This window comes from Eublepharis macularius, chromosome 8 (genome assembly GCF_028583425.1).
Source record: "Eublepharis macularius isolate TG4126 chromosome 8, MPM_Emac_v1.0, whole genome shotgun sequence".
Classification (NCBI taxonomy): Eukaryota; Metazoa; Chordata; class Lepidosauria; order Squamata; family Eublepharidae; genus Eublepharis; species Eublepharis macularius.
In genome coordinates, this window is record NC_072797.1 from 2,630,194 (window position 1) to 2,774,372 (window position 144,179).

Sequence of the window (144,179 nt, forward strand, 5' to 3'; positions counted from 1 at the left end):
TCTCCAGGCCATAGAGACCTGTTCCCCTGGAGAAAATGCTTGGTTTGGAGAGTGGCACTATACCCCAATGAGGTCCCTCCCCTCCCCAAACTCCACCATCTCCAGGCTTCACCCCCAGAATCTCCAGGAATTTCCCAACCTGGATCTGGCAACCCTGTCCTGCAATCTAGGATAAGCACATGGAAAGGGCACAGTCTGACTCCATTTCTCGGTCACCGCGTATCTCGCTCACCCTGCTACCAATAAGCAAGCCTGGCAAACAGAGGCCCGTTTATTTTAAAAAGTGTAGTGGTTTAAGTCTGACCAGGGAAATGTGTTTATTAATTTGATTCCTATCCCACCTTTCTTCAAAGGAGCTAGGGAGGGGCATATATCGCCCCTTTATCCTCACAACCACCCTGTGAGGTAGGTGTCCCTCGACCTAGAGCCTCTCACCCCTGTTCCTGCCAGTGCACTGACTGCAACAGGACTCCTAGGAGCCTCTAAGGGCCAAGCTACAAGTGACGAATGACACTTGAACGGCAAGTGTATTTCTCTCTGTTCACTTGCCCTCCACTCAATCCACTTGCCGTTCAAGTGTCATTCGTCACTTGTAGCTTGGCCCTCAGAGTTCTGGTTGTTAGTTTGAAGCACCCTTGCTTCTGGGTTCTTTTTTGAGTGTGTGTACCTCCTTAGCAAGCAACACTGGACACAGGCTGGTAAAATATAAAGAGATTTATTACAGACAGAACACAGGCTCGTATGCTAGGCAGAAACCGTTCATAAAGACATTTAGGCAAGGCAAAAACAAATAACAGCTTGCTGATTCTATCTATGTTCTAACTAGCTAAAATACTACTTGCTGACTATCTAGACATTCCCTGAGTTGGTTCCAAGGCAGGTTGTTCTTACCAAAGTCCATCCAGGCCAACTCACTCTAGGTATCCTGGAGTTGGCATGGAACTAGAAGCTCTCTTCTTCCATAGCTGGTACAGCACAGCTGGTCCCATAGGAGTGGTTGGAATGGTGGAATGGAGGAATGATAGAATGCTTAGCAATAGAGAGGCTTCTTCGCCATGATGGGGGCCCTCAGCCCGCTCTAAGAACCAATCAAGGCTCATTGCTTCATTAGCCATTACGTAAGTGTGAAAGTTTGGGGAGTGTGGCTAGAGCTGAGAGCAACGCCCGGCACTGGCCGTTTTCACACGACTTGCCTGCTCCCGGAACATTGTGAAACATCGCACAAAACCCGCCGAAGATAGCATCTTCTCGCAAGAGTTTTGCGCGATGTTGCGCAAAACTCTCGTGAGAAGACGCTATCTTCCGCGTTTTTTGCGTGATGTTTCGCAATGTTCCGGGAGCAGGTAAGTAGTGTGGAAAGGGCCACTTTCTCAGGAAAGATAGGCATGCAGGTGCAATTAATTATCAGTGGCTGTGCCTCTCAGCCAACAGGCCTAGAAAGATCTCTTGCAGGCATGAAGCCTGAACCAAAGTTTCACTCTAAGCATGGTAAAATAGGGGCCTGCTCCTTACAGTAGGTTAAGCTGAAAGAGCGTGAGTCACTGATGCAGGGCCACCCAGCGAGCTTCCATGGAAGGGTGAGGATTTGTGTCTTCCCAGTTGTCAACAGAGACACTAACCATTACTCTGCACTACCCAATCACTAGTCAAAGCGGTATTTCTTTGAGTCAGGCTTGATAAAATGCTGGGACTGGATCTGCACCCCACACCTTTTTCCTAATGTCAAATAGCCCCCAGAGATGTCCGTTCCCCACGGGGGATCATATAGATTGCCCAGATTTTCCCTCAATAAAATGAACAGCACCTGCAAGGGGGCAATTTGAGGTCAGAGGGGAGGTTCATCTGCCCCTCTGCTGCATCCATGATTCCAACCTCCATAGTAATGAAAATCCTGGGGAGGTAGAGAATGAATGTCAGTGGTTTGCAACAAAGAAAGGACGAGAGGCTTCTGGGTTCGTTGTCCTGGGATTGCAAAGAGGTGGCCACTTTAGTCTGTCATAGTAAATAAAACAAGAATGTTCTGTGCTCGTCCCCGACCTATGGTGACCCTATGCCTGAAAGACCTCCAAAATGTCCTATCATGAACAGACTTGCTCAGACCTTGCAAACTGGAGGACGTGGCTTCCTTTATTCAGTCCAGCCCTCTCGCTTTGGATCTTCCTCTTTTCCTACTGCCTGCTGGCACCTTAAAGAAGAACAACATTTAATGCAATAGGAACTTGGGGAGGCAGAGCTCATTTCTTCAGGTATGCAAAAGGGAAATAATCCTCTTGGGAGCCAAGGGTTTGCCATTTTTCTAATAATAATCATTGTTTTTGCCTTTCTCACAAGATTGGTGCTGTCAGAAACGAGTTTCTCTGCTTCAAAACTCTCTTTGCATCAGTCTTTATTTGAGTTTTGGCATTGGTTGGGGTATTCCCGCCCCCTTCTCTTAGCAAAGTGCTGTAACACATTAATCTGCGCTTTCGTGAAAATACTGCTTGGAGCTTTTTTATTTAAAAAAAGCTCCTATTTTGTATGATTTTTTCTCTGTGCTGTTCAGCTGATAGCTTCATCTATGGAGCTTTTCCTAGTCCTCATTCCATTTCAAACACAGAGCAAAATTTAGAAACACTCCAGGGGGTTGCGGTGGGTGGGAAGCAAATTTTTATATTAACAGGGAATTTTAAATATGTATGTTGTGTGCCTTTAGTAGCTCAGCATACTGTTCATTACTCAGAAGTAGCTCTTATTAAAGAAAAAGTTGTGGACTGCTGTGCGGACGATAGAACTGTTGACTTGAATTATTCATGCAGGGTTTTGAAAATGCTACTAAACTGGTGTTTTAATTGTTAGTGTTTTTATTATTCCTGCTGTAATTTGCATTTTGGCTGGCATTTTCTGGAATCGTCGTCATCTGCTTTGAAGTTATGATTCTGAAGAGGAGACTGAAAAATCTCACAAATCAATGGATGCGCTTTGTGATTGGGTTAATAACACATCTGGAGAGGAGGGACAATTAACTAGCATCTTCCATTGTCCCTTGCAGGATTCAATCCGAGTCTGTTACCCTGAATGCCAGCAAGACAAGGACTTAGGGTTGCCAACCTCCAGGTGGTGGCTGGAGATCTCCCTAAATTACAACTGATCTCCAGGTGACAGAAATCAGTTCCTCTGGAGAAAATGGCTGCCATGGATGGTGGATACCATGGCATTATATCCAGATGAGGCCCCTCCCTTCCATAAACCCTGCCCTCCTGAGGCTGTACCCCAAAATCTCCAGGAATTTCCCAACCTGGACCTGCCAACCCTACAAGGAGTCCCTTTGGCACCTATTCCCTGGCAATGCAGCTTGTGTCATATGTGACTGGGAGCAACAGGAGAGCAAGATCCAAGTCCAATTACACCTTAAAGACCAACTCGTTTTCCAAGGTATGAGTGTCCAAGAGTGAAAGCTCCCTTTGTCAGGTATCATTAGATATCAAAACCGAGTAGGTATCTGATGAAGGGTGCTTTGACTCTTGAAAGCTCATACCTTGGAAATCCAGTTGGTCTTTAAGGTCCTATTGGACTCGGATCTTTCTCTTCAACTGCCAGTCCAACACAGCTACCCATGTGAAACAGGAGCAATGGGGTCGCCCTACTTCAGGCTATGGTGGAGCAGTTTCCCCTTCACTGTCTAGTACCAATGCAGCCTCCCTGTCAGTCCCTGGCAGTTAGGTCTCTCAAGTTCTCCACAGTTAACACACAGGCGTTCCAGTTGAAGCAACTTTATTAGAGATCCATACCGTTCAAGGTGTTCACACAAAGGTAGCAATTGACGGAAGTGACTATTCAGAAAAGGGCACTACTGATTATAGGGAAACTTCCCGCCCTTTGGGTCCGTTGACATTCTGGCGCGAAAACCCCAAAGAGTTCCATGGGAGCTGATTAGTTTAGGCTAGACAGAGTACGGAATGAAATCATCTCAGACTCTGAGAAAAGATAACATCGCTCGCTGCCCACAGCTTGCCTACAAGGACACTTACCGTAGAAGTGAGAATAAATACTTCCAACAGGTAACAGTCAACCCCCACTGGTCTAGTACATTACATGTTAGCAGTTAACACACTCTCAGATGATTTATACAGTATACAGACTACAACCTTAGCAAACAGTTATGATCAGCACAAAATGCAAAACACATTAATGGCAGGTATGCAGGTGTACAGGACACTCCCTGTTTACCTGGACACAGTCCTCTTCTGGCTCCTCTGAGTTCTACGTTGATACCTCCACACCGCACAGACCTATCCATCACCTTAAGATGGCTCTTATTTATTTTGTTCAGCTTATACCTTGCCCTTCCCACAAGTGGGCTCAGGGCAGCTTCCAACAAGATATACAGTTTAAAAATACAATACAAACATCATAACCACATGGTTCCAAATAACATGAAAAAGTCCAGACTCCACCAAGCAAACCAGGCGACTGCGAAGTCACCATAAACCACGGGCACCGCCATGATGTAACTCCAGGGTGGCCGCAAAAGGAGGGCAGGGTGGTCCGAAGGGGGACAAAATGCTGTCCCCTAGTTAAAGACCTGGTGGAACATCTCCATCTTGCAGGCCCTGCAGAACTTACCCAACAGGAAGGCAATAAGGAGTCTTCCTGGACCGAGAACAAGGCATCTACTGAGTGCCACATGGGTCAACAGGAGAGGCCTTTCCTTCAGAAAAGAACCTGCTCCCAGACTTCACTGCTGAGGGCAGCAACACATTTGCCACCTGGAGCCAGAAAGGAATTGACAGCTGTAGGAGCTCTCTTTCTTGAGGCCACTGCGGTTGCAAGCCTTAGATCTCTTGTGTTGGTGAAGAGACTCTAGTGCTACCTGGGATTGCCCGGTAGAAAAGAGCAAGAGTCCAGTAGCACAAACAAAATTTGTAGTAGGGGGTGAGCTTTCGTGAGTCACAGCTCACTTCTTCAGATACAGCTCACGACAATGCCTCCACCTGGACTGAATCGAGACCTAGGCTTCCTGTCTCATTACCAATGATTTCTCCACACCAACTACCCCTCTGCGTACCCCACCCTATCTAATCACGCCTGCCATTATCATTCACCAGCTATTGTCATTTGGCATCTGAAATCACGCCACTCTCCAAGATATAAGGACAGATGGACTCATATTGTAGCTGTATCTGAAGTGAGCTGTGACTCACGAAAGCTCATCCCCTACCACGAATTTTGTTACTCTTAAAGGTGCTACTGGACTCTTGCTGTTTTTTGCTGCTAGAGGCAGACTAACATGGCTACCCATCTTGATCTGGGACTGCCCATGACTCTCCTCAGGTCCCTCAGATTTATGCTATCTGATTCAGATATAACTCCTCAGAGGCGCCTGTAGGCATTTGGTGGGCTGACACGGCCTCCTTTGTGGGCTCGGGCATCAGAGAGAAACTAGAGCTGCACATGAACAAAATGGTTCGTCTCCATGGCAAGGCTCCGAACCACAGCGTAGGCCTGCCAGGCCGTCTGCTATGCTGGGAGGCCTCCTGCCAGCAGCCCGCGTTGCCAATTAAAAACAAATACCCAGCGGCATCATCTACTCCACTACATCATTGCCAGGAAAACCCGGAAGAGGTGGAGGGTGGCTCTAGGAATCACGAGAATAGAGTTTCTGGCAATTCCTAGAGCTAATCTACATCACTTGTGAGTTTTCTCCTGAAGTAACAGCAGTGTAGTGGATGTCACCTCCCTCTCTCATGCCCCAAGCCCCAAACTTCCTGCCAATTGCCAAGCACAGCCTGGCCACCTTAGCATTTGGACTCCAAGACCTCCATTTGGCTTCCCAAGCAGAGCTCCAGTCCCATTTTGTGAAAAAAATTTTTTAGATATTTTCTCTACAATTATCAGGCTTTCTCAGAAGATGATTTCTAGGTCATTGCAAACCGATAAACAATTCACTGAAAAATCTTTATCTGATCATTAATTATTAACAAGAAAGTTCAACAGGTACAGTAAACAACTCAAGCTGGGAAGACATCCAACAGGTAAGCTTCCACACAGTATAACACAATCAGTAACATGTGAACTCTATACTCTTAATACATTCAGCATATTCCTTCACTTTGACCTTCATTGCTTTTTCATTTATTTGATTTATTTTTGCTTTCCTACACATGCGGTTTTCCACCTTCTAACAGATCCTGCCTAGAGGTTGGCAACCCCACTCCCACCCCAAACTCTTCTCCAAACAGGACAAGTGGCAACTCTGGACAGCCAGGAGAATGGTGCTGGGGGCGCAGTCAGTACAGAGACACCCACTGGGTGGCATTTTCTTCCCAGCGGAATATAACAAATGCAATATGGATGAAGTTGCTAAAACATTTTGGGATTTTAAAATTGTGTACAGTGCAGAGAGAGAAGAGAGAAGGAAATGGCTTCCTGCTGGGTGACAGATGAGCAGAGAGAGAGACCCAAATGGGAATTAGAGGGGTAGCCCAACCGCATGCCGAGGTGGAACTGTTCCGCCGCAGCCATCAAGCAGCAGGGAATGAAGGAGCTTGTGAGATCCAGTGCAAATCTAGCCTGGGAGAAACAGGACCCCCCCTTCCCTCCCCCTACACACTGCATTCTGTGATGGTGTTGGTTGCTAAGAGTCAGTGCCCCAGTGTGGGTAATTCCTGGTTTGCTTGGTGCGGGGGATTGGCTGCAAAGTGCCACAACCATCTCCTTCCTTGAGCTGAGAAAGGACCGCCTCTGGGCCCACGGGCAGGTCTCATGTCCAGGGCTTTTTTTCAGCATGAACACGGTGGAACGGAGTTCCGGAACTTCTCGAAAATGGTCACATGGCCGGTGGCCCCGCCCCCTGATCTCCAGACAGAGGGGAGTTGAGATTGCCCTCCGCGCCGCTAAGCAGCACGGAGGGCAATCTCAACTCCCCTCTGTCTGGAGATCAGGGGGCGGGGCCACCAGCCATGTGACCATTTTCTCTGAGGGCAACCCACTGAGTTCCCCCACCTCTTTTCCCAGAAAAAAAGCCCTGCTCGTGTCTATCCCAGCAATCTTGGGCCAGAGGGCACCACCAGGTGGTCCTGTATCCCACAGACCCCAATCAAGCACCTATTGTTGGAAGGCATTCATCAGGGCCCAGCTGCATGCTTCTTTTCTCCCATTAAGCATCGGTTGCACGGCCTGTGCATCACCGAGGAAATGGGCACCCGAACAGATGCTTCCTTTGCATCCTTTCTCCAGGGGGGCGAGAGGTCACTGCTCTAATAAGATCATCATCTGGCTATTTGTCCAGCATAATGCTACAAGGTAACTAATTATAAACACAAAGAACAAAATGTGTTCTGCAGGAAAAGAGGAACTGGTTGGAAGAGACCCTCTTTCCATCTCTCTCTCTCCCTCCCTCCTCCTCCCTTTGTGTTTTTCTGTTCCAGCACACATACCCATGTTTATCACTTGGTAACTGCAGCACCCACAGACTTCCAGGATACATTGCCTCTTTTTCCTTTCAAAGGAGCGAAGCCTCAGCAATGAGCCATCCAGTGGTGGTTGACCTGCATTGCCTCAGAGCTTGTGTATTCCAGGGCTATGTGTAGCTCTGGATATACAAGCATATACAGGCAGGAGCCACTCCTGCTATGTGGCAGGCACGAGCTGCCACCACGTGCCGGCAGTCCTGCCTCATGGGAGCCAGTGGGTGTCTTGGTGGCCATGAGCATGGATGGCTTTAATGGTGCTAGACAGATTTATGGAGGAAAGCCTACTAGCCATGGTGAAATAGTAAAGAGTCCAGTAGCACCTTTAAGACTAACCAACTTTATTGTAGCATAAGCTTTCGAGAGCCACAGCTCTCTTCTGATAAAGGTGGTTAGTCTTAAAGGTGCTACTGGACTCTTTACTATTTTGCTACTACAGACTAGATGGAACTCTCTGTCTAGGGCAGTGATGCTCTGATTTCTTGGTGTTTGGGGGGGGCAATCAGTGGGAGGGCTTCTAGTGTCCCTTCCCCACTGGCAGACCTCCTGAGGACACCTGGATTTTTGGCCACTGTGTGACAGAGTGTTGGACTGGATGGGCCATTGGCCTGATCCAACATGGCTTCTCTTATGTTCTTACTAACATGGCTAACTCCTCTGGAGCTATAGCCATGGTGACTAAAAGGAGTCTCTGAATCCAGGCAATAAAGCTCTGAATAGCAGTGCTAGGAGTGGCAGCATCAGCAGAAGTTGCCGTCCAGGGCAGTTAGGTGGCTTCTACATGAGCGAAGATGCAGGATTAACTGGACCACTGATCCAATCCAACAGGGCTGCTCACAGGTTCTTAATTCCAGATGGGTAGTTCTGTTAATCTGCAGCATCAAAATAAAACAGGAGTGCCGGCAGCACCTTCAAGGTTAACAAACTTTATTCCAGCATAACCTTTTGGGAGAGAGAGCTCACTCGTTCTCGCTCACAAAAGCACATGCATCATTGGCCAAATCGCAATAGCCCTATGATAAGAAGCAACCTTATAGCCAGTTTATTAGTAGGAGGAAAATCAGGGATTGCCTCATCTTGGAATAAACAAAGGCTGCTTCCACACACATTAGATAATCCACTTTCAATACTCTTTAGTGAACATTTGAAACTGATTTTCCATGTGTGGAACAAAAAATCCACTTCAAAAGGATTGCAAAAGTGCATTGAAAGTGCATTATTCAACGTGTATGGAAATGGCCAAACACATCCATCAATAAACCAATGGTTCTCGAAAGTATGGGACCATTTTATCATGGAAAAAAATAGCAGACAATCTAACATATATCCGAAAATAGCAATATTCTATAACAAATGGTTACCTTTTTATGAATATGTCACCAAAAATGAAATACAAACTCCAAACCAGCTATACCAAATGGTTCTCAACTCATAAAACCAAACAAATGTGAAGGTGTCACAATCAATACAGTTAAAATTTAGGGAAATAAAAGAAACAACCAGGGGTCATTTCGTAGAAAAAGAGCTGGAGGAACTCATTAGCATAACGCATTAGCATAACTCATTAGCATATGTCACGCCCCTTGACATCACCAGAAGTGTGTCATTAGCATAACTGATTTGCATATGTCACACCTCCTGACATCACCTATCCTGGCTGTTTTGGACCCAATCCTGGCCATTCAGGGCTGAAATTGGGCCCAAAATGGCAAAAGGGGGCTGAAAATGGCCAAAAAGGAGCCCAAAATGGTCAGTATCAGGCTGCTGCTGAGCAGGAGAGTGATCCACCACCCATCAGAGGCCCGATCCGGGCCGTTTCAACCCCAATCCAGGTCAAAATGGGCCCAGATGCTGAGAGTCAGGTGGGCGGGGCCACCTGACATGTGGCCTCTTTGGGGAACTGCTGGAACTGCGTTCCTACACGTTCCCCCTCAAAATGAGCCCTGGAAACAACACTAAACATCATCAACGTTAGAAAATAGGGTTCTATGTATATAGTCAATATAGTTATAATGTATGTTCTTTTCCCTATGTATCTTTATAACTATTGTATGTAAATAATCAAATCAATAAAAACATTTTTTTAAAAAAAGCACATGCTGGAATAACTTTTGATAGTCTTTAAGGTGCCCCTGGAATCCCATTTTATTCTTGGGGTCTTAGGGAAGTGGCAGTTACTTCCAGGAAAATATACAGAAGATTTAGCTCCACAAGTCAGAAAAGTTCACCTGAATTCTGGCCAGAGGCAAGCCCAGGTTCCCACCAGTTCCTCCTTAATCTCAGTCCAGGAGTTTTGGACCTTGGAATCTCCAGCCGTTCCATTTTGTGATAGCCAGTGTAGCATTGTAACCTCACCAACAAATAAAATAAAAGTTCTTTCAGTATGTTGGTGAAGCTTTTCTTTTCCTTTGGTGGGCTACTGAGGATTATTGGGGGAGGACAAACAAACCGCTTAATCCAAGAGACTTTGTATATGTTGCTGCAAAGATAGGAACAGCATTGCCATTCTGCAATCAAAGCTGCAACATCTCCCAATTTTCAGAAGACAAGAAAGTCATCAAGCTGTAGGAATACTCCCAAAGCCCTGCTACCATCTGGCAGCTTCCATATACATCTGCTGCTAAATTCTCTAGTACGACTGTGGGAAGGAAAGATCCCTCAGCCGCCAGCTCTGCGGGATGGTACCTGTCCTGAATCACATGGAAGAGACATTGCAAGTGTGTTAATGTGTGTTGCTCCAGGGAGACCTTGAGGCTTTGTGATATCAAACAGGAACACCTCTTTGATTTGCAAATCCTGCAGATTAAAGCCTCAACCTCGAGCATCTTCTATAAAAGCATTTGTTTGAAAGAAACAAAACCAAAACATTAAAAGAGAGAAATAATTACCGTAAGTTTCAGTGAGGGTGACAATGAAGATTTCCAGTGCAAGACTAGAGATGGGCACGAACCAAAATACGAACCAAAATTAAGCACGAACCAGGCCAATTCGTGGTTCGCGAACCACGGTTCATCAGATCCCATTTCTGTTGAACTGCCACGAACTTTAGGCTGGTTCGTTTGGTTCAGTTTTTGGTTTGTGACTGCAGACAGCCTGGTGCCAATCAGTTTCCTAGGCAACAGGGGACGGACTTCCTGCAGCCCTTCTGCTGACCAGGAAGTGGTGATTTTCTGACCCGGATGTGGTGTTTTCACGAACCAAACGGGCTGGTTCGTGAACCAGGGGCAGGTTCGTGAAAGTTCGTGGTTCATGGTTCGTGAAATTTGATGAACCACAAACTGCATGGTTCTTTTCCCCCCGCTTCATATCCATCTCTATGTAAGACTGAACATACAGTGATAGCAAACTTTTCAAGGCTACCCACCAAATGCCAAGCATATGCTAATGGCAAAGGGGCACAGTTAGAAATAAGGTTAGGGTTTCCAGGACTCCTGCTATAGCAGGACACCTCAACCAGCAAGCCGCTCTTCCCTCTGGCGCTCCTTCGGCCAGTAGGAGAAAAAAATTAAATTGCCAGTTTTGCATGAGACGCGATGTCACTCCACTTCTGAGGAAAGCCCAGAATTGACATAAAGTCACTCTAGAAATTGCCAGAAATTCCTAGGCAGGAACAATGCAATGTATTCTGTTACTTTGCCACAATGTCTGCTCCTCCTCTCGCAGTTTCTGAAAACTCAACATGGGTTCATGAGACATAACCAACTGTTTCCTAGGATATAACGGTCTTTTCTTTTTTAATTTCTAACATTAAATACACAATATTTAATTACAAAAGGTTGTAGGTCTGTGGTAGAATACAATTAACTGAGCACTGCGATTGTTGTCCATGCTTAACTAATTACTATTAGAAAGAAGTTTTGTGGCTCCTCAAAGATGAACAGTGAAATCCGAAATGTTAGAAATTAAAAAGAAAAGACCGTTATATCCTAGGAAACAGTACGCTAGAAGAACAGTATGCGTGGACAACAATTGCAGCGCTCAATTAATTGCATTCTACCACAGACCTACAACCTTTTGTAATGAAATAAATATTACATATTTAATGTTAGGTGTCCCTGTTTGATATCACAAAGCCTCGGGGTCTCCCTGGAGCAACACACATTAGCACACTTGCGATGTCTCTTCTTAGGATTTCACTGTATTTCTGGTGCAAGCCAAGGACGCTTTTCCTGGAACTAAGTTCCATTGTGTAAACTTAAGCAGCATTCTGAGTTCACCTGCTTAAATTTAATTGTATAATTGACAAGGGCTTAAGCAGAGACAACACAGTCTTCACCCCCTGCAAGTATTAAATTAGCTTAGTATAATTAGGGAGAGCGTGTCACCAACTGCCATGGTGATTGAGCTGTTGTGAATGGTCACATAAACGGATTCATCTCTTTTGGAACTATAGTACCTACCTGATGTAGTAAGGAAACATATTGACAAAGCTAAGATGATACCAAGGGATAACTTGCTACAAGACAGGCCCAAACGAAATACCGGTGGTCACATACAGCTCCCAGCTCAAAGCAGTTCAATGTGTCATCAATGACTTGCAAACTAAGCTGGACAAAGATATTCTTCTCTTACAAGAATTGAGAAGCAAACTTTTTCTTGCCCACAGACAGCTCCCTCACCTTAAACAACTCACTCGTTATAATTTACTTCCCAACACTGAGACGGACTCTGGGACCAGAGCCTGCAGTAGCCCAAGATGCCAACTCTGTACCAATATTTACTCCAACAACACAATCATTGGACCTAACAACACCAGTTACATCGTCTCAGGTTCATCTTCCAATGTTATACATGTTATCAGGTGTCAGCAATGCCCTTCCACTCTCTACACTGGACAAACAGGTCATTCCCTATGCAAAAGAAAAAATGGGCATAAATCTGACATTAGAAATCACAATGCTCAAAAACCAGTGGGAGAACATTTTAATCTTCCAGGACAGTCCACTGCTGACCTAAAAGTGGCTGTCCTCAAATAGAGATTCAAGGGGAGATTGCTGAAATGGAGTTTATTTGCAAATTCAGAACAATGGAACTACCCCTCCCCCCCCTGAAGAAGATTGAGACTCAGAAGAGCAGCTGTGAGGGACCTAGAGAAGATCCTTGAAGATAAAGATAAGGATCTCTGGAGACCAAGGTCAAGATAATCCAAACTGTGATATTCTCCATTACTATATATGGATGTGAAAGTTGGACGGTGAAGAAAGCTAACGGGAAGGAAACAGATTCATTTGAAATGTGGTGCTGGAGGAGAGTTTTGCAGATACCATGGAAGGCCAAAAAGACAAATAAGCGGGTTCTAGATCAAATCAAGTCTGAATTTTTCCTAGAAGCTAAAATGACAAAACTGAGGCTATCATACTTTGGTCACATTATGAGAAGACAAGATTCTCTGGAAAAGTCATAGATCCAGAGGAGTTAGCCGTGTTAGTCTGTAGTAGCAAAATCAAAAAGAGTCCAGTAGCACCTTTAAGACTAACCAATTTTATTGTAGCATAACAGTCTTAAAGGTGCTACTGGACTCTTTTTGAATCTGGAAAAGTCAATAATGCTGCGAAAAGTGGAAGGCGTCAGTAAAAGAGAAAGACCCATAATGAGATGTCTTCTTGACTCAATCAAAGAAGCCACGTCCTCTGGTTTGCAGGGTCTGAGCAAGTCTGTTAATGACAGGACATTTGGGAGGTCTTTCATTCATAGGGTTGTCATAGGTCGGAGGCAACTTGACGGCACATCACACGCACTATAAGGGGCCACTGGACGAAAAACTTGCCGATTCATCTGTGTGATCCATTCCCCCTCCCCACCAAGTCAATTCCTCATATTTGTATCTCTTTCTTCCTCCAAGGAGCTCAGGGCAATGTAGGTGAGACCCACAAAGAAACACCCACAAAGGAAAAGCAGCAACAATACTAACTGGGCGTCACATGCCAATAGGTGCCATCTTCAAATATCGTTTGTGCCAACCTCTCACTCTTAGAGCCAGGCAGGCAGCTGCGCAGAGGAACAAAAGCAGGTAGAAACAGAATGGCATTCCGATACTGGAAGCGTCTCCATCTTGGGAAATGTCCCATTTTCTCTTGTTAGGAATTGGAAAGGGCAGCCAGTTCCTTGGCAGGCATCAATCTGGAACTGACATTTAACAATGACTGGGGGGGGCTGAACAGCTGTGCTGCCTGCAGGGAAAGGTAGAGGAGCACTCAGTCAACTCGGGAAGGAGGGAAAAGGAGAGAAAAGGACTTAAGGCGCCAATCCTTTGTGCACTTTCTTACAAGTAAGCCTCGTTCCCTAGAGGGATTCACCATTGCAAGCAAACACTCTTAGGCTGAGGCAACAGCTGCCTGCTTTGGGACGGGGGAGAGGATGGGAAAACAGGCCCTGGGGAAACTGAAAAACTAGAACCAGAAGGGAATGGGGCAGGGCGGGAAGGGTGCCTGTTGGCATTGGCTTGGGTATAGAGAGTGGCATCTCAGACTGACGATATTTGCTACAGGCATTGGCAGGAAAGTGAATGTGCAACCTCTGCTTCTCTGCTGGGTGTCAATGCGGGATTCCGGGAAGTTCAAACTCTGTCAAGTCACACATGAGCATTAGCTGCTCCATCAGGAACAAAATCTTTTGCCCGTTGAAAGGGGTCGGCAGCCGGACTGTGCCACCTGTTCACATGAACGCACAGGAAGCTGCCTCATACTGAAGCAGACAAAGTCCGTGTTGTCTGCTCAACTGGCAGCAGCTTCAAGGGTCTTGGATGGAGGTCTTTCACGTCACCTACTACTGCGTGCCAAGCGGGAGCTTTGCCACTGAGCCATAGCACCTCCCAGGGTCCTATTTCTCTATAACTGACAATGGCGCTCCTGTCTTTTTGACACCTAAGAAGCCACTTGAGTAAATAGTGACTCTGGCAATGGTTGTTTTTGTTTCTTAAAGATGCATATTTATTTCCGTTATTGCTTTCTAACTTAACGATGACGATGACTATAACAATAACAAGTGCACTTATATACTGCTCCTCTAGAGAGATTAGTGACTCACCCAGTGCGGTGAACAAGTTAGTGTTATTATTATCCCCACAATACAGCTGGGGACATGGGCTGAGAGGAGTGGCTGACCCAAGGCCACCCACTGAGCACATGACAGTAGCGAGATTCCCAACCACTTAACCGCTACGCTGCAGCAGCTCCGTTATAATAATAACTGCCCTTATATACCGTCCTTCTAGACAGATTAGTGCCCCACTCAGAACAGTGAACAAAGTCAGTGCTATCATTATCTTTTTAAAAAAAAAAAATTATTGGATGGGTTAACAAACATAAACATAATAATCATTATCATTTTCCACCCCATTGCATTTTCTCCATCCTTTCCCCCCTCCCTTATCTAATGACTCCCAACAGTTTTCCATACCCAACTTAGCCTAAAGAATATATACTATAAACTCTTAAAATCTATAATAATATGTATAATATATATCTATATAATACATACTAATCTAGTCTATTTAGTTGTATTAACTATATCAATATAATACTTATCTAAATTAAGAGTATAAAAATATATAAGTATATAATAGGTACATATACTAACTAAAATATATATATATATATATATACTAATCCTTAAATACCTATTATCTATATTATAAATCTATTGCTTCTAATACATCACTAAAATATTATATATACTCCCTATTACCTATTCAACCTTATTATTCAACCTTATTTCTTCCCATATGAATACACTATCTTACTCTTAACTTTATAATACTATAATACTATAACTGTATACTAATCCAATAAAATATAATAAAATATACCCCCGTCTAACCTTAAGTAAAGTTCTATCTCCCCCTTAACAACTATCCAAAGACCACAATTTCCCCTTCATGTCCCACTTTTTCTCCACATATTTCTTGAATTTTTCCCAACTTAATGTATATTCCAATACTTCTTGCTCTTTCAATTTCCTCGTTTGTTTGTCCAGTCAGTGCTATCATTATCCCCACAATACAGCTAGGGAGTTGGGGCTGGGAGAAGTGGCTTCCAAAAGGCCACCTGCTGAACTCATGGCCGTGGTGGGAGTCGAACCAGCAGAGTGCCTATTCACAGCCCAACCACTTAGCCACTATACTGCAGCAGCTCCTTTATAATAGTAACTGTTCTTATAGACTGCACTTCTAGACAGATGAGTGACCCACTCAGAGTGGTGAACAAACTCAGTGTTGTTATTATTCCTACAATCCAGCTGGAGAGAGCTGGGCTGAGAGGAGTGGCTTACACAAGGCCACTTGCTGAGCTCATGGCAGTAGCGAGATTCAAACCAGCAGAGTGCTGGTTTGCAACCCAACCACTTAACCATTGTGCTACAGCACCTTACACCTGATTGCTTGCTGGTTGTTTCGATTAGTCTATTGTTCTTTTTAAATTAATCATATGTTGTTTGAGCGGATCTGGGGCTCTTAAAAATCCAAAGAATTAAATACAATGTTTAAAAATGAATAAAATGCTGTCTCTCATTATGGAACTATTAGCCAGCCAAATGGAACCTCCATAGCAAGAGGCAGTGTATCTCTAAGTACAAGATGCTGGGAATAAATAAAAGGAAAAGGCCAGTGTATTGATACTATGCCGATAAGTAACTGGCTAGAAGAGTGGACTAGATGGGAGTTTAACAGAGAAGAGCAATTGTTAGGTTCTCAGGTTGGGCGTGCCTCTAAGATTTCAGGCTGTATCCTTGACTGTCCTGAATATATTGTCGCCCCAAGCAATTGCAGTCAGGCTATTAAACTGTGCTGAAGTTGAGCTTATAAATCGGCAGTTTCCCTCAATGGCTGTGCCAGAGAGCCGCTACTCTTAAAGCAAATTGCAGCCCTCAGATACAGGGAGAGAGAAAGACAGGGAGCTTTTGCAATTAACCGTCTCCCTCTGCTATATTTTCCCTGCACTTAAAAGCGAGCATCCAAAACGCTGCAGCCATTTTTCAAGGCTGTTTGCCCCCCTTCCCTCCCTCCTGTTTTTTCTTTCTTTCTTGAAGCTCCCTGCTGAGCCTGCTTGGGATTTAGTATCTGGTCTGAAACAAATAAAGAGGAAGGGAACTGAGTTAATCTGGAGGCAGAGCAGTTCAGTAAATAAAGAGCAAAGGGGGGAAACGAGCACCCCAGAGTCAAAAAAGTGATCACCAAGGAACGGTGGGCTTTTCTAGTGCACTGTTGTTTGTGCATCTAATTTCACCATTTTTCCTTCTAAAAGTCGCAGTTCGGGGTTTATCCCTCAAGCTCCCCATGGAGATATTTTCCATCTTGGAAACAAATGAGTTTTGAGACTGCAAAAACTGTTAGGCCCTGTGATGAAGGCCAAATTATACTTTTGGCGTGGCTTCTGCTCACTGTACCAGACACCACGCTGAGGCGGTCCCAAAGGGAGCTTGATGCAAAGGGACTTTAACCACATTCAGGAGGGCCAACAGGGTGTGCCTCCACCCCGGACCTGTTTTCCACGAGGCCACGTTCAGACTGCTGAGCAGAAATGACACACTCAGTGCTAGGAAAAGGCCCTTTGGCAAACAGAAGCACTCAGGCCTTCCACATCTGCAACTGTTGCACAGATAGCTCAGAGAGAGAGAAAGGGCTTCCTATACAGAATCATAGAATCATAGGGTTGGAAGGGACCTCCAGGGTGATCTAGTCCAACCCCCTGCACAATGCAGGACATTCACAACTTCCCCCCCACACACACACACACACAAAATAGTGACTCCTGCTCCATGCCCAGAAGAAGGCAAAACACTGTCAGAATCCCTAGCCAAGCTGGCCTGGCAACCTGGCCAGGCTACATTACCCTGGGCATGTAAGAAGGGGCCACAAGAACTACGCACGGATGCAACCCTTCCTGCCCTCCCTCTCATGATCTTCCCAGGTTCACAGAATCAGCATTGCAGTCATTGCTGGCCCTCTAGCCTCTGCTTATAAACCTCCAAAGAAGGAAAGCCCACCACCTCCCGAGGAAGCCTGTAGTAGTAATAATTGTTGCTGTCGTTGTGATTGTGGCTATATTACATCCCAATTCCTACCAGTTTGGTTGCTGTATTGTCGAAGGCTTTCACGGCTGGAGAACGATGGTTGTTGTGGGTTTTCCGGGCTGTATTGCCGTGGTCTTGGCATTGTAGTTCCTGACGTTTCGCTAGCAGCTGTGGCTGGCATCTTCAGAGGTGTAGCACCAAAAGACAGAGATCTCTCAGTGTCACAGTGTGGAAAAGATGTAGGTCATTTGTATCTACTCAGGAGGGGTGGGGTTGAGCTGAGTCATCCTGTAAGAGTTTCCCAGGGTGTGGAATGCTAATGGCGGGAGGCTTCACTGTATCCTGAGGAGGTTCTTTTGCATATGGATTGGTGCTTGATGTGCTAATCTTCTCTGCAGGGCTATAGAGTGTTTTGTTAGCCTGGTGTTTTTCAGAACTGGAAACCATGCTCTGTTCATTCTTAAGGTTTCTTCTTTCCTGTTGAAGTTTTGCTTATGCTTGTGAATTTCAATGGCTTCCCTATGCAGTCTGACAAAGTAGTTGGAAGTGTTGTCCAGTATTTTGGTGTCCTGGAATAAGATACTGTGCCCTGTTTGAGTTAGGCTATGTTCAGCCACTGCTGATTTTTTAGGTTGTCCAAGTCTGCAGTGTCTTTCATGTTCTTTTATTCTTGTCTGGATGCTACGCTTTGTGGTCCCAATGTAAACTTGTCCACAGCTGCAGGGTATACGGTATACTCCTGCAGAGGTGAGGGGGTCTCTACTGTCTTTTGCTGATCGTAGCATCTGTTGTATTTTTCGGGTAGGTCTGAATACTGCTTGAAGGTTATGCTTTTTCATAAGCTTTCCCATCTGATCAGTAATTCCTTTGATATATGGCAAAAACACTTTTCCTGTGGGAGACTGTTTTTCTTTGGTTGTTTGATTCATCCTGGGTTTGATTGCTCTTCGGATTTCATTTCTGGAGTAGCCATTTGCCTGAAGTGCGTGGTTTAGATGATTAATTTCCTCATTGAGAAAGTGCGGCTCACATATCCGTCTTGCACGATCCACTAATGTTTTCATTATGCCTCTTTTCTGTCGGGGGTGGTGATTGGAGTTTTTGTGTAAGTACCGATCAGTGTGAGTTGGTTTCCTGTAGACCTTGTGACCTAACTGAAAGTTTGCTTTGCGGATGACCAAGGTATCCAGGAATGGGAGTTTTCCCTCGATTTCTTTCTCCATGGTGAATTGTATGCTCAGGTGGATGATGTTGAGATGATTCAAAAACCCCATCAATTCTTCCTCCCCATGGCTCCAAATGATAAATGTATCATCCACAAACCGGAACCATACACTAGGTTTGTGGGGTGCTGATTCTAGAGCTGTTTTTTCAAAATGTTCCATGTAGAAGTTTGCTATAACTGGGCTGAGTGGGCTCCCCATGGCCACCCCATCCATCTGTTCTGGAGTAGCCATTTGCCTGAAGTGCGTGGTTTAGATGATTAATTTCCTCATTGAGAAAGTGCGGCTCACATCTTGCACGTCTTGCACGATCCACTAATGTTTTCATTATGCCTCTTTTCTGTCGGGGGTGGTGATTGCAGTCTTACATCAAAGATTCAGCAGATTTCATCAACAAAATCAGTTCTCTGGAACTCAATCCACAAGACATACTTGTCAGTTTTGATGTCGTATCCCTGTTTGCTCTGCTCCTGATCCCAGCTGGATCTGGGGGGGGGGGGTCATTGCCACCTGCTCCGCTCCTGATCCCAGGTGGGTAAAGGTGGGGGCGCGGGCATTGCAACCTGCTCTGCTCCTGATCCTAGCCGGGTGAAGGCAGGGGCGAGCATGGCCACCTGCTCCACGCCTGATCCCAGCCTTGGCTTTCCACCACAGTGCACTCTCTGGAGGAATGGGCTTCCTCTTCTGGGCTTCCCTCTATAGCAGCACCCTCTAGAGGGGCACCAGGGTAGGAAGTGAGTTGTCTGGAACACAGTTAGCCTTTTATATAGTGGGATTCTCTTAGTAGCTTACAAACAAACCACAAACAAACTGCAGGCCACTCTGTGGTAGAAAGCCCACCATGTATTTTCTGTTCATCACATGAGATTCTCTCACTTGAATTATTTCTGTCTCTCTTTTTGTCCAAGGAGCTCAGGGTGGCATGATTGTTCTCTCTCTCCTCCAGTATTTTCCACTCAACAAACCTGTGAAGTAGGTTACTCTGAAGGAGAGCAACACAGCCCATCCAGTCTTTCAGGCACAGGTGGCAATTGTGACATGATGGAGAAGGGACGAGAGCAGGATTTGGGATGGATGCTTGCTGTCATTATGCACAGCCAGCTGGGTCCAGTGCACATCCTGGAAGCAAAAGGTCTGGCTTGAAGAGAGGCCTGGTGGGGCTTTCTTGGTGCAAAAAACCTCTCAAAACTGCCCTCAAAGAGCCAACGGGCGGCATGAGACATGAACAAGTGGTGCCAGCTGGTGCCACGAAGTCATCGTAATTACCAGACCCAAGACAGCTGAAGTGGAAATTAAAAGGAGAATGGCTCTTGGAGAAGTTGCCTAATTTGCAAGGCCTGACAAAGGTACTCACAGATGGAGTACCCTCAAAGGTGTCGAACGCTAATTCACAGCACGGAGTTCAGCCATGGCAAAGGGTGTCATGGGACCGGATATTTATCACATTTTTTACCCCACTTTTTCTCCAATGAGCTCAGGGCATCCTCTGTGGCTCTTCTCTTCCTCATTTTATCTTGATGGCAACACTCTGTGAGGTATATTGTGCTCAGGGTCAGTGAATCTAAGGGTCACTCTAAAGGTTACCTCCTTCCTGAGTTCCCCACGAAGCCAACCTCGGCTCACACAAACACACAGCAGCTCTAGGGAATGGCTTGTATAAAAAAGAGAGCATGCCCAAATGGGCCCAGAAAGCTGCTGCCAGGGGAGGGAGAGCTCCTACCTTTCTCCTGAGTTTTTTTTCCCCATGCAAAAACAGTGCAGTGGGGGAGGGCTTTCCCCATTTCTGCTGCTGCACATAGAGGTATTTTTTCATGGGGAAAAAAGACTTGTGTTGTTTTTTCACAGGGAAAAATGCTTGCTGCAGGGTCCCAGAGAGACCAGGTTAGTTTATTTGCATGTATTTAAATTTCCTTCAAGCAGCATTCATTCTCCCAAAGCACTACTATAACTTTAGAAGTGCCCCCGTATGCTCCTTCTTAGAATCATAGAATCATAGGATTGGAAGGGATCTCCAGGGTCATCTAGTCCAACCCTCTGAATAATGCAGGAGATTCACAACTACCTCCCCTCCCCACACACACCCAGTGACCCCCCGCTCCATGCCCAAAAGATGGCAAAACACTGTCAGGATCCCTAGCCAAATTGGCCTGGGGAAAATTGCTACCTGACCCGAAGGTGGCGAACAGCATTACCCTGGGCATATAAGAAGGGGCCACGAGAACTAAGCACTGATGTAACCCTTCCTGCCCTCCCTCTCCTGATCTTCCCAGGTTCACAGAATCAGCACTGCTGTCAGATGACCATCCAGCCTCTGCTTTAAAACCTCCAAAGAAGGAGAGCCTACCACCTCCCGAGGAAGCCTGTTCCACTGAGGGACTTCTCTAACTGTCAGGAAGTTCTTCCTGATGCTTAGCTGAAAGCTCTTTTGATTTAATTTCAACCCTTTGGTTCTGGTCCGACCTTCTGGGGCAATGGAAAAAAACTCTGCGTCATCCTCTATATTGCAGCCCTTCAAGTACTTGAAGATGGTTATCATATCACCTCTCAGTTGTCTCCTCTCCAGGCTAAACAATCCGAGCTCCTTCAACCTTTCCTCATAGGACTTGGTCTCCAGACTAGACATGGGCACGAACCCAAAAAAATTAATGAACCTGTGGTTCGTGGTTCGGTGCCTCCGCCGAACCCAAACAAATGAACCGTAACAAACATTTCCTGTTACTGAACCGGTTCGCGGTTTGTGGTTTGTGGGTGTCAGAACGGCCCCCGTTACACTTAGAGAGCCCATATTCACAGGGAGTGTTTAGCAGGCTCTCCTCCAGCCAGCAACCAAGTTTGGTCAAGATTGCAATAGGGATCTTGGAGTTATACCCTCTCCAATCCGAGGCCCCCAGGAAACTCCCACTCGATACAATTAGAGCCACCAGTTGATGTTGGCCCAGTGTACAAGGGGTTGGCCATCAGAACTGCCTATCAGGGTTTGCAGGGATGAGATTGGAGTGCCCATGGCTACAGAACACCCCCTTCCCCCTCCCTCCCCCCGGGTGTCTTCTCCCATGCAACCAATTGTAACCAATTTGCAGCTCCATGGTTGGAAGGAAGAGCTGCTGATCAAGGTAAGCTGGGCTTCGATTCGGGTTTCCAGGGCAACAGAAGGAGTGCAGAGTTCAGGCATTCCACCAGCTCCGTTTCCAAGGGAATTGATTGATGGTGCCTGACTGTCTGGCTTCATGAACTGCGGGCGAACGCAACAAACTGGGCTTCCAACGAACACTGGTTCATTGGCCATGGAGCCTCACCAACCACCGGTTTGCGAACAGACAATCAGGCGGTTCGTGGGTTTTTTTGGTTCGTAATGCGGTTCGTGCCCATATCTACTCCAGACCCTTCACTGTCTTCGTTGCCTTCCTCTGCACATGTTCCAGCTTGTTCGTATCCTTCTTAAATTGTGGTGCTCAAAACTGAACACAATACTCTAGGTGAGGACTAACCAGAGCAGAGTACAGCAAGTCAGCTCTGCTCTTGCAAGTCAGCTGCAGAACTCTACATCTCCATCACCTTCATTGGCTGTATCCCCACGCTATTCCACTTCAGCCACACACACACCCCAATCTGCTGAATGTGTCACAGCTAGCAGGCCACCAGCTACCGAAAGCCAGGGAAACAACAGCTTCTAGGCAGCAGTGCCCACTGCGGAAACAACCTGAGGCATTAGCTAAACAAAAGACCAGAGAAAAGTTCACCTCTCCCCACCTCTCCCCTTGACAAAATGCAAAGCCATGTCCAGTATCGATACTGAGCAAACGGGCAAAATTAGCCAGACCTGCAATTAAGGAGCATCAGGCAGCCTGGCTGGGGGGTATTCTCTGGGAACAGGGCGAGGCTCGCTGCAGCTGCACACGCTGGCTTCCCACCCCCTCCCTTTGGCTACTTTCCTTATCTCTCCAAACACTCGGAGCCATTTAGATGGACAGGTGTGCACACAGAAGTGGATTTTCCTCTCCCCTTGCCTTGTTCTTTATGTTGGAGATTCTCCGCAGCAATTTGCGCCAAGTTCCCATAAAACTCCTGGCCAAACAAGCCAGTGTGCGGAGTGGGCCAGCGTGTCTACAGGATGCTATTTATAACCCAGATGCCATTTTAGAGATAAGCCGGGGGAATTTAAGCAGGATTTAAGCTAAGCAGTTATCTGTGACCGGCGGACACAGTGTGCATTACATTAGATTTGCCGGAGAATTAGATGGGAAGGGAATTAAAAAACAAACAAACTAAAAAGGATACCTGTTGCCAAAGCAACCATCCAGAAACAGAACCGCGCTTGTGTCACCATTAGTACTGTAGTGAGCAGCTGTGAAGCCTCCCTCTCTCCCGCTGCCCCAAAGTCCCAGGAGAGGCAGGTCCGTAAATATGTCTTCAATCTCCATTTGCAAGAGAGATACTGATGTGTTTGTTGGATGCACCGAACAGACACCGCAATTCCAGATGGATTCTTCGCTTTGTTCTGTGTGCATTTTCTCCTCTTTGGTATGCACAGCCGTGGCTGCTGTTGTTTGCCAAGGTTTGGGGGTTTAAGGGGGCATCAAGAGCACAGCTTGGGTACTTCAACTGAGAGCCAAGCTACAAGTGACGCCTTACACAGGTTGGACACTTGTCAGCTCCCCTCAAGTTTTGATGGGAAATGTAGGCATCCTGGTCTTGCAGCTTGGCTCTCCATTACAGCTGGAAGACCAGGATGCCTACATTTCCCATCAAAACTTGAGGGAAGCTGACAAGCGTCCAACCCGTGTCAGGCGTCACTTGTAGCTTGGCTCTGAGACAAATGCTGGCGCACCAAGCAATTTCCAGGACCGTACTACTACCCTAGTGATCCCTCTCCCAACAAGGTCCTTCGGGTTGGTAGGGCCCCAAGAGGTAGTACGGGGGGTGCTCTTCAACCTTCCCCCAGCTGAGCCCCTTTGCTGCAATAATGGAAGAGAAGAGGAGGACCTCAGGGTGTGACCTCAACCAGGACAGAAAACCAGGAGGGCCACGGACAAGCAACTCAAGCGGAGCACCAGGAGAGGACAAAAGTGAGAGTGCTGCCAGAATCCTCTCCACCTCTAAGCGCTCGTGCCTCACCATTCTGCTACTTCTGTGTAAGCAAAGAGAGGCAAGAGGCACGGCACCTGGACACCTGGGTACATGGAGCCGCCTTACCCTGAATCAGGCTCTGGGTCCAGCAAGGCCAGCGTGACTTACTCGGACTGGCAGCAGCTCTTCAGGGTCTTCGGCGGAGATCTTTCACATCCCCTCCTGCCAGATCCTTTTTTAAAACTGGAGATGCCAAAGATTGAACCCGGGATCTTCGGTCTGCCAAACAGGTGCTCTGCCAGCGAGCCGCACCCCCTCCTTTCCCCACAAGAACACTACTTGCGGGGCCTTCCAAAAGGTGGCCCCAAGCAGTAGCTCTGTAAGGGCTCGTGGCTCTCAGGTGGGACTCCAAGTCCCACCTGAGTGCCCCCTTCCATGGACTGAAGACTACAATAAGTGACAAAGGTTCCTGTTGCAGTTTGTTGCTGTGCCCCACCGATATCACCTCTGTTGATTTCTCTTCTCCCATTGCTTTCCCAATACATGCCCCCATGTCAGAGTCTAACTCCAATGCCTTCCATCATTCAAATTCCCCCGTTCCCTCTTCTATTTATTTATTAATTCATTAAAACAGTTTTAGCTCGCCTTTCCTTATGGTCCAAGGTGGCTTATAATAGTAGATCAAAAACATTTACAGTTAAAACCAACAATAAAATATCAGCCCCCCTATCCTTCCTTCCCCCCCCTTAAAAGATGCGTGCCCTGTGCCCTTCAACCCCTCTGAAAAGTCCTGGCAAACAGAGAGGCCTTGCAGGGCCTCCTGAAGATTTCCAAGGTAGGGGTTCCCCTCACCTCTTCAGGGAGCCCATTCCACAGAGCAGGGGCCACAACAGAGAAGGGTCTGGCCCTGGTTGATGCCAGACGGGCCATCTAGAGAGGTGGAATCACCAACCTGTGAACCGTAGTTGAGACATAGGCAAGGAGCCGGTCCTTCCGATATGTGAAGGGCATTAAAAGTCATAACCGGCACCTTGAAGTGAGCTCAGAAACAGACTGGTAGTCGAAGTAGCTGTTCCAAACAGGCAACATATGTCCCCAGAGGCTTGCCCTTGACGACTGGCATTACCTCTGTCTTGTCTGGATTCAGCTTGAAGCTGTTCTGCCTGAGCCACCTGACCACAGCACTTGTTCAGAACTAAGGCGGATGCCTCTGGAGGCTTGGATAATGAAATACAGAGCTGGGTGTTATCTGCATGTCGATGACAGCCAGCCCCAAATCGCTCATTCAGAGGCCTCATACATATATTAAAGATCATGGGTGAGGGAATAGAGCCCTGTGGCACTGAGATGACTCCAAAGCCCAAACAGCTGGAATGAATGCAGCTTCTTCTACGGCTAAACCTGTCTCCGCCTCCCTCCTCTCAGGGCAGGGACACTGCAAAATGCCACACGCTTCAATGAGCAGGAGGAAGAAGAAGACGATGATAGAATCAAACAGACCTTCTCCAGCATGGGAAGAGCAGGATTTTTTAGGGTTACTCTAAACATTACTTCCTTCATGAGTTTGCCACAAAGCCAACCAGGGCTTGTGCAGATACAGCAGCTCTGGGGAATGGCTTGCATTTAAAAAAAACCCTGGGAGGGTTAGATGTTAATAGTCTGTATCTTAGTTTAAGGAGTTGGCCATGTTGGTCTGCAGTAGAAGAGCAAGATTTGAGTACAGTAGCACCTTCACGATCAACTAGCTCTCCAAGGTATGAGCTTTTGAAAGTCAAAGCTCCCTTTTCCAGATATTTTTACGAGTAGAAGAGCAAGATTTGGGTCCAGTAGCACCATAAAGACCAACTAGATTTCCAGGGTATGAGCTTTCAAGAGTCAGAGCTCCCTTTGACTCTCGAAAGCGTATCCCCTTGGGATCTAGTTAGTCTTTACGGTACCACTGGACCCAAATCTTGCTCTTCTACCACAGACCAACACGGGCTACCAACCTGAAACTATTTAGAAGTGGAACAGTGTTTTGTTTTGTTTTTTGCCCACCACTCCAACTTGTTGAGCCAAGTTGGACTACTTCCCCCGGCCCAGGGAGCCTTTTTGTTGGAAGAGGCAATTTGGGTCTTTATGGCTCAGCATTTCTGTAGCACTTGTCTTTGACTTGCTGGATCTGTCCCTCCAGAGCTCACGTGAATTTTTGTTAGGTTGAACTTTAAAGCTCTCTTGTTGACTCAGAAGAAAATTTCTGGACTCAGAAGCTCAGAGGGTCAAACTTCAGGGGAAACCTGGTGGATCTACTGAGACTTCCCTACCTTTTCAGCTGGGAGAAGGTCTCAGGGGCAGCTGGAGTGAAGACAACATGGAGGCCACAACTGACACAGCATCAAATTCTCGGGAGTGTATTTGCACCAGAAAAGATGTTTCCTACCCAGTGGGATCGACACCCATCCCTGCCTCTTCCGCAATATTTACCTGCAACATCTCTTACAACCCTTATCAGGGAAACCAGCGGTCCAACTGCCCCTCCCAGGCAGGTCTTGGCGGCATTCCACCATCACCACCCTCACCTGGTCATGTGGTGCACACCTGTGACTTCTTGGCTGTGCGCTAGAGAGAGTCTGGCGAAACAGCTAGCGGCGTCTCTGCCTCTGAGGGCTGCTGTATAGCCAGATAATCGTTTCAAGGGAGGCCAAAGGACACATTTTTCTTTCCTTGCTTATAAGGGAAAGCAAAGGGAAATACCAAGGGCAACCCTAGTACAAATTAGCAAAAACAACGAGCCAGGGCTACAATATAATTATAGTTAATAATTGGAGTATAATCTATTGTTTACAATACAAAGTGCAAAAGTGCTGAAAATACGTACAAGAATTATAAACCAATTTGTACAGAAGAATTCATAAGTGCATAGATACAGTTACCAGTAGTAAATATAATTGTGCAAAATATCACTGTCCGGAACAAATCTTATCCATTAAAGTGCAAATGCCAAGAAAGTCAAAGGAGAATCGGTAGGTGGGAGCTTGCGCCAAAGGGATATTAACAGTCCATATAGTCAAAGTACAAAGTAGCGCCACGAGTTCTCCCACCGTTCCTCCGACACGCAATTCACGGACGTGTGAATTGCGTGTCGGAGGAACGGTGGGAGAACTCGTGGCGCTACTTTCATACTTATATACAGTCCGAACTGCTACACGCCCAGGAAGAAGTGAGGGGTGATCCTCACGAAACGGGTTAATGTTATTTGCCTGCAAGTCCCCGTCGGCGTTTTCTTCTGTATATGTACTTTGACTATATGGACTGTTAATATCCCTTTGGCGCAAGCTCCCACCTACCGATTCTCCTTTGACTTTCTTGGCATTTGCACTTTAATGGATAAGATTTGTTCCGGACAGTGATATTTTGCACAATTATATTTACTACTGGTAACTGTATCTATGCACTTATGAATTCTTCTGTACAAATTGGTTTATAATTCTTGTACGTATTTTCAGCACTTTTGCACTTTGTATTGTAAACAATAGATTATACTCCAATTATTAACTATAATTATAAGGGAAAGCAAGCAAGATTTGTTATGTGCCTTGAAAGAGAGAAACCAGGTCTCTTCTGTTGTTTGAGAAGTTGCCATTAGCTCTCTTAACTCTTCCCAACATCTGCAGTTCTTTACATGTTCCTGCCTCCACCCTCTGGTGCCGCCCAGATTAGACTCGTAAGGGGAAATTCTCCAGAAAGTGCTCCTCCTTTGAATTTCCTTAGGAGAAAAGAATATTTTTATCCCTGTTAGATTCCCCACCCCCCTACCCCATAACTTTCCTTCTTTCAAAGTGAAAATATCTAAAATAATTGGAAAGCGATTGTAATCTAAGCTTCCATGGGATGAAGCCCGCTTCACTGCATGCCGCTTCTGCTACAAAAAATGTGATAATCTTTTAGGTACCACAGGGCTCTTCTTTTGTGTTGCTGCCACAGACAAGCAAGAGGAGGGAGGGAACTGAGACGGGCAGAAGAATGAGCAGCTGTGCCTCGGGCTACCAAGCTGCATCCAGCAGCAATTTCTGCTAGGCTGAGAGGGTGGAGGAGCTGTTTGGACAATGGACAGCACCCTCCCCCCTGCAGGCTTCCTGCCTCTTCCATTTGATACGAGGGGGGTTACCCTAAATCAGCTATGACTTGAGGGCACTCTCTACCCAAAGGGAAGAGAGGAAGGGGTTTTTTAATTTATTTTATTTATTTTATTTATTTATTTTTTCAATTTATATACCGCCCATCCCCAGGGGCTCTGGACCTAGGAACACACTACTAATTCTGTAGGTCCTAGGAACACACTAATTAGGTGTATTCTAATTAGTCCTAATTAAGACTAATTTAGGTCCTAGGAACACACTACTAATTCTGTGCAAAATAATTTAAACAAGAGAACAGGACAAGACAGCAGGATTTTAGTCCAGTGGCACCCTGAGACCAACAAGATTTTCAGAATGTAAAGTTTCAAGAGCCAGAGCTCCCTTCTTCAGACAAGCTGGACTAAAATCCTGCTGTTCTACTGCAGACCAACACCTAACTGGATAAGACATTCTGATGGGCAAACTGGAAGACTGTGGAGTGGACTATAGGACAGTTCGGTGGATAGGGAACTGGTTAGAGGACCGCACTCAAAGAGTGGTGGTCAACAGCGTTTCATCAGATTGGAGGGAGGTGTCCAGTGGGGTGCCGCAGGGCTCGGTTTTGGGCCTGTACTTTTCAATATTTTTATCAATGATCTGGATGAAGGAGTGGAAGGGCTGCTCATTAAATTTGCTGATGATACCAAATTGGGAGGAGTAGCAAACACCCAAGAAGATAGAATTAAAATTCAAGAAGACCTGAATACTCTGGAGAAGTGGACAGCTGTGAATAGGACGCAACTCAACAAAGACAAGGGCACAGTATTACATCTGGGCCACAAAAATGGGAAGCACAAATACTGGATGGGGGATACACTTCTGGGCAGTAGTCTATGTGAAAGGGATCTTGGGGTAAGAGTGGACTGTAAACTGAATATGAGCAGTCAGTGTGATGCGGTGGCAAAAAAGGCTAATTCAATCCTGGGTCGTATCAAAGGGGCCATAGCGTCGAAATCGCAGGAGGTCATAGCCCCTCTCTATACTGCCTTGGTCAGGCCACACCTGGAGTATTGTGTGCAGTTCTGGAGGCCTCACTTCAAAAAGGATGTGGACAAAATTGAGAGGGTGCAGAGGAGAGTGACAAGAATGATCAGGGGTCTGGAGACTGAGCCCTACGAGGAAAGGCTGAGGGCCTTGGGAATGTTTAGTTTGGAGAAGAGGAGGTTGAGGGGGGACATGATTGCTCTATAAATATTTGAAAGGCTGTCATTTGGAGGAGGGCAAAGAGCTGTTCCAGTTGGCAGCAGAGGGTAGGACGCGAAGCAATGGGCTAAAACTACATGCACAAAGGTACCGGCTGGATATTAGGAAGAACTTTTTCACGGTCAGATTAGTTCAAAAGTGGAATCAGCTGCCTAGGGAGGTGGTGAGCTCCCCTTCACTGGCAGTTTTCAAGAAGAGGCTGGATGAATACTTGTCAGAGATGCTTTAGGCTGATCCTGCACTGGGCAGGGGGTTGGACTAGATGGTCTGTATGACCCCTTCCAACTCTATGATTCTATGATTCTAAGAGATTGTTTTCCTTATGGAAAAATGGGGGGAGGACTGGGAAGAAAACCAGTCATCAATTGCCTCACTTTGCCTCCCATAAACTTGATCATTATTGCTTTGCTAGTCCACATGAAGCCATCTGAGGTCGCAAAAAGTCAGAAAAATCTCCACAAGTCATTTGTTTTTAAAAGACAGTAGTCGACAGGAGCAACACTGAAATGTAACCATTTGCAGATTTTTTTCCCCTGGATACTCAGTCATAATTGCATGGATGGAGTTTATCCGTTCTGGGGAAAAGAGAATTCAGTTTGCTCAGGCTATATGGCAGCTTTTCTGTCTTCAAAAAAAAAGGAGGAAAAGTCTATTCTTTTGACTGCTGACACAGCTAGAAGCAATGGTTTTAAAGTGGGAAGTTCTTTTCTCTAAGGGCAATTCCACAGTGGAAAAACAGGAGGTGTTTCTGTTCCTAGAGATATTTCCTAGCTTCCTAGAGGTTTTCAGAGGTGTGTCGGACAAGCATTCTGAGTTTTAAAACAAAGTGGAACAATCTGGTCGCATGGATCAAGTCAACGATTCCCCAAATTCTAATAACGGGAAAAGTTCAGTCCACCGACATGTCCTTCCCAAGCTGATGTTCCTTTGGAAAGCGAAAATTCCTCTCTGCCAGGAGGTTGCATAACCTGCTGGGCTTGTGTGTGTACCTTTCTGGCAATGTGTTCCAATGCTCTAAAAAGAATCGCTTAACAAGGTTGTGAAATCCACCATCAACTTTATTGCGCTACATAAATTGATATTGCCCTGCAAAGTTAATATGGAGATATCAGTTTTATAGTGAGAACAAATAAAAACAGTTTGACTTCCATTACCCTCCAGCCATATTTCCAAACGGCCAGACGGCACAGCAAAATGGGAGAAGAATGTTAATGTGCCAGCACAAATCTGGGGGAGAATATTGCATTTGTTCGAGAATTTGGCGGCGAGCAAAACGTTTTATTCCATGCCAAGGAAGGGGGGCAGCTGAGCCAAAGGCATTTCTTTCCTATTATAGGGTGTCAATTTTTCATCATCCCATCTCCCTGTCATGCGGAAAAATGAAATGCTTTAACAGAGATGAATCGATTCGAGGTCAGAATTAAACATCTGGTTAAAACAAATTCAGCTCCCTTGGGGAGACCCTGGAAGGATGTAGGATTCCGAGGTCACTGGAAAGGGCAGAGCTTTGGACAGCTCCTGGTTGCCTAGACCCTCTTTGGTATGAGCTCCTGGAACTCAGCATCTGAGCTCAGAATTGTAACATTTAGAATTGGAAATGCTGGAGGGGGGTCTTTTACACTATACATTTGCATTGACTTGCGTTACAGTCTCTCCACTTCCTTAAGTGTTGGTGAGGCTCAGTACCACCAAGTTTAGGCTGCAATCCTATACTTTCCTTGGGAGTAAGCCCAATTGACAAAAAAGGGGCCTTACTTCTGAGTAAACCTCCTTAGGATTGGTCTCTTGGTTTCCTTTGTATAAGAAAGCACTGGAGATATGCAATACCTTTGTAATATTTGCTTTATTTAAATGGAGAAGAGGAGAAGGTTGTAAACTATTTTGTTGCCTTACATATTATCTGTTGCTTTAAATATGTACTCCTATATCCTACTTGTGGTTTATGTTGTTCAGTGTAAGTCCTGGAATTGATTATGTTCTGTTTCAGCAATTCCTCAACCTATACTGGATCCTTGCTAATGCCATGTCTTTGTAAACTTGTATCTATTTACCCTATGGCATTGTTTATGGAAATGTTCTTGACACTGTATGGAAATGCCTGCCCTTGTCCTTGCCACTGGTTGTACTAATCTCACACTGTGTAACCCGCCTTGAGTCGTAGGGCCAAGCTACAAGTGACGAATGACACTTGAACGGCAAGTGGATTGATTGGAGGGCAAGTGAACAGAGAGAAATACACTTGCCGTTCAAGTGTCGTTCATCACTTGTAGCTTGGCCCTCAGTGAGAAAGGTGGAATATAAATGACATAAATAAAATAAATAAATGAAGTAAAATAACTAAAAGAGATCATTTTTAGGCTAGCCTGGAAGATGGCTTCCCACCTCAACACGGCCGAGGTGGCCCCCTGGATCCATGCTACTGTAACATCAAGACATGACTAGTGTAATGCACTGTACATAGGTCCCCCCTCTAAGTTAACTTGGAGACTCTACTTGGTATAGAACACTGCAGTGTGGTAATATCAGGAGCTACGAGGAGCATGAATATTTCTCCCATTCTGCAGGGTTTTGTCTACCACATACAAAGCATGGCCTTAGTCCCTCATATCCGCAGGACTGCCTTTCTCCCTATGTCCCACCATAGCAGCTTCGCTCATCTGAACGGGGCCTTCTGCAGGTGCCACCTTGAACATGGGCAAAATCAATAGCTGACCTTACCTGTACATTAATCATCATCATCATCATCATCATCAATTTATATACCACCCTTCAGGACAACTTTAATGCCCACTCAGAGCAGTTTACAAAGTGTGTTATTATCCTCATGACAATCACCCGTGAGATGGGTGGGGCTGAGAGAGCTCGGAGAAGCTGTGACTTAACCAAGGTCACCCAGCTGGCTTCAAGTGGAGAAGTGGGGAATCAAACCAGGTTCTCTAGGTTAGAGACCTGCTGCTCTTAACCACAACTGGCTCTAACTGGCTTTGCTGCTCTAACCACTACACAAAACTGGCACATTCTCTATGGTGGTCTCCACCTTATGGAACAGCCTACCCGAAAAGGTCAGGAAAGCTTCCACTCTGCTGGCTCTCTGCACACAGTGCAAAACTGAATTATTCAAGAGGGCTCTATATTCAGACAGAAGGGCTGAACTGTAAGGAAGTGATCTCAAAGATGCAGCGGTCAAGGGATAGAGAGGATAGATTTTTACTCTTATGTACTGTCTGTTGCTGTAAGCATGACCCTACTGGGTAGTTTCTATGTTGTTTTATATATCAGACTTAGATTTGCTTATGTTCTATTTCAACATTTCTTCTACTCTGTACTGGATTTCTGTTGGTTTAAATCTTTGCAAAATTGCATTTTATATACCCTGTTACATTGTATATAGAAACGTCTTTGAAATCAACTGTACTGACTCTCACTGCTTAATCTGCCTTGAGTCTCAGTGAGAAAAGCAGTCAATAAAATAGATTTATTTCCCATTATTGCTTTCCTCTGATTGCTTGAGTATCCTCCTAGAGATTAGAATGTCCCTCACTGGTCTGGAGAAAGACATTGTCAGCCACAGGGATTTTGTGAGGGTGAAAGTATTAGCGAAAATCTGGCTGATTATTTGTAGGCAGGTTGTTATGTAGTTTTAGGCTGTCTATACTTTGTGTGTGTTTACTAGGATTATTGGTATTGATTTTATTATCCACTTGGGATGCAGCATTGAATTTGTAAGCCGCCTTGAATCTCTGGAGAAAGACCGGATATGGATGGATGGATGGATGGATGGATGGATGGATGGATGGATGGATGGATGGATGGATGGATGGATGGATGGATGGATGGATGGATGGATGGATGGATGGATGGATGGATGGACAAACGAATGAACAAATGAATGAATACAAGCAGAGATGAGTGAAGGCAAAGCAATTCCGAAAATCAAGTCGCATTGCTGTTAATCCGGCTTCTGCCTCCCTGTAGCTCAAGAATGCATCACATCTAGCTAATTTTCAGCCTTCCAATAGGATGATTTCCATTGTTTAGGATAAGCATGTGGGGGGAGGGGAATAAAATCTGCTGGTCCTATATGCAGGACAGAGATTGATAAAAATACACAGGGGCTCTATTCCTAGGTTTAGATGAAAGCACTGGGGGGTTGAGTGGGGCCAGCTCCAGCCCTTCCTGCGAGGGGGGGTAGATCTTGTCACTGTGGTGCATGCCCTGCTAACATCTACATTAGACTACTGCAATATGTGCTACATAGGGCTGCCCTTGACGACTGTACAGAAGCCACAGTTGGTACAGAATGCTGCAGCCAGAATGCTGACCAGAGTGGGACCATGTATCACGCCAGTCTTGTTCCATCTACACTGGCTCCCAATTTGCATCCAGCCCCAATTCAAGGAGCTGACATTGTCTTTCAAAGCCCTATACAACTCAGGGCCAGCATGCCTTACAGTCTGCCTTCTCCCCATATGAACTTACCCATCCACTCAGGTCATCTTTGGAGACCCTCCTTCGGGTGCTTGTGCCTCTGCCACCTGAGGCTAGATGGGTGGCATCCCAAGAAAGGGCCCCCTCAGTCATGGGGCTGAAACTTTGGAACTCCCTCCCGAGAGAGATTCGTCGTTCTCCATCATTCTCTTCCACCAGTGGGTGAAGACACTTTTGTTAGGTTTGGTGTACCTTCACGTAACTATTATTGGCCTTTCCCCCAGGTTGTTTCAATTATGTATGTTTACAGGGTTTTATTGAATTGTATAAATATTTTAAATGCTGCTTTAATGTTTTAAAATTTGAATGTTCACTGTCTTGGGAACCCTATTTGGTTCGAAAGGCAGCACAAAAATGTTTTACATACATACATACATACATACATACATACATACATACATACATACATACATACATACATACATACATACATACATACATACATACATACATGAAGACGGGTCGCTGTTTTAGTCTGTCTGTAGCAGTAGAAAAGAACAAGAGTCCAGTAGCACCTATAAGACTAACAAAATTTCTGGTAGGTTAGGAGCTTTCGTGAGCCACAGCTCTGATATCACCAGCAGAAATCCAACACAGAGTTGAAGAAATGCTGAAACAGAGCATAAACAATTCTAAGAATAACTACCCAGAACTACCCAGTATGATCATATTTAAAGCAGTAGATAGTAAAAGGTAAAAGTAGTCCCCTGTGCAAGCACCAAGTCATTACTGACCCATGGGGGACGTCGGATTATGACATTTTCTTGGTAGACTTTTTGTTACGGGGTGGTTTGCCATTGCCTTCCCCAGTCTCCTACAGTTTACCCCCAGGAAACTGGGTACTCATTTTACCAACCTTAGAAGGATGGAAGGCTGAGTCCACCTTGAGCCGGCTCCCAGAACCCGGCTTCCACCATGATTGAACTCAGGTCATGAGCAGACCTTGGGCTGCAGTACTACAGCTTACCACTCTGTGCCACGTAGCATATACTTACAGCAACAGAAGAAGTGAGCTGTGGCTGACGAAAGCTCCTACCTTACCACTAATTTGGTTAGTCTTATAGGCGCCACTGAACTCTTGTTCTTTTCCACTGATACATACAAACATACATACATTATCCTGCGGCATATTCATCCTATATGGATGACTGCATGAATGATGCTTATGTCCCCCAATTCAACCCGCAGTTCATCTCTTTGTTCCGCCTGCCAGACTCTGAAAGGGGCATCCGGAAGTCAGAGACTCCTGACATGTAATTCTGAGCTAGGCAAAATTTATTTTGGAAATTCCCCCTCTTCACACATGAGCATAAAAGTGCATGCATCAACAGAAAACCCATTTACACCTTACAGTAATTATAAGTATCCACAAGCATCTAGAGGCTAACGTTGAGCAAGATTTTATTCCATCCCAAGTTTTTTTTTTTTGACCAAGTGCCCAAAGTGAGTGTTAATCCACAAAAACTTCTGCTGGGTGTTAAAATCGTGTTAATTTTTCAGGTGTTGTTAGAGTCTTCATTATTCTGCTGCAAGAGACTGACACGGCTTCTCCTCCAGAATTATGATAGGAAGTATGACGACTGGGATGACTCCTCGGCGCGGCAGACAATCTTCCTCCTGCTCCGCGGACAGCATAACCGAGAAGGCCCGAGGCGCGTCCTTGCCTCATTTGCAACTTGATCTGCAAGTTTAATGAGCTGTCAGAGATGTCACACACCTTGTGGGACTCACCTTTTCACCTCTTCCTTTGGTAAGCTAAACAGATTGTGATCTTTACTGCTCGCTCCTGCCGTAATGAAAAGTGTTTTTGCTTCCAGTGCTCTTTCTCAAACATAGGCAGCAGAGGAGGTTTCCCACAGATGTGCTTTCCCCCTCTGGATTGTTCCAGAAGCCTGGGTGCAAGTAGGCCTGTGGCCAAGATTAGAGATGGGCACAAACCACAAAAAAACCAAACCAGGAACCATGAACTCCCACGAACTGGGGCAAGTTCCCGAACCATTTCATGGTTCGTGGTTCATGGGGTTTAAATGCCCCTTTCCAGCTGCTTAGCAGCAGGGAAAGGGACATTTAATTGTTTAAAGGGCCCTTTCCAGCCGCGAGGGGCAGGAAGGCTGTTTTTGGCCTCCTCTGTCGCTGCAAAGGTCTGCACGGCCGCAAAGGAGGCCGAAAACAGCCTTCTCGTCCCTCAAATGGATGTCGTGGCTTCCACGGGCTTCCACGAACCACTAGTTCGCGAACCATGAACAGAGCTGGTTCGTGGGTTTTTTTGGTTCGTATTCAGGTTCAGCCCATCTCTAGCCAGGATAGACTTCGACTCTACAAGATCTGGGCCAAAATCCAAGCTCATGTGCAGACTCCATGCCCTTCTGTGAGCAAGTCCCCTCGTTCTTTGCCTCAGTTCACCCGTGTGTCAGAGAGAAACCAGAACAAAAAAAGAACAACGCCAAACCTTTCCTGCCAAAGCACTCGTGACCAGGGAAGTCCTTGGGGCCCGTTCTTTATCTCGCCTTGCTCTGCCCCCCCCCCCACTGATGCACGATGATATGCAGTCACCTCAGACTGAGTTGGACTCTTGGTCCATCAAGCTCAGTATTGTCTGCTCAGACTGGCAGCTGCTCCCTGGGGTCTTGGGTGGAGGACTTTCACATCACCTGCTATCTGGCCCTGTTTCAACCATGTTGGTCTGTAGTAGAAGAGCAAGATTCTGGTCCAGCAGCACCTTAAGGACCAACCAGATCCAGGATAGGCGCTTTCGAGAGTCAGAGCTCCCTTCGCCAGATATGAGGACTCTTTCTATCTGATGAAGGGAGCTCTGACTCTCGAAAGTTCACACCTGGAAATTGGTTGGTCTTTAAGGTGCTTCTGGTCCCGGATCTTAATCTCTCCCTTGGTCTTGTTAAGCGGATTGACCCCAGACCCTTCTGCATGCAAAGCCCTCGGCTATCGCCCCTCCTCAAATCAGACATTGGAATCGGCCCTCTGTCATCCTCATAAAACTTTCCCTTCCTCCATGTAATAAATTCCCTGCTAGTGAAAAAGAGAAAAGATTTTTTTCCAGTCTGTGCTAATCTTCTGCTTGCAGGGCATTTGGGGGAGCATTTGAAACCACTCCTGCACTCTGAAGTGGGGCAGTTGACTCGTTTCTACCACCAGAGAACACCCCCACCAAATTCTACTGCATTATACACCTATCTTTGGGTCAATAAGGGACCTTACAGTGGCAGATTACAGGCACCCACCCTGTTCAGATGGCATGCGAAGCAAGGGCTGAATTAAACCAAGCATGGTTAGCAGGCTGCTGAACACAAGTTACTAGTTAGAGTACATCAAACTAGGATCTCAGATCATGTTCTGAAGTTGGTTTGTAACTCCTAACTCCACTCGCAGCTTCCTCCGCCTGGGTCCTCAACTCAACCAGTCCCGCCAGCTGCTCCTGTCCCCCCAAAACAAGTGTATTTTAAACAGAGGCTGGATGGCCATCTGACAGCAAGGCTGATTCTGTGAATCTGGGCAGATCATGAGAGGGAGGGCAGGGAGGGTTACATCAGTGCTTAGTTCTTATGGCCCCTTCTTACATGCCCAGGGTACGGGCAATCGCAACCTTGGGGCCAAGTAGCAAATTTCCCCAGGCCAGTTTGACTAGAGATCCTGAAGGAGTTTTGCCATCTTCTGGCCATGGAGTGAGGGTCACTGGGGGTGGGGGAGGTATTTGGGAATTTCCTGCATTTTGCAAGGGGTTGGACTAGATGACCCTGGAGGTACCTTCCCACCCTGGGATTCTATGATTCTCACTGATGTGAGCATCTGATTTGGTCTTACCTCTAGCTTATGTGCCTCTTCCCGATCTTCTGTATAGAATCTAGAATTCCATCCCTCCTCCCCGAGAATCCCTGCCCCTACAAGAGAGAATGCCCTGCCCAGAGCCTGACCCTCAAAGCATTGAACTGGCTCGATTTACTAATTATCCATTTTGCCAGTTGACTCACAAATGACCAGTGAGAGTGCCGCAGACTTCCTGAGTTGGAAAGTCCCTTAGGGGCCATCTAGACTGACCCCCCCCCCCCCGCACAATGAAGGAAATCCTAAGCTAGAGCAACCTTGACAGACAGCTCTTCAGCTTCTGCTTGAAAACCTCCTGCAAAGGAGAGCGCCTCTCCCCCAGAACTGGTCCCATTGTTAAATTGTCCTTATCATTAGGAAGTTTCTCAAAATACATGCAATAATGTTTTCAGGGCTTCCTCCAACCCAATTGCCATCAGCCATCAGCCATACGTCTCGCAGCTGGGAACTCAGTTCCCAAGCCCATGGGGTCGTGATTAAGCTAGAGACAGCCGTGCAGAGGCAGAATGGACTTCATTCTCCCTCACACACACACAGAGTATTTTTTGGACCCCAAATAGCCTGAGGGGCTCTATTTGCCCCACTGAGGAGCTACAAAAGTATTAATGGCAGAATAATCCAATCTCTCATCTCCAGGGCAGTCACTGAGAGCCAAGCTAGAAGTGACAAATTACACTTGAATGGCAAGTGAACAGACTCACATGTATTCCTCCCTGTTCACTTGCACTCCACTTGCACTCTACTCAATCACGTAGTGAACAGACTCACATGTATTCCTCCCTGTTCCCTAGCGTTCCACTTGCACGCCACTCGATCACATAGTGAACAGACTCACATGTATTCCTCCCTGTTCCCTTGCGCTCCACTTGCACGCCACTCGATCACGTAGTGAACATACTCACATGTATTCCTCCCTGTTCACTTGCGCTCCACTTGCACGCCACTCGATCACGTAGTGAACAGACTCACATGTATTCCTCCCTGTTCGCTTGCACTCCACTTGCACGCCACTCAATCACGTAGTGAGCAGACTCACATGTATTCCTCCCTGTTCGCTTGCGCTCCACTTGCACGCCACTCGATCACGTAGGGCCAAGCTACACATGATGAATGACACTTGAACAGCAAGTGTACTTCTCCCTGTTCACTTGCCCTCCACTCAATCCACTTGCCGTTCAAGTGTCATTTGTCATGTGTAGCTTGGCCCGTAGTGAACAGACTCACATGTATTCCTCCCTGTTCGCTTGCTCTCCACTTGCACGCCACTCGATCACGTAGTGAACAGACTCACATAAATTCCTCCCTGTTCGCTTGCGCTCCACTTGCATGCCACTCGATCACGTAGTGAACAGATTCACATGAATTCCTCCCTGTTCGCTTGCGCTCCACTTGCATGCCACTCGATCACATAGTGAACAGACTCACATGTATTCCTCCCTGTTAGCTTGCGCTCCACTTGCACGCCACTCGATCACGTAGTGAACAGACTCACATAAATTCCTCCCTGTTCGCTTGCGCTCCACTTGCATGCCACTCGATCACATAGTGAACAGACTCACATGTATTCCTCCCTGTTAGCTTGCGCTCCACTTGCATGCCACTCGATCACATAGTGAACAGACTCACATGTATTCCTCCCTGTTAGCTTGCGCTCCACTTGCACGCCACTCGATCACGTAGTGAACAGACTCACATGAATTCCTCCCTGTTCGCTTGCGCTCCACTTGCACGCCACTCGATCACGTAGTGAACAGACTCAGGGCCAAGCTACACATGACGAATGACACTTGAACAGCAAGTGTATTTCTCCCTGTTCACTTGCCCTCCACTCAATCCACTTGCCGTTCAAGTGTCATTCGTCATGTGTAGCTTGGCCCTCACATGTATTCCTCCCTGTTCGCTTGCGCTCCACTTGCATGCCACTCGATCACATAGTGAACAGGCTCACATGTATTCCTCCCTGTTAGCTTGCGCTCCACTTGCACGCCACTCTATCACGTAGTGAACAGACTCACATGAATTCCTCCCTGTTCGCTTGCACTCCACTTGCACGCCACTCGATCACGTAGTGAACAGACTCAGGGCCAAGCTACACATGACGAATGACACTTGAACAGCAAGTGTATTTCTCCCTGTTCACTTGCCCTCCACTCAATCCACTTGCTGTTCAAGTGTCATTCGTCATGTGTAGCTTGGCCCTCACATGTATTCCTCCCTGTTCACTTGCGCTCCACTTGCAAGCCACTCGATCAAGTGGAGCGCAAGTGAACAGGGAGGAATACATGTGAGTCTGTTCACTTGCCATTCAAGTTTTTATCGATTTTAAACTGTTCACCGCCCAGAGCCCCTGGGATGGGCGATTTATAAATTGAAATAAAAATAAAAATAAAATAAGTGTAATTCATCACTTCTAGCTTGGCTCTAAGTGCCAAAGTCTCCCAGTGGAGTCCCCTTGCAGAAGAGCAACGTTTGGGACCTGTCAGAAAGCAAGCTACCATCTTTAGCTTGACAAGTACAGCTCTGCAATCAATTTTCGATTTCAATAACAATGCCAATTGTGCAAATTTTAATCCCCCCTCTTAGGGCCAAGCTACAAGTGACGAATGACACTTGAACGGCAAGTGGATTGAGTGGAGGGCAAGTGAACAGGGAGAAATACACTTGCTGTTCAAGTGTCATTCGTCATGTGTAGCTTGGCCCTCAGTAATCTATTTGCCCCACTGGGCTCCACTTTACTCAATCGAGTGGAGCACAAGTGGAGCACAAGTGAACAGGGAGGAATACATGTGAGTCTGTTCACTTGCCGTTCAAGTGTAATTCGTCTCTTCTAGCTTGGTCCTCAGTCTCCTGCTTGCAGAGAAAAAGTTGTCTCAGCCTCTGACACCACCAGTGATGGGAATCCAAACTGGCAGGTGCTCAGTAAAACTGGAGCAATTGGCAGCTAAGTAATTTGGAGGTTTCCGAGTAATGATGGGAGACACTTTTGATAGTATAAGAGAGAGCCTGGAATGGGGACCAGGGATTGTTGGCTCAGCTGCAGGTAGTCAAAGCACAACCAGTGATGGAGGAGAGTCACAAGAAAGCAGAGCGAACCTGCACAGAACCAGGCTGCCTTCCCAGCCCCCTCCACACACAAAACCCCATTGTTCCCCCAAACCCACAAGCCCCCAGCTGCAAATGTTTAGGCCTTACATGGGGGGGGCGGGGAAGGGATGAGCATGCCAACAATCAGGGCATTCAGCCCCAGTCCAATATTTAAAGAATCAGGCTTTGAAAAGAGAAATGTGTTCACAGTCTTTTCTTGTCCTTTGCCAAGAAAACGGGAAAGGGGGGAGAGGGGAAGGAGCAGTGGAAAAAATGTGTTGGCTGGGCCTGGATTTCCTTTTATGTTGCCTGCTTCGTGCTGGGCTGCGGTCCCCCCCTACTGAGTCCATTGTCGGACCAAATGAAAGCCCGGAGAGAAGAAAAGAATTATTCGGGGAAAGTCAGAATTCCTGCCGTTCGGGAGGAGCTCTGGCTTAGTGGTGGGGAGAATGGAGGCGTGCCTGCAGCAGGCACTGTGGCCTGGGGCGTCCAGAGGCCGGGCGCGTCTGCTGCTCACTGAGGGCCAAGCTACAAGTGACGAATGACACTTGAACGGCAAGTGTATTTCTCCCTGTTCACTTGCCCTCCACTCAATCCACTTGCTGTTCAAGTGTCATTCGTCACTTGTAGCTTGGCCCTCAGACAGGCCTGACGTCCTTATGCCATACTTCCACTGTGGTTCTCCAACAGGAACCGAGCCCGGTGGGATTCACAAAGCTGCAGGGAATGTGATGAAAAGCAGTGCCTGTGGCTAGGGTTACCAGTCTCCCGGGGGGGACCAGGGGATCTCCTGCTCTCAGGGCCAAGCTACAAGTGATGAATGACACTTGAACAGCAAGTGTATTTCTCCCTGTTCACTTGCCCTCCACTCAATCCACTTGCCGTTCAAGTGTCATTCGTCATGTGTAGCTTGGCCCTCAGCCTCTTCCCCTCACCACCATTCATCTGGCCGGCAGGAGGGAAAGTGTAGGGAATGGCTCCAGGAGCTCCGGAGTGCACTCTTGCGCGCTCTAGAGATCTTCTTTGTCATGCCCAAATGACATCACAATGGCTGGAAATTGGGGGAGGGGGACAGAAGAAGTGGTGCTGTGCTGGTGGTGCAACATCACTTCCAGTGACCATCCAGAAGTGGTGTCATGTCACTGACATGACATCAATGTAGTGCGCTAAGGTTTGGGCAAAATTCTATCCTAGAGTATTGCATAGATGCCACGCTGGTCTACTGGTGACATGGCGTAACTTATGAACATTCACTGGAATGTCACACCACCAGTGATCCAGAGGAGTTAGCCATGTTAGTCTGTAGTTGCAAAATAGTAAAGAGTCCAGTAGCATCTTTAAGACTAACCAACTTTATTGTAGCATAAGCTTCTGAGAATGTGGCAGGACACCTGAGTGGCTAATTGACATTGACAGAGAGGTTGTGGAGAGGCATCTGACTGCACTGGATGAATACAAATCCCCTGGGCCGGATGGGGTGCACCCAAGAGTGCTGAAAGAACTTTCTAGAGAACTTGCAGAACCCCTGTCCATCATCTTCAAGGCCTCCTGGAGGACTGGGGATGTGCCACAAGATTGGAGAAGAGCAAATGTTATCCCAACCTTTAAGAAAGGGAAGAAGGATGACCCGGGAAACTACAGGCCGGTCAGTCTGACTTCTGTTGCTGGGAAGGTATTAGAACAGATTTTAAAGGGATTGATCTGTAAGCATCTGAAGGACCACTCAATGATCCGGGGAAGTCAGCATGGTTTTGTTCCTAACAGATCTTGCCAGACCAACCTGGTTTCCTTCTTTGATCGAGTCACCAGCTTATTGGATCGGGGGAACTCTGTTGATGTGATTTATCTGGATTTCAGTAAAGCTTTTGATAAGGTCCCCCATGACATTCTGATGGGCAAACTGGAGGACTGTGGACTGGACTATAGGACAGTTCAGTGGATAGGGAACTGGTTAGAGGACCGCACTCAAAGAGTGGTGGTCAACGGCATTTCATCAGATTAGAGGGAGGTGTCCAGTGGGGTGCCGCAGGGCTCAGTTTTGGGCCCAGTACTTTTCAATATTTTTATCAATGATCTGGATGAAGAAGTGGAAGGGCTGCTCATTAAATTTGCTGATGATACCAAATTGGGAGGAGTAGCAAACACCCAAGAAGATAGAGTTAAAATTCAACAAGACCTGAATACTCTGGAGAAGTGGGCAGCCGTGAATAGGATGCAATTCAACAAAGACAAGTGCACAGTATTACATCTGGGCCACAAAAATGGGAAGCACAAATACTGGATGGGGGATACACTTCTGGGCAGTAGTCTATGTGAAAGGGATCTTGGGGTAAGAGTGGACTGTAAACTGAATATGAGCAGTCAGTGTGATGCGGTGGCAAAAAAGACAAAGTCAGTCTTGGGTTGTATCAAAGGGGCCATAGCGTCAAAATCGCAGGAGGTCATGGCCTAGAGTAGTTCAAAAGTGGAACCAGCTGCCTAGGGAGGTGGTGAGCTCCCCCTCACTGGCAGTTTTCAAGAAGAGGCTGGATGAATACTTGTCAGAGATGCTTTAGGCTGATCCTGCACTGGGCAGGGGGTTGGACTAGATGATCTGTATGGCCCCTTCCAACTCTATAATTCTATGAGAACCACAGTTCTCTTCGTCAGATGCATCGTCAGCTTTCAAGAACCACAGAAGAGAGATGTGGCTCTCAAAAGCTGAAGATGCATCTGACGAAGAGAGCTGTGGCTCTCGAAAGCTGACGATGCATCTGACGAAGAGAGTTGTGGTTCTCAAAAGCTGTTGATGCATCTGACAAAGACAGCTGTGGTTCTCAAAAGCTTATGCTACACCATCAGTGCAGTGCCATTTTTAAAAACGTGGCCCATTGAGGGCCAGCAGCCAATGGCAAGGGAGACCCAGTCTCCCTATGTTTGGGCAGCACAAGAAAGAAGGAGCAGATATGACTAGGGCTGCCAGCTCCAGGTTGAACAAGTCCTGGAGATTTGGAACAGAGCCTAAAGAGGAAAGGAACCTCGATATGGATGTGATGCCATGGAGTTCACCATCCAAAGAAGCCATTTTCTCCAAGGGAACTGATCTCTGTAGTTTCAAGATCAGTTGTAATTCTGGGAGATTTTATGTATTGATTGGATATCTATTTATTGGGAATATTATAGTTGTAGCTCCTGCGTTGGCCGGGAGTTGGGCTAGATGACCCTGGTTATCCTTTCCAACTCTGAGATGAATTTTTTTTAAAAAATCAAAACCCTGAGATAGAGCCCGGGGAGGGCAGGGTTTAGTGAGCTGAGTCTGCTGGTCTGCGAGAAGGACCAATACCTGTCCGGGATGCTTTAGGCTGTTCATCCATTGGGCAGGGGCTGGACTAGATGGTCTGTAAGGCCCTTTCCAACTCTAGGATTCTATGAGAAGAGGGACTTCTGCAAAATACAATGCTAAAGAGTCTGCCACCCAAAGCTGACGTTTCTTCCAGGGGAACTGATCCCTTTTATTTGGTGAGCTGTTTTAATTTCAGAGTTCTTCAGGTCCCTGTTCATCTTCTGGGGTTACCAAACACCACCCCGTGTCTTCTCTGCAAATGAGAGATGTCATTTCCTATAAAACTGGTACCCTTGAAATTAAGCAGGGAGGATCCCGCCTAAGGAATACGGTTTCTAGGAATTCCATCCCAATTGGACGGGGAAACAGAAAGCTAAACTAGAAACGTGTTGTCTCTTTAACTGACTGTAAACGGGGATGCTGCTATCTGCTTGAAAATTGGCGGGCTGGCAGCAGGATGGTGTTTAGCATCTGAGAATTTTATCCAAGTTGGGTGGAAAAGAGAAAACTTACAGCCAGAAATGTGTTTCCCATCAAAACCAATGGAAATGGACTTTTAAAAAAAGAGAACATTCAAAGAAATCTGAACAGGAGTAATAACTATAATAACATGAACAGAATGATTAGACAGTACAATGCCCCCAAAATGAATCCATATAAAATCTTGATGCAAATGCTTATTACCTCTTTCATAAGACATGGGAAGGGAACTGACAGTGAAATCCTGCATAGAGTTACACCCTTCTAACTCCACTGAAGTCGCTGTGCTTAGAAGAGCATACCTCTGCTTAGGATAATAAAGAGTCCAGTAGCACCTTTAAGACTAACCAACTTTATTGGAGCATAAGATTTTGAGAGCCACAGCTCTCTTTGTCAGATGCAGCCATCTGACAACAATAAAGTTGCATCTGATGAAGAGAGCTGTGGTTCTCGAAAGCTGACGATTCATCTGACGAAGAGAGCTGTGGCTCTCGAAAGCTTATGCTACAATAAAGTTGGTTAGTCTTAAAGGTGCTACTGGACTCTTTACTATTTTGCTACTACGGACTAACATGGCCAACTCCTCTGGATCTGCCTAGGATGGCATGAGCAGAATTGCTTAGAGTCTAAAAGCCCAGGAGGAGAAATCAGCTTGCCATGACGAGGACCTGGTTGCCAGCGTGTTAAAATGAACACAGTATCTAAACTAAACTTTTGTTGAAGCATACCAAACATTTCCTGGAGAATTTAAACATCTGTGCATTACTTGTGGGGAGAGGATCTCTTGGCCATTATTCAAGTCTGGAAGACTGTCCGATTGGTTGCTGCAGCCTCGATCCCTCTCCGATTGACCCCTTCACTATTCTTTGTGCAGACAGAGTGATCCAGAAAGACCCAAATTTTACAAAGACGTAGTGTTAGCAAGGATCCAATACAGGGTTGAAGAATTGCTGAAACAGAACATGAGCAATTCTAGGACTGACATTAGACAACATGAAGCACAGGTAGTATATAGGAGTACATATTTAAAGCAACAGATAATATGTAAGGCAACATAATGGTGAAGTCTATGGTTCCTAACTCATTAGCAAAATATCTGAGACCCCCTCCCTACAATACCGCCCTCCTATCTGAGTAAAAAACCTTTTTGAATAATTTGGTTTTGCATTGTTTGCAGACATATGTGTATATTATGTATGTGAGCGTGCGTGTGCATAGTATGTATTTAAAATATTTATATTCCCATATTTCTCCTGATCAAATCAGGACCCAAGGCAGGGAAGTTGGTGTGAGTGCTGAGAATTCTCTGTAAGCGTGCCCCATTCCTTCCCAGGAGGCTGGAATACCCTGTGGCATCAAAATCTTCGTTCATGATGTTACCTCTTTCCCTTACTCCCAAGTGGAAAAAATGCAATCTAGGTAGTAACTGCCACCACCAGCAAATCAGAGAATATCCCAAGCTGAATGGATTTGCACTAACAACAACAACAACAACAACAACAACATTTTATGTATATACCACCCTTCAGGACAACTTAACACCCACTAAGAGCAGTTTGCAAAGTGTGTTATTATTATCCCCACAACAATCACCCTGTGAGGTGGGTGGGGCTGAGAGAGCTCTGAGAGAGCTGTGACTGACCCAAGGTCACCCAGCTGGCTTCAAGTGGAGGAGTGGGGAATCAAACCTAGCTCTCCAAATTAGAGTCCTGCCACTCTTAACCACTATACCAAACTGGCTCCAACCCTCTACTCCTGCACTGCTGTTTAGAGGTTCCCCATGGCTGCCACATCTCTTGCTTCACTCCTACAAGCTATCAAGGGGGTGATCTATTCCACTTTAGCAATTTTGAGCCATTGAGCTCAAGGGTTAGCAAGATTGCCTGCTGCCCTTCCCTGTTACCACACTTCAGACAGCAAGACCAAATAGGCATGGTGTGTTTCCAGAGATCGAGCTTCAAGCATTCAAAATATAAGAAAGCTTAATAACAATTAAAAGAGTGTACATGCTCTGTTCAGTCATCAGGCTGAGCAAGGGTACAAAGAAAAGGTGAAAACACAATCTTCTCACCCTACACTTGGCACTTAGCCTAACCAATGTTGAATTAGAACAGGCTAGTCATTCTTGAAGTTGCAGATTACCTTAGTTCTCAAGGCTTGGACTTCCCTACATTGTCCTTTACCACCTAGACTACATAGTTTGTGTGTTATGTGCTGTCAAATCGCCTCCAACCTATGGTGACCCTATGAATGAAAGATTTCCAAAAGGTCCTCTCATTAGCAGACTTGCTCAGATCCTGCAAACTGGAGGACGTGGCTTCTTTGATGAAGTCAAGCCACCTCGTTTTAGGTCTTCCACTTTTCCTAGCATTATTGACTTTTCCAGAGAATCTTGTCTTCTCATGATGTGACCAAAGTATGATAGCCTCAATTTTGTCATTTTAAACTTCATAGAACCCTAGGTAAAGATTTAGTCTTTCATGGCTTTTGTCCATCCAGGGTTAAGAGGAGGATGAAACAGAGCTTCTTCCCTATGTCTAGGGTGGAGAGCATTTATCCTCGTATGTCTTGTATATCTAGGCCATCAGACTATTATAGCAACTGTAATATTTGCCCATGAAGGACACTGCCAGCAGGTGATGGCATAGATAGATGAACATCTAAAGATAAGCGGATGACTCAGCCCTCGCCACAACGACGGATGCTGTTTGGTCCGGTAACACCTGCTGCAGCATCTTCAGATAGTTTCCAGTCGCTGTATGCTCCTGTGGAGTGTTGGCACGGTTAAAAAGCTCTCCATGCCAACTGAAGCCGGTTTCAAGGACTGTGGGATAACAGTTGCATGACGGGCCATCATAAAGGGATCAGAAGGGAGGTGACCAGCTGTAGCCGAGTCTGCAGTTCTTCTTTGCTGGCCGCTTTCCACCAAGCCAGAACTTCAGCTGCAGTGGGAACGTGGCCTGGGAGTCACACCCTCCCATACCGGCTGCTTTCTGGGCCTCCAACCTTGAGAGAAGGTGACTCAAGGGCAAAGCCTATTCCAGTAGTAAGCTGCCCATCTAGGATTTTGCAGTCAGAGCAGATCAGACCAAAGCCACCATCATGGGAAATGTGGACTTTTTTTATAGCCAGTTAATATTTATTTTATCTTTCCTCCAGCGTCTCGGATTTTTTACGATGATGGATCTCTTGGCCACCGCTTCTTTCCAGACAATGGGAGCAGAGTGGTAATTAAAATCTGCCAAGAGAGAAGTAAATCAAAGGGGTATTTAAGAAAGAAAAGAAAAGAAGACACCTGTGGGGCAGCGGCAGCCCGAAACAAGCGGAGCCGGTTTCCAACGGCTCGTAAAAGCAAAGTCACCTGCTTCCCCGTTGGCAGGCACTGGCGGATGGGTGGGGAGGGGGCAGGGGCCGTAGATTTCTTTAACAACGCCGAATGTGCTATTTATAACTAGCATGCATGGTAGCTGTGCTGCTGCAGAGTTTTTTCCGCTTGCCATGTGCTGAGGTTGAATGACATACGGCAGGCAAATGCACTGAGCATTTCGATAGCTCATTGAGACAAGGAAAATCCGCTCCAGGTGGGAGAAGTGGGAGGCAGGGAGGGAGAAAGGAAACTGTGTACCCCCCCCCCATTTCCCCACTCCACATTTCCCCCTGACTTGTTCCCCCTTGAAAGGTTTTAAATGTGGGGAAATACGATATTTAATAACCCATGGAGGGATGTGCCAATGGGGTGGGTTGCGCAATTTGGAGTGGGGAAGCAGGAAACGGGGAGACCATTAAATGTGCCCTCTCTCTTCTGCGGCTTCTGTGCTCCTGATCAACCCCCACCCCCCACCCCAAAGCAGCTGTTCTTCATGGAAACAACTCACTGGGCTATCATTACATGCATTCACATGTCAGGAGTCATCAGTGAGTGAGGTTGCCGAGAAGAAAGGCACACGCACATGAGTGGGAACAGGTCATCTGCCACGGAAGAATGACCCCTTTTCACAAGTTTTGCTCTAGGGGTCTCTTGAGTGCTCTTGTCTGAATTTCAAGTTCGCTTCTAGATTTTTTAGCATGAAAGGTGGCTTCTCAGGGCTGAGCGCAACACTGCAAGAATCACGAGCAGCCACTCAGAAATGCAGCCGTGTGTTTTCTCCTCGTTCTGCTTTGTAACACACAGCGTGCCTTGCCTCTTTCCTGGCCTTGTGCTGCACATTTCTCTGATCCTGTGGGAAGCCAAAGATATTGTCCAGGAGGTGAAGAAACACACAAAAGAAACACGTCAGAAAAGCAGTACGGAAGGGGGTTTCCATACTAGGGGAAATTACATAATTTCTATCATTCGTACACACAATTATAACGGAGGTTCCACATGATATCGGCCTTGAATCTGCTCCTGTCTCATTCTTTCCTCCTTGTGGCCCCGTGGCCCTGCAGTGGGTGGGCAGCCTTTGCTTTAGTATTTCGGCACGTTCTCGGGATAGATGTTTTGGGGAATGGTGCAAAGCAGAGTTCCTGTTGTCAGCCTCTGGTTGCTGAAACCATTACAGTTGCCATTAAAAAAATGAAATTGGTGCTATTACACTATTACGCTACTGTGAATTGGCACAATTTCTACTTCTTCCATTAAGCGATATTCCTGAAAATAAGTTTATGGAGCTACCTGGCCTTCGACATCAGCAATCAGTGAGGGAAGGGGATTCGTGATCAATAACGGCACAGAACCCCCTGTGTGGCTTGGAAAATACGAGCAGTGAATGATTTCAAGAGTGCAATATCCCTCTGATGTACGAATCCTTTATTGCAATTCCATATGATGTTTTCCTGCAATAGTGAGTGACAGCCTGCTAACATACAATGGCCTAGCCTGGAACCACCCAATGTGGCACTAGGCATTGTGGGGGGAATAATCAGGGCTTTTTTTCAGGGGGAACGCGGTGGAACGGAGTTCCAGCACCTCTTGAAAATAATCAGCAATAGTGCTTGAAAATAATATTATTTCAAAGAATCCTGTGTGTTTCTTACTCATTTCCCTCTTAAGAGTTCCGCCACCACTTTTCCCAGAAAAAAAACCCTGATAATAATAATAATAGCAACAACAACAACAACAATGGCAACGTTCGATTTATATACCGCCCTTCAGGACAACTTAACGCCCACTCAGAGTGGTTTACAAAATGTGTTATTATTAGCCCCATTTCTTTGAGACAATGAGTTCCTCTGTCACAAAAACCATTAGGCACTCCCCCTCGGCCACTCTCCTCTCCTGCTTTCTCCACCTTTATCACATTTTTTAAAAATCCTCTTTTAATCTGACTTGGGGCTTTATCAGATATTTATTCTTTAGTTTTTATCGCTTAGTTCCATACAGTTGAGTTTCATTTTCCTTCTGCCTTTTGGCAGGTTTGCACTATCTTACAAAACACATCTTTTTAGTTTTTCCTTTTTTTAGATCTGTCATGGGACCAAAGTTACTCTATGTTCAATTATTTTTTACAAAGATCCCTATTATGAAGAGAAAGTGGATGGAGCTGTCAAATGTCCACTGCTCCCTGTCAAAGAATCAATTTTTGTATCAACAACAGTCACTCTTCTTCTAAACTGTGAACCTGGACAGATCGTGAGAGGGAGAGCAGGAAGGGGTACATCAGTGCTGAGTTCTTGTGGCCCCTTCTTACATGCCCAGGGTAATGCCAATCACCACTTTGGGGTCAGGAAGCAATTTCCCCCAGGCCAGTTTGGCTAAGGATCCTGACAGTGATTTGCCATCTTCTGGGCATAGAGCAAGGGCCACTGGAGGTATGGGGAGGGAGGTAATTGTGAATTCCCTGCATTGTGCAGGGTGGTTGGACTAGATGACCCTGGAGGTACCTTCTAACCCTAGGATTCTAGGATTCGACTTCCTTCATACCCTGTCTGTCTCTGTAATGGGAACCCAAAGTGGCACATCATTGTCCTGTGCTTCATTTGATCCATCCAACTTGAGAGAGCAATACATCAAAGGGGTTGTTTTGTCAGAGGAGTGATGGTTGAGGTGTGTGTGAGGTCATGTTCATATGCATGGAGATAGCAGTAGAGTGTGTATGTAATCTCAACTCCCCTCTGTCTGGAGATCAGGGGGCAAGGCCAGCGGCCATGTGACCATTTTCAAGAGGTGCCAGAACTCCATTCCACCGCGTTCCTGCTGAAAAAAAGCCCTGGTTTTATTCATTTACTTCATTTCGAGCCCACCATTCCTCCAAAAAGCCCCAGGCAGCGTGCATTTCTCCCCTCCTCTATTTTATTCTCACGACAACCCTGCGAGGCAGGCTAGGCGGAGAGAGAGAGAGACTGCCCCAAGGTCATCCAGCGAGCTTCAGCACTAGTCTGCCCCTCTAATCACAGCAAGACACCGGCTCTCGTCATCTTTGCTGATGATTGATGATTACACGTCCTGTTTAATTTTAATTGCATTTTAGGACTTTATTATTATTTAATTTCATGCTGTTAGCTGACTTGGGAATGATAATTGAAAGGCTGCCTGTCATGACTCTAAATACATAAAATGGATTTTGCAGTCGGTAAAAGCCTGTTTCCTACCTTCTGCTACACTCCGGTGTGACCAAGAAACAGAGGGGGGCGGTGGGACAAATGCAGATGAAGAGGCACGGCTATGCAAATAGAAGCAGGCTTGGTTCTTAATGGATGTCAGAACAAGGCTTGGAGGCCAGGTTTAAGCCACAGTTTGCACCGTTTCTGTGTAAATCAATGCTGTTATGGGGGAAAGTAAAATATTGCACTGGGGGCAGGGAGAAAGAGAAGAGATGGTGGGGTGCAGGATAGAGAGGGACAGGTGAATATTGAAGAGGGGACAAAAGAGGGTTTGCCAGGGGTGTTGGGAATAGAGAATCAGAGAGAATCAGGGATAAATAGAGCCAGGGCTTTTTTTTCAGCTGGAACACGGTGGAACAGAGTTCCGGCTCCTCTTGAAAATGGTCACATGGCTGGTGGCCCCGCCCCTGATCTCCAGACAGAGGGGAGTTGAGATTGCCCTCCACGCCGAAGGCAATCTAAACTCCCCTCTGTCTGGAGATCAGGGGGCGGGGCCACCAGCCATGTGACCATTCTCGCTGAGGGTGATATAAACTTTAAAAAACTCCCCCCTTGTTCCAGCTGACCCATTGTGTGGTCCTGGGAGCATGCACACGCTTTGCGCGTGTGCATGTGGTACCAGGGACACCACCTTCCGCCATGAGTTGCCCCCTGTGCTGGGAACCCACTGAGTTCCACCACCTCTTTTCCCAGAATAAAAAGCCCTGGGTAGAGCTAATGCCAGAGGGGGTTGTTACAACTCAGGTCAGAAAGAGAACCACAGAAATATTTCCAGAGAGAGGGATGAACAGAATTGAGGAGGGGGAAGAGATGGAAAGAGGTGGGCAGCTTCACTTCCAACCACCCTTCATAAGCCTTTTGCAAATGTCTTGTATTGGTAGGGTTGCCAACTCTGGGTTGGGAAATTCAAGGAGATTTGGGGGTGGAGCCTGGGGAGGCAGGGTTTTCAGAGGGGAGCCGCCTCAGTGGAGTATAAGGTCATAGAGCCTGCCCTCCAAAGAGCCATTTTCTCCGTGGGAGGTCCTCTCTGTAGTCTGAAGATCAGTACTGATTCCAGGAGGTTGACACGTCTACAAACATGATCTTTGGGGCTTCCTTCTTGGGCACCAATTCCCACCACAAGGACCGCACAGGAATGTCCCCAGCTCTTCCTGATATCTATGGGATGCCTGTCAGTTGGAGAGCGAGGCTGAAGAGCAGTAGCACCGTGAAGACCAGGATTCAAGAGTCAAGCTCCCTTTATCAGACACAAGTAGGAATGGAGATCGCTGAGTCTTTATATCCCAGTCAGAAGGGGGGAGGGCGTTGCAAAGAAAGGTCCCCCCAGGATTGAATATAGGATTCTTATGTTGCTACAGCTGCTATTTTTCTACCTTTCCTCTCCTGCTCATTGATAATCTGAGTACATTTTGCATTGCATCTTTGCATCCCGACTCCCTTCTTTGCAAAATATTCTGACTGGGATATAAGGGCTCAGGGATCTCCATTTCTATTTTGTGTCCGACAAAGACCCTGGAAAACTTAAGGCCTTATCACACTCTCACTAAACACGCCTTTAATGGGGGGAAACTTCAACTGAACTTGCATTTTACACGTGACTAGCGATGGGCACAAACCAAAATACAAACCAAAATTAAGCACAAACCAGGCCGGTTCATGGTTCGTGAACCGCGGTTCGTCAGATCCCATTTCTGACGAACCGCCACGAACTTTAGGCTGGTTCTTTTGGTTCGTTTTTTGTTTCGTGACTGCAGGCAGCCTGGTGCCAATCAATCAGTTTCCTAGGCAACAGGGGATGGACTTCCTGCAGACCTTCTGCTGACCTGGAAGTGACCTTCTTCTGGCCCAGAAGTGACCTTCTGCTGGCCTGGAAGTGATGATTTTTCTGACCCAGATGTGACGTTTTCATGAACCAAACGAACCAGTTCACGAACCAGGGGCAGGTTCGTGAAAGTTCATGGTGCGTGGTTCACGAAATTTGATGAACCACGAACCGCATGGTTCGGTTTTTTTCTGGTTCATGCCCATCTCTACACGTGACCACACTCTCTTTCAAAATGGTCTGGGGCGATGGTGTGGCAGCAAAAGGAAAGGCAACATCCATCCCTGCTTTCTACCTAGTACACTTTTGCAAATGCAAAAGAGCCCTGGGGGACAGGCTGTTTGTCTTAATCCCGGAGATACATATCTCCTGAGCAGAAATGTGGAAAAGGTGGTCAGAAAAACACGCCACCCCACAGCTCTTTAGTATCTGTAAAAGTGACATGGGTAGATAGCAGGGACTGATGAAGCTGCTCCTTCCTTTGCATGTATTCACGAGCCCATTTATCCACACAAACCATTCGGAATAGGAGTGAGGTCAAACATAAAATGCAAGTTCAGTTGGGGTTTTCCCCGTTAAGCAGATTTTTGGCACCCATGCAATCAGGCATTTATACCCTGGAAATGTTTTTCTTAAAGGTGCTACTGGACTCACAACAGAGCTGGATCTATGGTTGCTGGCGCCCAGGGCAACCAAAGTCCAGCCACTCGCTCCTGGCGCTGCATGATGACATCGCTCCATGACGTCATCATGCAGGTGGCGCATGCTGCCCCGCGGCAAGCCGGCTGTCCCAGCACGCCATGGAGCTGGTGGCGGCAGCGCAAGTGGCTGGGAGGCCGCCCATACCATTCGCATGCCCTGCAGAACAAGGGGCAGCCGGCTTGCCGCGCCCCTTGTCCTGTGGGGCAGGCAAATGGCGCGGGTGGCCTCCCAGCCACCCATGCTGCCTTTTGCCTGCCCTGCAGGACAAGAGGTATGCAGCAGGCCCGTTGTCCTGCAGGGCAGGCGAATGGCGTGGGTGGCCTCCCAGCCACCCGCACTGCCGCCGCCAGCTCCTCAGGACAAGGGGTACACAGCAAGCATGCCCCCTGTCTTGCCGCCCGTGCGTTCCTGGGGCTGGCAGCTGGCAGCTCTTTGGCAGCACCAGGGGCAGACTACCTCCCCTGCCCCCCCTCGATCTGGCCCTGACTCACGGCTACCCACCTAAAACTGTCCATTGGACTCTCACCTATAGGGTTGCCAGTTCCAGGATGGGAAACTCCTGGATATTTGGTAGGTGGAGACTGGAGAGAGCGTGTTTTGGGGAGAAGAGGGACCTCCGCAGGGCATAGTACTGTTGTACCCAAATGATGTGTGTCTGGTTACCAATTAAGAGAAATGAATACACGCAGAGAATGAAGTCTAATGAAGGGTGTTATAAAGAAAAACCAGATATATTTGCAAATATAGGACACGCACACAGCTACTAGGTGAGCTCTGAGGGTGCCACCGGAACAAAGGAGTATATGCTATTTTAAACGCATGTTACATCACATTGGAGAAACGAAGTCACACTCAAGGCAAAGCATCTGACCTCTTTCACACCCTTGGATTGACTGTTGCCCATTTCTCAAACTTAGTCTTGCGACAGCATCTGCAATTCTATCCCTGTTCATACTTTCTTCTTCTCAGTTTATGGTCATTTTACATTTCCTACAGACTCCACAATACCATAGAGTCCACCTTCCAAAGCTGCTGTTTTCTCTATGTGACCCAAAGATCAGCTATAATTCCAAGAGATCTCCAGCCACCACCTGGAGTTGGCAGCACTACTCAAAAGTCACCAAAGGCCCAAGAACTGACTGGGCATCTTTTCCATCTTTTATGGAAGAAAGAACTGCATTTGTTCCCTGTCAATAACTCAATAACTTTATTCCATTTATATTTTCATTTGCTGTTACCAGCTTGGAGCCAAAGGGTTGTATTTATTTATTTAAAATTTCTGTCTCAGTCACCAGAAAGACCATGCTCCTCACCCCAGAAAACCTCCCTGTGCATGGCACATGGACCAAGGCTAGAGTTGCCAGATCTGGGTAGGAAATTCCTGGAGGATTTGGAGGTGGAGCCTGGAGTGGGCAGGGTTTGGGGAGGGGAGGAGCCTCAGTGGGGTATAATGCCACAGAATCCACCTTCCAAGGCAGCCATTTTCTCCAGGGGAACTGATCTTTGTCACTTGGAAATCAGTTTAAATTCTGAGGGATCTCCAACCACCAACTAGAGTTTGGCAGCCCTAACCAAGGCCATTACCAAAGACCAGAAACAACGTGGGGAGACTTGTGAGCTGGGGTTGCTAGGTCCCCCTACCCCACGGGTGGGAGGTTTGAGGCCTGGCACCTACCCTTTGGCTTCCCTCTCTTACGCTCCCAACCTGTGCAATGATATCACTTCCAGGAAATTACATCATCGTGCAGGCCATGTGCCACTCTAAGAGTGTGCCTGCACTCGTCAGGGGGCTGAATCAGGCTCCTGTGGAGTGCAGGAGCACTGCTGCACTCTGCAGTGGCCCAATTCAAGCTGAACTGGGCCCAATTCAGGCTGAATCGGACCAGATTTGGGCTGAATCGGCCCAAATCAGGCTGCTGCAGAGAGCATGGGAGCAAACCATGCCACTTAGGAGAACACCCTGGGAGCCGTGTTCACCCTCCCACTGGCCAGGTAAGTGGGGGATGCAGGGTGGGATCGGGAGATCCCCCACCCCTAGCAGGGGACTGGCAACTCTATTGTGAGCCCAAAGCTGTGAAGGGATTCTGAGACAAGAACCAGTGCCTCACATTGGGCTTGGAAGCTTATTTGCAGTCCCTGCCCTCACTGCCAAGTGCATGGATATATTCCTGTCTGCACTCACCCCCCAGGGAGAAGGCAGTCATAGACAGCTCTAAGGATGAAGAATAAATGTTTTCAATTCCATTTCTTTTTTAGTTGTTTATATTTTTTGGCAATGGTTTCAGTTCTCTTCTTTTCACTGCTGGTTTTGTAAATCTGTTTGTATTGTGTAGGCATGTTGTGCCCAGACAATGAATACAATAATTTTAAGTCACTCGTTATGTTGTATTCATACATAGGGTCTCTATACTGATTGATTGACACACAGCTTACAATGAAAATTGTATGCAGTTGACAAGGGGAATAAAACTGGGGCAGGAAACAGAAAGCAACCTGGAAGTAACGAATTAAGTGTTCAGTTTACCAAGCGAGAAGCACAATCAAAACAGGAGTTTGGGGTTCAAAACAGCCGGGCTGAGAAATTCAGATTCATCTCTTCCTGCACTAGCTGAAGTTTCCGAGTTCTTTTGAATGGAAAAGAAGAATGTGCTGTCCAGTTGCAATCATCTCATAGTGATCCAACCATGCGTTGTTCCAGGCAAGAGACGAGTAGAGGGTATTTGTATTGGGAGAAAGAAAGCAACACCCTTTGCCAATTTAATAACAACAACAACTGTGGTTGTTGTGGGTTTTCCGGTCTGTATTGCCGTGGTCTTGGCATTGTAGTTCCTGACGTTTCGCCAGCAGCTGTCGCTGGCATCTTCAGAGGTGTAGCACCGAAAGACAGAGATCTCTCAGCTGTGGCTGAAGATGCCAGCCACAGCTGCTGGCGAAACGTCAGGAACTACAATGCCAAGACCACAGCAATACAGCCCGGAAAACCCACAACAACCATCGTTCTCCGGCTGTGAAAGCCTTCGACAATACAACAACAACTGTGCTTATATTCTGCTCTTCTAGACAGATTAGTGCCCCACCCAGAGAGGTGAACAAGTTAGTGTTATTATTATCCCCACAATACAGCTGGGGAGCTGGGCTGAGAGGAGGGGCTGATCCAAGGCCACCTACTGAGCTTGTTGTAGTATGGGAGTCGAACTAGCAGAGGGCTGATTCACAGCCCAACCACTTAACCACTGTGCTACAGCTTCATTTAAACTTTGTCAATATGGAAGAAAGTTGTAGTCAATTTGGTAACTGAATGCATACAGGAAAGGATCAGCACCTGTATTTTATACCTTTCAGTCAACACAGAAAAGATTGTATACAGTCCAAAGGATTTCATAGAATAATAGAATCATAGGGTTGGAAGGTATCTCCAGGGTCATCTAGTCCAGCCCCTGCACAATGCAGGAAATTCACAAGTACCTCCCCTGCCCCCTACCCCCCCCCCCACAGTAACCCTTGCTCCATGCCCAGAAGATGGCAAAATACTGTCAGGTCCCCTAGCCAAACTGGCCTGGGGAAAATTGCTTGCTGACCCAAAGGTGGTGATTGGCATTACCCTGGGCATGTATGAAGCGGCCACGAGAACTCAGCAAAGATGTGACCTTTCCATGTGACATGATTTTCTGAACAGTGTGGATTGACAGGTCATAGCCTGCAATTAAAGGAACTCAGTAAGAATAATATTCCTGGATGGCACCACTAATTTCAAAACATAACTGGGAGAGAATGCCCCAAGGCTGGGGCTGAATATGTGCAGATGGAAACGATTCTTAACGTTCAGTGTATAGTGGAAGTAAACTTGCTGTGTTTTTTCTTCTGGCTTCCATGTTATAATGTTATAATAAAAATTGCAGGAACAGAAATGCAAAACATAGGGTATAAGAAGGATTTTCTCACAAACTTTGTACAGTCCAGATCAATGAGTTTTAATTGGAAATAAGAGGGCTGCCCCAAAAGTCCCTAACAGTATATCAGTGCCTTCCTCTCTGTAGTAACCCTGGTCTTCTTTGGTCTCACCATCCACGTACTGACCATGGTCAACCCCACTTAGCTCCCAAGATCTGAGTTCAGGCTAAAGAAGTTATACAGATGCCATGCATCTGACGAAGAGAATTGTGGTTCTTGAAATCTTATGCTACAGTAAAGTTGGTTAGTCTTAAAGGTGCTATTGGACTGTCGAAGGCTTTCACGGCCGGAGAACGATGGTTGTTGTGGGTTTTCCGGGCTGTATTGCCGTGGTCTCGGCATTGTAGTTCCTGACGTTTCGCCAGCAGCTGTGGCTGGCATCTTCAGAGGTGTAGCACCAAAAGACAGAGATCTCTCAGTGTCCAGAGGTGCTACACCTCTGAAGATGCCAGCCACAGCTGCTGGCGAAACGTCAGGAACTACAATGCCAAGACCACGGCAATACAGCCCGGAAAACCCACAACAACCATCGTGCTATTGGACTCTTTACTATTTTACTACTACAGACTAACACGGCTAACTCCTCTGGATCTATGACCATTATGGCAGGGAATTCCAGACTAGAGATGGGCATGAACAGAAAAAAAAAACCGAACATGATGTTCGTTGTTCATTGCCATCCACGAACAGGGACTCACGAACAACCACGAACATGGCCCTGTTCACGAACATGTTTGTGGTTGGCTGTTCATGGGGGCCAGCAGGCTCTCCTCCAGCCATCATCCAAGTCAAGATCCCTACTGCACCACTCCCAGAAATCTTACCTGAGCAGGCAGCAGGAAATGTACCAATAATAAATAATAGCTTGGCCCAGAGCCTGGCAGCAGCCCTGGGACTTGAAGGGGTAGATCCCTATCCCACCACACACAAAGAAAATTCAAGCTCCAATGCACTTTCTCTATCAAAATGCCAACAGCAGCTGTCTCTCCACTGTCTGCAAAGTCAGAGCTGGGAGCCCCCTCCCCCCTGGTCTTTGCTCCCTTGTTGTAACAAATGTGGAGCTCCACACTTGAAAGGAAGACCTTCCTATCAAGCTAAATTGGGCTTAGATTGGGGTTTCCAGGGCAACAGCAGGAGTTCAGACAGAGTTCAGACAATCCCTGCCTGAGTTGCCAAGGGAATTGATTGCAGGTGCCAGACTCTCTGGCTTGACGAACAGCAACGAACGAGGCTTGCAACGACCACCTGTTCGTTTAGAATGGGGCCTCACGAATTCGGGACACCATCCTATATAACTCATACAATGCGGATTTGGACTTTATGGGTTTGAAAGTCAAGATTTTGAAGGACGTTCCATTTCTAGTCCGGAAACGGCGTTTTAAATATAAAAAGTTTGCAGCTCTTCTGAGGGACCATGGAATAAAGTACAAATGGTTATTCCCGGAAGGAATATGGTTCAGATATAAAGATCAGGCCTATAAGATATTATCAGAAGATCAACTAAAGGATTTTGAGAATAAAAACCCAGAACTCTGCTGCACCAAGAACGAAGAAAAGGAGGAGCCGGAGGGGGGGGGGGAGGAGGAGAGCATCGCAACAGCAGTTGCACAGAGAGAATTGCGTCCGGGACCTAGAAGGGGGAGGAAAGTTTAATCAGAATTTGAAATGTTTATTTTCTGTATGATTAACCACTCCATCATTATTCTATGGAGCTATTTTTGTATTATGACAGTATGAAGGGAAACATTGAAGTGTAGTGTTTAGTGTTTGTAGTTCATTCCCCCCCCCCTTTTTCTTTTTCCACCCCCCTTTGTCCCTTCCCTCTCCCCTTTCCTTGTGATAGTCTGGTGTAGTGTTTTGTAGTTATGAAAAATAAAAAAAATTATAAAAAAAAAAATAGAATGGGGCCTCACGAACAGCTTGAACAGCAGATTGGGCTGTTTGTGGCTTTTTGTTTGTTTGTATTGCTGTTCGTGCCCATCTGTTTTCCAGACTACAGTGCACAAAGGAAAGATTTGAACCCAGATCACGGAAGTGTCTCTAGCACACTGTAGGTTATTAATGGTGATTTCCGGAGCTTGTTCGGCCAGAATCTCAGTGTCCCTTTTGTTCTTCTCTTCCTTGAGTCTGGATCGATATTCTCTCCACTTTAATATGAAATCTGAGAATGAAATTAACTTTTCTTGATTAAATAATCTGGAAATTGTCACAAGACACACACACACATATGATGAAAAAAAACCTCAATAAGCAAAAAGAGGTGGCAATTCAAAGAACGCATTCATTAAATAAAATTAAATTTGAGGGGGGAAAGGAAAGAATTACCTTGCCGAATTAATCAGCCCATTGCTGTAATGCTCAGCTGTGGATTTTATTTCCTGTAATAAGTCCATTAATACGGATGTCTGTAGAAGGAGCTTTCAGCGGCAAATGCCATTAGCCTAATGGGGAAGGTCTAATAGACTTTTATTGCAATTTTTACTCCAACATCACAGTCTTCTTTAAAACAGCTGTCTCAACAGGCATCATTATTCTGATTAACATTTAGACAGCCCAAATTACAGCAACGCCCCAGGTGTCTAGTGAACTCTCCAGCCTCCTGCGTTCACTTTCCAGGCTTGAGCTATTTCCTCAGGGAATTTTCTTAGGGTGATGGGAGGTCGGTCAGCTCGAGGAGGAGGGGAAGGATAGAGGGAGCATTGTTTCCCCAAACACTCAAGAGATCCTTATTCTTTGTTTTGGTGGAGTTCTAATCATGCAGATAGGTGATCGACTTGAAGATGCAAGCAGGAAGGAGAGGAAGGAACCCCTTGAGGTTCAAGTGAAGACATTTCAAAGGTCCCCTAGGGAATGCCTCCACTCATCTCTCTGTCATATCCCAACATGGCCCTGTGACCTCTACTCCTCTACCCTGGGTTGCCCAAAGATCCATACCCCCAACTGATTTCACCTTTCATCACACACAAAGGTGCTTTCTACTGAGTCACATTTTTGGTCTAGCAATGTCTTTCCCATCTGCTCTGATGGGAAGCAACTCTGCAGTGTCTCAAGCAGAGGTTTGGGTCCAATAGCACCTTAAAGACCAACGAGATTTCCAAAGCATGAGTTTTTCAAGGGTCAAAAGCTCCTTTCATCAGAGCTCTGGCTCTCAAAAGCTCCTACCTTGAAAATCCAGTTGGTCTTTCAGGTGCTATTGGACCTAGACTTTGCTCTTTGACTGCAGCCCAATACAACTATCCACTAAAAAACCTTCCTTGACATTTTTGGCTTTTACTCTGCGTTCCTCATCCCTGTCTTAAACAAGCTCTAAGCAAGCATAGCTGCATTCGCTCACATCCATCCCATGACAAGTCCCAACACATAATTTAGATTGTATGTTTTTAAGGGCAGGTATCGGCCACTAATTCACCTCTGATACTTTGAGTTAGCCTGGCTGGGAGAGTAATCGCTAACACAATGGAGCCCCACCACAAGGGGAGGCGCTCTTCAGCCCCAGACCACGTTTTAGGCTAAAGGCAAGGACGCTCAAACACCTGTCGGTTCAGCTTGCATTCAGCTCCCTGTTTGCAAGCAAGGAGCCCATTTTTATTGAGCAGTTTGGCTGTTCACAGGAGCAGCTCCAAGCTGTTCACCAGGTTGTATGTCGCCTCTGGCCTATGGTGACCCCATGAATGAAAGACCTCCAAAACATCCAGACTTGCTCAGATCCTGCAAACTGGAGGACGTGGCTTCTTTTATTGAGTCAAGCCACCTCATTTTAGGTCTTCCTCTTTTCCTACTGCCTTCCACTTTTCCCAGCATTATTGACTTTCACAGAAAATCTTGTCTTCTCATGATGTGACCAAAGTATGATATCCTCAGTTTTGTCATTTTAGCTTCTAGGGAGAATTCCGGCTTCATTTGATCGATAACCCACTTATTTGTCTTTTGGGCTGTCCATGGTATCCGCAAAACTCTCTTCAGCCCCACATTTCAAATGAATCCATTTCCTTCCCGTCAGCTTTCTTCACTATCCAACTTTCACATCCATACATAGTAATGGGGAATACCATAGTTTGGATTATCTTGATCTCGGTTCCCAGAGAGACATCTTTATCTTTAAGGATCTTCTCTAGCTCCCTCACAGCTGCTCTTCCAAGTCCTTCTGATTTCCTCATTGCAGTCTCCCTATTGGTTGATGATTGAGTCAAGGAATAGAAAATCTTGAACAATTTCAATTTTCTCATTGTCAGCTTTAAAATTGTGTAATTTCTAAGTAGTCAGTGCAGCAAGATCAGCAGCCTTTTGTGCGTGCACATTCTCATGCAGCCCAAGGGAAGCCCTCATTTCCCCCTCCCCCACAGATCTGTCAATGATGCTTGCTGCTCACTAGTCAGTCATAAGAAGATTCCGCACACGTTGGATAATGCGCTTCCAATCCTCTTTATAGATCATTTGGAACAGATTTTTTCATGTGCAGAACAAAAAATCCACATCAAACGATCAATAAAGTGCATTGAAAGTGCATTATCCAACATGTGCGGAATCAGTCATAGTAACATATGGCAAGCAAATTAATTCCCAGCTAGTCCAAACCATTTGTTGTATTGGTTAAGCATGAGTTATCACTGAGGTTATTTTGCCCATGTGTGTTTTCACACCGTACCCTAGTCCCCCCACCTGGGTCATTCCATTAACCTAACCCTCCATGACCCTGGAGCAGAATCGATTTCACCTGCTGCACAGGTGCAAACGCAGCTTGCAAGGCAGAAGGGACCAAAACTGAAACTCCATAACTCCTGCAGAGCCACAAAGCTCCTTCTCAAGCCATTCAAAGCCCGCATGGGGGCAGTGGTGAGAGTGCCAGACTAGGGTCTGGGAGAGACAGGTTCAAATCTCCACTCAGAGCCAAACCACACGAGATGCTCAGCATGTGATCTACACATGTCGGATTCTCGCATGTTTCCCTGGGAAGTATAGTCGGGCCCCACCCTCAAGCTCCTGGAGGAAAACCCAAGCGGGCTTTAAATGTCCCTGTTTAAGTCAAATCGCTTACCATCTAAGAGTGAAGCATATGGCTGCAGCATCAAGTTGGCTTGTAAATATGGAAGGGGTGGGGAGACCTGTATCCCAGGACAGGAGAAAGTAAAATTGCTTGCTATCAAGGAAAACCCAAACAGAGGGAATTTTTGCAAGAGCTTGAGGGCGGGGGCTGGCTACACTTCCCAGAGAAACATGCAAGAATACGACACGTGTAGATCACGTGCCAGGCATCTCATGTGGTTTAGCTCTCTGCCACAGAAACTTGCTGGTGACCATGGGCCAGTCACACTGTCTCAGCCTAACCTACCTCACAGGGTTGTATTTATTTATTATTATTATTTATGTCATTTATAGTCCACCTTCCTCACTGAGACTCAAGGTGGATTATAGCTGTTTCCATACGTCCTTCTAGGGACAGCCCACTCATGGAATGCTGGTGGCTTTTCCCCAGGAATCCAGATGTCTCCATTTGCAAAATAGTTGCAGGCTGCTTCATTTCCATTTTTCCAGCGACTTTTCTGGGACCGCACTTTCCCTGGTCTTTTCTTTTGCCACAGGCTGATGGAGTACTTCTTTTGCATACCTCAAAGCACAAGGTAAGGGCTTTTAGGGAGTGTGTGTGGAGGCTGAGTTTTTAGAGTGACTCAGCAAAACATGCACGAAAAGTAGGCAAAGGGAGGAAATGACAGACTGTGTGGAAATGGCCGGTGTAGTGTGAGATTAGTACAGTCAGAATCAAGGACATTTCAATAAACAATGCCAAATGGTAAATAAATGCAAGTTTACGAAGACATCATATTAGCAAAAATTTGGTACAAAGTTGAGGAAATGCTGAAAAAGAGCATAAGCAATTCTAGGACTGACATTAGACAATACAGAACTACTTGGTAGGGTCATGCTTAAAGCTACAGGCAGTACGTAGGAGCACATACTTAAAGCAACAGACAGGACATAAGACAACATAGTGGTGAAGTCTATGGTTGTTGTTGTGAAGACAAAATGGAGGAAAGGAGATTAACGTGAGCCACTTCAGGTCCCCGTTGAAAAGAAAGGTGGGGTATAAATAAAGTAAATAAGTAAGTAAGTAAGTAAGTAAGTAAGTAAATAAACATTTTTCAAGTGATTAAAATGTGGCATTCACTGTCAAAGGATGTAGTGAAGGCCACAGGAACAGACAACTTTAAAAGAGGATTAGACAGAGTCATCGTCTATCAGTGGCTGTTAGTCATAGTGACTAAAGGGAACCTCCACATTCAGAGGCAGTCAACCTCTGAATACCAGGACCAGAAGGCAACATGAGGAGAAGGTTTCAGCCTCCATGCCCTGCTGTTGGCCCTCCACAGCCGGCTACTGTTTAAAATAGTAAAGAGTCCAATAGCACCTTTAAGACAAACCAACTTTCAAGAACCACAGCTCTCTTCGTCCGATGCAACTTTATTGTAGCATAAGCTTTCGAGAACCACAGCTCTCTTTGTCAGATGCAACTTTATTGTAGCATAAACTTTCGAGAACCATAGCTCTCTTCATTAGAGCTGTGGTTCTCGAAAGCTTATGCTACAATAAAGTTGGTTAGTCTTAAAGGTGCTACTGGACTCTTTACTATTTTGCAACTACAAGCCAACATGGGTAACTCCTCTGGATCTAAGTTTAAAACAGGATGCTGCATTAGATGGACTACTGGGCTGATCCAACAGGCCTCTTCTTATGTTCTTAACTGTCCAGGTCAGACAGTGCAGACGAAACTAGACCCAAGGCTCAGCTTGTGAGTGATCCTGGCTGTTGAACGCGGTGTGCTCACCTGCTGAGCATGTTCACTGTGATGTCTGCTGCATAAACATGCCTGCTCTTCTCCCCCACTTTACATACAAATGTAACTGGGGCACATGGATCCTTCTGTTACATCTAGTTTCACTCAAGACAGACAAAAGTAGAGGGTCTTAATGTGTGGATGATAAAGTGGTTTCGGAAGGAAGTTTTTACATTTGTTAGGCATTTGGAGGTAAGGGGAGCCAGTTTCAAAGGGACAGGCCCCATGTGAACTGTAATGGAATCTCATAGCTAAGCCCCGCCCCCAGTATCTGTCACATGACCTGCTGAAAGTGGATGTGTTTAATCTAGACCCATGAATGTGGCACAGCCTAGAACTGGAAGAGGGGACTATACCATTGCAAGTGGAAGATGCCATTTTTGAATGCTTTGCTACGTTTGGGGGGGGGGAACTGGTAACAAAAACAAACACATCCACTCTAGACCAGCTCTCTCCCTGTTGCACTAGATTTCTGCTTGTAGGAAGATTGTGGTATGGAGAGGAACATTTTAGAATATGCTGTTGCCCAGCTTGCAGGCTGAAAAGGTACCGTTTATTGGACCACTCCCAGTCCTGTTGTGATTTACACAGCTACATTGCATATCCTGACTTACTCATGTCACAACAGTGGATTTCAGCAGCTAGCTGTGAACTCTGGATGGCTGGTGGGGGTGGGGTGGGGGACATCAGCTACTATGAAGATAAGCATCACCTGCACAGGTATAGACCCTATTACATGTGTTTTGAAATGTTTTTGAAATTGACCCACACTGTGTAATCTGTCTTGAGTCTCAGTGAGAATGGCAGACTATAAATAACATAAAAAGAATACAATTTAAACATCCTGTCAAAGTCCATCAAGTCCAGCATTCCAACAGTGGCTGGCCCCACGCCTCTAGGAAGCTCATGGGCATGTTTTTATCTCCTCTCCACCATATGGAATCTCAGATATCCTGCCTTTGAGTATGGAGGCTCCATTCACAAACTGTACCTGCCCTACCACTCGTGCCATTGAACCTGCACAGCAAGAAATCAGCTTTGGCAGGCCCCAAATGAAACACCAAAAGGAGAAGTGGGAAGAGAATTAAGAGCCCCCCTCATACCCTACTTTCCCTTCTGTGTTCTCATGCACACTTTTCCTGCAAATAAAAATGCTTTGGCACTTCAGCATACGCCACGTAGGGACTCTAATACCCCTGAGAAGCATACTAATTCCAAATTGGTTTCAGCGTTGATTGATTTGATCTCCGCTGGATAACAATAGCAGTCATAACATGACAATACGCAGACACCTTGATAGATCCATTTGCCGGGTGTCTTATTTCCTTATCGTGTTTCCAGCCTCCCCTCCAAACCCTCCCCAACATCCCTTCTGACAATCTTCTGAGTGGCCATTGTCTCCTTCCACCAGGAGTCGTCCCGTTTGATTGATAGAGTCTCTCTCGCGCAGCTGTCTTATCAGAGTGGTATCCAACCGCCTGGCACATTACTCTGCTATTCATAAATATAGATTTTTCTCCCTAATGTCTCCATTTCCGCAAAGACTCGCTCATCCCATTAGCACACGATCCTCAGTCAGGACCATTATCTTCCGCATGACGTCATGTTCCTGTTCGCCTGTAAACAGCAACTCTAAATTGCGCTTCTTGATACGCTGAAAGTCCTTCCCTGTCCAAATTGTGTCATCTCTCTGTCACACTGATCAGAACATAGGATATTTGTCACAACTCTGTAAGGGACAGTGGGTAGATCCTCTGGCTCTGTGCCACTGGCGGTGGCGCTGTCCTCCATTGCCACGAGTTACCCCCCCATGCGAGAACCCCTCTTGGCAGCTGTAGCCGGCCTTCCTCATCAAGACAAAATCCACATATTACTGGCTTCTGCACTATCATTTTGCTATTCCTGTTCTTCATTGCTGGATCCTTCCCTGTGGACAAACCCAAGTGGTTGCAAATGACTCGTCTTTTGCCGTGATAGTGCCATAACCTAGGAGGGGCAGCCAGTCAGCAATCCAGGTATGACTTTCAAGAAATGAATGGGAAACTAGCAGTTCTCGCAAGGCTAAGAGAAATGTCTCTTTCTCTTTCACAAAGTCCAGGAGTTCACTGAGAATTTTAGGGCCCAACTACAGGTGATGTTGGTGCGCCCTCCTTCCAAATGTAGCAGCGCCAGGGAGCCAGGCATGAGCTTTACAACGGTGTTGGTTTAATTTTCATCCCCATTCCTAATAATCCCGAGGATAGAATTTGTCTTCTTTACCACCCCTGTGGCATACTGAATCTGCTCACTCGCTAGTAGGCCAGACTTCAGTAGTGCCAGGAACCACTCTGGATTTATTTTTGTTCACCCAGACACAAATTTCCCCACTGGCTGGCCTAGGTTGTGCTGTAATTCAGTGGGGTCCATGCCACTTCTGTACAGCATCTGGCTCACTCTTTAGCCACAAGATTGTACATTTTAATTGTTTCATCAGTCAACTAATTAGCTCTGGGTTTGGGGATCGGTACTAATTGATGCGGACAAATCTATGCCCAGTGGACAGAACGTGAATGGCACACACACCTGTTTCTGAGGCTGTTCCCATTCTCATGTGTAACTATGACAGAGAGTGAAAAGGGGGTGACTAAACAATGAGTTAGAGAGTTGCCTAACTCTAGAGAGTTGTGCAGCATGATGACATCACTTCCAGGAAGCCATGTCATCACGCAGGGGCCAGGAGTGCTCCTGCGCTTTGCAACAGGCCACTTTGGGCTCCAAACAGCCCTAATTCAGGCCCTGCTTGGGTCCCATTTGGGGCTCACATTGGCCCGCTATGAAACCGGGAGTGGTTCTGGGGCAGCATGATGATGTCAGTCCCAGGAGTGACATGGTTGAACCCCCCCCCCAGGAATGTACCCAGGAGGCATATTCCCCTGCCTCCCCCCCCACTGGCCAGATGAGCGGGGGAGTCAGAGGGTGGGAGCAGGGAGTCCCCTGCCTCTGCTGGGGGACCTGGGATCCCAATTTTTTTCTTCCTAAACTTTGAGCAAGAGAGGGGACAGGGAGATATGAGAAGAGCAGGAGAAGTGAGTGTTCCCCAAGAAATTTTATGGCCTCCTTAATGCATATCAGCATAATGCATAATGCTAAAAAACCTTGCACGGAACACCCATGGTAGAAAAACAGACCATTTTCAACAAACAAAGTTGCCAGGAATGGGGAATAACAACTCCCATAAGACTGTCAGTAACACAGATTTAAACAAACACCAAATGATGAGGCTTTATTTTTAAAAACCCACAATCTCTATAAATTGACACACTGGCTTGTTCACTCATTGTTTAAACAATTAGCTGTGAGGAAGCCCACAATGATGACAAGTCTGTGGCGTGGAGCATTAGGACTCCCGTTGGGTAGTGTGAGAATGCACATGTGTGATGTGGCACTGATTCCACTGCGCCACACTCTGAGTGCGCAGTAATGAATCCATCAGACAGACTCAAGCTGCTCACTAACAGTCAACCGCTCTGCTGACAAAAAAAAGAAAGAATAGTTCCCTGCCCACAGGGAACCCTAACCCTAACCCTAACCCTAACCCTAACCCCAACCCCAACCCCAACCCCAACCCTAACCCTAACCCTAACCCTAACCCTGCAAACAGAATATAGGCTAAACCATCAGGTGGTCAAGTATCCCTAGCGCATGCAAATGCACTCACAATGCATTTATTTGGGGGCAAGACACACCAGAAGCCATTTCCTCCCCAAAAAAGACTTTGCTGCCTCCACCATTTCCCTGTCTGCTAACAAGGACTCTTGCCAAAGCCAATCTAAATTGATTTGGAGAGCAATGTCTTTCGTAGACTTTAATAAAGCCAGCAATATGATGTGCCCACATGCTCCTCCAGTGGAAAAATTCCATCCAATAAAGCCATCAGAATTGCCTGGCAACCTCCACTCTCATCTTCCCTAGTCCTCGCTGCCTCCCTTCTTTTCCCACAGAGAAAAGCAGCCAACAGATCAAGAGTCTGTTTAAATTTCCTGGCCACGACCATCATAATCCCCTTCTGGGCTCAGGATCTCGAGCCCGTTGCAAGAAGCAGCTGACAACAGTGAGGAGGACATTTTCCTCAACCTTTTCTTCTCTGACATTTTTATGTTACCCTTCCTTCAAGAAGTTCAACCTGGCATACATTGTATTGTCGAAGGCTTTCACGGCCGGAGAACGATGGTTGTTGGGGTTTTTCCGGGCTGTATTGCCGTGGTCTTGGCATTGTAGTTCCTGACGTTTCGCCAGCAGCTGTGGCTGGCATCTTCAGAGGTGTAGCACCAAAAGACAGAGATCTCTCAGTGTCACAGTGTGGAAAAGTGTGGAATGACCTACATCTTTTCCACACTGTGACACTGAGAGATCTCTGTCTTTTGGTGCTACACCTCTGAAGATGCCAGCCACAGCTGCTGGCGAAACGTCAGGAACTACAATGCCAAGACCACGGCAATACAGCCCGGAAAACCCCCAACAACCACTGGCATACATTGTTTTCCTTTCCCAAGTTTTTATCCTCACAACAACTGCCCTGTGAGGCTGAAGGAGAATGTCTGAGCCAAGGTTACCCAAAAAGCTTCATGGCAGAGTGAGGATTTGGATCTGGTCTCTCCAGTCCTAGTGTAAGCAGCCGACCCCAGCCTCTGCCACTTTTATAGCAGCGTATGGCAGGGGTGGGCAAATTGCGGCCCGCTACAGAGCCACATGCGGCCCGCCAAGACAGTCACCTACCGGGTGCCTGGCACCGAAAGAGCAACGCTCTGCAGCTTTTCTCCCTCACATAGCTCGCAGCTATAGATGATATGAAATTAGCACAATAAATAAATTGAATAAAACTACCACTATTTATTTATTAATATATTTATTGATTTTTATGATACAATTCATACCTTTTCTGAAATGCAAAGTTAACTAATGAATGCAATCATTTTAAAAGGTGCGGCTCTCCGCTAACATCCGCTCCCACAAAGTGGCCCCTGAGCCAAAACAATTGCCCACCCCTGGCGTATGGTATAAAAATCATAAGCCTTTTGAATCTGATGCACCTTAATTCAATTTAGAGTCCCAGCTGGCTGAGCAAAGTGTTGCCAAGTCCCGCCCAGGAGAGTGAGTCATGACTGGAATGTGACTGCAAATGCCCAGCAATCGGGTGTGATTGGCTCCTGCCCCTCCAAGCTGCGGAATGTGCAATCTGGGCAATAAGGGTACTCATGAGTCACCATCCAAACATTCCAATCTCCCCTCTTTTCTGTGACTGAATCCTATCCTACAATCGAGGGCCAACAATCAGATCTGATAAGTTTATAACTCCTTCCTGGGAACATCTAATCAAGGATCTAAATTCATTAGCTAAGCTTCGGGAACATTAATTAGCACCTGCTTCTTTGGGAAGCACCAAGAGCACCCAATTTGATTTCCTTGTCACACCCCAGTAGCACCAATCAAAGGTACTCAAACTTTTGTCATTCCCAGAATGACAAGTGCTGTACCCTTAGGGTCTCCTTCCCTAAACTCTCCTGATTGAGAATGCTGACTGTTTGAAGCCCTCTTCCTCTGTGGACTACCCCACCTCCTGGATCGGTAATTATCACCCCCAAATCCCTCAAATCTATTCCAATTTCACCACTGCTTTTCAGAGAAATCTTATATGCTTGTGAGTTACTTCTTGTGTGTGTGATTTTCCCCCTTTAAATAAAAATTACTCTTTATTTGAAGAACACCCGTCATGTCAGTTTCCTTGGGGAGGGGACCCCGTAAAAATTGATGTCCCTCTTTGTTACCCCTCTCACACAGCCTTCTCCTTGCCACTAATTCCCCCCTGTACTCGAAAGGAGTCCCATTCAGGTAACGCTAGTCTGACACATTGGCAATTCCCTTTGATGCCTGTTGGTGCCTTGGTCACTGGAGGGAACAAGTGGTATGCTGGCATTGTACCAGTGTGCCATTTCCAGTTTGAAACAGACATGAAATGAGATGCTCTAGCATTCCTCAAAAACTCTATGGGAAACCCATCATTTTGTAAAATTTATTTATTTATTTATTTATGTCATTTGTAGCCCACCTTTCTCACTGAGACTCAAGGAGGATTACACAGTATGAGATTAGTACAATTCATATCAAGTACATTTCCATACAGTATCAAGGACATTTCCATAAACAATGCCATAGGGTAAATAGATACAAATCTTAAAAGACATAGAGTTAGCAAGAATCCAATACAAAGTATAAGAAAATACTGAAACAGAACAAAATCACTTCTAGGAATGACATTAGACAACTTAAATCACTGGTAGTACATAGGAATACATATTTAAAGCAACAGATAATATGTAAGGCAACATAATGATGAAGTCTATGGTCCTTCACTCATTAGTGAAGCATCTGAGGCCCCATCCCTACAATAAAGCTCTCCCATTTGAGTAAAAAGCCTTTTTGAAAAATTCAGTTTTGCATTGTTTGCGGAAAGCCAGGAGAGTGGGGGCTCTCCCGACCTCCTCAGGCAGGTCATTCCACAGGGTAGGGGCCACCACAGAGAAAGCCCGTATACGGGCTGCTGTTGATTTTGCCCATGTGCAGCCTGGCACCTGCAGGAGACACTGTCCAGATGAGCAAAGCTGCCATAGAGGAACATAGGAAGAGACTAGAACAACCCCTGTGTCACTGCCAGTTTAAATCGGAAGTGATGTTGGTGCATTGGCACGATGCTAGCATGCCAGGCTCTGCCCCCCAGTTGCTACTGGGGGTTGCTGGCTGCAGCTTGGCAATCCTCTCTGTCACGTTAATCACTACCGTTCCAGAAACACAGTTAATCCAAATAAAACAATTATCTTTTAATAACTACACAAAGTATTCATAAGTAATGAAGTTCTAATCTATTGAACTGTGTCCTTTTAACCATTATTGATAGGCTTTTTCAGAAACCCGAAAGTATAAAATAAAAAATAAACATTATTTTATCTTTTTCGTTTTTTTTAAAAAAAGTAATGCTTATAGTTCAATAATTCAATGGGATATTGGTAACTCCCCCCCCCCTTTATATTGATTCTGTACATTCATATATTTACGGAAGGATGGGGCATTTACGTGCTTATGAAAGAACAGGGCATTTCATTCTTACTGAAGAATAATGTTCAGTCAAAATACATTTGGCTCTATAGGACGTGTCATGTGAATGCTTTATTACTTATGAATATTTTGTTTCTCTGTTAAAGGATAGCAGCCTTATTGGCATGATGTATGACTCTGGAATATACTCGATTTTTTCTCCAATATTTTCTGGGCCCTTTTCACACTGCTTACCTGCTCCCGGGACGTTGCGAAATACCGCGCAAAAAACGTGGAAGACAGCGTCTTCTCGCGAGAGTTTTGCGCGACCGCACAAAACTCTCACGAGAAGACGCTATCTTCCGCCTTTTTTGCGTGATATTTCGCAACGTCCTGGGAGCAGGTAAGCAGTGTGAAAAGGGCCCTAGTTTACTATTCCGTCAGTAGGTTGTAGGACAGCAAAGACACCACCTGACAGCTATGATGATTCTATGACTCAATAGGAACGTACGCAAATACGGAGCAGGAGTAAATGAAGCGATGAGCTGGTGCTTGGCTCCCGTGGCCCTTTCTTACATGCCCAGGTGAATGCCAATCGCCTCTTTGGGGTCAGGAAGGAATTTTCCTCCAGGCCAGACTGGCCAGGGATCCTCTGGACATAGAGCAGGGGTCACTGGGGGAGGTGGGGGGGAAATAGCTGTGAATTTCCTGCATTGGGCAGGGGGTGGACTAGATGGCCTTTGCTGTTCCTTCCAGCTCAAAGTTTTTGTTTATTTTCCCAGCCCTTGGGGGGGGGCGGTTGTACACTAATCACTACACCATACTGCTTTCCCTCCTCAGCTGCCCCCCATAAGAATTTTGTATAAGCTCAGGAAGTCAACTTCTGCTGAGTCAGACCACTAGGCATCCTGGCCTTGCCTGCTCTGCCTGGCAACAGCTTCACAGAGTCTCAACCCTCCACACACACCTTCTCCAAAAGATGACGGAGGTCAAACATGGCACCTTCTGCAAACAAAGCACATTTTGTGCCCCTGAGCTGCGGCCCTCCCCAATACATATTACAAACACTTATATTTTGGCAAGTCTCCAGGGGAAGGAAATTGCAATGCTAACATCCTCGCCAGATTTTTAACATTTCTGGGCCAGTTGCCAAAACTTTTTGCATAAAATCCAGAACTTTGGGTTGGTTGCCAGACTTCTTTAACACAAAGCTTAAGTTCTGAGGAGTGAAATTCGGCAGTGGCGTTCTCACTTAGCGTTCATCATATCTTGAACTTTGCATCCCAAGCATGTGGAGCTTAGCCCCAGACTAGCATTTCCCTTCTAGAGGCCTCTCTGCTATCTTTAGAGTTATAATTGCTGCATAACTATTTGCTAACAAGCTTGAATTAGGTATTCACGCTTCGGCATGATGATAGTCTGTTACCAGTCATTACGAAGAATACAATTCTTATCAAAGAAATCAAAACATGAATGGAAGTAGCCTAATATTGGGCAAGGCCGGGGCGTCCTTCCATCTACCCTGGGGTAGGTTTCCTTCACTATAAAAAGAGGGGGACTTTTACAGCCTCTTGAAAGAAAATGGGATAGCATCCCAACCCCCACTCCACTTGGATCCCTGTTTTAGCATGATGCTAGAATTTGGGATTACCCTGGACCGGCAAAAGGAAGCGCCTCACCTGGCATGTAATTAATTAACATACGTATGGACTGAAATTGCTGTGGACCCCCTTGAGGGCCTTTTACAAGGCTGAAAGTTGGCGTTTGAGTTTACCAAGTATAAAATGAATTAAATAAATATAAAAGGCAACGTGGATGACTTTAAAACAAAAATTAGATACATGCATGGAGAACATATTGCTCAATGGGTTAAATGGAGCCTCTGTGTGCAGAGGTAGTATACATTGATGGCGAGGAGGAGAGCAGAAGGCCCTTACAGTCATGGTCTGCTTGAGAGCTTTCTGGACATACATCCATCAGAAGCAGAACTCTGGGGTTTCTACAGGCCTAGGGCATATCTTGCTCAATTTCTGCCACACTGGAAAAAGAATCCACAATAGAGAAACCTTCTGGCATTTGTACCAGAATGTTTTCCCAAGGAATATTATTTATTGATTAAAATATTTATACTCCAAGGTGGCTCTTTATTGTGGTTCTCTGACAATAAAGAACAGTCAGTAAGCTGCTCAGGGTAACAGCAACACACAAAAAACATCCACACTAAATTGGTATCTAATATTCCAGCAGGGGTTTTTTTGTAGGGGGTTGTTTTCTTATGCCCTTAGAATCATAGAATCAATCATAGGGTTGGAAAGGGTCACCAGAGTCATCTAGTCCAACCCCCCCCCCCCACAATGCAGGAAATTCACAACTACCTCCCCCACACACCCCCAGTGACCCCTGCTCCATGCCCAGAAGATGTCAAAAAACCCTCCAGAATCCCTGGCCAAACCGGCCTGGAGAAAATTGCTTCCTGGCCCCAAGGTGGCAATTGGCATTACCCTGCACATGTAAAAAAGAACCATGAGAACTAAGCGTTGATATAACCTTCCCTGCCCTCCCCATCATGATCTGCCCAGGTTTACAGAATCAGCACTGCTGTCAGGTGGCCCTCTAGCCTCTGCTTTAAAAACCCCAAAGAAGGAGAGTCCACCACCTCTCGAGGAAGCCCGTTCTACTTGCATGATGTCTTCAATACCACAAACATGACTTGTTGCTTACAGCTGCCCCACCCCTCCCCGATCGTCCCAATGACCTCCCTGCTGGTTGCCACAGCAAAACTTCCCATTAATGTTCACAATATTTAAATGAGCCCCCACTGAAGGGACCGACACAACAGCTGGGGGAAGGGCAGAGAGATCCAGTGCCCCCCCCTTTCTTTGCAAAGCAGCACCTGGACAGAGTCTGGCTTTTGGTGCAGCTTCCATTCAGTCCAGCATGGCTGGAGCATCAGTTCCCAGGGGGTTGCATCCTTTGGCGGTGTTTGGTTGGAAACAGAAGCATGCTTTTGTGTGATTTCTCTCTCTTCGCTCTTCCTGCTTCCCTCTGGACAAAGGCTATTTTTGAAGCAAGCAATTTGACAGTTATTAAAGGCAGTGAGTGGGTGGCAGAGAGCCAGAGAAAACGGCTGGCACCAGAGCTGGGGAGGTTGCTGTGTCAACAGAGAGGTGGGGGCTCTTCTAATTCCGAATTCATATGGAAAGAGCTGCCCTGACCCTTCCATTCAGTGAGTGAAGGGATAACAGGCCTCCCAAAATCCTGGGAAAAATGGAACATCACGCAGCTCCTAATCAACCGCATCCCCATTAGCCAGGATTCAATTAGCGTCTGGCTGTAATGAGATTTGCTGAAAGAGATGGTATGGGACTGAAGAGCCCCTGACTCCACTCCAGTTTGCACAAATTGGCAATATCTGGCCTGGCAGATTCCCAGGGAACCAAGGCACATAGAATTGACACCCTCATTTCCCCAAAGCAGATATTAGGACACGATCCACACTTGGTTTCTCTCCTGGCACATGGCATGGTTGCACGACTCCAATAATGCACAGGTAAGGTTCAGGTGGATTGAGCAGTGAGGAAGGGACTTTGGGTCTCTCTACACAAGACATCTTACACGAGAATGCTCAAGTGTAGAGAAATGCAATGTTAGCCAGGGAGCAGGGCCAGCACATCCATTGAGGCAGGTCTAGCAGCTGCCTTGAGTGCTGAGGCACATGCAGGCATGCGGGGGGGGGATGCCATGGAGCTGGTGGCAGCAGCGCTGGCGGCTGAGCGGGAGGGATGGAAAGCTTCATGCACGACACCGCAGCCGCCTGCCATGCCTGGCCTGCCGTGCCTGCCTCCCAGCCCTCCCACCCCGCGCTGCCACCACCGCCACCACATGCCCTCGGCCAGGTGCAGCAGCTGCGGGCCAGGTGCAGCAGGTGTCCAGGGTGGTGCGCAGAGCCATGGAGCGGGAGGACTGGGAGGATGCATGCGTGCCTCCCCAGCCACCCGCCATGCCTGGCTGGGAACGTGCGCCAGTGGCGGCAGTGCAGGCAGTCTGAGCGGGCAGCCTCCCAGCCCTCCCATCCAGCCGCCCCTCACCGCCGTCAGTACACAGCTGCGGGCCAGGCATGGCAGGCAGCCAGGACAGTGCAGGGCAACTGAGCTGGAGGGCTAGGAGGCCACCTGCGTGCCATCCCAGCCTCCCACCGTGCCAATGGGATCGGCTCACAGCAGCATGCTGCGTGATGACATCACTTGCAGTGACATCATCAAGCAGTCCAGATGCACGCGCGCATGCTCTGAGCATGCTCAGCAACAGACTGAAACTACCCCCGGCCTCAGGTGCCAGAAACCCTGGTGCCGGCCGTGCCGGGGAGAGTAGTTTTAAAAGGCAGGGCCGAAGGCTTTGTCAAGTCCCCCTTTCTGCAGAGCCTTGCAAAGGTTCCTCCTCGGAGGGTTTGTTAATTTCCTCCTCACCTGACAGAGCCTTTGGGGAGGCGAAGAGGAAATTAACAAACCCTCTGAGGAGCGTCTCTGCTGGCCCTGAAGAGCGGAGAAATAGACAGAGCCTTCAACTCTGCCTTTTTAAGCTCCTCTTCCCGGCTAGCATTGCATCTCCTTACACTTGAGCATTCTTGTGAAAAATGTCTCGTGTACAGAGGCTCTTTATATGCCAAAGATGTCTGGGCAACATCAAATTTCCTTCACAGATGACATGTCCATTGGAACATTTTATTTGTTCATTGGGAAAAATTCTCAGCTGCCTCTCCAGGGAACCTGCCCAAGGCAGCTTGGAGAAACGCTGTCTAGCCCCAAATATGGCTCAGTTGGGCTCTCTTTCTTTGGAGGTGTTTAAGCAGATGCCGGATGGCCATCTGCAGCAATGCTGATTCTGTGAACCTTCCAGTACAGAGAGAATCACGTGAGTCAATAGCCAAAAGATATATTGTGACGTACTGACTAAACAATAAATCCGTTTTCCAATATAAATGTCTTATTATTTGTAATAAATATTTTCTTATAAACACAAACTGCCTTCGATAGATATTATTACATGCAAACTTCCCACCACAATGACTGTACAAAAAGCGTGCAGCCTTCCTTAGGACCACCCCTTGATGTCTGTATTATCAATACATGAATGGCTTCAAAGGCTTTTAGAACTTGAAATTGACGTAGGCTCTTCAACCATCTTTGATAAAGAGCCAAAACGGGATTAAGAAAGTGAACCGGTCCACCCGTCAGATGGTCCTTCTATCGACACCCTTTGTGCTGTATTTGGCATTTTTCCTATGAACTTTATGCTTTGAATTGCTGCTGAATATGCCTTATTAGCACTTTAATGACTGTTCATAGGAATCTATGTTTATGTATGCACTAGCACTTTTTGTACAGCCATTGTGGTGGGAAGTGTATGTGTAATAATATATATTGAAGGCAGTTTGTGTGTATAAGAAAATATTTATTACAAATAATAAGACATTTATATTGGAAAATTGATTTATTGTTTAGTTAGTACGTCACGATTCTGTGAACCTAGGCAAATCATGAAAGGGGAGGGAAGGAAGGGTTACATCAGTGCTTAGTTCTCCTGCCCATCTCCTGGCCACTGTGTTAGTCAATTCTGTTAGTCTTATAGGTGCTACTGGGCTGTTGCTCTTTTCTTCTGTCCCATATACTGTCCTTCATTCATGGATGAAGACATCTTTAACAAGGAGATCAGTTCAGTGTTTCCATAAATTTCCATTTCCTTCTGCTTCCTGCTGTTTGTCAGAAAGCTCTTTGAATTGGCTGGGACTTTTCTGACTTCAACGGGCTGCTCTAGAGCCATACAGCACACCCCAAAGAAATCTTTGAGCCCAAAATCACAGGGACTTTTGCTGGGGTTTTCTTTCCCTTTATTTGCCACTCTCATTTTTTAATCAGAGTCCCAAACATCAGTTTTAATTATTGTCATTTCATTAGTTCAGCTTAAAATGAACTGGTTGAACTAATTGGCACTGAAGTCTGACTTTAATGAAATTGGGAACAAAGCAAATTAGTCAAAGATCAGCTTCGCTCCCAACTTTTCAAGAGACATGGATTATTACTTTAGCCCAGTAGCAGAGAGAGCCCTTTTCATGCAAAGCCAGATAGCTCATCATGACTTCTAAGGGGGGTGTAATGGTTAGTGCTGGACTCAGATCTGGACGTTCCAAGTTCAAATCCCCCCATCATGAAGTTCACTGCATGACCTGGGGCTAGTGAGTCAGCCTGACCCACCTTAGAGGGTTGTTGTGAGAGTAACATAGGAAAATAAGAACCAGGCCCACTGCCCTGAATTTCCTGAAGGAGGGTTGGGCAGCAAAGATGGCAGGGCAGCATCAAACAAAGCCATTCCTTCACCGGCGACCAAATTAGGCCCAAAGTAGACAACAACTGGAGCAAAGGGTAAAGTCTTATCTGAAGCTAAGTAACGTCAGTACATGGATGGGAGGGAGGCCATGACAAACCTCCTCTGCTTCTCACTTGCCTTGAAAGCCTCTTGCTTGGGTCTCCATAAGTTGGTTGCGACTTGACAGCACACACACATGTACATAGACAATACTATGGACTACGTGATCACCACCGAGCCTTGCAACCAGATGACAGCTGCAAGTACCCGTGGTGTCAGGCTCTGCCAGTTAGATCCCCCGTTACTTCCCTGTAGACACTCCAAGAGACCAGTTAAAGTTTCTTTATTAGAGATCCACCAGTATCACAGTGCACTCAGATTATAGCATTGGCAGAAGTGACGTAATGCGGAAAAGCAGTGTTAGTTACAGGGCAGGGGTCCCGCCCTGGGATAAGGACCATTAGAATTTAGGCGCGCAGGGCCTAGAAGGTTGGAGGGGTTAGGGGAGGAGGAGACAAGGGTGAGCTCATTCCATGTCTCAGGGAGATACAGCTCCGACCAGCACTTCAAGGACACTTCCCCATGCCAGTCAAGAAAGTGAAAGTAGCCACCTGCAAGATAAGCAATCCGCAGTTAAACAGTTAGACAAATACACAGATATTTCTTTACACGTTCTCAGAGGCCCAGAATACAATACAGAGTATAATAGTCACACGTGGCAAATAAGCAGGGCACATCTGACACACGGCAACTCAGTTCTGCAGTTCCGCAGTGGGCCAATTTGGAGTGGGACAACGCCATGGAGAAGAATTAGCTTCAGGCTCATGGGCCATTTTCCAAACCCAAAACATTCCTGGGGGGTGCTAATTTCCCTGCTGGGTGGGGGGCTGCATGTGCGCTGCGCTTGCCAATGGAGAACTGGCGGATGCAACGGCAGGTCCTTGAATCCGGCAATCCGCGAGGGGGACCAAATTCCTTCATCCCTTGGTCGTTGTGTGCATTCCCCAAACGGGGGCAGGAACTTCTCTTCCCCTCCTCCCCACGCTCCCCAAAGGGAGGGAATCGGAGCAGTTCTCGTACAGCAGGAGGCCAAACAGGAAAGTTTTTTCCTCCCCACTTTCCATGTCTGTAGGGAGTTGTTTGAATGCATTGTTGGGAAACGCAGAGATACATTTAAGAGGCCTGCTTGTTTCATCTGGGGGCTTCAAAGGCTCGGCAGGAACGAGCCCCATTCATCACCAGGCCTGACGGGAAGATATATTTTCATTAGTAGAATCTGTAATGAACATATGGCATTAGGATTTCGATCTTCTCTTCCGAAGATAATTACTGATTTTGGGGTGAGGGGGGGAGAAGGAAGGAAACGAGCACATATGGAACATGCTGGGCCGAGTGCCGAAGTGTAGGATAAATATCCCCAAATTAGCCTGGAATGCTTTGTTAACGTGTCACTGGGAAAGGGAAGTGTGCAGAACTGCGTTGCCTGAACACAAGGCCTTCCATCTTCCTCACAGCTCAAACACTTGCTATCACACTGGGATCTCTCTGGGTCTTTGCAAAGCTTTCCCCTGAGGAACTTTAAGTGATTGAAAATACTTCTGAAGCGAGGGTTGAGTGTTTTTCATACATTGCCTTTGAGTCTTTCTTGTGCTATTTATGTTAATGTTGGACTTTTTTCTATTGCCAGAAGACAGGAGAAGGGAAGCATTGGTAACATGGATGCGTATTTTGGCCCCTGTACATTTTTCATTCGTGCTGATTGACGCTGTACTCCTTTAAGACCTTTGAAAGCACCCTGGCTTGGGCTTTTAACATCAGGCCTGGCCAGAATGGCGTCATTATTGTCACCTTCATCACTTTGTGTAGATGACAGTTTTTAGAACAGCTAAAGTTCTTTATCAATGGCAAAGTCCCTTGCTGGGTACACCATAAGTCGCTCGTGACTTGAGGGCACATATATATGTGTGGTGGTGGAGCGTGCCCTCAAGTCCTAGCTGACTTACAGTGACCCCTAGTGGGGTTCTCTTAGCAAGAGACAATCAGAGGCGGTTTACCATTGCCTGCCTCTGCAACCGCTCTAACTCTCAGGAAGTTCCTCCTAATATTTAGCCCAAAACTCTTCGCTGGAGGTCTCCCATCCAATTACTAACCAAGGCCGACCCTGCTTAGCTTTTGAGATCTGACGATATCAGGCTCACCTGGGCTATCTGGGTCAGGGCACATATATATGTATGTAAAGTATTTTCTATACATTGACTTTGAGGAGGAGCCATGGTTCAGTGGTAGATACTCAGCTTGGCATGCAGAATGTCCCAGGTTCGATCCCTGACACCTGCAATTTATTACATCAGGTAACAGGTGATGTGAAAGACCATTCCCACCTGAGCTGCCAGCCTGAGCTGGCAATAATGGCCTTGATGGACCAAGGGTCTCTACCTTCATGTATTCATGGAAATCATTACAAAACCTTGTATGGTGGGTCAGCATCATTATCCCCATTTTGCAGGTGGGAAGCTGAGGCTTAGAAAGGGTGGCTTGCTTGGCACAACCTACCAAGTTGTGGGAGCAACCAAGTTTGCTTGGGACCACCTACTGGGTGTTTTTCCATCATCGGGTCAGGGAGCAGGGATCACTGGGGGTGTGGGGAGGAGAGGTAGTTTGTGAATTTCTTGCATTGTGCAGAGGGTTGGACTAGATGCCCCAGAGGTCCCTTCCAACCCTATGATTCTATGATTCTAAGTTCATTTCAGTAGCAAGATTCCAAGTGGAGATGTCCTGGTGGACAGCTCAACCCCTCAGCCAGTCCGAGGGCACTCAAAGCCATGTCTGCCCAACACATCAGGTACAGACTTCCCAAAAGAGCCAGCTTGGGTTTACATGACAATCCTTGAACATAAAAGGGGAGTCGTGTTTCAGATGACTCACCCGCGCAGGCACAGTCTGTATGCCTGTAGGAAGGACACCTGCCTCCCTTCCCTTTGCAGCCACGGTAGGCTGATGAAGGGAAGGACCCGCCCACCTGTCAAGCTGCCGGCCCCAAATTGGGGCAGACAGGTGGCCTGATGGGCCGGCAAGCCTCCCTTCCCTTCACCACCACCCCTATCCCGGCAGTGGAGGGAAAGGCACTCCCACCTGCCCAGCTTCCAACCCTGAAGTTCAGAGGGCAGGTGGCAAGATGGGAGGGCAGGTGGCAAGATGGGAACTTCAGGGTTGGAAGCTCCCAGGCCTTCGCCACTGTGAAGGGCTGGGAGGCATGCCTGCCCTCCTGCCCAGACTCCGGCACCAGAGCACAGAGGGCAGGCAGCGAGATGTGGTGAAGGGCTGGAAGGTGTGTCCACCCTCCTGCCCAGCTTCCAGCCCCGGAGTGCGGAGGGCAGGTGGTGAGATGGGCGAGCACACCTATTAGCCCTTTGCCACTGTGAAGGGCTGGGAGGCGCACCTGCCCTCCTGTCCGGCTTCCAGCCCCAGAGCACAGAGGGCTAGATGGGTAGGATGCCTCCCAGCCCTTTACCACTGCAAAGGTCTGGGAGGCACCCACCTGCCTGTCAAGCCTCTAGCCCCAGAGCCTCCACCCCCCAGCCTGCCCATCCTCCAGCCCCGGAGTGGGGAGGGCAGGAGTTGAGGTGCACCCGCCGGCCTGCCAAGCCTCCAGCCCTCGAATGGGGAGGGCAGGCAGCTGGACATTGGCTGGCACTGGGGAGGGGTTAATGCCAGGCCCAGCCACCCTGCCCTCCTACCCGCCTTGATCAGGGCACTGGGAGGGGGCAATGCCAGGCCTGGCCACCCTGTCCTTTCTAGAGCCCATAGTATTTTGTCCCCACATTGGACTTTGTTGCTAGTTTGACATAAAACCACCAATTCTGCCTTTGGGGTATTACGACTGGCTATTGCATGTCATTTCAACGTGATTTTTAATTTGTAAGGTGTTTTTACAATTCACGGGGTTTACATCTACAAACAGCAGTTAGTCAAGTTTGCATAACAAAACATCCATGTTCAGAGGCAATGTATCTGTGAAAGCCAGCTTCAAGGGACACACAAGAGAGGACGGCTGGTTCTTTCACAACCTACTTTTGTTCTTCCACAAAAAGCATTAGACAGCTGGCCTACCGGAAACAAGATGCTGGACTAGGTGGACCCACTTTGGTCTGATTCAGCAAGACGACATTGATATCATTGAGATCTTAATTGAAGATAAGCGTATAAAGATAAAATAAATAAATAAATAGAATAATGTCATCATAGGGTTGGAAGGGACCTCCAGGGTCATCTAGTCCAACCCCCTGCACAATGCAGGAAATTCACAACTGCCTCCCCACTCCACACCCCAGTGACCCCTGCTTCATGCCCAGAAGATGGCAAAACACCATCAGGATCCCTAACTAAACTTGCCTGGGGGAAATTGCTTCCTGACCCCAAGGTGGCGATCGGCCTTGCCCTGGGTATAGAAGAAGGGGCCACAAGAACTAAGCACTGATGCAACCCTCCCTGCCCTCCCTCTCATGATCTGCCCAGGTTCACAGACTCAGCCTTGCTGTCAGATGGCCCTCTAGCCTCTGCTTAAAAACCTCCAAAGAAACTCCACTGAGGGACCGCTCTAACTCTCAGGAAGTTCCTCCTAATATTTAGCCCAAAACTCCTTTAATTTCAGCCTGTTGGTTCTGACCCGATTTTATGGGGCAGCGGAAAACCACTCTGCACCATCCTCTATATAACAGCCCTTCCAGTATTTGAAGAGGCTGTCATATCATCTCTCAGTCGTCTCCTCTCCAGGCTAAACGTACCGAGCTCCTTCAACCTTCCCTCATAGGACGTGTTACGTTCTTAAGAATTCATGCTTTCCTCCCCATTTCAAATATATGGAGTCAGACATGGGCCATCTAACTCAGACCACTTCTCCCTGGTCTCAAGCACAGGAGGTCTTTCCCAAACCTGATATTTTTCACCAGGCATTGCCAAGGGATCTTCTCATGCAAGGGAAATGCTCTGCCACTAAGCCAAAGCCCCTCCCCCATTTGAGAGGTTGAGGCTAAGATGGACTAGTTTGATTGAGCCTTTGCAAGGAGTCGGTGGTCTGCCTGGAGCCCATGTCTTTCAAATCCCACTTTCTGGACATGGGGCAATGCAGGCTCTTGCCTGCTGAGCAGTTCTGGCGCTCTGCTTCTAGTGCTGATCCAAAATCCTGCCACCAGAGGCAGAAGTACTGAAGTATTCCCAACACTACTGATTCTGCTACAGTCTATGGTTCCTTCACTTCTCCAACTCAGAGTCCAATTTATCTTGAAAACTAGGTATGTGTGCCACCTTACACAGCCCTCATGCAACCACCAAAGTTCTCAGAGACAGAACTGTGCACGTCTCCTTGTCTCTCTACGTTAGTTGCAGAGGTTTGCTCTATGCTGCATCGCACTTCTCCTTCATTTAGTTTAAGTGGGAGAATTTCTAATGGAACCTGCATCATTGGCCACAGTTTTTACTTCCTTCCATTCATTTCCATCTTTCTCCCCTGCTCTTGCTATCATTGAGTACAAGCGCATGGGTAAGACTGGGAAAAATAAAAGCAAGCTTGATTTGACAGTACGTAGGAGAGCATGAAGTGTTTTTTTAGTGCCATGGTTTACTGACGAGTTCATGTACGCCTGCTTGTTGGGAAAATGCTGTGCAAAACGAGTCTTGATAAACAGTATAGGCCACCACATCAAAGTGCTTTACTGCTGTGCTGTCAATGGATGTACAGGTGCACCGGTAACAGGGAGGAAATAGAGATGAATAAGCAGATGATCGCAGAAAACTCTGGGCATCGTTCTACAAAATTTGGAAATGGAAACGATTGACTGGCCAGTGCAGGAAAGGGGCATTGTGGAGACAACATTCCTGGAGCCCTGTCTCCTGGGGTGGGGGAAGTGACTTTTATCTGTGATGTTTGGGTTGGTTTGAGTAGCTCAGGGGAACCCCTAAGGAATCTTTGTCTGGGAGCCTAGTAGCTCACATGGGTCCTGAAAATGAAGGATTCCTAATGCATCACTTCAGCTTTGGAAACGAGATTAGGTGACAACATTTCAAATCCAAGGAGCAATTTGGATGAGAAGAATTACAGAAGTATTTATGCTGACAGGGAGGGATACTTTAGGGGGGCATCCCACAGCGGTAGAAATTTTTGCTAGGGAAACAAACCACACAGAAGGAAAGTTAGTTGGTTCCAGGGAAATATCATCACCAAGGCAGACAGCTTTTGCACAAAACGTCTAAAACACTCATACGATCTGAGCCTCAAGATGTCCTTCTATCCCCTGCTGATTTTACCCAAGTTCAAGTAGTATAAGTCATTGAAAGCACATCAATTACAGCCAGGACGTCTCCTTTCCTTTCAGCTGTCTGCCCAGAGCAGCATAAACATGGAGACGCTCCAAGAGGATACATAGATTTTCAAGGAGGAAGGGATCACTTGTGTCAACTTGGTTAGCTCCAGCCAATTTAATTTCCGCCAAGAACTATTAGATCAAGCCCATTAAATTGTATTTGGCCCTCTTTCCGGGGGACAGAAAGTCTTGACGCGAAGGGGCAGAGAAAAGAGCCCCAAATTCAAGAGACTTCCCCAAGATCACATGGGAAGTTTGCATCCAAAAAAGGCATTAAGGCTATGGTGCTAGGCATTCTTACTTATGAGGAACCCTTATTAAACAAAATAGGACTTATTTCTGAGTTAACCATTAGGTTGCATGACTGATTCTTCCAGCTCCCAGAAAAGTCTGTGAAGAGACAGAAGGAATGAATGTAAGGGGGGGGGGGATGAATATCTCACTGCAGAAATAATGCACAGGAAATTTATAAAGAGAATGACTGGCTTCCTCCCCCCCACCCCCTGCAATATATATATACCCAAATATACAACTGGTACAGGGGAAACCAGCAGCATTTTATATTGGAAAATAATTTGGGAAAGTGGCTTCTTGAACGGATGCTTGTTGTTGCTATTTTTAAAATAAAGTTTTATTTGAAAAAAGAAATAGAAATGACAATAGAAAGTGCATAGAAGCTTATATAGAATACAAAACACTACATCTGAGCTACAACAGAAATGCATATTCAAAATACGTGACAACACAACTAGCTTATGTAACAGTTCTCGTCTCCCTCGCCTTGATTGCTTATACCTAAACTTGAATGTCAGTTGCTTGTTGCTATTGTTGTTTATAAATTTATTGGTTAGACCAGGGCTTTTTTTAAGGGGGAACGTGGGGGAACGGAGTTCCGGAACATCTTGAAAATGGTCACATGGCTGGTGGCCCCGCCCCCTGATCTCCAGACAGAGGGGAGTTGAGATTGCTTGGCGGCGCAGAGGGCAATCTACACTCCCCTCTGTCTGGAGATCAGGGGGCGGGGCCACCAGCCATGTGATCATTTTCTCCGAGGGCAACCCACCTCCGAGTTCCACCACCTCTTTTCCCAGAAAAAAAGCCCTGGGTTAGACGGTCCTAGGAATACCAATATGGTGGTATGTTCATGATTGAAGCAATTGCTATTAGGAAAAGAATGCCTATGAAGAAGTGAAAGTACGAAACGGGACTGGACAACTTATGTTGGCAAAACCCGTAGGCGTGGCACTTGCAAGCTTCACGGCTTGACAGACATCTGCAAGCAGTTACACAACAATTCCAAATTGAACTTTATTGCTTGTGTCAATTCATTGTTGGACATTGTGCCCTTTAGAGCAGATTTTTGATATTGCTATACATTACCTGTACTGCTTCATGTTGACTGTTTTGATTCTTTCCTGAGTGTACATGAGATTCTCTCCCACCAATTGGATTTGTGATACTACATTCCATTTCCAACTCCAGCAACTTCACCTGGCCATGCAGGGAACTTTCTGACGTAGGCTCAAGGGAACAGAGGGCAGGCTCAAAACCTCTCAGCGGCAGCGTTCTCCCGCCCCTTGCTCTTGGCATCCCTGGCGTGTTGTGGAAGCTGGCAGTCCCCCTTGGTTCCTCAGAGGGAAATTTTGCTTTTCTCCTGGACTGCAGGGATGGGGGTGGGGCAAAGTGTTGAATCAGCCATCAAAGTCCATTTACTGTGAATTTGCGTATAAAATCTTTGGCTCAAGCCCCAGTAAAACCAGCAGGACATAAATGCACTCCACTGTGTATTGAACAGAGACCCCCCCCCTCTCTCTCTCTCTCTCAATCTGCTTGTGTGTGTGTTAGTTAAAAGTTTCCTCCTGTAATAACAAATCTCTGGCAAATTTAGTGTTACTGCGGCTGGATGAAGAGGAAAGAAATTTCTGGCATCTGCTTTTAATTGCAATTGGCTTTTGTGGCTACGCGGTGCATTGTGATGGCCTTCAGAGACAGACATCCCCACCACTGCCACCCCTTTCCTCTCTTTTTCAATGTGAGAAAACATGTGCAATAGGCATGTTCCCACAGTGTGAAATTTAAGCTCCAGGATCACACATTGTACCACTGTCTTTGGAGCACACAGAACTGATGTGTAAATGCCCACACTTTGTTACCCTTGCAGAGAGAGGGAGAGGGAGAGAGAGAGAGAGAGAGAGAGAGAGAGAGAGAGAGAGTGGTCTCCTTGCAATAAAATGATTTGTGGGGGGATTAGCTAGCAAGGAGAATGGCTGTGCAAGAGGCCGGCAACCGCAGGGATCTGTCCCCAGTTTCTACCAGGTCCCTCCCCAAGATAGCAAACGAGGCTGGTTCTTAAGGTCCAACAATAACTTTTATTAAAAACAAAATGACATGCACATACAAGCAGGATTATGGGGTAAAAATACTCACACACACACACACACACACACACACACACACAGAGAGAGTCCTGGGAAGCAAATATACCTACCTATCCAAAGAGGGGTCCAGTGCGCGGGAGAAGTGAGTTGCTTTGAACGGCCAGCGTCCTCGGCCGAGAGAGCAAGAGGCTAGGGCAAACCTCAAGGGAATAGCACTTATGGATCCGGAAGCATGTACAATTTGAACGAGGCCAGGGCTCTACCTTTATAGGTAAAATGTGCCCTGAGGTGGAAGAGCCCACCTAGCCATTAGGACAAAGACTCCGACAGTCAGTTCCTGGGTTTGACAAAAGGTTTGAGTACCTTGATTGGTGGCTGCCGGGGTGTGTTAAAGCAAATGCAAAACATGTTCTAGTGCTGTACAAAAGAGATAGTTTGTTAGTGAATCCCACCAGAGCCGAGTTGATGGTTTTTAGGTGGGGACTGTACTTTCGCAGGAACAACTGTATATACTTATGAATGTCATTTGATTAGCTCCTCAATCAAGGACAGGAGATCTCATCACAGAAGAAGGGAAAGGAATGTGTTAAATGGGGTGACTCTGCAAGACCGTTGTTGCACTGGGCACCACTGGGGCTGGTGGGACTGCAAATCCAATCGCCTCTCAATCCCCCCGCATTCCTGTGCAGCATTCCATGCATGCCGTGTTCTCCCGGGCGGGACTCAGCAACTGTTAGAGGCTCTCTAGTGGCAATATAGCAGCCATTTTAACTCCAGAGGCCTAAACATCTTTAATATCACAAGCAGCCATATCCAGAACTGCTTATTAAAATGGCAGCAGCCAGGTCGACCGCTTACACCAGTACTCCAGAATCTTTGCCATACAGCCCTGAGACATGCATTTGGGTTTTCTTTAAACTGCTCCTGAGCGGCACAGAAATTTCATTGTGAGCTCTAAAAAGCTGACCTTATTAGTCAGGTGGCTAGGATGAGTTTATTATTCTTCCTTAACAAAAATGTACCTCAGGGCATCATAACCTCTTGTCTGCTTAGAGAGAGAGAGACAGAGAGAGAGAGATGTTCCTGGGAGATGAGCAGTTGGTTGGGTTTCCGGTTGTGCTCGCCTGTTAAAAATTCAAGCAACCAAATGGCATCCTGAACGGCCCATTCAGATTTTCTCTGTCTTGGGCTCTGATTACTCCCTTGAGGAGATGCGGGGATTTTTTTTTTCTCACAACCTTCTCCAAACTTTCAGCTTCCGGCTGTCATCAAACTCCACTGCTCCTTTCTGCTGCTAGATTCACTTGAAGCTGCCTTATACTGAGTCGGAACATCGGACTATAGGTACCAGTATCGTCTACTCGGACCGGCAGCAACTCTCCAGGGTCTCATGTAGAGGCCTTTCATGCCACCTTCTACCTGAGCTTTTTAACTTAAGATGCCGGGGATTAAACATGAAACCTTCAGCAAGCCAATCAGATGCTCTGTTATTGATCCATGGCCCCTCCACCTGATCCTTATTGGAAGCGGCGTATGAGATACAAGGGAGGGAGGGAGGGAGGGACAAACAGCCTTTTAGTGTAGAAATTGATAGTACAACTGAACACAGAAAGGCATGTTAGGCTTCTAATTGAAGCATACGCTGAAAAGCAGGGCGGCTTCATGGTCCCAACAGGGGACCAGCTTGTGCGCCTGTTTCCTACGGACTTTCCTCAAGGGTTACAGCCAAGCCATCAGTAATTCATGCTGTAGGTACCATATTGTCAATCTCATTCTCCCAGCAGGCTACCTTTCTGTGTTCAGTTGTACTACCAATTTCTACACTAAAAGGCTGTTTGTGTTAAACTTGGATAAGCTAGTCTGTAGTGCTTAGAAGCAAGATTGTGCATGATGTGACCATCTGCAAACAAATATTATGTCTGTCATGGCTTCTCTTTTCAGCAGGGCTGCAGTTTGTTAACACTAATTGAGCAGGAAGTATTGACTTTGCAACCTTGAGCACTTTGGTAATTTGTACACTTTTGCACTTTATAAAGACCTCAAAAATGTTGTGATTTAAGTATGTTTGTTATATGGTATTTATTTACTTGTAAAAACGAGTTTGTGTCGTTCGTTTTTCACGGTTTTCCTTCTGCTCCAGGTTTGTGAAGGAGGCTGGCACTAGGCACATATCAGGAATGTGCAGAGAACTTCTGGCTTGGCTCTCCTTGTTTTGTTCATGAAGCCTTCTATTTAGATTCATAACGGCATGTCATTGGATGACTTCAAGGGTTAGGCAGTAGTTTTCCATCGGAAAAATATTCCCACCTGTAACTTTCTCCCAACCCTACCACAATAACGATGAAATGCTCAGAATTGTAGCCCTCCCACAAGGGAGTCTGACAAATTGCTGACAGAGAGGCAAAAGCCTTTCTGGTTTACGGGCCATTGAAATTCCCCTTGTACACCAGATACATGGAGAAGGGAGGCTGAGTTTGTTCTCCATCCTTTCCTACCACTGTGACAAGAGTAACAGAGGCAGTAACAAAAGAGAACAGAAATCTGAAAAACTTTCCTCCCCTTAACTGGAGTACTAAATATGAATGTAATGCCAAAAAAAGTCTAAACTTATGCTAGAGCAGTGCAAGTTGCTTCCCCTTAGGAAAACCTTTCCAAATCGATTCGTCCAGGCCCCTTTTGAGAGTCAGAGAGGCCTGGGGGCTGAATGTTCATCTGAGGACCCCCTCCTTCTCCCTGCACTCTGTGTCAATGTCATTTTTTTCTCAGTTGGAGAAAAAACAGATTTGCATATAATCTGTTCAGAATACATTGATAGTTGACATCAGAGTGTAATGCGGCAGCCCGTTAGGATTTTATTTCTTAAAAATGGAAAGGAAAGTATATTGGGTTCACTTGCAAAAGACAGCACTTCTTCAGAAAACAGAATCTTCCCCGGGGGTCAGGAAGCAGTTGACCTGATATCTAGGATCCATATGGAATTGGAGGAGTGAATGTAACTTTGCAGAACTGCACAACCACCAATTGCACTGCGCTCTTGAAAAAGAGATTACGAAACAGGAGTTCAGCTTGCGCCCTGTTGAGCACAGGGTGGTCTGCTATCTTCCCTGAGGGCTGGACGTCTCAGCTGTGGTTTCTCCCGGTGGGGAATTGGTCTAAGGAACGTTTCCATCATAGACCACTGTATATACGAAGAAAGGAATACCTTCTACAACATTTGAAAGTGTTTTGGGGGACGTTTACACCCTGCCAGGGGAGGACTTTTGGTTTGTGCATTCTCTATAGTGCTTACTTAACAGCTGCGAACAGCAGCCTGAACTTAGATATATATATATATAAAGTGTTTTGGCTTATTTTGTTACATTTGTGTGACTGCATAATTATTGTATGGGTCTGTAGACCTTATTACTGTGGGTTTGTTCTTTTGTGTGCATTCTGGTTACCACACAGTATCGCCCTTCCTATTTCACATTCTGGGCATGGAGCAAGGGTCACTGGGGGTGTGGGAGGTATTTGGGAATTTCCTTCATTGTGCATAGGGTTGGACTAAATGACCCTAGAGATCCTTTTCAACTCTTATTGTTCCATGATTCCCATATTAACAGCTTTTGGTGTTGGTTGGATTTCCAGGTCTTGGTGGGATTTGAACACAGAAACTGGCAATCCTATCAGGAATTTGAGCAAAGCCAATAAGTATTCAGTGAAGCTGTGGGGGTTCAAGACATGTTGTCACCCCAAGCAGTTTGACTAGAGTGGCCCGGTGGTGGCTGGAGAGCTCCCAAAATTACAACTGATCTCTAAGCCATAGATTTCAGTTCCCTTGGAGAAAATGGATGCTTTGGAGGGTGGATTCTGTGGCATTATACCCCACTGACCTCTGTCCTCCCCCAAACCCCATCCTCTCCCCAAAATCTCCAGGAATTTCCAAACCTGGAGCTGGGAACCGTAGACAACCATTCCTCCAGAGCATTCCAGCACACATAAGCAAGGGCTTATTACCCAAACCACACCAACAACATATTGGGACTCTTTGCCTTTCTTTCTTGGCATCTCAGCTTTGTTATGCCCTCCCACTGGAGGCCTGCCCAATGCCTACTCAACTTTCTTTCAGGCACCAGTTCAAAACATTTCCCTTTACCCAGGCTTTCAGCTAAGGAGTTTTATCCTTTTTAGCTGTTTTATGGTCTGCTTCTAGCCTGAGAAATGTTTTGCAGGCATTTTTTAGGCTGCTCAATGTTTGCTTTATGCATTTTTTAGGCCTGCCTTTTTAAAAAATGGCTTCTTTTTAAGATACAAACTTTATGTTGCTGTTTTATGATTGTATGGAGTGATGGTGTAAGGGGGTTTTATTCGAAGTACTCTGCATTTTATTCATGTTTCCCTTACAGCCAATGACTACACAAATCAAGACACCAAAGGCAAGTGATCTTTAAAGGAATATGGGTTTATTTCTTTATATTGATAAAACCCACGACACATTGGTAAAAATGTGTAAGGACCAGTTCCGTTGGGGTTTTTTTTATACCCTTCAGCCCAAATTGTTTACAGAATAATTGCTATTTGTTTACAGAATAAAAGATCAATGGCTAAAACAAATAATTCTTTAGCAGTACGTTCCTCCAGGAAATATGGCACCCAGCATGTCTAAGAGACAGGACAAATCAGATCTTGTAATACAAACATATTTAAATGCCTGGAGCCATACTTTTGTTATGAGCATAAAACCTAAGGGACTGCTTATCCAAGGCAAAAAAGAAAATGGAAACAAAAAGAAATGTTGACATTCTGCCCTTACTGTAAGTTTATCACGACCCGCAGCTTTACCTGAGAGAAGGAATTTACCCATCGAGGCAGAACTTGCCCCCTGTGTGAGAGGGCCGATTCAATAAGAGCTCATATAGGTAAAAGGCCAGAAAAATCCCTTAACAGGCGGCATGTGCATTTTCTACATAAATAAATAACCCTTGTTTGGATGTTGAACAAGGACCAAACCAGATGATACATTTGACTCGTGGCTGCCAAGGAGACGGGCATTCACACAGCAGCTGAAAACTCCCTGCGGGAACACCGTTCCCCAGATCACAGGAACCAATCCAGACTGGGACTGTTGTGAACATACAGCCCCCTAATGGGTAGATTATGTATGTATGTATGTATGTATGTATGTATGTATGTATGTATGTATGTATGTATGCATGCATGCATGCAGGGGGGGCGGGTTTCTAGGAAAAGAGGTGGCGGAACTCTCAAGAGGGAAATGAAGACACACACAGGATTCTTTGAAATCATATTATTTTCAAGCACTATTGCTGATTATTTTCAAGAGGTGCCGGAACTCCGTTCCCCCACGTTCCCCCTGAAAAAAAGCCCTGCATGTATGTATGTATGTATGTATGTATGTATGTATGTATGTATGTCATTTACAGTCCAGCTTTCTCATTGAGACTCAAGGCAGATTACGCAATGTGAGATGAGTACAGTTAATATGAAGGGCATTTCCATACAGCGTCAAGAACATTTCCACAAACAAAGCCATTGGGTAAATAGATGCAAGTTCATAAGACATAGCATTAGCAAAGATCCAATATAGGGTTGAAGAAATGCTGAAACAGAACATAAGCAATTCTAGGGCTGACATTATTTATTTATTTCATTAAATTTCTATTCCACCCTCCCTGCAAGCGGGCTCAGGGAAGATTACATTATTTAAAACACAATCACCACAATAAATACAGTAATCTATAAATTCATACAACCATAAAACATTTTTAAAATCTTGGTTAATTAACATAGTAAAATAAATAGGATAAATATCAAGGGGCAGATAACATGAAGCACAGGTAGCACAAGGAGCACATTTAAAGCCACAGATAGTCCATAAGGCAACATAGTGGTGAGGTCTATGGTCCCTAAGTCATTAGCGAAGCATCTGAGACCCTTTCTCTACAAAACAGTCCTATCTGAGTAAAAAACCTTTTTGAATAATTCAGTTCTGCATCGTTTCTGGAAAGCAAAGAGAGTGGGGGCTCTCCTGACCTCCTCAGGCAGGTCGTTCCACAGGGAAGGGGCCACCACAAAGGAAGTCCGTGTACGGGCTGCTGTTGATTTCGCCCATGTGCAGGCTGGCCACCTGCAAGAGACCCTGTTCAAATGAGCGAAGCTGCCGTGGAGGGACATAGGGAGGGAGGCGGTCCCGTAGGTATGCTGGACCAAGGCTGTGAAGAGCTTTGCAAGTGATAACTAATTCCAGCGCATTTGGGTTTGAGGGAATTGAATGGAGAAGAAGCCTGCAGCCCCTCCTCCGCCAGAGCCACAGTCCAAACCCAAACCAGGCCCCTGTGGTTCTGTGGAACTCTCATGAGAAACTGGCAGCTGCTCTCTGACAGCAAGTCCCCGTGGTGGTCCTAAGTGAAATGCCACACCTAGCGTGGCCTTGGTGCTGCCAGATTTGCCAATGAATTCCAGTTCTGTCCATTCTGATTCTCCTTTCAATGTTTTTGAAACCTTATAGTACCCTTATTATTACTGGCAGATTGTCTTCTAAGACCCAAATGCCCATGTTTATTCTTAATTTGTGTGCAGTTGTGCAGAACAAAGAGTGGTTTGCTTCATACACAAGTTGGGACTCTTGGATTTTCCTTCCTGGCCATCCCAACTGGATTTTCAAGACCTCCAAAGGAGGGGCAGAGCTGGTCTGTCCCACAAACTTTCTCTTCTTCTAAGGGATGCTTCAGAGATCCATGACCTGTACCTCCTTTTGACCCTTACAGGTATCGATCCCATCCTCTTCTACTCCCAAGTCAGTCTCATGCACAAGGAAGCAGGCTGTACACCACATGGATGAGAGGATAGTTGAAATTCTTACGCTTTTAATAGCAAATGCAAGTGTATTTCTAAGGTAAATGGTTTTGTGGCTCAGATGGAAGACAAACTCTGGATTTATTTTGGATTGTGCTGCAGGCATTTCAGGGGCACCAGAAGCCTGCCTACCCTCTTCTGCCTTAGGGATAAGGGGCCTGGCAACTTCTGTCAGAGACGAGGTGGCTCTCTCTGACCCTGGGAAAAAGAGAGAGAGAGAGAGAGAGAGAGAGAGAGAGAGAGAGAGAGAGATGCCGATTTCAGCACCATGGAAAGCAGCAGCAGCAGCCCTTCGTGCCTATGAGTACCCCTGGGCAGGGCACAGATCAGCAAGCACTCTTTTTTTCACTGTAGTCATCATGCTATTTCATCCCTTTGGAAGCAAATAGCATGCCTGACATTGCTGCTTACCATCTATGCTCCATCCATGTACTGAGACCCAAAGCTTGCGGGCAAAGCACACGCCTTGCCCTCATAAATCACAGGTTCAGTTTCCAACATGTCCAATGTCAAAGGGAGGGGAGAATAGTAGAGCTTCTGCTTTTCAGGCAGAACATTTCAGAATTTTCTCCAGTCTCCTCCAGTTAAAGGACTTGCTGGCAGATGATGTGCCTGACCGGTTTCCACTTGAGATCCTGGAGAGATGTTCAGGCTTCCTCGGGAGATGGTGGGCTCTCCTTCTCTGGAGGTTTTTAAGCAGAGAATAGATGGCCATCTGATGGCAATGCTGATTCTGTGAACCTGGGCAGATCATGAGAGGGAGGGCAGGAAGGGCTGCATCAGTTCTTAGTTCTCATGGCCCCTTCTTACATACCTAGGGTAATGCCAATCACCAGTTTGGGGTCAGGAAGCAATTTTCCCCAGGCCAGTTTGGTTAAGGATCCTGATGGTGTTTTGCCATCTTCTGGGCATGGAGCAGGGTCACTGGAGGTGTGTGTGGTTGAGTGTAGTTGTGAATTTCCTGCACTGTTCATGGTGTTGGACTAGATGACCCTGGAGATCCCTTCTAACTCAGTGATTCTATGATTCTATGAAGGCCAGAGTAGACAATATTAATCTTGATAAACGTATTGTATTGTATTGCATTGTATTCACTTATAGTTTGGCTTTGTCTCTGAGACTCAAGGCAGACTACAAAATAGAGCTGCCTTGAGCCAAGAGAAAAGGAGGAGTATACATATTTTATAACAAATATTAATAATCATTACAGTAGAAAACAATTGAACAAGACAACATAAGGCATCCAAGGAACACTGAAATATTGCTGCAATTGCAGAATTGGAAAACAATGCAAATATTTAGCTGCTTAAGGCAGGACATACCATAATTCAGAAAGTCATGAGAAGATAATGCAATAAAGGCAGGGTGATTCATACGATATTTGTCACAATAGAAGACAATCCTACCCTAATGATCTGTGAAAGGCAACTGCATGCATGTTTAAAAGGGTCTCAGGCAGCTGAGCTGGGAAATAAGACACTTGCCCAAAACTTTGGGAAGTTGCTTCCCCTGGGCTAGGTGGACCAGTACCCTGACTCAGTATAAAACAGCTTTGCATGTTCAAGAGGTGTCCTTAGGATCATAGCGTCACAATGTCCCGCATTTCTTCATGCCTGTCATTGGCAGCAGCAGGGCAGCAGGGAAAAGCAAGGCATTGTGATGCCACAGCACATTAAGTTCTGCTAGATGGTGTGGAGGGAGAGAAGAACACATGCTGGCCATTTTCAGCAGCAGTGCCTGCTCATAGTCTTACAGAGCTGAGCTGTTATGCCAGGGATGGGCAACCCCTGGCACACCTCCTGAGCAGCAGCAGGCCAAACCATTTTGCATGGCATAGCAGTTTCCTTCCTCCACTCTATAACCCTGCTCACACAGTATCTTTTGGGACCAGACATTGTGAAGGTTTTTGTTCAAGCCACATTGCAATCCCAATCCTAAGTGTATACACTGAATGCATAACCAGACTTATTTTAGTCCCTTCTTTCCAAGCAACACAGGCAGTTCAGTTCACCTTTGTTGGCATCAGTTGGCACAATATTCACAATACAAGGAACACAGCAAAACAAAGTTACTTCTGGAACCGCTCCTGGCGGAATTTTATAGCCATATAGAGAAACATGGCTACATTCTCAGTGGTTTTAGGCAGGGTGTCATTCAGAAGGTGAAAGACCTTTAGAGAATCCGGGAAGTCCCTCATATTAACTAATTCTGCTTCTAAATATTTAAGATGCAAGGCTGCATATAGTTGGCAATAAAGCAGGACAAGCAAAACTATCTCAATACTAAGGCATCTGAGATAGGGCCAGGGATACCAGTCCTCTGGGGACGGGGGAGGTATGGCGGTGGGGCCTGGTTTAAAGGGAGAAGGTCACGGAGATGTGGAAAGGCTCGGTGCCCTTCTAACCTACGCCCCATCCCGAGGCACGCCGGTGTTGGAGCTAGGAAAAATCCTCCTTCGACACTGATGTTGTGCAATGCCAGGTCCATAAATAATAAGACCAGTATGCTGCATGATACTTTTATGGCAGCTAATATGGACCTGGTATGCGTGACCGAGACTTGGGTGAGGGAAGGAGAAACAGTTGCTCTTGGTGAGCTGACCCCCCCAGGTTATGCGGTCCTTCATCAGTCACGAACTGAGGGTCGGGGGGGAGGGGTGGCAATCCTTGTCCGGGAGGGTTTCTCCTTCAAGCCGCTTCCCGCCCCGAAGATCTCTGGCATTGATTGTGTGGGCCTGGTGTGGAATGCCGAGAAGAGTTTGGCTGTCTGCTTGGTGTACCGACCGCCCAGCGCACCAGCAGACGCCTTACCGCGCCTGCTAGAGGTGGTTGCTGGGTGGGCCTTGGAGTACCCCAGGTTGATGGTGCTGGGGGATTTCAATGCCCATGTAGATGATGCCACCTCGATACAGGCCATGGACCTGGTGTCAGCCATGGCAACACTGGGACTCTCCCAATTTGTATCGGCACCCACACATGAAGCAGGCCACACGCTAGATCTGATCTTCGGGATGGGATTGGATGTGGTTCTGGATAAAGTAGAGTTGGTGCCATGGTCAGACCACGCGGTTGTGAAGGCCCGGCTGGGCGTGCCACCCCCCTCCTGCAAGGGCGGTGAGCAAATTTATGCTCGCCCGCGGAGACTGATGGACCCAATTGGGTTCCAGAATGCTCTGCGGGAACCAATGCTCCACGGTGGTTCATTAGATGAGCTAGTGGAGGGCTGGCAAGTCCGGCTCTCTGAGGCCATCGATGAAATCGCCCCCCGTCGTCCTCTTCGCTGCCGGAATCGCCGGGCTCCTTGGTATACGGAGGAGCTGCGGCAACAGAAACGGGAGCTAAGACGACTTGAGCGCGTGTGGCGGCGATCTCGTGACGAGGAAGCAAGAACATCTTATAGGCTGTTTATGAAGTCCTATGAGATGGCGGTGAAAGCTGTGAAGAAAGAGTATTATGCAGCTTCCATCGCATCAGCTAGCTCTCGCCCAGCTAAATTATTTAATGTGGTCCATTCATTGGTCTCCCAATCAGGTGGAGACCATCAAAAGTTGGATTTGGAGATAAGCTGTGAGGCTTTTGCGAGCTTTTTTACTGATAAGATCTTGCTTCTCCGCCGCGACTTACCAGCCACAGTTGATACAGTAAATGAACTAGAGGCCCCTTGGCCGTCTTCGGGACCCATATTAGATCATTTCAGCCCTCTTTTCGGGGAAGAGGTGGACAGGATTCTGCAGGTGGTACGGCCTACCACGTGCCCCTTGGACCCGTGCCCGTCATGGCTGGTGAAAGCCAGTGTTGACGGGCTTCGGAATTCCTTGGAGGCGATTATAAACCTGTCCTTGAGCTCTGGGGTTTTTCCCAAGGCGCTGAAGGAAGCTGTGGTACGGCCTCTTCTGAAGAAATCATCATTAGATCCTGCTGACCTGCTCAATTACCGACCAGTTTCCAACCTTCCGTTTTTGGGGAAGGTGATTGAGCGGGCGGCAGAGAAGCAACTGCAGAATTTCCTGAAGGAGACCTCAGCCCTAGACCCCTTCCAGTCTGGTTTCCGCCCGGGACATGGGGTCGAGACATTGTTGGTCGCCCTCACAGACGATCTCCGCAGACATCTGGATCAGGGCGGATCAGCACTGCTGATTTTGCTGGATCTGTCAGCAGCGTTTGATACGGTCGATCATGAGCTTTTGACCCACCGCCTTGCCGATGTGGGGATTCAGGGGACAGCACTGCAGTGGCTGGTCTCCTTTCTCCACGATCGGGGACAGAGGGTGGCGCTCGGGGAGAGGGTGTCATCTCGTAGGCCACTGGTTTGTGGTGTGCCACAGGGAGCGATACTCTCTCCATTATTATTTAATATCTATATGCGCCCCCTCGCCCAGCTGGTGCGGAGTTTCGGGCTTGGGTGTCACCAATACGCGGATGACACCCAGCTTTATCTGTTGTTGGACGGGCAGCCTGGATCGGCCCCTGATGCCCTGGAGCGTGCTTTTGAGGCTGTGGCTGGTTGGTTGAGACAAAGTCGGCTGAAATTGAATCCCACGAAGACGGAGGTCCTGTATGTGGGTCGTGGGGAGATGGCTTTGGGACCCCGGCTTCCTACACTTGATGGGGCAGCACTTACACTGGCCCCGAGGGTTAGGAGCCTGGGGGTGATTCTGGATTCCTCCTTGAAGATGGAGGACCAGATCACTGCAGTTGCCAGGTCTTCCTTTTATTATCTTCGGCAGGCCAGGCAGCTTGCCCCTTATTTGTCTCCCCGTGACATGACTACAGTGGTCCAAGCAATGGTCACCTCTAGGTTGGATTACTGTAACGCGCTCTACGCTGGGCTTCCCATGGGCCTGATCCGGCGGTTACAGCTGGTACAGAATGCAGCAGCGCGGGTCATTGCTGGAGCACCGGTGTGGGAGCATATTACACCGGTGCTACGCCAGCTGCATTGGCTGCCAGTGGAGTACCGAATCAGGTTCAAGGTTTTGGTGTTAACCTACAAAGCCCTACGCGGACTGGGACCGACGTATCTGAGGGACCGTCTCTCACCATATGAGCCCCGGAGGACTCTCCGCTCTGGCGGAAAACATCTTTTAAGTGTCCCTGGCCCTAGGGAGGCCCGCCTGGCGTCGACCAGGGCCAGGGCCTTTTCAGTCCTGGCCCCGACCTGGTGGAATGCTCTGTCTTGCGAGACAAGGGCCCGGCAAGATTTGCTTGCATTTCGCCGGGCCTGTAAGACAGAGCTATTCCGCCAGGCATATGGCTAATGCCGGGCAGTGCCTGCCCCCCCCATGAAGGGGGGGTTAAACCATCACCCCTATGCAAACACAGAGGCATGTATGAACCACTGGGCAGCATGAATTGTTATATTTAATGTTTTTAAATGTTTTTAAATGTATTATTTAATGTTTTTAAATGTTTTTAAACATGTTTGTATTTGTTATCCGCCCTGAGCCTGCGAAAGCAGGGAGGGCGGAATATAAATATAATAAATTAAATTAAATTAAATTAACTATCACAATCACAGTGACAAACTCTATCTATGTATGGGATCTTGTTAGATCTGCCAAATAAGATTGAAGAGGGCATCACATTGAATCTTGCACAGGCGCACTCACACACAGAGAGAAGGTTTATACCACATATTATCTATCTATCTATCTATCTATCTATCTATCTATCATCTATCTATCTATCTATCTATCTATCTATCTATCTATCTATCTATCTATCTATCTATCTATCTATCTATGTCATTTATAGTTGCCTTTCTCACTGAGACTCAAGGCAGATTACACAGTATGAGATTAGTACAATCAGTATCAAGTACATTTCCATACAGTATATCAAGTACATTTCCATAAACAATGCCATAGGATTAATTGTTGTTATAGTTCAAAATTGAATAAAAATATTTTTTAAAAAAACAAAAACAATGCCATAGGGTAAATAGACACAAGTCTGAAAAGACACAGCATTAGCAAGAATCCAATACAGGGCAGAAGAAATGCTGAAACAGTATATGGAGTCCTGCCAAGCAGTGCCCAGCTTCTCACCCCCTCCTGTTTGCCAGTACAACAACCTCTTCACAGGTAGACGCTGTGCTTTTTCCGCACTTGGGCCAAGAAGACTGGCTGCCCCTTTCTTTGATGAGAAATGGCCCAAAGGGACAACCAAAATGACATTCAATGTGCAAGCATCTGAGTTCGTCGTTTAAGGAGGGGGACTCTCGTATCAGCCCAGACCGTGTTAGATGCTGACGGGAGACACAGGTTAGTTCAACTAACCTGTTGCTGTAAGCTAGTTGGTTAGTTCAACTAACCTGTTGCTGTAAGCGTTAGATTCCAGCACTTGCATCGAGGAGAGAAGACGTGAACAGTGGAGGCACAGCTCATTTGGAACTACCATGTCCAGCAATTGAACCAGCCAGTGTGCCCTTCAGCCTTTAACGCCACCAGAGCTGGCAGGGCAGTCTGCCTTTTTCTTCCTTGACGTTTTGTTTTTGTAACATCTGCCTGTTGAAGGCTTCTGATGAACTCGCAAGCTTGCACACAATTTTGTATGTCATATTGGTTGGCCTTAACAAAAAGGAATCGTGTGGGTCTGGTTTCTTGTTCTGGATTTTATGCAGGCTGATACAGCTGTTTGTAATTTTTTTCCTCCTTTCTTGCACAAACTGGGGTGTTATGGTATGAGCTTCTGTTGCCACCAACGTTGGATTTAGAAGCTGGTGCATGTCTTCACACAAGCGAAAATCACACTTTTGTGTCTTTGCAGAGCTCGTTTTTATTTAGGTAATAATAATTGGGAACGTAAGAAAGAAAGGTAGCAGATTAGAATACTAATCTTATGAAAGGGATAAAATGAGAACATTTATATTTTATACCGAGAAGACTTTATGTGTGTCTCAAATCCAGAGAAATGCTACATGATGCATAGAAGTTTTACAGTTTCAGTATAATAACTCCAGGAAAGCTGACATATGCCCATTTCTGTATGTTCCCAATCTTGAGTGTCCGAGACATACTTTAAGAACACCTTTGATCCACCAAGGTCAGTATTGTCTATTCAGACTGGCAGCACTTTTCTGGGGTTTCAGACAAAGGTCTTTCACATCACCTGCTATCTGGTCTGTTTTCACTGGAGATTCTGGGGACTGAACCTGAGACCTTCTGCCAAGAAGACAGAAACATAAAATCAGAAACATAGAGCTGGAAGGTATCCCAAAGGTCATCTAGTCCAACCCTCTGCACGATGCAGGAAATTCATCCCTATCTCTCCTCCTTCTCCCCCACCCAATGACCCCTGCTCTTCGCCCAGAGGATGTCAGATTATGGATGACAGGATATGGCAGACAGATCCCTGGATCATTGCAACAAGACGCAGGTTCTTGGTTAAATGACTTTTATTCAGAAATGTATTTATTTGATTTATTTGTTTTTGATTTTTATTCCACCCTCCCCACATTTCCAGCAGGCTCAGGGCGGATTACAAAATACATAAAGGTTAAAATATATAAAACAGTTGTTATAATTAACAATTCTAAAAACATCCAATTCATACAGTTAAAATACCATCAGATCTTTTCCATACGCACAGGTCCATAAGTTTACTTAGAAGCAAGGAAGCACCTAAGCAGTACAGCTTCCTTGAAAGGAATGGAGGCTTGAGGAAAGGGTTATGCCCCCCAAAATTTCATCCACTGGCAAAAGACAACATGAGAGGAAGGCAGAGGAATGTCCTGAGGAAGGAGTTCCAGCTGCACCCCAAGTTATGGACTTGCTCCTTTAGAGGGAGTGCCACCCCAACCAGAACAGGAGATAACCCATTTCTTGGGTCAGACCTTCCGCCCATCAGTAGTACCTCCATTTTGCTGTGATTAAGCTTTAGTTTGTTAGCACACATCCTTTCCAGAACAACCTCCGGTCACCTGTCCACAGTTCCCACAGCCTCCCTGGGATCTGCTGGAAGTACAACATGGAGCTGAGTGTCATCTTCATATTGGTGGCAGCTCAGCCCAGATCTCCAGATGACTTCTCCCAGCAGCTTTACGTAGATGTTGAAATCATGGGAGACGAGGAGGCACATTGCATTCCCCCAGCACCACACTCCACAACGTACCACAACGTACCTTTAAGGTGGGACCAAAACCATTGCAAAGTACTGCCTCCCAGTCCATCATGCAAGATGGATACAGCCACCATGCCCAAGAGACTTCTTGGGAGACAACCACCACCCACACACCCTCCAAACAGCCTTGGTTTCCATGAAAGAGGAAATGCAGAATGTAAAGAGTTTTCGGCTAAACATTAGGAAGAACTTCCTGACAGTTAAAGCGGTCCCTCAGTGGAACAGGCTTCCTCGGGGAGGTGGTGGGCTCTCCTTCTTTGGAGGTTTTTCAGCAGAGGCTAGATGGCCATCTGACAGCAATGCTGATTCTGTGAACCTGGGCAGATCATGAGGGGGAGGGCGGGAAGGGTTGCATCAGTGCTTAGTTCTCGTGGCCCCTTCTTACATGCCCAGGGCAAGGCCAGTCACCACCTTGGGATCAGGAAGCAATTTTCCCAAGGCCAGTTTGGCTGGGGATCCTGACGGAGCTTTGCCATCTTCTGGGCATGGAGCAGAGGACACTGGGGGTCTGGGGGGGAGGTAGTTATGAATTTCCTATGTTGAGCAGACGGTTGGACTAGATGACCCTGGAGGTCCCTTCCAACCCTATGGTTCTATGATTCTATATCTCCATCGTTAAATAAATATTTATTTCAGGTGCTTGTAATCCACCTTTATCCTCAAAGGGATTCAAAGTGGGTCCCCATGATATGGAATGTACATCTCAAAATAGCTCCAAGAACAATTCAAATCTACATAGAAAACAAATTAAAACAGATTCAAGTGGCCGGAGAGCCTTCATTATGCGCACGCACTCCCAGCTCCGAGAACAAATATGCATCTCCGGGGAAGGCCCTTCCGAATAAATTCGGTCACGCTGTAGCCTGTGAATTTAATAAGCAAACAAATAGACTTCAGCTTCTGATCTCCTTTCCTTTTTAGAAGTCCGACTGCATGCTGGAGAAGACGGAAGACTTTTTTATCTGAGCAAGCATGTAACAGCTGGACTCAGTTAAAGCTTTTGCTGTTGATTTGTTTAAAATACCTCGTTTTTGCACTATTATTTACTATGGCCCCAATCCAACAGAAAGTTAAGCTGGTTTAGATTGCAGTTGGCTTAGGCATGCTTATCTCTGTGTGGGAGGAAGCATTTTTTAAAAAATGTTGCCATCTGCATTCTAAAGGATGAGTTCTAAAGTTGAGAGAAATAAATGAAGTGAACAAAGAGGGGTCCCGGTCAGTTTTGTGACAAAGACTGGAAAATAATAACAACAGCAACATTTGATTTATATACCGCCCTTCCGGACAACTTAACACCCACTCAGAGTGGTTTACAAAGTATGCTATTATTATCCCCACAACAATCACCCTGTGAGGTGGGTGGGCCTGAGAGTGCTCTGAGAGAGCTGTGACTGACCCAAGGTCACCCAGCTGGCTTCAAGCGGAGGAGCGGGGAATCAAACCTGGCTCTCCAGATTAGAGTCCTGCCGCCCTTAACCACTACACCAAACTGGCAAATCAAGAACACAGAGCTAGAAAGCGATCAAGGCCATCAAATCCCACTCCCTCTGGTGAATAGCAGAATCATCTTTTCATCTATTCGCTTCCTCCCAGATCTTCCTGTACAATCCAATCCACAGTTTACCTCAAGCAAAGAAAAGTTCTTTCGGGGCAAATCAAATGGAGACAACTCAGGTAAGTGAGCCCTGCTACATATTATGAGGGAAGGCAAAGGGGAGAAGCCAGCCAGCTTCCTCCACAGAGCCATTTGCCAACCTGAGTGTGCAGAGGAAACAACCAGAGTGCCTGCCCTGTCACTCATATGGTAGCTCTCTCATCCAGGAATGCTTGAATGAGCCAAGCCCGGTTCAGTTTGAGCTATGCAGGTGGCTTCTCACCCCTAAACCTTTCTAGCGGCGGAATGTGAAGGGCATGACATCCATCTCGTCCAGCCTTCTTGCTTTGGGGTCCATGAGAGCACCGGGGTGGGAACAGGCTCTGACTCAAAGGCCTGCTAATCTATCACTCACGGCAGGCCCTCGGTTGCTTTGATCCTTCCCTACTTCGCTCCCAGGCTCCCTACAGTTTGACGGATCTTGACCAAGCATGGAAAGGTTAACTCTCCGTGATGGGCTGCCAGGCACTTCCAGACCTCGCCGCTTCTTGCTCTGCAAATTACGAAGCGTGGAGGCTAGGAAAGGTTATGTCGTGCTGAGCTTCAACAACCAACCCGGCTTCCCTGCTCGGCTCTGCGCATCCCATGCTTATTTCATGCGGCACAGGGTAGGGGCTGCCTCAGTGTGCCCTTCGACTCAACAGGGGGAAACTGCTATACCTTTGCCCAGCTGTTGTAGATCCAGAGGAGTTAGCCGAGTTAGTCTGCAGTCGGTTTTTACTATTTTGCAAAGCTGCCGACCCGCCGCTCTGCAGGATAACTTGGACATTATCCGCTGTTGCTTCCATGACAAACAGCAATGGCTAGATTCCCGCCCCCCCCCCAGATAACTGTACACTCATTACTTACCTCCTGGCAACCAGGCACTGCTGATTTTCTGATTTGGCCTCACCTCAGGGTGTAGAACTGTATCAATGGCAGAGCTGCACAGGATATGGTATATCAGGTAATTCTATCTCCTGAGAATCTCAGCTTCATTATGATTATTTTTGAAAATAGCTAGATTCTACCTCTAGGGATTCATGACACTATGACTGAGATGAGAAGCTTCAGTGGACTGCGTAGCCTCACCCTCTGCTATGATTATCAAAGCCAGTGCTACGTGAAAAATTAAACACAGCAGCATAAATTGTGCAAAGGTCATATGCAAATTTGTTCAGTTTGCATAATTTAACAAGTGTATTCATTTATGGATTGGATTCCTGTATAGCTCGCCTTTCTGGCTGAGACGCAAAGTGGATTGCAAAACAGAAAAAAAATGCAATTCAACAGCATAAGATGTACAATAAACAATGCAATACAACTAGGATTACAGAGTTAGAAAGCAATTCAAGCAAAATCTTGCTAAAGTGGAATCGAGTGCCAAGGGATGTGGTGGGCTCCCCCTCACTGGCAGTTTTCAAGAAGAGGCTTGATGAATACTTTCCAGAGATGCTTTAGGCTGATCCTGCACTGGGCAGAGGGTTGGGCTAGATAGTCTGTAAGGCCCCTTCCAACTCTAGGATTCTAGGGTTCTATGATTCCAAAGGCATGCCATACAAACAGTACAGAAAATGATTGAAGAAGTAGCAGACAAAATGTTTTCTTCACATAGAATTTGGACTGCTCACATGCAGTTTTAAGCATGAAGCCTGCACAGCCCTGCCTGGTTTTGAATCCTATCATTGCCACAAATTTTCTCTTTGGTCTTGGCAAATCTTTCACTCTCATTTTCTTATCTACAGGTTGGGGATCCAACCAGTGTAGAGGAAAAGCATTAATGTTCGTAGGGACATGATGGAAAATCAGTCGGTAAATATTTCGTTCTTGCTGCCAAATCATTAATGAGCCATCTGCTCGATGTGTAACTTTTGCAAAAAAACCCAAAACCCTACATATGTCCTCGATTTCAGCACAGAGCTCAGCCGAGCCCTTGAGCATATGCAGAGAGCATTTCCCTAAGCACAATACTTCTGAGAGCCCTAGTTCCCTCATCACTCAGCATGATTTCCAAACAGCTTCAGCCCCATCACTTTTCATTTTTGGAGGAAAAGAGAAACAAATACCTCTGCTCACAGTCTCCCCTCCTTCTGTCCCTTGCCTCAGTTTCCTGATTTGTTTTTCAGCACTCCTGATGTTTATATGGACAAGGATGCAAAACCAAACCCTTCTGAGCTGCCTCCACTAAGCATCTTCCCCACAGGTTGGCAGATGTCTGACCTTCATGCACTAGCACATAAATGGGTGCCGAATTACTCTCCAAAGCAACGGTGGGCCCCGCCTAAGCGCAGAGAGCGGGTTTTATGTGCTCCATCCCCTCCTCCTTCGATGGGCTGTGCCAAGCACCGGGTGCCCCTGGATCCATCAAGATGGCTCGTTTCCCACCCACCCACTCTGAACGCTTTACTGCAAGCAATGCCCCTGCCTGCCCGTGATGCATCTGCCCATTGAGAGAACTAATTGTACCAATTACACCACGTCCCCACACTGTCTTTGTTGAAAGAGACTTGTTGCCACTTCCACTCTGTAATTTGGACCTCAGCAAGACAGGTAGCACTTATCTGGGCCAGCGCTCCCGACGGGCTCCCTGACAGCTTATACAAAGAAGAAGCATCTGGCAGCTTGGCTCACCATAGCAACCGACAAAGCCGGCTTCCTCCTACGTGGACCCTCCAAGAGGAAGCTGTGGCCGCCCCCCACTCAGCTCAGAAGCTTCTCCCCAAAAGGAGGCGCTTCACCCCCATCCCCCCACTGTGGGAACATCTCACATGGTTTGTCCTTCCAGAAACTGCTCCAGGAGGCTTTCACCATAAGGCAGCACAAGCAGAACTAACCTGCCCACAACAGGTATTTACTTCATTTGCACCTTGCCTTTCTCCTCAATGGGGACTCAAAGCAGCTTTCATCATTCTCCTCTCCTCCGTTTATCTTCACAGCAACCCTGTGAGGTAGGGCAGGCTGAGAGTAAGTGACTGGCAACAAGGTCACTGAGAGCCAAGCTACAAGTGATGCCTTACACAGGCTGGACTCTTGTCAGCTTCCCTCAAGTTTTGATGGGAAATGTAGGCGTCCTGGTTTTACAGCTTGGCTCTCCATTACAGATGCAAGACCAGGATGCCTACATTTCCCATCAAAACTTGAGGCAAGCTAACAAGTGTCCAACCTGTGTCAGGTGTCACTTGTAGCTTGGCTCTCAGAGAGCTTCCATAGCAGAATGGGGGGATATGAACTTAGGTGATCTGAGTCAAGCGCTGTAACCGCTACACCACACTGGCTCTGCCCAGCAACCATAAAACCAAAAATACATCCACAGAAAAATACATCAACAGAAAAACATCAACACAAACCAAAATGCCCGGAAAACAGAAAAATACATCCACAGAAAACCAGGCCAGCCATCGATCCATAAAAGATATTCAAATATCCAGTCAAAAGGTGAGATGACGACACTCAAATGCCCAGACGAGCCAGAATGCTTTGCCCTGGTGCCGGGATGTCAACAGAGCAGGCAGAAGGTGAACTTCTAGGGAGAAGACGAGCCCCAGAAGAGGTGCCACCATCAAGAAAACACTGCCACGTGGGAGAAGGAACAGAGAGGAGGGCTGGCGACAAAGATCGTTGCTAGTAAGCAGGGCAGTATGGGAGGAGATGGTCCTACACACTACTAGCATGTAGCCCACGGTGATTCGTTCTGAGGTTTGAGTCTGGGGCAACATACGGTAACCAAAGCCTTACTGAGTTTTTCCTTTTAAAAGGTGATCTGGGAAGGAAAAGAGTGGATGGGTGAGGCAGGTTCCGGTGCTCAGAAGGAGTTGGACACCCAGGCAAAAGAGCCAGGAGAACTCCAGTGCTGAGAGGGGCTTGAGGAGGCAGAGACAGGCTGTTGATTTGGAGTTCACGGGAGGATTTATCCTGACCAGACTAGAGATCAGTGGAGGCTGAGCAAAAGGGAACTGCTCCGCTTTGGAGATGTATGAACAATACTTGGCATCTTCTTTGCTGGTTTTGCACGTCCCACCTTTGGCTGGGATATAAAGGTGCCAGGATTTCCATTCCTACTCATGTCAGAAGAAGGGAGCTCTGGCTCTCAAAAGTTTCCACCCTGGAAATCTTGTTGGTCTCTCAGGTGCCACTGGACTCAAACCCTGCTGTTCTACTACAGACCACCATGGCTACCCACCTAAAACTTACCTCTGGGGAGTGATCTATTTCCCTTCCAACAATGGGATCAGTGGCTCTCTTGACTGGATCTTTGTTTCCGTTTTTCTTCTGCATAGTAATGCAGACCAAGCAACCAATTGTGGACTCTTTCAGCCTCGACCACATTTATGATCACAATCTAGATTGCTTCCTACCTCGACACAGCCAGCCTGGCCACCTGGCTCCATTCTATGGTAACAAGACTTAAGAACATAAGAACATAAGAGAAGCCATGTGATATCAACCCAATGGTCCATCCAGACCAACACTCTGTGTCACACAGTGGCCAAAAAACCAGGTGTATACCTATGGGACTGCCTCCCTCCCTAAGCTCCTCCACCGCAGCTTCATTCTTCCAAACAGGGTCTCCTGCAGGCACCAGCCTGCACATGGGTGAAATCAACAGCAGCCCGTACATGGACTTTCTTTGTGGTGGCCCCTACCCTGTGGAATGACCTGCCTGAGGAGGTCAAGAGTGCCCTCACTCTCCTGGCTTTCTGTGAACAATGCAAAACTGAATTATTCAAGTGGGCTGATTTTGGTCCCTCCTTTTCATGTTCACCAAGGGATGGATGGGCAAATATGGGTGTAGCCTTTATACAGGCACCTTTTGACCCCAAGGAAAGTAATCCAAAGTCTATGCACACACACAGGCATGACCTTGGGGGCACAGCCGGGGACTGTGAGAAAGACAGGCAACTCTGACCTGAACTAACAGGGAGAAAAAGCCATAAAGAAGAATAGATGAAAAGGCCAGTCCAGATACAGATCCTACCCATGAGGGTTTATGTTTGTGGTGCCCCCAAGAGAAAGAGGGAGGGAGAAAGAGGAGGGGTGGAGGCAGAAGCGAGTGGCGGGCTATGGGAGGGGCAAAGTATCGAGGAGGACATTCCTCAGAGCGGGACTGGGACGGAGTGCAGCCAGGACTGATTTGTCTATGCTGAATGAAAGGGCCACAGCAAAGGCCACAATCTCTCCTGCAGCTGTCCATACAAGCCACACACCCACACCACCTGTGCCACTTCTGCCTGCTCACCCAGCCCCTCCTCCCACCCTGCAACTGCAGATGTTATAGGTCGGAAATAATCTTCCCAAGTCCAACACGTAATAATTCAGTTGCATTCCAAACTTAAGAGTATTTCTACACGAGACACTTCAGCGTATGTTCCTCAAGTGTAGGGAGATGCAATGTTAGCCAGGAAGCATAGTTTTAAAAGACAGAGCCAATGGAGATCGCTCCTCAGAGGGTTTGTCAATTTTATTTCACCTACCTGAAGGCTCTGTCAATTTCACTTTTCCAGTCTAAAACTGCGTGGGGTGGCAACCAGAGGGCAGCCAGTAATGGAAATGGGCTGGAGCTGCCTTCCAGAGCCGGGCTTGGACCTGGAGAGGTTCTAATGGGCTGAAGTTTCCCTTCTGGCATTTCACAGCCCCTTCACGCAGCTCCAGTGTATAGCAAAGCCTTTGCCCTGCTACTGCCTCTATCTTTTTAAACTACCCTTCCCAGCTAACATTGCATGATCTCCGTACACGTATTCTTCATGTGTCAGATGTCTCGTCTTTGTCAAGCCTGCCATCCCCCCCCACCCATTCCTTGGATGGGGGGAACCCAATGCCTCAGGAGATCAATTGCAGTCTGCAATGTCCCAGTGTTTAGTTAGGCAACAGAGAATGTCCAACGGTTGGATGTTTAAAGGACCTAAAGAGCCAATGCCGGCAACGGGCTGTTGATGATCAGTGACAGTGGCAAGACCACAGAAAAAGACGAGAGCCCTCACTGGCTGTTTTGACAGTTGGCGGGCATGAATTATTTAGAAAAGGATGATCGAGAGAGCGGGGTGAATACTGGTACAAGGTTAGAATCAAAGCCTCCTTCTGCCAGGTGGCGCAAAGACCGGAGCCACAGAGACATGCTTGGTCCCTGGCTTCAAGCACATGACCTTTTAAAAAAAGAAACATGAGTCAAAATTGCAGACGCCACTAGATTATTGATATGCAATTTTAGGCATAAGTAACTAAGGAGAGGGAGAGGAGAAACATTTCATAATTTAGCTGTTTTGAATATATTTTGAATATTCTGTTGTAGTTCAAATTTCGTTTTCTGTAACTTGTGTAAGTTTCTATGCACTTTCTATTGCTACTTGTATTTTTCTTTTCAAATAAAATTAATTTTTTTTAATTGCACACATCACCAAAATTTGCCCAAACATGGACTGAACTCAAATATTGCAGATGACAGAACTCCCAGCTAAGTTTCTGGCAATCAAAGCACACTTTGCTATGTCCCCATCAAATCCTGGAAAAAAACAGGGAAGCTTCATTGCTTTCACAATTGGAGCAACCATAAAATATTCTTATAATATCTCTGTTGCTTGTATGCTTTAAGTTATCTCCGGTAAATCCCTCATCATATTAGCTTCCATGCCAAGGCCAGTTTATATTTTGAACCATTCAGGTATAGAAGCCTATTGGGTGATCTTGGGCAAGTCACACAGACTCAGCCTATCCTACTTTGCAGGGTTGTTGTGAGGATAAAATTGAGGAAAGAACAACATTGTAAGCTGCTCTGGGTCCCCCCCACTGGGGTATAAATGAAGTAAATAAAATAAAAACAAAGAGATAAAAAATAACTAAAAATAATAATGTTTATTTTAAAAGCAACCTGGGCTTTAACTGTGCATATATGATCCATCTACCCATTACATTTTTAATTCCAAGCTTCCTCCAAGGAATTCAGGGCAGTGTACATTTTTCTCTCCACCCTCATTTTATCCTGACAACAGCCCTAAGAATGAAATTATGCTAAGACAGAACAACTGGTTCGAGGTCACTCATCGAGCTCTGAAGTGTGGGGCATTTGACCCAGTTCTTTTTTTATATAAAGTTTTATTTGAAAAAGAAAAATAGAAATGACAATAGAAAGTGCATAGAAACTTATACAGAATACGAAGTACTACATTTGAACTTCAACAGAGAAGTATATTCAAGAAGATATGTGGCAACACAGCTAGCTTATGGGATAGTTCTCTTCTCCCTCTCCGTAATTCCTTATACCTAAAGTTTAATATCAGTTTTGACCCAGTTCTCAATCAAACAGTACAGCCATTCCACTGCAGTGGTGACGGATAAGCACGCATAGTAACGGATCTACCAAATCCCAGCACAGATCAGAACATGCTGGGGGGAAATCTGTTGTATTAATTCAATTAACTTGACCAAACAAAGGCTGAAGACAGACCAAGGAAGGTACTAGTTCGCTGACCTCATAAATGCCTCCAAGTCCAGATGCTGGAACAAGCAACAGACTATGGTCACCACACCTTCTTGGCCTGCTCGCGGCTTCCCAGAGGTATCTGCTTGGCCATGGGTGAAAATGGATTGCTGCTCTAGGTGGACATTTGATGTCCTTTGGCAGGGCTTCCCTTATGCACAACACAGAGGTAATAGTATTGTAAATAATCTGTACTTTATTCAGCTGTGTTGCCTGTCATGTACCTGAAGCTCAGGAAAGTGACAAAGACGGCCATGGGGTTGGGAAACAAGCCCTGTGAGCAGAGGTTGAAGGAACTGGGTATGTTTAGCCTGGAAAGGACCAACTGAGTACATGAACTCGTTTTTCAGATATCTGAAGGGCTGTCACCTAGACAAGGGCAAGGATTTGTTCTCTGCTGTTCCAGGGGGCTAGATTAGTTGTATTAGGGGCAATGGTTCAGTAGCAAAGCATCTGCTTGGCCTGGAATTTCCAACCTGGAGCTGGCAACCTTAGAGTCTCTCTACACGAGACACCTCGACTCATGTTCGTCAAGTGTACAGAGATGCAATGTTGGCCAGGAAGCGCAATTTAAAAAGACAGAGACAACGGAGATCGCTCCACAGAGATTTTGTTAATTTCTTCTTTGCCTCCCCGAAGACTCTGTCAATTTCACCTCTCCAGTCTAAAATTGTGTGGGATCTCAACCAGAGGGCAGCAAGGCATGGAAATGGGCTGGAGCTGCCTTGCAGAGCAGGGCTTGGACCTGGAGAGGTTATCATGGGCTGAAGTTTCCCTTCTGGCATTTCACACAACTACAGCGTATAGCAAAGCCGGCTCTGTCTTTTTAAACTGTCCTTCCCAGCTAACACTGCATCTCCCGACACGTGTTCTTCACATGTCAGATGTCTTGTGCAGAGAGATTCTTAGCCACAGGTCCTAGCTGGAAGCAGAGCTAGAGATCGAGCAGCAGTTCCTGGGGTGGGTGACCAGAGCAGGTGAACAAGAGAGTTTTGCGTGGAAGACCAGCAGGGAAGACCGAGAAAGAGCAACAGACAACTGCAGAGACAAAGCTTCTTTAAAGGCGGACTAACAGGTAAATCTTCTGTGGAAGCTCAGTGTTGGGGCAAGGAAGTCACCGCACAACACATGGTCCTTCTGAGCTCAGGATTCTGCATCCTTTCTTATCCTTTAACATCTTCAGACAAACCATGAAGATAGAAAGCCAAAAGGAGAATGGGGGCTATCCAGTGTTGGGCAGGGAGTGTCACGTGTTGAATTATCTGCCCTCTAATCCCCCCCCCCCCAGATCAAAACCATGAGGCAGATCTCACACTGCAGAGGCTAGTAGAGAAGGGGACTAAAGTGGAAAATGTGGTGCTACTGGGCGACTTCAACTATCCTCACATGGGTTGTGTAAACATCTGCCGACATCTTTCTGTAGAAAGATCTGGAGATCTCTTGGACTCACAACTCATCTCCAGACTACAGAAATCAGTTCCCTTGAGAAAATGGCTGTTTTGGAGGGTAGCCTCTGTTGTTATATTCCACTGAGATCCCTCCCCTCTCCAAACCTTCCATCCCCCCCACCAACAGATTCCAAATATCCAAGATTTTCTCAACCCAGAGTTGGCAATCCTATCTACATAGTTTCAGGTGGGTGGCAATGTTGGTCTACAGTCAAGGGGCAAGATCCGGGTCCAATAACACCTTAAAGACCAACTAGATCTTTTGATCTTTAAAGACCAAGTAGCCCTCCTGGTCTTTAAGATGCTTTTGAATCCAGGTTTTGCAATCCTATCTAGACACCGAAATGATTGTGCATTGGAGAAATTTGTTACAGGGAATACTCGAGGACTTGGTTCTGAGCAGTGCTGGGCTTGAGACATGCAGCAAGATGTAGATGGTGTTGTACAGTGTGGGAATGATAATCACAATACTATTCAACATTTATAGGTACATACACTCATTGTTGGTGGCGATGTAAATAGAGAATTTTTGGAATGAAGTCCTCAGACATATACCCTATATAACGGGCTATACAATCCTTATGAAACATGAACTAACATAACTAACATAACACTCCTCCAAGTCAGACACGATCTTATATCTTGTCTCTTAGTGGCGGCCAAAACTGTGATTGCCTCGAGATGGAAATTACAAACAGAACCCACACAAGCAACTTTGTATTCCAAAGTTTGGGATCACTTCATAATGGAAAAGATCACGGATGGGCTCCTCAAATCAGAAATTCATCTCAAAACAATAGATTTCATGGAAAAATGGCTCCCATTGTTTCAACACATCACCAAGAATGATATACAGCCGTCTAAACTGCCATATCAAACGATCATGTCTATAAAAGACTTGCATAATCTTAACTGTACTAAATTAACCAATATCATCCCTGTTACTTAAAATGTCCAACAGAAAACCACATACTAGCAACAGGCATAGTATTTCACAATGTCAGCCTCACTTGTAAATAAGTTTTTATGAAATGTACACCTATAGAACTTAAACTGTTCAACTCTTTAATTAGACATCTGAGTAGTTATTCTATTTGAGTTATATAGTTAAGAAAAAAGGAACAGTATCGTTATAACTTTCTGTACTTTAGAAAGCTTGATCTCGTTATATTAGAAAAATGATGTAAACTGCTTTGGGTCCCCACCGGGGGAAAAGGTGGAGAAGAAATGAAGGGGGGGAAAATAGAACGTCTCTCAAATTAGAAAATCTACCACCAAGTCTAAAAGAATGTCTTCCTGGTTAACGAACCAAGGCAACTATAAAAGGCAAAACAGCTTCCTTTAAAAAGTGGAAGATGTGACAGCCTTATAAACTTTTGGGGGAATTGTGCATAGTATTAGCAGCTCTTTTCCCTCTTTTCTCCCTCCCTCTGAGGGATTTAAAAATAGGGTAATGAAGGCTGTTGAATTGCGAGTTCGATATTGTGAGGCAAGTTTTATTGCTCTTTAAGGCTACTAAAACACTGGAGGCAGGTTTATAAAAAAACAATCGTGGTTTGCTTTCTTTCTTCTCAAAATGGTTACTATGCTTAAGCGATTGCAGACACAGCACGCAGGTTTCAGAACAATGTAACCACAGCCTTGGTTAAGGTACATATTCTTCTGGTCCATAGGTTACTTTCATGAATGAGTTAGTTTCATGAATGACTTATATACAAATTAACTCAATTGCTTTGAGAAAACGTAGAAGTCATTTCACCCCTGAATGGCAACATTTCAGTCAGGCAGCATTTATGGGCTTCACTTTGAATGTTTGTCTGTGTTAGATGCCAAATTCTTGACAAACCAGTTATCTTACAACCAGTCTCCTTCTTTGTGAAGAATGGACTCAAACCTGATTAGACCCACTTACACATACGGGTTCTAATCTATACAGTCTGCTCTACCATCAAGACATTTGCTCTAATTTGTCTGCTCTCCACAAAAGTCAGACCTCAACTGTTGCCAAGTAGGCCCCCTCCCCTGCTTTAAGGCCTGCCATGAACTGTGTTAAAGTTTCCTGCATTGCTGTTTCACTGCTGCACCAAAGACTGCTTGGCACGTGTGTGTTCTGATACACGTGTCAGTTTCCTGCCTGCGTGTCAAGTACCCTGCTGCTGTAAATAGACTGTGTAGTTTACTGACTCCATGTTTGGATAACTGCACAAAGGACTCTCTTTCTGGGCAGCTCTGCCCTGACCTGTATCTGGATTTCCAGTGTGTGTTTGGACTGTGTTACAAGTATGCCCCGTGCCTGCATTGCCATCTGCCACGGACCGTGCCTGTTCCCTGCTTTGGACTGTGTTTTAAAGTGTTGTTCCCGCTGCCTCCATGGAAGCCTGCCTCATATGGGCCCAAGCCGCTGCTAGCAGCCGGGCGCCTGCCGGGGAAACCTCCAGCGAGCCTGGCTAGGCGCTCCCTGGTCAGTTCCCGCCTGGAGCCTCCCGCGAGCCGGTCCCCGAGCTTGCCCTCGCTACCGGGCAACCTGCAAACCAGCCCAGCTATGCCCAGCCGGCATCCATGTTCTTAGGCAGCCAGAAGACCCTGGGAAGAAGACTGCTTTGGGAAGCCATTTCGGCGAAGCGGGCACACCACGTCCGCAGCGAGAGCCCCTCGCCCCGCTCTGCATATCTTAGGAGCCGCCCCGGAGAAGAACTAAGTGCCGACCATCCCAAGCACTTAGAGAATGCATCTCAAAGAAACCTCCGCATTCCAGAGCTGATGACATCAGGACAAGCCCTGTCCGCTGGAACATCCTTTCAGCCCACTTGGATTTCCCCCTCCCTCTTTTGTCCCCTCTTCCTGAGGTGTCACTTATCCCAATCTGATTACCAAAGTGGCCCATCTAAGCCATTCAGTAGCCCATTAGACCCTTTGTTTTAATCTGTGAGAACCACCAAGTACAGCACCAGCCCCAGGGTACGTTTTGGGGTATTTAAGCTGGTCTCCCAGACCACTCGGTGCCTCGGCCATTCCCTATCCAGACCTCCTTGCTGTCCGTCTGTGGTCCCAGTGCTGGCATTGGGCCACCCTCGCTGCCGTGTCTCTGCTTCGCTCCAGGATTGTGAGTATTTCCCTTACCATCGTTGGGAACCCGCTAATGCGAATGTCTCTGTATTTCCTACTCTGTATTTCTTAGACCTTGTGTGTTCCTTGTATGATTGTGCAAGCTAGGCTTACGCTACACTCAATACACGTGTTTGGAACTTATTTGTTGTCTGCCTCTTTTTCACTGGAGTGTCTGGGATCGGGACCTCCGTATACATAGGTTATGATCCGCGCTTAATTTTAAAGTTACAGACTGCTACAGCTAATTCCCCATTATAATAAGGAGCAGTTCTGGTAACAGTTTACTGGTGGAGGATGCGGGCATAACCCAGTTCGTGTGAATGCACGTGAGTCGACACGCGTGTCTTCGGCGAACTGACTTAGAGGAAAAGTTTCCAGACCTCAGTGTAAAGAGCGCAATTTAGCTCAGGGAATTAAAAGTGTGAGTGTGTGTGGCTCTAGTGAGCATCTCTATCTTGTGGGTTGGCTTTTCCCCATTTCCTCCTTCAGCCAGCTTTGGACTACTTGCCTTTTGTGGTGCACCGCGAGGCCCTCCAGCCGTTATAACCGGTGTACTGTGGGTGAGGACCTCTGAACTGGTGAAGTTCCTGGCCACTTTCCAGGCCGCCTAAACGCGTCTATGTGGGTGGGATCCCAGAAGTAGGCTCTATAGATTTATATATATCCTGAAGCAGCACATATAAAATTCTTTTCCGCCCTCCCCCGTCTCTCCTAAGTCCGTCCAAACCCCGTTCCTGCCAGCACTTAGGCTTCAATCCCCGCTCCGGAGGAAACGTGAAGGGATCGATAGTCCATTCGTTCAGTATAGCTTTGGGAATCTAAAGCCAGGTTCCTGAAGCCCCGCGGCAGCCGGCCGCACCGTGCTTAAGAGTTTTAAGGTAGACTCTTGGGCGCTTCTCCGCTTGCGAGTTTTAAGTCAGACTCGTGGGCGCACCTCGCTTGGGAGTCAGTGGGACTCTTGGGCGCATTTTTGCTTGGGAGTTGTTAGAACTCTTGAGCGCACCTCGCTTGGGAGTACAGTAAGCTTTACTCCTGGGCACTTTTGCTTGGGGACTTGCAGAGGCAGTCCTTGAGCGCATTTAGTCTTTTGGTCAAGGCTTGGAGACAGTTTAACCGTTTGTCTCTGAGCACGAGGCCTGGGGACACTTTGAGTTTAGTTCTTGGGCTTAGAGAGCTTGAGAGCATTTTGGCTTCTGAGCAGAGGCTTGGGAGCATTTCTGGTTGCCTGAGCAGAGGCTTAGGAGACCCCTTAATTGCAGTTTCTGAGCAGAGGCTTGGGAGACCCCTGAGCTTTGGTTTTCCGAGTATAGGCTTGGGAGACCCCTGAGCTTTAGCTTCTGAGCAGAGGCTTGGAAGCACTGAGCGTTTTGGTTCTTGGGCTTAGAGAGCTTGAGAGCACCTTCTGAGCCAGTAAACTTTTCCTGGTCCCGTGGCTTGTAGGCAAGCCTGAAACGGGAATAGGAATTTTCCTTCTCCCCCGGTGGAGAAGAGCCGAGTGTAGAACCCTCAAAAATCCCCTTGTGAACCTAAAAGTAGAACCTTAAAACCCCCTGGTAAAAACCCTTGAGGACCTGAGGGAAGGATAAACCTCCCAAAAGGAACATAGAGAGGAAGAAGTTGTTAAAACCCTTGAGCAGCTTTAATCGCCCCACCCCTGGTGTCGCTGATCTACTCTTTAACCTCCCCCGAGGTCAGCCTTAAACAAAAGTAAAATGTACCGGGCAAACCCCACCGTGCCCCGCCTGGAGAAGTGGCTAGTTAAGAAGGGAGATTGCCCTTGGGAAGCCGGTTCCTTCAAGGGACCCGACCCACTCCAGATAGTTAGAAGTGCCTTCCAAGATTTTTGTGAGAAGGAGAAACCCAAGTCGAGCAAGAAGGACAGATACGGAGCTTGGGCACTTTTCACTGCCTTACAGGACAGCGTGTCCCTGATAAATAAATTACAGATAGCGCAGGAAGATAGTGAGCAGGAGATAGAGAGGCTCAGATTGGCCCAAGACAAAGAAAGGAAGGAGCTAGAGGAAAAAGCAAAGAGAGAACAGGACGCCCTGCACCTAGAAATCCAGAGTCTCAGGGCCAAACTAGTCGAACAGGAGAGAGACCATGAGGAGAAAGCAGTTGAGTGGCGCGCTGAACGCGTCAATTTCATATTGGAAAAACAAGGATTAACCACTGCCCTTCATGACGCCCAGCACAAGGCTGAAGCGGCCTCCGCTCGTGCCGATATGGCTGAGCATGCAGTAATCGAGGGACAGGAAAGAATCGCTAAGCTAACCCATGCCGCCCAGTTCATGGCAGAGCACAATCACTCCAAGGTAGCTTCTGCGGACCACTCCGCCTGTAAGAGGGAGCTAGAGGCCCTAAAACAGCACCTGGGGATGCAGCAGGCCGTAATCTCCGCCGTGCATCCCGCAGCCCTCTTGGCCCTCCCCGAAGGTAGTACCGACAGTTGGTCACCTCCTTCGCCCCAGCCCAAGGAAGCTCCACAGCCCCTCCATCCGATAGCTACCAAAGAAATTGTCACCACAGATGATGATGGCAGGAAGACAGACAGAATAGTTAAGGAAACCCGCAATTGGAGGCCCGATGAGCTCCAAGCCATAGCGGACCGAATGGGACCCCTGAACCGAGACTCAGCTATACAATGGTTTGCTCACGTGACCATGTCCCAGCCCTCCGCCAGTGGCTCCGATGTAGCTCAGCTGGCCCGCCATTGTGCCAGCCCCGAAATAGTCACCTCTCTTAACGCATATATTTCTAACCGGAGACTAGCCACTCGCAGTCAGTATGGTGCCATGAAAGAGTTGTGCGCCTTCCTCTGGCCCACCAAGAGCTTGAAGGCCTTATACATAGCAGAATCTCAAAAACCCGGAGAGGACCCAGAGGCATATTTAGCCAGAAAGCAGCTCCTAGCCGAACTAGCAGACGAGGTAGATTTAGATTTGAGCGACATGCCGGACTTCGATGACTTAGAATTCAGGAGGGCAGTTATAGATGGACTCAACAGCACCACTCGCCTAGCCCTAGCAGGAGTAGAGCCCGGGAGCATTACATGGGGAGAGCTGGAATCCCGCATCAGGAGCATTGCTGGCCTGTTGCGAGAGACCGGCGCCATCCGCCATGTGAAGTCCCCGGCCTCTCGTAGAAAGGAGAGCGAGCCGATAAGTGCAGTCACCTATGCCAATCATGGCCCCCACTCTCAGTACCGACCGCAGGGACGCAGCCCGTACCCGGAGGCAAGGGGAGGGATCCTGAGGGGAAGGAGCAGTAGCTTTAACCGGGGAAGAGGACCAAGGGACTACCGCCCGGGAGTCTCCTTTGCGCCCACCCCGAGTTACGGCTCTTCCTCCCAGCAGGGACCCCACGAGCCCCAATTACAGGAGGCGCCCCTAGCCCCTTCTCACTCGCGAGCATCACACCCGTACAATCATCAGGTCTACCCGCCTCCAGATCAGTCCAACGCTTGGGGAGCATCGCAGGGCGACCACGAGGGCTACCGGGACCGCGGCAGCACGCCCCAGTCCAGGGACCCCCTCCGGTGGGAACTTTGGATGCGCCTCAAAAACATTGGAGCGAACATGGAGCTATTTGACGGAAAGCCCACGTCCGTTCTAATGAAGGCGATCATGGAGTGGGAAGACAAGCAACAGCCCCCAGTACCTCCGTCAGCGCCCCCGTTACCGCCCGACCCTCCCTTCTCGAGTCCCCCGATAGCTGCGGTCCGGGAACGCCCGAGCCCCAACAACCCCTTTAGAGGAAGCACCGCTTCCACTGACCAGTGTGCAGGATCAGAATAGGGTTGCCCCGAGTCCCAGTCTCCTTCCGTGGGCATAGTTGCCAAACTAAAGCCGGACACATGGGGGAGACCGACAGTAAAGGCAGGGATCGGGACTCCCGGGGAAAAGAAGAAGCCTGCCACTCTCCTCATAGATACCGGAGCTTCACTTAATATACTCCGGCCCACCTTAGTCACTAAGGGAACTCAGACCCCCACAACCATGCAACTCGCCGGTTTTGGAGGCGGCATGCAGGAATCCCAGGTCTGGCAGGATATCCCCCTCTCCGTTGGGAACCTGGCCACCCGGATTTCGGCATGCGCAAACCGGGGAGAAGATGATGGACTTTTGGGCATGCCATTTTTCCGTGCCGAGGGACTGACCATTGACCTGGCAAATGGGCTCCTGTGGCGCATCCCAGGAGGCCCAGACTTCGTCAATGCAATCCATCGGTGCGCAGCCCTTAAGGCCCCCCTTCCTCTCGCCCCCATCACAGGAGACCCCTGGGTTCAGGACTTTCCCGAAGTGTGGGTGACAGACAAGGCCGAGTGTGGGATAGTGAAGGGCGCCTGCGTCCTGATTGAAGGAAAGGACCCCCCTCCCCAACGACAGTACAAGTACCCAGCGGAAGCTGAGGCAGGGATAGCCAAAACTATAGAAGGACTCCTTGAGTGGGACGTCATACTCCCGATGCAGTCCATCTGCAACGCCCCATTGTGGCCAGTTCTAAAGGCAGATGGAGTGACCTGGAGAATGACGGTCGACTTCCGTGCCCTGAATGCCACCACCCCTCCAGTTGCCCCGGTTGTGGCCAAGTACAATGAGATCCTAACGGCCATTGCCGCTGGGTCCCGGTTCTACTCGGTCATAGACCTGGCCAACGCTTTCCACTCCATCCGGTTGCATGAGTCTTGCTGGTACAAGTTCGCGTTCACTTTCCGCGGCCAGCAATACGCATTCAAACGGACACCCCAGGGATTCCACTCCAGCCCCAGTATTTGTCATGCCCATGTGGTTCAGATGTGGGAACGCCTCCAACCCTCCTCGAGGCCCCACGTACTGAGCTACGTGGATGACATTTTAGTCCACGCCCCCACGGAAGAATTAGCCCGCCAAATCACCAGGGAAGTCCTGGAACTCCTCCGCGAGACTGGGTTCAAGGCAAGCAGGGAAAAGGCCCAATTGGTTCAGACCAGCGTCAAGTACCTGGGTCTGACCCTGGGACCCGAGGGTCGTACCCCGGATGCCCAGCGAATGGAGGTCATTTCCAAGCTGCCTGCACCCACCGATGTCCCCTCCCTCAGAGCCCTTCTAGGAACTTTTAACTTTTCCCGAGACTTCATCGAGTCCTTTGCAGACAAGGCTCGCCCCCTTTATGCTCTCCTCAAGAAGAACACTCCCTGGGAGTGGGGACCGGATCAACAGACAGCCTTAGCCGAACTGAAGCGCAGCCTGGCCGCAGCCCCGGCCCTAGCCCATCCAGATGTTACCCAGCCATTCTTTATTCAGCTAGCCGTGTCAGACAAGAGCATCGGAGCCACGCTCACCCAGCAACAAGCGGGAGCCGCTAGAGTAGTAGCCTATGCCTCTCGCAATCTAACTCCGGTCGAGACCAAGTTCAGCCCATGCGAAAAGACTTGCCTTGCTCTAGTTTGGAGTCTGACCCATTGGGAATTTATCATAGGAGGTTCACGTACAATAGTTCAAACCACTCACACGCCTCTCAAATATATTCTGTCGGGCAGATTAATATGACCACCCCCACGGATCGCACTAACTTCCGCAGTTGTGAAGAACAGTGGATCCGACCCCCAGAGCTTGTTATTTTATGTGTGGGAGTCAAAACTATGTCCCAGGAGCTAGTGTGCTATTCATCTACTGATACAGTTTCACCACTTGCTCCGATTCCTTGTATGTTCCTTCCCCGTATCAGGCCAGCCCCCACCGCAGTCCCGGTGGTAGACAAATATACCACCCCTGCCAACTTCGAAACCTCGCCATTTGTCACTGAGGCTCTCGGACCATACTGTGAAGTTATTTTAGTGTCGGCCGCAGTATGGAAGGCAGGAGACCCCTTTAGAATGACCATCCTACTAGGCACTACTACCATTGAAACTGCATCAGTCACTATCATGCCCCCTTCAGGCGCAGCTCTCTCCTTTGCTATAGAACGCTGGGAGAACCTGACCTGGATTGTAAAGGAGGAAGACCTAGCCAAACACAGCCCACCCGATTGGATACTGGTTCAACAGACGCCCGAATGCCAAACCAAGCCCCTAGTAGAGAAATTTCACCGGCTTGGGCTGCTCTTTGTAAATTTGACTCATGAACCAGGCAATTATTCCCTGCTGATCCGGACCCAGGAGACCCACACCATCCAAATTGACCCTTTGATTGCTAGCAATGAACAATTAAGCCAAGGCGGCACGCATATAGTGGGCTCCCATGTTTTGAAGACTGACATTCGAGAGAGAGTTCTAGTCCGCCCGCAAATGTCTTTAAAAGAGATCCGCATAGACTTAGCTGAGCTAAATGTAACCCAGAGGCTGCCGCAGTGCGCTCCCTATCTGGAGGCCGGTAGCAAGGGTTGGAATGCATGGCTACAACTGTGGATCGATCCCTCCCCCTCTCTCTCGCGTGCCAGACGAAGCATTGCCGACTGGACTGCTCCTGCAGCCGGAGGCTTAGCAATCATGGATTCGGTCAACATTGAGACTCTCGCTAATAAGTTTGCCCATGTCACGGCTAGCATCTCTGACTTAGGTAAACCGGTGGTGCAGTCCCTAAATTCCATTTCGAATGGGCAACACGAGATCAGCTCCATTTTAGTTAACTGGGAGAGTCAAATTGAAAGAGATTTTTCTCTGCTGCTCAAAGGAACGCAGTCTTTTGAACGCAACGTGTCAATAGCCATGGCATGTATGCAAGCCCAACAATTAAACCAGGCTGTGGCCATGGGGCTAATTCGGCAAGCCACGGACGGGCACTTGCCCCTGGAAATTAAAAGATTGATTATGCCCAAATTGTCACCCATTGAACTGGAGCTTGAATCCTGGTGGTCTCTCGTAAATTCCTCATTCTCACCGACCACCCAGGAGCTTAAATTATTTTTATTAACGGCCAGTGCGCACGAGTCATTCCACGTGTATCCAGTCGTGCCTCTGGGACTCCAAGTCAGCGACACCGAAGTCCTCTACGCCCGCCACCCCGACCATTGGGCCCGCTTCACCCCGACCGGATGGCAGCTCGTCAGCCTCCAAGGGTGCCAGCATCGAGACCAGACCGGCTTCATTTGCCAAGACCAAGCCTTTGCACCGCATCATCCCTGTGTAGCCCCGCAAGTCGATGCCCTCAACGAGTGCCCTTTTGAGGTCGTCCAGGAGAACAGCTCCGCTGTGGTCTATATTGGGAAAGGATGTGCCTGTGTGCGAACGGCCTGCGATTTTGTGATCCTGAACTCGTTCCAGCTCAAGCCCGTGATCCCGGGAGTCAATCGCTGCTTCTGCAACCTGTCTTCAGTGGCAGCCTGCGACGTCACCTACACGGTACCGGTCTGGACCCAAGAAGAGATCCTGGTGGCACCCTCCATCTATCGATATGTGAAGCCCATTTCCCTTGGCATCGGCCTGGAACTAATCCACGAGCTCCTGGCCCACCCGCAGCTCCACCGCACCCTCCAGAGCATCCAGAGGGACGGGGATACCACTGCTTTGGTTGTGTCCCACAACGGAAAGGAGATTTTGGATCTTGTCCAGCGGATTAAGACCACCGGAGAGCACTCGTGGTGGGAAACACTCTTTGGTTGGAGCCCCACTGCCACTGGAATTTACAATTTGGCGTTGCACCCGATCGTTGTGATTTTGGCCTTTCAAGTTTTATTATGTGCCTCATTACTTTATTTGGGCTGTTGGAGCCGCCGACAGCTCCAGCAACTCCAGCTGTCTTACCGCTTGGATCACTATAACCCCGACCTCCTTCTGCCTTAGTGGTTGTTCTTGGCGCCCCGTTTTAGCCTTTGTTTGTTTTATTGCTTGTGCTGGTATGAACTATGCTTGTATTTTACTATGTGTACGGATCCTGAACCGGCCCCATGGACGCTTTGCTGCCGGACACCGTTCCGAGGCCCTCTTGTGGACTAGGGGGGGACATATCTCTCTGCCTCCCAACCCACGGCCCGTCTCCAGACGATCGCCAGCAGCGCCACCTCCATGAGGACTAGAACTGTGTGCCTGAAGCCCTTCTCGCCGCTCACCGACCCTGCTCTGCGGATTGACGCAGACAGCGAGGGGGGGTGGAAGTGTGTTTTGGAGCACATGAACTAAGCTTGCTTGCTCTTGTAAATATGCAACCCAGTCTAGCAGCTGTACTGCGGACTGAGCCGTCTGTGATCTTTGCTGCTCTATTGTTTTATGAATTTCTTCCCATTGCTTTTTATGAATTTTACTCCCATGAATTTAGCCCCGAACTAGTCCCTCCCTCTATCTATCGCAAGTGCGCCCATGATCTTTCCATGAACTGGGACCCTTTTTATTACCCCCCATTAACTTTATCCCGATGAATTTGATTTTAACTTTAGGAATTGCCTTTTTAACCTGACCCCCTCCGCCGAGGTAATTCTAGCCTATTTATTATTTTATGAATTTGGTTCTAACCGGGACCCCTCCTGAACGGTCTCTTTTAAAGGTTATTTTATTTCTGATTTTAAGTTCGATGAATTTGGTTTTAATCTGACTATATGAGTTGGTCTTTTAATTGCAGAGTTTATTTTTCTGACCCCCTATGAGCCCTTCCGTCGCTCCCCCCCCTCATGAATTGTTTCCACGCACTTGCTTTTATTATTGCTGCTTTTATTTATATACCGGTTTTAATCTCTTATGAATGGTTTTATCCTATCGATTGCTTTTAACCTCATATATACATATATATTTATTATTGTAACCACCCATGAATTACTCCAATATTGTATCGATGAATTGATCTATGCCTTGCTTGCACATTTCACTTTTATCCTGTATGAATTGCTTTTACTCCTACATTCATGAATTGAACCATGAATTGTCTTTGCTTTTAAATCTTATGCTTATGAATTAATCCATGTATATGAATTGCTCCTGGTTTTTAATGCTTTTAACCCATCATGAATTCCGTATGAATTACCTTCATCCATGAATTAATCAATGTACACAATTATGAATTATTGCTATTTATATGCATGAATTGCTCATTGCTGCCTATGAATTGCTATCTATGTTGACTGTAGCACTTAGCACACCCCCTGGTGTGAACCCAGAGACCTGCAGCCCATTGGCTGATCTAAATTGCACTTATTCGGTTAGGTGGTTCTCCAAACTAAATTTTTGAGTGACGCCTCCCCCTCCTTCCCTTCCCACTCCTTCTTCGCTCGAAGCTCGACCACCGGACATTGCCGACCACCTCGCCTTTGAAGTCAAGTTCGGAGACCCGCGCGCCTGACGTCACGGGGTCTCCGAGGGGGGGAATTGTTGCCAAGTAGGCCCCCTCCCCTGCTTTAAGGCCTGCCATGAACTGTGTTAAAGTTTCCTGCATTGCTGTTTCACTGCTGCACCAAAGACTGCTTGGCACGTGTGTGTTCTGATACACGTGTCAGTTTCCTGCCTGCGTGTCAAGTACCCTGCTGCTGTAAATAGACTGTGTAGTTTACTGACTCCATGTTTGGATAACTGCACAAAGGACTCTCTTTCTGGGCAGCTCTGCCCTGACCTGTATCTGGATTTCCAGTGTGTGTTTGGACTGTGTTACAAGTATGCCCCGTGCCTGCATTGCCATCTGCCACGGACCGTGCCTGTTCCCTGCTTTGGACTGTGTTTTAAAGTGTTGTTCCCGCTGCCTCCATGGAAGCCTGCCTCATATGGGCCCAAGCCGCTGCTAGCAGCCGGGCGCCTGCCGGGGAAACCTCCAGCGAGCCTGGCTAGGCGCTCCCTGGTCAGTTCCCGCCTGGAGCCTCCCGCGAGCCGGTCCCCGAGCTTGCCCTCGCTACCGGGCAACCTGCAAACCAGCCCAGCTATGCCCAGCCGGCATCCATGTTCTTAGGCAGCCAGAAGACCCTGGGAAGAAGACTGCTTTGGGAAGCCATTTCGGCGAAGCGGGCACACCACGTCCGCAGCGAGAGCCCCTCGCCCCGCTCTGCATATCTTAGGAGCCGCCCCGGAGAAGAACTAAGTGCCGACCATCCCAAGCACTTAGAGAATGCATCTCAAAGAAACCTCCGCATTCCAGAGCTGATGACATCAGGACAAGCCCTGTCCGCTGGAACATCCTTTCAGCCCACTTGGATTTCCCCCTCCCTCTTTTGTCCCCTCTTCCTGAGGTGTCACTTATCCCAATCTGATTACCAAAGTGGCCCATCTAAGCCATTCAGTAGCCCATTAGACCCTTTGTTTTAATCTGTGAGAACCACCAAGTACAGCACCAGCCCCAGGGTACGTTTTGGGGTATTTAAGCTGGTCTCCCAGACCACTCGGTGCCTCGGCCATTCCCTATCCAGACCTCCTTGCTGTCCGTCTGTGGTCCCAGTGCTGGCATTGGGCCACCCTCGCTGCCGTGTCTCTGCTTCGCTCCAGGATTGTGAGTATTTCCCTTACCATCGTTGGGAACCCGCTAATGCGAATGTCTCTGTATTTCCTACTCTGTATTTCTTAGACCTTGTGTGTTCCTTGTATGATTGTGCAAGCTAGGCTTACGCTACACTCAATACACGTGTTTGGAACTTATTTGTTGTCTGCCTCTTTTTCACTGGAGTGTCTGGGATCGGGACCTCCGTATACATAGGTTATGATCAGCGCTTAATTTTAAAGTTACAGACTGCTACAGCTAATTCCCCATTATAATAAGGAGCAGTTCTGGTAACACAACTATCTTTATTTTTCTCTCTCCTTACATTGAGAGCCAGTTTGGTGCAGTGGTGGTTAAGAGCAGAAGGACTCTCATCTGGAGAGCCAGGTTTGATTCCCCCCTTCTCCACTTGAAGCCAGCTGGGTGACCTTGGGTCAGTCACAGCTCTTCCAGAGCTCTCTCAGCCCCACCACCTCACAGAATGATTGCCATGAGGATAATAATAGCACACTTTGTAAACTGCTCTGAGGGGGCATTAAGTTGTCCTGAAGGACAGTACATAAATAAAATGTTATTAGTTAAGAGTTAGTGGTTAAGAATGGCAGGACTCTAATCTGGAGAGCCAGGTTTGATTCCCCACTCCTCTACTTGAAGCCAGAGTTCTCTCAGCTCCGCCCACCTCACAAGGTGATTGTCATGAGGATAATAATAACACACTTTGTAAACCACTCTGAGTGGGTGTTGAGTTGTCCTGAAGGGTAGTATATAAATCAAAAGTTATTATTATTATGTTGTAACATTCCATCAGCTCCTGTGGACATAGCCACAGTTTTTCTCTCTCCCTCAGAATACTAGAACCCAAGGTCATCCACTGAAGCTTATGAGTGGGAATTTCAGGACTGATGAAAGGAAGTACTTCTTTACACAGTGCATGGTTAACTCACTGCCATGTGCCAGTCAGGATGGCCACCAACTTGGAAGGCTTTGAAAGGGGAGCTGACAAATTCATGGAGGAAAGGGCTATCAATGGCTACTTGTCATGATGGGTATCTACTACGTGGAGTACCAGAGGCAATATGCCTCTGTATACCAGTTACTGCGGAGCAGGGATGAAACGATACTATTGCAGTCGTCCTGTTGATGGGCTTCCGATAGGCAGTTGGTCGGCCACTGTAAGAACAGAGCGCTGGACTGGATGGGCCTTTGGTCCAATCCAGCAACGCTCTTCTTATGTTCTTAGCGTCCAAATCTGCTCAAGACTTCTGTTGGAGCAGAGGATCACTGCCGGGGCAGTGTGACCGACCCTGGGGAGCTCCCACGCTTTGCAATGGGCTGTTTTCGGCCCCAAATGGGCTCAATTTGGCCCACTGCAGAGTGCAGGAGTGCTTCTGGAAGGGCACTGGAGAGCTTCTGCACTTCGCAGTGGGCCAATTTAGGCCCCAAATGGGCCCGATTCAGCCCACTGCAGAACACAGGAGCGCAATGCGCCACCAGGAAGTCTACCCCAGGAGGTGCTTTCCCCGTCTTTTCCCCCACCAGCTAGGTAAGTGTGGGCAGGGGGTGGAGGGTGGGAGCAAAGGACCCCCCCTGCCCCCAGCGGAGGACTGGCAATCCTACTGCCAGGTCCCCTAGTGGGTATGGGGGATCCTCCGCTTCCAGCCTCTGCCCCCTTCTGCCACTCACCTGCCCAGTGGTGAAAAGGCCCCAAGGAATAGGCTCGGGACGCAAGAAACCTCTCTGGCCAGTGTGCAGTGGGTGCGCTCCCCATGGACACAATGATGCCACTTCCAAAAGTGATGTCATCACGCCTGTCAGGAGTGTGCACACAAAGTGCATGCGCAAGAGGATCGCTGAGGTAAGTGCCAGGACCCCTACCACCGGGAGGTTTAGGGGACCTGGCAACCCCTGCAGAACACTACTTCCCAGCCACAACAACCCTGAGAGGCAGCCCAGAAAGATACAATGGTCAAGAATATCAAAAGCCCCTGAGAGGTCTGGGAGAATTAACCTGGCCAGACTCCTGAGAAAGCTTAGAAGTGGAGTGCCCACCATTGGAAATACACACCAAATACACACCATTTGGTTTCTAAGAATTACCTGGCAAAATGCTGTTTTCATCTTATTAATAATATTTAGCCTTTGAAAAAGTTGGCAATGCGAAACGGGATTAACAACGCTGGCAAACACCCACTAGGCTCCGTCTCTTCACATCATCCTGCTTTAAGAAGCCAGACATCGTATCTTTACTCTTGTGAACCTGAGAAGAAAAGAAGGAAAGAAAATTCCTAATTGTGGACTTGAAATGTGGATACTTACCTTTTGATACCTTTTGTAAATAGCAGCATTCATCTGTTCAACCAACTTGGAGCAATTTATAGTAATATGTTATATTGCATTGCATTTTATGGTGTGTACAGGTTATACGATTTGTAGTAACATTGTGTAAGTATTAATTCTCTCTATAAGATAACATTGTGACTCTCTATTTGTACATTGATAATTATATTTATTGTATTTATTAGGATATTTATTGTTCTTGCACTTTATGAGCACTTTGAGCACTTTAAAAGTGTGTTAAAAATTAATTAACATTCTTGGAATTGTATATGTTTTCCCTCCGTTGGGCTTTTGCCTGCTAGTTGCTAAGTTGTTTCTGGAGGAGTCCCTTTGTTTTGCTTAAGTATCATCTGGTGCAAGCATTTCAGTCCCATAACCAGGCCTGAAAACAGATTAGAACAAGGAAGATCCAGTAGATATTACATACTTGGACTTCCAAAAGATTGGGGGCAAGGTACCTCGCCCAGGACTCCTGAGAAAGCTTAGAAGTCACAGGATAAGATCTCAGAATGGAAGGCAGTGAATAGTGGCATGTGGTATTTGGGACCAGTGCTATTTGGTCATAAATGATTAGGATTTGAGGGCAAGATATGGTGAAAACCAAGTTGTATCCAACGTACAAGACAGTTCTCCCTTGCTATATGCCTTTTGCAATATGCACTTCTATAAGCAGCACAGCATGGAATTCAGGTTACTACAATCTCCGGGAATCCATTAAAACCTGCCCATAAATTATCTCCAAACTTCCTTGTTATAACTAACCCTACATTAAGGGGGAAGCTGGGATTTTTATGGCGGCTCTTTGATTTCAAAATCTTTAGTGAAGCAGATTATCAGATGCAGCGATGAATCTTGGCTAGGAGACATTTAAACCAAAGCTGCATAAACTTAAAAGCTGCAGGCTGTTTTATTCTGTTTAAAAAGTTATGGCTTCATTCCTCTGCCCCCCACTCCTCTCCATTTAAAATGGGAAAATTGCCACCTGTCTAACAAAGTCCATTCTGTAAATCCAACAGAACAAAGTGACTTTAAAACGGCTGGGTGACAGGCAGAGAACAAAGGCCAGTTTTGACAAGCACTTTCAGGTATTTAAACCCAAGAAAATTATTAGCAAGAACAGAATATGACGTCACTCACTTCCAGATGTGAATTCATATTTGGATCACAGATTCATTAAAAGTTGGAAGGGAGGCAGGAAAGCACCAGCCAACCCAGGGGTGGACAATACCCAAGCATACTCATGCCCACTCCTTTGGGAAGAGAATCTGGTTGCCACACTTCATGACGTAGCAACGTCCAGCTTGGACTACTGAAATTTGCTGTTCCAGGGGCTTCCCTTGAAGATTGTTTGGAGCCAGCCACTAATCCAGAATGTGGTGGCCAGATCATAAACACAGTCTGGCCATAGAAAGCATGCACTTGTGCTCAAAGAACAGCCTAGGCTTTCCAGTTAGTTTGTAGACCCATTTCAGAGTGCTGTTTTTTGAAATGTTTCATCTGGATGCGTTGCCTCCTCTCAAGTGGCTCCCCACCCCAATACCCCAAGGTCCATCAAAATAGCCTTGTTCCTTTTGCCCTGTCCATTATTGACATGAAGTGGGTATCCCCAGGTGAAGTGGATTTCTCTATAGGACCAGCTTCCCTGTGGAACTCCAAAGCTTGCTTCCAGCATTCTACTTAACAGTTGCCAACCACCAGGTTGGCAACCTGGGAGGTCTGGAATCATAACTGATCTCCAGACAACAGATACCAGTTCCTCAGGAGAAAGTGGCTGCTTAGAAAGGTAAACTCCATGGCATCGCACCTCTGATGAGCTCCTGCCCTAGGCACCGCCCCCAAAACTCCAGGAGTTCCGCTAACCTGGAGTTGGCAACATTTCAGTGAAATCCTAAGCAGAGTCACTCCAGTCAATCAACGGGCTTAAACGGGAGTAACTCTGCTTAAGATTTCACTGTTAATTTCTCTCCTTTCTTCCATATATATTTTTTGTTCTGCTTATGGTTAGGTAAAGGTAAAGATAGTCCCCTGTGCAAGCACCGAGTCATTACTGACGCATGGGGGGATGTTGCATCATGATGTTTTCTTGGCAGACTTTTGTTCCGGGGTGGTTTGCCGTTGCCTTCCCCAGTCATCCGCACTTCACCCTCAGGAAACTGGGTACTCATTTTACCAACCTCGGAAGGATGGAAGGCAGAGTCGACCTTGAGCTGGCTACCTGAACCCGGCTTCTGCCAGGATCGAACTCCGGTTGTGAGCAGAGTTTGGGCTGCAGTACTGCCGCTTACCACTCTGCGCCACGAGGGTCTTTGCTCATAGTTACCACAGCCTTATATCCAAAGTTCCCCCTTCAGCATATCCCTCTGCTGAATTTCTAGCTCTCCATGGGCTCTAATCCCTTGATGCAATCTGCCCTTTCAGTGGCCAACCAACACATTAGCCCAGCAGTGAACCAAGCGGATCAGCCCTTGCGGAGCTGGACATGCCACGGGGTCCGTGGGCCTTCAGCCTGGTTAGTGGCAACAGTGCCAACAAATGCAGGTTTGCCCCTCACCTCCTCCTGTGTTGTCGCCCTCTGAATCTGAGGGCCAAGCTACAAGTGACGCCTGACACAGGTTGGACACTTGTCAGCTTCCCTCACGTTTTGATGGGAAATGTAGGCGTCCTGGTCTTGCAGCTGTAATGGAGAGCCAAGCTGTAAAACCAGGACGCCTACATTTCCCATCAAAACTCGAGGGAAGCTGACAAGCGTCCAACCTGTGTCAGGCGTCACTTGTAGCTTGGCTCTGAGCCAAGCCTCAGACACAGCTGGGGGTGCACAGGGGGAGATAGAACCCCCCCCCCAGTGCAGGTGGTACTGCTGGCACTCCCCTCGGCTTGCTCCCCTCCATAGCAGCCCACCAGGAACCTTCTCAGGAAGTTAAATGGCCAATCCAGCCCACACCCCATGCCTCTCTGTAACGTATGCCTGTTGCACCAGGGGCAGTCTCAGGGCCACAGGCAGCATTAAGCAGGGCTGCCAGATTTCCAGGCAAGCCTTCGAAGGAATGAAGAGGGGGGACTCTCTTCCACCAAGCCCAGGTGCCTACATATGTTTCAACAACAGTGAATGGTCAGCATTAGAAACACCTAAAATGAGTAAGAAGGGTTATTTTTTAAGCTCAGAAGCTTTTACCCACTTATGAACTCCATTCATAAATAATAACCTCCTTAAATTGCCCCTTGAAGGCAGCCTGTAATAGATCAAAAAAAGGATCACTGCCTGAGATCAATCAAGTGTAAAGATTATAGTGATCCAGAAAAATTCACTGGGTAAGGGGGGGATATCATATTCCAGGGTGCAAAAAACATTTCCCCCTGTCTTAATAGAAGTTCCCATTGTTTAAATGGAGATGTCACACATTTAGCAGAAGAGTCCAGTAGCACCTATAAGACTAACAAAATTTGTGGTAGGGTATGAACTTTCAGAGGTCACAGGTGTTTGAAGAAGTGAGCTGTGGCTCACGAAATCTCATACCCTATCACTAATTTTGTTAGTCTTATAGGTGCTACTGGACTCTTGCTCTTTTCTATTGCTACAAACAAAGCTACCCAGCTTGATTTAAAATTCTATTGTTTAAAGACTACTTAGTGAGGCAAACTCATTCTCCCAACGGGACAGTGCACTCACCAGATACATCCTGGCTACGGCCTGTCTAGTACCTCATCCCTTTAGTTCCACATCCTTTCCAATACTTGCAAACTATCAACTACTCATGGTGGTGGGAAGTGCCATCAAGTCATAGCTGACTTATGGCAACCCCCGCTTGAGTTTTCAAGGCAAGAGATTCACAAAGGTGGTTTGCCATTACCTGCCTCTACATTGTGACCTTGATCTTCTTTGGAGGTCTCCCATCCAGTTACTAACCAAGGCTGATGCTCCTTAGCTTCCCAGATCCGATGAGGTCAGGCTAGCCTGGGCCATCCAGGTCAGGGGATCAATGCTTCATATCCGAAGCGTATTTACTCGAGATTAAACAAAGCCTCCTGTTAGTACTTTGATTGCTGTGAACATTCCTATTCCACTTTCAGCTATTCAAAGTGCTTGACAGTTTGTAACCTGCTTTACTGAACACACAAAGCTGCCTATATGTAGTCAGACCATTGGTCCGTCAAGGCCAGCATTGTCTACTAAGATAACAGCAGCTTTCCAAAGTCTCAGGCAGAGGTCTTGCACATCCCCAATGAACTGATCCTTTCAACCAGAGATTCCAGGGTCTGAATTTGATATCTTTTGCTTGTCAAGTAGATGCTCCGCCACTGTGCCATGGCCCCTCCCCAAACAACACGCTTGCAGGGCTGGATTAGGCTCACAGATAACAAGATTTTCCAAGGCCTGTTCAGCAAACAGTGTGGCTGTGCATAATCTCCTCTCAATCAGTCCCACTACTCAGTCCGGCATGACAAAATGGATCAAAACTTTGCTGCTGTCCCTTGGAGCTAGCAACACCATTCAGAGATGGAGAGGGCCAGCATGGTGTAGTAGTTAGAATGTCAGACTGGGATCTGAGACACCCAGGTTTGAATCCCCACTCTGGCATGGGAGCTCATTGGGTGACCTTCGGCCACTCTCTCAGAGCTGAACTAGACGAGACAAATTACACGAGGCTATGCGAGTGTCTAGAATCATGTCTGTCCTTACCTGTCCATGTCCATTTTATTCTGGGTGAACACGTGTCCTGTAGCCCTAGTCCGTGCACGTGTCGGGTAACTGGTGTAGTCGCGGTTGCAAGTGTCCATGGTCATAATCAGTGAGTCACCACTACAGAGCATCCATTTTGGGCAGCTTCTATTTCCTTCTCCCCTCTTTTTGCCCTTTGATCCGGCTTAGACCCAAACTGTTTTGCTTTTAATCTGGCATGTTTTAAATTCTCCTGTTTTCTAGTTGACTCTGCCGCCTCCCTATTCCTCCTTCCTGCACCCTCCTCCCCCCTTAACTTCCTCCTCCTCCTCTCCATGCAGCATCATTAGCTGGGATAAGGAGGAGGTGGGAAGAAAGATTGTGGCAACACAATTAAGCATCTGAGCAAAAGTTCAGAAACATGCCTGATACATGAACCTGAAAAGTGTCAGCAGGTTCAACAGGGCTGGGGGTCACTTACTCGAGCCACCCCTCTCTGCTGATAAGTCCTCTTCAGTAGGCCATGCTGATTCCAAAACAACCAGTGAAACCTTCTATAAAGTGATGTGAAAGGGGTCACTGGTTCGGGGAGGGGTGGTGCTCAGTGGAAGAGCATCTGCTCGGCATGCAGAAGGTCCCAGGTTCTATCCCCAGTAGCAACTCCAGTGAAAAATGTATTGATATTTATTTAATTAAATTTATATTCCGTTCTCCCCACAAGGGGTCAGAGTGGATCACAGCAGTTAAAAATATATAATAATAAAACTTGGCAGCATAAAATATTAAATCAGCAAATAATAGTACAATATTTAAGGCAGCCATGCACAAATTGTGCCACCCATTCAGCCTAGACAAGCCCGTGGGTGGCTGGATACAGATGGATGCCGGGTCGGGGGGGACATATGTTCCCCCCATGGTAGGAGGCCGGTGCGGATGGTTTGGATGGCTCGCCCACCTCAGTCACAGTATGCCTGGAGGAACATCTTTGTCTTGCATGCCCAGCAGAAAGATAGCAAATCCGGATGAGCCCGGGTTGCCGCAGACGGTGAGTTCCACCAGGTTGGTGCCTCTTGGCCCTGATTGAGGCAAGGCGAACTTCCTCGAGGCCGGGGACCACCAGTAGATGTTTGTCTGCCAAACGAAGCAGCCTAGAGGGACCAGAGAGCAGGTAATACGGAAGATCCCCACCTGAGACCCCGGAGAGCTGCTGCCAGTTTTAATAAGCAACACTGATCTTGATGGACAGACAGTCTGAGTCAATATAAGGCAGCTTCCGGTGTGCTTAAGTGTGCTCATTTGGACAGCGTAGACCACACAAGAAGTGCTGGCACACAGCCTTCTGGTCACCAACTGCGATAGATAAAGGGGCAGTACTGAACTGGGGGTGGGAACATCGGCAGGAGGGCAACTAACCTTTGGTGTTTCAGTCCCCAGTCCTCTTAGCCGCTGGCCCCTCCCGTGACTGATGATTATCTGGAGAGTTCATGGCAACCCCTTTGCAGGGCTTTTTTTTCTGGGGAAAGAAGTGGTGGAACTCAGTGGGTTGCCCTTGGAGAAAATGGTCGCATGGCTGGTGGCCCCGCACCCTGATCTCCAGACAGAGGGGAGTTTAGATTGCCCTATGAGCTGCTGAGCAGCGTGTAGGGCGATCTCAACTCCCCTCTGTCTGGAGATCAGGGGGCGGGGCCACCAGCCATGCGACCATTTTCAAGAGGTTCCAGAACTCTGTTCCACTGCATTCCAGCCAAAAAAAAGCCCTGCCTCTGGGCATCCAGAGAGGCTAGATCTGTTCCATCTCTAGGCTGTGTCCAGTATACGATGGTGTGATCCTTTCTTTGGAAAGATCCTCGCAGAACACATGCCCTCCCTCTCTGCAGCACCCTGCGCCCCAGCTTAAGGAGGGACCCTTTGCCAGCAATCAGCCGGCTACTGTCAATTGAGGACTTGGGAACTCAGAAAGACACCCCCCTCCCAGCTCTTTGGAGGAGACGGAGAACTTAATAAGCTCTAACTGTTGTGTTTTTAACGCCTTCCATTTACTGAGCATCATACACACACAAAAATCAAATGAGAATAAATTGCACGCTCCTCCCCCACCCTAGGCCTCTTCATCTCCTTCTCCTCCTGGTGTGTTAATAGCTTTCTGCTTTCATGGTGCGGAGGGGGCATTTGCTGACCCAGCAAGGCAATCTCCTGCCGAGCACACCTCGGCCCACACTGAAGAGGGCTATTAGCAAGCCGTGGCAAAAGCAAAGATGCTGATGGGATTTTAATGTGTTCCTAATGGGTGAGCTCCAGGGCTGGCAGCCGCCCTGTGAGAGCATCACACAAGGAGTTGCCGCCTTCTCCTGCAGCCGCTGCCTCCTTCCAAGTGGAGGGTTCAGGGCACCTCTTCTGACTCAGGAGAGGTGCCGGCTGCGGTGGACAGGAGTCCAGCCCTACAGCTAGGGAGTAATTATTTCTCTGGAGATTTGCAAGGCTTCAGTATGTCTCTTCTTCACTTCGCACATCATGAAGCATCCTTTGCTCTGCTCCTGTGCCTTTAAGAGTTTTATTTCCCCTCCAGGGAAAACTTCCCCTGTGGCATTTTTATAAGTCAGCCTTGGGATGCTCTTAAAGGCATAGGAGTAAAGCAGCAATGCTACATGCTGTGCTCAATATTAATATATAATAATAACTGCGCTTATATACCGTTCTTCTAGACAGATTAGTGCCTCACCCAGAGTAGGGAACAAGTTAGAGGTATTATTATCCCCATAATACAGCTGGGGAGCGGGGCTGAGAGGAGTGGCTTATGTAACTCCTATGAGGTAATTGGTTTAGCCTAGCAGGGCGGAGTCGGTAGCTAGAGCCGGGCAGCTGAGGAGGAAGCTGGTTGCTGAAGAGCTGAATAATAATGAATATGCTCTTGTTGCCTTGAATAAGGGCTATAATTCCCCAAGAAGAGGACAGAAGCCTGGGCTACAATTGCTTTGAATCAGAAGGATAGTGAAAAAAGGACTCTATCACTTGTCTGATTCCACTTGTCTGTTGAACTGTTTATCCTTTTCAAAGACATTGTTGGTTTAAAGTTTCTGTATGGTTGCACGTATGAGTTTAGTTAAAGAAAAAACTGTTGTATTGTATTCATTGTTAATTGTTTTTAAATGATTTTTAAAGTTAAATTTGTGTGAAAGTTTGCTTCCCTAAGCCCCATAGACCCCATACAAGGAGAAGTTACATTTACCCAAGGCCACCTACTGAGTTCATGGCAGTAGTGGGATTGGAACCAGTAGAGTGCTGATTCGCAGCCAAACCATTTAACCACTGTGCTAGTAGGACCACAATGAGAGGGTAGCAAGGAATGGAAATGGGCTTGGATCTGGAGAGTTTATAATGGGCTCAAGTTTCTCTTCTGATATTTCACAGCCCCTTCACACAGCTCCAGTGTATAGAAAAGCCTTTGCCCTGCCGCCGCCTCTGTCTTTTTAAACTACCCTTCCCAGCCACCACTGCATCTCCCAACACGGGTTCTTCACATTTAATTTATACTGACTGTGTTGAGCTTTGGAACTGGAGAAAAATAGAGTAAAAGAAAGCCAGGGTTGACAACTGCCTGAAGAAGAAATGTCCTGTCCCTTTAATAGAGGTTTAATGGGAGGCTTTTTACCAAGGGATGTAAGTGATCGTAAGTCAGCTGAGATGTGATGGCAAAAAGAAGGGAGGGGCACAGGATATTTCTTTTATCAGGCCTGGTGGCAACCAGAGAATGAGAATGGTCTTTTTAGACGTGTTCCACATTCCCGAGCTGTTCAGAATGAAATATTTAAAGCTCACCCAGGCTCTTCACCCAGTGTGAAGAGAGGCAGCGGATGAGAGACAGAAAATAAGAATGCTTTAAAGCCCTTAATGAGTTTGTCTTGTTTCCAAAGTAGAAGCAATGCTCGGGGTCCTCCACTGTTCCTTTTTACATCCACATTGTTTTTCAGAGTAAAATGATCTTTAAAAAAATAGTACAACCCCGTATGGTAGATCTCACAGAGCTACAAAAGCCAACATCTGTTTTGGAGGGAGAAGTCTATGGCATTATAACCCTCTGATGTCCCTCCCCAAATCCTGCCCTCCCCAGGCTCCACCCCCAAATCTCCACGAATTTCCCAACCTGGAGTTGGCAACCGTATAACGTGTAGGAGTGATTCCCCCTCTTTTTTTAAATATACAGGGGGGGTCACATGGGTATTAAATTACTCTTTCTCTATGATACCTTTTTCCTGAGTATTATACGCACTATTTTCCTTAAGTAGCCCACAATTTTCTGAAGATTTATAACACTTAAGCGTTTCAAGCGCTGCATTTTAAGTAGAAATGGCACTATAGAAGAAGAGAAGAATATTGGTGATTTATATGCATTTTGCTTTAAATCGTTAACTTTTCCTACTTTAAATTTGCTCATGAGATTTAATGGTAGTTTGGATACTGAATGAACAGCTCTGCCTAAGGCTGCCACCCTCCAGGTGGGACCTGGAGACTCTCCAGAATTAAGTGATCTCTACAGCAACCAGTTCCCTTGGGGAAAATTACTGCTTTGGAGGGTGGACTCTATGGCATTATACTTTGCTCAGGTCCCTCCCTCCCTCAAACTCCACCCTCCTCAGGCTCAACCCCCAAATCTCCAAGGATTTCCTGATCCAGAGTTGTCAACCCTACAGAGCACTTTGTACATTGCAGTCTGCTTCATTCGTACCCTGAAAATGTCCCTGTCCCAAGAGAATTAGCCCCTTCTTCTTGAATGAATGCTGGATTCAGCCCTCATTTCCATCTCTTAAGTAGTGAAGGAGCAATGAAGATGGGATGGAGGCAGTTTCCTTCCACCCACCCAGTGCTGCCAATCCAGAAACCACTTGATGTGTTTGTTCCAAATCTGTCCCCAGGGCAGAAGAAAATCCCTACGTTTCAAGATGGTTTGGCTGACCAGATGCCAACGAAAGGCACGTCGACACCAGCTCAGAAATGAGCATCTGCACAACAGAGACGGACCTCACCAAGAGTGTTGCGGGGAATTGGTCTCCTTGTGAGTAGGAGATAATTAGCAACAAGGGGAAGGCTATGCGATAGGGGGTAACAAGTGGAATCCTCCACCAATTTTTATGGGGTCCCCTCCCCAAGGAAACTGACAAGATGGGTGTTCTTTGAAATAAAGAGTAGCTTTTATTTAAAGGGGAAAACTCACACACACAAGAGACAAATGAATGGTTCACACAAGCACACCAGAGTGGAGTAGTGTAGTCCATGGAGGAAGAGGGCTTTGAACGTCCTGCATCTTTGGCCAGAGAGGAAGGCTCAGAGAGAGAGAGAGAGATTCTGAGGGAGCAGTGCTAAGATTCAAAGCCAGTTCAGTATAGTGATTAAGAGCACAGGACTCTAATCTGGAGAGCCGGGTTTGATTCTTCACTCCTCCGCTTGAAGCCAGCTGGGTGACCTTGGGCTAGTCACAGTTCTCCGGAGCTCGCTCAGCCCCACCCAACTAACAGGGTATTTTGTTGTGGGGATAATAATGACATACTTTGTAAACCACTCTGAGTGGGCATTAAGTTGTCCTGAAGGGCGGTATATAAATCGAATGTTGTTGTTCTTAAAATAGGCAGCTACCACACTGCTCAATTTGATTGGGGCAGAGCTAGGGTTCTTATAGGGCTGAATGTGCCCTGAGGGTGGAGAGTGACTTCAGCCATTGGGACAAAGACCTTAAAGTTCAGCTCCTGGGAATGACAAAAGTTCGAGTACCTTGATTGGCGCTGCTGGTGTGTGATAAAGAAAGCAGATTGATTGCTCTTGGTGTCTTAGAAAGAAACAGCAGTTAATTAAATGTTCCTGGAGCTTAGCTGAGGGAGTTTTGATTAAATGTTCCCAGCAAGAGTTTTTAAACTTATCATAGCTGATTGATGGCCCTCGATTGCAGGACAGGATTTAATCATTGGAAAGAGGGGAGATTCGAATGTTTAGGGTGTGGTGACTCATGTGCACCTCTCTTGTCAAGATAGCACATTTTGCAGTGTGGGGAAGCAGGAGCCAATCTCACTCAGTCACTTGGCTTTTATTCCATTCATGACTCACTCTCCCAGGCGGGGTCTGGCAATGCTGTGCTCAGCCAGCTGGTTTGCTAATGCAAATGAAGGCGCATCAGATTCAAGGGGCTTATGATTTTTATATCTTAAGCAGCTCTTAAAATGGTGCAGGCCAGGCTGACTGCTCACAAACGTACCTGCAGCTTCATGTGGACAGCAGATGTCCCATGACATACATCCTGGTCCCTGGCTCAGCAGGGCTGTCAGGATGGGACGAGGGCAGGAAAAGTCTCTGCCAAAATTGCCTCTTTGCAGCATCCTGGTACCGTTCAAGTTTTGGGACCATTATTAGGGTCCCCCACACAGAAAAGTTCTGGCCAGGTGCCTGTTCAGCAATTGCTATGAATTACTTTCCTGTTGGGCATCATCAAAAGGTCATGGAAGTTTTATGGAGGAGGCAGGCTGACAGCTCCTTGGAATTGCATGGCATTTGCATTGCAGACAAGAGCTTTGTCATCTCCTGGGACCCCCATGGCTGCCAGCTCCTGACATTTCTCTCCTTGTCACATGGAGCCCCACAGACTCAGCAGCTAGTCAGACACCCATGTGGAGCAGAGGGGCCAGGGACATAAGAATTAAGAATGGCCTCGGCTCAATCGGGCCAACATCAGTCAGCAGACGTACAGGGTAAGAATGGCATGCCTGCACGGTCTTGTTTGTCCCCAGCATTGTACCATCTGGTACACAAAGATATACTGTGCCAGCATATGGAGGACCTCCACATACCACATAGGCCTTACTTATCATCCAGGAATTCACATAATGCTTTTTGAAAATCTACCTAATCTAAGGGCTATCACCTACACCTCCTGGTCTTGAATTCTCTGTCTTACTCCTCTACATCATAACATCCAGAAACCAGTGGGAGAACACTTCAATCTACCAGGACATTCCATCAAGGACTTAAAGGTCACTGTAGTTCAACAGAAACCTTTCAAAAACAAAATCCAGCGGGAAGCTGCTGAATTGGAATTCATATGTAAATGTGACTCAGTCAGGCTGGGATTGAATAGAGACTATGAATGGTTATCTCATTATCAGAAGTAACTGACTTCCTTAACAGAAGCAAACTGATCACTAGGGATGTGCATTTCGGCTTTCTGAAAGCCGAAAGAAAGCCGAAACAAAAGTGTTTCGGCTTCTTTCAGGTTAGCCGAAACGTTTCGGGCTAAGCCGAAACGTTTCGGCTAGCCGAAAGAAAAAAAGCCGAAACGTTTCGGCTTTAGGCTTTTTGAATGGTAAAATGCCTCCGGCGTCTTCCTGGACGTCTGGGGGAGGCATTTTCCCACCGAATCAGTCCAAAATTGGTGGGGACCTTCCTCTAACCCCTCTCTACAAACCCCCCAAGTTTCAGACCGATTGGACTTTGGGGGGCCATGTTATGGCCCCCCAAAGCAGGTCCCCCATCCTCCCATAAGAAAGCGAAGGAGCAGCATATTGTTAGCATGCTGCTGCTCATCTTCTTCATTATTTCCTATGGGGAAAAATGAAGAAGCAGGCTTCCTTTGCCAGGGGTGGCATTTTGCATGCAAAATGCCCCCCAACCCTCTGGGGCCCTTCTCCCACCCCTCCTCCCACCCCCCACCAAGGCTCAGCCTGCTCCCACTTGGGGGGGCCATTTCATGGCCTCCCCAAGTAGGTGCTCTCATCTCATTCTCTACCACTGACAGCTGGGGGAGGCTTGGCTTGCCAGGGGTGGCATTTTGCATGCAAAATGCCCCCCAACCCTCTGGGGCCCTTCTCCCACCCCCCACCAAGGCTCAGACTGCTCCCACTTGGGGGGCCATTTTATGGCCTCCCCAAGTAGGTGCTCTAATCTCTACCACTGACAGCTGGGGGAGGCTTGTCTTGCCAGGGGTGGCATTTTGCATGCAAAATGCCCCCCAGCCCTCTGGGGCCCTTCTCCCACCCTTCCTCCCACCCCCCACCAAGGCTCAGACTGCTCCCACTTGGGGGGCCATTTTATGGCCTCCCCAAGTAGGTGCTCTCAGCCCCCAAAGTTCACCCCCTACAGCCCCACACAAACCCAATTCCCCCCCAGCTGCCACACACAGACCCAAATCCCCACATTAGCCCCTCACAGACCCAAATCCACCCCCAGCAGCCCCACACCCATAACCCCAGGAACAGGCTGGCAAAGGCCAGCCCTCTCCCTTTGTTCCCTATGCTGGGAACTTCTAAACTCTCTTTCCCTGGGCAATTCTGCACAGCCCAGGGGTGCCACAATGGTGGGCACACTTCTGAGTGCCAGCTGGTCCCTGTGAAAGAGCACCTGAACCACAGACACCCTCCCTCAAATTCCCCCACCACCTACAGAGATGGCTGGCCAGCCAGCCCCATTGTTCCCTATGATGGGAACCAACTGCACAACAAAGAATAAAACAAGAACAACACAAAATAAAGTTTTTAAAAAATTATTTTCTCCCTTCCAAAGTACAAGTAGGCAAAGCATAATGACACATTACACCAGCAGTCCCCCACACAGAAAAATAACACAACTCACTTAACATCAGAGAATCACAAAGCACAATTCCTGTCAAAAACACTTTATTTCTTGAACAGCTTTAGGTTACACAGCAGGGGGGAACACCAAAGGGCATGGCAGCACTATCTTACACAAAAATAACACAACTCACTTAACATCAGAGAATCACAAAAGCACAATTCCTGTCAAAAACACTTTATTTCTTGAACAGCTTTAGGTTACACAGCAGGGGGGGGACACCAAAGGGCATGGAAGCAGTATCTTACACAAAAATAACACAACTCACTTCACATTAAAGAATCACCCCAAAAAATTGCTGTCAAAAGCACTTTATTTCTGTAACTGCTTTAGGTTACACAGTAGGAAGGCACAACAGAGCAGGAAAGCAGTGTACTACACAAAAATAACACAACTCACTTCACATCAGAGAATCACACAAACACAATTGCTGTCAAAAACGGTGAAGTGGGTTGTGTTATTTTTTGTAGTACATTGCTATCATGCCCTGTTGTGCCCTCCTACTGTGTAACCTAAAGCTGTTCAAGAAATAAAGTGTTTTTGACAGGAATTGTGCTTTTGTGATTCTCTGATGTTAAGTGAGTTGTGTTATTTTTGTGTAAGATAGTGCTGCCATGCCCTTTGGTGTTCCCCCCTTTGGTGTTCTCCCCTCTCCTCCTCTATATCTGACCAGTTTCTTCTTGCCCTCCATGCATCTGACGAAGAGAACTGTGATTCTCGAAAGCTTATGCTACAATAAAGTTGGTTAGCCTTAAAGGTGCTACTGGACTCTTTTTGATTTTGCTACTACAGACTAACACGGCTAACTCCTCTGCATCTACATCATAACTTGTGTCTTATTTCTCTGTTCCTAAACATACATCTGGTTATTTCTCTTCAACATCAACGTCATGCACTACATTATACACCTTTTCAATTAAACCTAGTACGAAGCATGTTTGTTATCCTTACATTCGTAATGCTGTTTCCGTTCACTACATCCGTTCCACTATTCTCCAGCCGTTGCTATTTCCTTGGGCTTCCACATTTCCTTCCAATCATCATATCTGTCTTTGTCAATGCACTGCCTTCACCAGCATCTCTCCCTGTCTGCTGCTGTGATCTCACATCTCCTTTTAGTGTTTCATATCCATCATATCTGTTGCTTCTTCTTAGTCTCTGTATAATGTTTAGAGTTACACCCAATGATGTAAAAAAAGATTGTATCCATGACACACGTAGCAAGTCTTTTCAGTGTGCTGGATGTCTTTGGAAGGGTAGCTGAAGAAAAGAGCTCTGACTCTAAAAGCTGACACCCTGAAAAATCCTGTTGGTCTCTAAGGTGCCACTGGACTCAAATCCTGCTGTCCTACAGCAGACCAACTCAGCAACCTGTCTGAAATTTGGCATCTTTGCACCGGAGGACTTCTTTCACAGTCCTGGCACTTCATAACTCCTCCACTTGCACTAGGTTTCATAGAATCCTAGGGTTGGAAGGGATCTCCAAGGTCATCTAGTCCAACCCCCTGCATAATGCCGGAGATTCACAACTACCTCCCCTTCCCCCTCACACACCCAGTGACCCTTGCTCTATGCCCAGAAGATGGCAAAACACTGTCAGGATCCCTAGCTGAACTGGCCCCAGGAAAAGTGCTACCTTACCCCAAGGTGGCAATTGGCATTACCCTGAACATGTAAGAAGGGGCCACAAGAACTGAGCACTGAGGTAACCCTTCCTGCCCTCCCTCTCATGATCCGCCCAGGTTCACAGAGTCAGCATTGCTGTCAGATGGCCCTCTAGCCTCTGCTTAAATACCTGCAAAGAAGGAGAGCCCACCAGCTCCCGAGAAAGCCTCTTCCACTGAGGGACCGCTCTAACCGTCAGGAAGTTCTTCCTAATTAGTTTAGCCAAAAACTCTTTTGATTTAATTTCAACCCATTGGTTCCGGTCCAACCTTCTGGAGCAGCGGAAAACAACTCTGTGCCATCCTCCATACGACAGCCCTTCAAATGCTTGAAGACAATGATCATATCACCTCTCAGTTGCCTCCTTTCCAGGCTAAACATTCCCAGCTCCTTCAACTGTTCCTCACAGGACTTGGTCTCCAGACCCCTCACCATCTTTGTTGCCCTCCTCTGCATTCACTCCAGTTTGTCTATGTCCTTCTTTTGTTGTGGTGCTCAAAGCTGAACCCAATATTCTAGGTGAGGTCGAACCAGAGCAGAGTAGAGTGATTTTTGCGTGATCTGGACACATTGCTTCTGTTGATACAGCCCAACACCGCATTTGCCTTTTTAGCTACCATGTCACACTGCTGACTCATGTTCAGTGTATGTTCTACTAAGGGCCAAGATACAAGTGATGAATGACACTTGAACTCCCCCATCCGATAATTATGCATTTTATTTTTCCTACCTAAAGGCAGAACTTTACATTTATCCCCGTTTTCCTGCTTTCTTACATCACCAGCTATGCCAACCAAATCTCATTTATTCTGTGTTATCAAGATGGTTTCTGTTATTTTCAAAACCCTGTATTTAAATTTATTTCAGCAGCCTGATCTATTTTTATTGCTTTGTTCAAAAAACAAACTTTTCCTAGTGTCATAATTTCTTATTTCAAGTAAATTTGGAAAAAAAAATTTCCCCCACAGCTCAGGACAGATAAATACATTGGTCAGTGAATACCTATCTACTTTAAATGAGTCCAAGTCTTCTGGGCTGGATGAACTATAAACCAGGGTACTAAAGGAACTTGCTGAGGTACTCCCAGTTCTTCTGTTTCTCATCGTCATGAAAATATGGAGAATCACAAGATGTACCATGAGTCTCAAGTAGGATTCCCATTGCGTTGTATGAGGATGCTCAAGCATGAAACAGTTGCCGATTTCACTCTAAATACTGTGTTGTTTGATTTTGTGAAAAGTAATGAAAGCACAGGTCCCAAACTGTTCACAAACACCAAAACTGCTTGAAGAAAAATTGGCTCCCTGTATGTGACCAACAAACACACCATATGCTGAAGTGGTGGGTGTTCAAACATGCCGACAGGATTATTCGGAGAAACTTCTGACAGTAAGAGCAGATCATCAACGGAACTATTTAATAACAACAACAGCAGCAGCAGCATGCTTATATATTTCTTTTCTGGACAAATTAGTGCTCCACTCAGAGCGGTGAACAAGGTCAGTGTTATTATTATCCCCAGAATTCAGCTGAAGAG

The 144,179-nt window shown here is 47.0% G+C and overlaps 1 long non-coding RNA gene across 1 annotated transcript; it reads left to right on the forward strand.

The window, feature by feature from the left end:
* The first annotated feature begins 2,109 nt into the window (after positions 1-2,109).
* Positions 2,110-50,860, forward strand: LOC129334726 (uncharacterized). The gene is made up of 3 exons (XR_008597534.1): positions 2,110-2,246; positions 35,095-35,344; positions 47,480-50,860. It is a non-coding gene; the product is annotated as an uncharacterized LOC129334726 (long non-coding RNA).
* The last annotated feature ends 93,319 nt before the right edge of the window (positions 50,861-144,179 follow it).